Genomic DNA, 115068 nt, shown 5'->3' with positions numbered 1-115068 from the left:
GGCGGATGTGAAGGCTGAGGCGCCGAGGGCGGCGGAGGCCTAGGCGGAGCTGGTCTGGGCGGTGGAGGCGATGGTGGAGGTGGTGAAGGCGGCGGAGGCGAGGGCGGCGGCGACGGGGGCGGCGGCGACGGGGGCGGCGGCGAGGGCGGCGGTGGCGAGGGCGGCGGCGACGGCGGCGGCGGTGAGGGCGGCGGTGGTGAAGGCGGCGGAGGCGATGGAGGTGGCGGTGAGGGGGGTGGTGGACTCGGCGGCGGCGGCGAGGGCGGGGGAGGTAACGGTGGCACGGGCGGGCTCGGTGGCGGCGGACTGGGTGGTGGCGGCGATGGCGGCGGTGATGGTGGCGGCGGCGAGGGCGGTGGCGGTGAGGGTGGCGGCGGGCTCGGTGGCGGCGGACTGGGTGGTGGCGGCGATGGCGGCGGTGATGGTGGCGGCGGCGAGGGCGGTGGCGGTGAGGGTGGCGGCGGGCTCGGTGGCGGCGGACTGGGTGGTGGCGGCGATGGCGGCGGTGATGGTGGCGGCGGCGAGGGTGGAGGCGGCGAGGGCGGTGGACTCGGGGGTGGCGGCGAGGGCGGCGGCGGCGAGGGCGGCGGCGGCGAGGGAGGTGGGCTCGGGGGCGGAGGTGAGGGCGGCGGCGGCGAGGGCGGCGGAGGCGAGGGCGGAGGCGACGGCGGTGGCGACGGCGGTGGCGGCGACGGAGGCGGAGGGGAAGGCGGCGGCGACGGCGGCGGCGACGGCGGCGGCGATGGCGGCGGCGACGGCGGCGGAGGGCTCGGTGGAGGTGGCGATGGTGGTGACGGAGGCGGAGATGGCGGGAAGATGCTCACCCCCTGCGTGGCCACGAGGTCCAGAGGGTCGCCCTCGGACACCTCGACGATCGACGCAAGGGCGCTTGCGACGGCGTTCTCCTGCGCGCTGAGGATGTTGGCGGCCTCTTCCTCGAGGTTCTCGCGGTTGGACGGCGCCGCGATTGTGCTCGTCACCACCTTGACGCTGGTCAGGGCCACCGAAGCAACCTCGACGCCCACAAAGTCAGGGAGGCGCGCCACCGGCCGGTCCGCCGCAATCAGCTCCGCCACAACGGTGCCGATAAAGCGCGACGTCTCGCTGAGCCGCCGCTGGCCCGAGGGCGAGGCCGTCGCAGTGCAGTCGCCGTAGTCGCTGGCAGGGAACGCGCTTGCGCTGCAAAGGAGCGTCTGCCAGTCGCCAGTCCACGGCTCGGCTGCCGCGCCAACTCCTGCCGTGTCAGAGGGCCTCTCCGCGACCACATCGAAGCTCTGCGACACCTCAATCGAGGTGATCTTCGGCGTCCCGGCTTCCCAGACATTGGTGTCGACGGCGAGGATGAGGTCCGAGCGGGTCAGGCCGCCGACAAGCGCGGAGTTGTTGCCACTGAGGTCGAGGGTCGCAATCAGCCTGGTCTCTGATGTGAGAGCATCGGGCGGCGCGGGCGGCGCGGGAGCGACATTCCGCCCCACCTCTCCCGCCGGCGGTGTGCGCTGCCCAAGCCCGAGGCCGAGGCCAGTGCCGAGAGCTACGGCAAGGACGATCGAAGCGCCGAGGGCAACCCACACACGCCTGGAGGTGCGGCTGCAGCCCTCGTCGACGCGCTTGCGCGCCCGCGAGTAGGCGCTCCTCGCCTCGAGCGAGGCCTCCGCCTCGTCGGTGCCGCCCCACCCCCCCTTGCCGCCAAGCGCAGAGCCGGACTGCCCCTCCCGCCACGGGGCCTCTTTGACGGCGTCGTCGCTCGGCGCCTCGTCGTCGCTGGGCGTGGGCATAACGAGGACAAACTCATGCCGAGAGGGCGCGCCCGGCGAGGGCGGCCGGTCCGACTTAGTGGATATGCTCCACAAGTCTGACGACTCTGCCGACGGGAGCGGCGGACGGCGCGGCTGCGGCGTTGGCGGCTCCTGCGGCCCGTCCGAGTCCGAGTCGGAAGTGCCCGAGTCCACCTTCAAGCCGGAGGAAGACGAAGACGTCATGAAGCGGCCCGCGGCCGTGACGTCGTCGCTCGAGCGGCGGTCTGACGGCGGCTCGGGCGGGTGCGGAGAGACCGACGGCCTGTGCCCTTGCGAGGCTCTCGCCCGCGTCAGCTTTGCCCTCCGGACACGCTCGAGCGCAGTGGAGCTCGCACGCGACCGCCGCACCTCGCCGTCCGAGTCGGCCGCCCTGGAGTCGCTGGAGCTGACACGCGAGCGCCGGGCGTCGCTCGTGCCGTCCGAGTCGACTGTCGGGCTTCCGGTGCTGAGCCGTTGGCTGAGGGCCGCCTCGTCCGCCTCTGCGGGCAAGGACGGCGGTTCGGCCCACGGCACGTCCCCCTCCACCCGCAGGCCCGACGACTCCACAGGGAGAAGGCGTGGCGCCTCCTCATCGTGCTCCGGAGGCGACGGCAGCTCCGGCGTAAGCGGAGGCTCCCGCAGGCCCGACGACTCCACAGGGAGAAGGCGTGGCGCCTCCTCATCGTGCTCTGGCGGCGACGGCTCCGGCGTAAGCGGAGGCTCGTGCTCGGGGAAGTCCAACCCAACACCTGGCGACGGCTCTTGAGGGTCAACCTCTTGCTGAGACGACCTCTCGCTCGAAGAGGAATAGACGGCGTCGCTCAGCTGCACGGGGGTTGCCGCTTCGGCAACCTCTGTGGGCATGGCGGCTGGCGGCGACCATATGACATCGCCTGTGACAGGGTCGAACTTCACGCCGGTGGATCTGAGACCGTTTGGCATCGCGGCTGGTCTGCTGCAGCGACTCGGTCGGGCGAGCCGCCAAGTGTTCAACCTCACCAACCATTATTTCCGCTATGTGTTTTTTTTGACGGCATTTTTTGTCTTTTCTCGCCAGGGCGGCTGCTGGTCTACAAAAACACAAATGCCCGGACCCAACCTGTTCACAGTGCAGGAAACCTAGAGCCCACGGTTCCCTAGGGTCACCTCGTGAAAAAACAACCCTTTTCCTGGCTCACAAGCTAAAGATGTTCACGGGCCCCCACAGGGAGGGCCCTTGCGTAAACCCGGGCAAAGCACCGGCATTCCTTTCGTAACGCGTTCGGCCCGCAGTCTCGCCCGGCGCGCGCTCCTCTGCGCCCACCTAAATTCCTGAGTCGCTGCACCCCGCCAGTGCACCCACCCACCTGGCCGCCACGCGCAGGAGCGGCTACACAAGTCCACAATCGAGTCGCACGGTCCGCCTCGCTTGAACGGCTGCTTCCACAGGAGGTGCAAAAGCCGCCGCGCTCCACTCCCAGCCACAGCCTGGCCACCCCGCGCGGACACGGGGCGCCCCATAGCCCCACTCGACTGCCCGGCCGCTCACACACCGCCTCGGCCGCCCACGCCGACGCACAGACCCACCTGCGCCCGGCTATGACGCGTGCGACCAATGCGAATGCAGGACCATGGGCGAGGCCGGCGAAGGCGGCGCGGACGCCGACGTGGAGATGGAGACGGACGAAGAGAGCGAGGAGGAGGGCCGCAGCGGCGAGGAGAGCGAGCTCGAGGGTTCTCGTCGTGAGAACTTTGACCCTGTCGTGGATCGGCAAGCGTCTCGGAGTGATGGGGAAGACGAGGGAGAGGAGACGGGAGCGGCAAGCGGAGCTAGCAGCGAGGAAAGTGAGGGCGGAGAGACTGCGAGCAGCGGTTCTGCCTCAAGCGAGGATGACATGCTCGATCCGTCCGAGTAGTAGTTTTTCTAGCAGTCCTCTGTGCGTGTAGAGTAAAGACCTCAGAATGAGTAGCCCATAATATCTCTCCCCAGCTGCCGCACATTCCAGGCGCGCGTGCAAAAGCGGGTCTCAGACCTGCACGATCCGCTGTTCTCACAAGAACACGTGTGGCACATCTTGAAGACGGATAGCCACTTTCCGGCCCGTAGCGTCGCCCACTGCGCGCCCCTGGCCACCCCAGGGCCATGGTACAACACAATTATGGAACTTTATGAAGAAATTTGGTTGAATTCCACATGCATCGCTGTCAGTGTGGACGAGATCTCTAAAGCCGGAGCTGCTGCTGCCAGCGCAGGCGAGCTCAGCTCGCCAGACGGTCGCGTGCCGCAGCGGTCGTCGCGCTCAGTGATGCCTGTGGCGGTGTACCGCATGTCATGGGAGAGGAGCATCTTTGCGACGAGCCCGCTGCCAGTCCAAGGAGGGGCAAAGGAGGCGTTGTCGACGGCACGCGTGCCGTCGAGCTTGGCGTTGCGGCACTCCAGCGTAGCCTACGTACGAGCAAGCACATGAAAGTGGCCCCTCTCCAGACCCACCCAGAAGCCTTGCGCACCCACCATTGGGCACAGCACTCGACGCCAAAGGGGCAGTTGTCGCTGCTCTCCGGCGCTCGTGAGCAGCCGATTGAGCAGCAGCCGAGTGGAAGGTGCGTTGGAGTGGAAGGTGATCGTCGGCGACAAAGTTGCATGTTCAAAGACTTGGGGTGCACGAAGCGGTTCAGCACCAAAAATGCGCCTGTATGTGCACATATGACCCACCATGCATTCGCCGCGCATCCCTTCGAGTCCTGCTTTGCCAGGCGAGCGGCAGCCGAAGTTTCCTCTTACAGGTAAATATCTCCGCGTAAAAACGGTCGTTCCCGACTCTTCTTTGTCCGTACTCACACCGCCGAAGTTTCCTCCACCCTTGATGACTACAATCAGGCTTTTTAACTACTAAAAAGTGGAGCAAGCTTGCTTCCATTTTTAGTAGTTAAAAACCTGCTTGCACTAAAAAAAAACTGCTCCCGTTAAAACTAGCTGGGAAGGAAGGACGAGACAGGGGGGTCATTCTTTTGAGCAATCTAAAGCCGTCACTCATGAGCGTCTATGTCGGTCTCAGCGAGTATATGGATTTTTGTCGTCGCTGCTTGGCCGAGCTCTCACGCCGCGCGTAGGGACCGCGAGCTCTCTCGAAGTAACAGCTTACTTTTTGAAGTAACTTCGACGCTCAAAAGTTAGTTTTCTTGCGTACCCCTTGCGCCATGAACAACCGCTCGAAACGCTCAAATTTGGCGTTCCGCGCTCGCAGCCTTCTAAGCCGTGCCTCACGGACCACGAGGCGAGGTGCCGCGGTGCAGTTGGAAGGCCTGGACGTGACGAGATTTGTGCTGCAACAAGATAGGGACAGCAGCATTAGGGATAGATGTGTACAGGCGGGATCTGTCCTGTCCTGAGCAGTGGCTCAGATACATGCATGGGGGAGGGGGGGTTACGTGTGCATGTGCATGTGCGTTTCGCACGGCTTTTCTTTGCGCGCAAAAGGCGGCGTTAAACTCGGCCGTTTTCAGACAGGGCTACGCGATGCCGCCACGTGGTTCGAAAAAGCTGTTTCTTCTTTCTCAAAACAGGCACCGGTAACTCAGTTTATTTCGTCACCCGAGGCACTTCTCCGAAAAACGTTTTGTCGAGATCCGGAGATCTTCCTCTCGACTTGATCCCCCCAAAAGCGTAAAATCATCCTTGAGAAAGCGAGCCGGTGCGACCGTCCCCGTCGTCGTCCAGTGCCTCCGCGGCGGGCGGATAGATGCGACGTATGCGGCAAGAAGACGGCAGCTGCCGGCTGGTACTGGAACGACGACAGGAGCAAGAAGGCTTGCCATATTCGCGATTGTATGCGGGAAGTCGGCGCTCTGCCGCCACTCGCCAACGCTCGGGCTGGCGGGTCAACGGACGCAGCCTTGCTGGAGATTGAAGAGGTGCTCGGCATGCGCTACTGTGACCCGAGCCAGATGACTGCGGTGGCGCTGAGGAACCCTGTCGATGAAGACGACGAGCGCTTGGAGTACCTTGTCTCTGGCAGGATTGGCAGTGGTCCCGACGACCGCGGCTTCCACTCCGTAGCTTGGGTTTTTGATGGCGATCTCTTGGACCATGTAGATGCGGAGGAGGTCAAGTCAGCGATGCACGCGTACAAAAATCGGATGGACAAGGAGTTCGCAGCGCTGGCGGATGCATGCGACGCTGACATGTAGCCGTCCCGTCACCCCACGTGCTGCGTGTGATATTCGAGGGCTCGACCGGATCGTGAGCGTTGTGAGGCCGCAATCCCGTGCTTAGCGATAGGCAGGCACATCATGTGGGTACTCAGGATCACTCGTATGATAATGTCAGCACGTAGCTACGCTCGCGAGGGCGACCTAAGCACCTAAGCACCCTAAGCGCCCCCCCGCTTAGGCCGCTTAGGTGCTTAGGCGGTCTCTGGAGTTGGGACCTGGGGCCCGCCGGGGCCTGGGACTGTCGGCTGAGCCACTCTCTGTCTGGTGGCTCTCTACGGAGCGTTTACACAATAGCTCGGCACCCTGACCGTGGACTCAGCCCACTCCGGCGCAAATCATCCCACCCCACCAGCAAGCAACCGGAGCGACTCAGACTACGGTACAGCTCGCAGCTCACTTCTAGCTAGTGATCGAAATACATTGTGTACCCGGTGCAAATGTGCGGCGACTCGGACGCGGCGAGCAGCAGCCTGGACGCCATTGCTCGGCCGTACTCGCCCGCCGCCCGCTCGAGCGCCTTGGCGACCTCGAGCACTGTCTCGAAGCACTGCGAGCTGCATAGCCCGGAGAACTTGAGCACTTCCCACAGCGACGCCTATGCGGGTCCAGAAGGACACGCGTGTGCGACCTAGCACATCTCACTAGACTGCAAGAGGGGCTGCAACGCCGCCGTCTTCGCGCCGAGCACGGCGTGCACCGCGACCCCCTCTCGGCTGTCGCCGGGGAAGACCTGCTGCCGAGCGCGGATCCAGAGCGTCAGCCGGCCGGTGCAGATCAGCGCCGCGGCCTCGCGAAACGCGAGGCACGCGTACGCCGTCGTGCGAACCAAACGCAGAAACGCCCGGTCCTCGAGAAGCGACTCGTCGAAACCGTCCAGCGTCCCCACCCACTCGAGCAGCAGCTTGCGGACCCATTGGAGCCTCATACAGGAGTCGCCGCCGCCGGTCGACGCGGTGAACGGCAGCCGCGCGCGCATCGCCTCGAGCACGATGGTGGCGGCGTCGACGACCAGCGCATCGGTCCACTCCTATTACAGACCAAACATCTCTGCGGTCGACATCTGAGCGGCGCAATGCCTAGTGTGACAGTGGGGACCGTAGGGGCAAAGTGCTCGGCCTTGGCATCCGCCATGCGCCAGACGGATGCCGACGCCGCCTCCTTCTTCGCCGCCGCCGCGTCCGCCAGCTCCCTCGCCGCAGCCGCCGCCTTCCTGGACGTCGGGTCGTCCTCCTTCACGGCGGCCTCTGCCACCTTGGCGGCGGCGGCAGCCTCCTCGGCTTCCTCGACGAGCGCCGCCTCGGCGGCCTTTGCGAGCTCGTTGGCCTTTGCGAGCTTTGCGCGTGCAGCCGACTTCCTGCCCGTTACGTCGGCCGCTGCGGCGACCGCCGCCGCCGCCGCCGCCTCGGCCGACGCCGCCCTCATTGCAGCCTTGCACGCAAACGCCCACCAATCGCATTGTTCCACGTCGGGCTTGGCGCCGTAGTGCCACGCGCACTCGAGCGAGTACGGCCGGAGGGTCGCCACCTACGACAACGGCTCACGTCTGACCTCTCCCCACCTCTCCCCTTTCACTAGAGGGCGCCGCGCGCCATCTCGAGGGTCGGCTGCGCCACAGCCCGGGTCCACCGGCCGAAAGCATCTGTAGCAGCCTCCGCCTCCACCGCGGCCTCCGCCAGGCCCTCCGCCGCACCCTCCGCCTTTGCCGTGCCCTCTGCGGCGCCCCGCAGCGCTGAGCGCAGCGCCGCCTCGAGCTCCTCGCCCTGCCGATCGTGCGCCTCGGGCATCGCCGCCCGCGCCGCCAGCTCCTCCTTCTGCCCGAAGACGGCGGCCGCCTCGCGCGTGAGGAGGGCCTTGCCGGTGCTGCACAGCTGCCCCGCACACGCGATGGCGGCAGCGGAGGCAGCCTTGCTCGCGGCGGCGGGGTCGGCGGCGCAGCTGCGCATGTACGTGATGTAGGAGTCGCGGAAAACGAGCGCGGTGCCTTTGGTCTTGAAGCCGCCCTTGCGCACCGTGCCGTATATTGGGTGACGACGGATCTCGACACGCCAGCGCGGGGCCTCCTGGCGACGGCGCCTCTCCGCCGCCTCAGCCTCCGCCTCGGTGGGCCCCGGCCCAACGCCCCGCGCGTACGCCACCGCCGCCTCCACCGCCGTGTCGAAGGTGCCCAAGTAGACCTGCCTTCCGCCCACCCTGTGCCGCGCTTGGAAGCGGCCAGAGGTATGCTTGAGCACTCCCTCGTACCCGGTGGCGTTGCTGCTCGAGAGGTGCAGCCGCAAGCCCTCCGCCTCTGCCGCCACCTCCGCCGCCGCCGCCTCCTCCTCCTCCCCCTCCCCCTCCTCCTCCTCCTCCCCCTCCTCCTCTCCTTCCTCCTCTCCCTCCTCTCCCTCCTCTCCCTCCTCTCCCTCCTCTCCCTCCTCTCCCTCCTCTCCCTCCTCTCCCTCCTCGCCGTCCTCCTCGCCGTCCTCGCCGTCCTCGCCCTCCTCTTCCTCGCCCTCCTCTCCGCCCTCGTCGCCCTCCTCGCCGCCCTCCTCCTCCGCCGCCACCACCCCTCCCCCTGCGCGGCCTCCGTGCCAACCCGTGATGTAGATGTACCGTCCACCGGCCAAAGCGTCCTTGGCGGCCTACGAGGCAAGGGGTGAGGCAGTAGCAATGACGCACCAGGCCATGCGGAGCACTCGAGCACACAGGGCGGTGCAGGGGCGCGCACCTCCACGCGAGAGGAGGCGTGGCTACATCTCGGCTGGATCTCGGCTGGATCTCGGCTCGATCTCGGCTCGATCTCGGCTCGATCTCGATTGCCGCCGCCGCCTTCTTCGCCGCCTTTGCCGCCTTCGCCGCCATCGCCTAAGAGGAGGCGTGGCTACGTCTCGGCTACGTCTCCGCTATATCTCGGCTAGATCTCGGCTAGATCTCGGCTCGATCTCGACCTTCTCGTCCACCAGTCGCTGCAGCTTCGTCCACCGGTTGCGGACAGACGAGTAGGACCGGCCGGGCAGCGAGGCGGCAACCTGGCGCCACCTGTGGCCGAAACGGCGGACGCCCTCCTCGATGAGCTGGTCCTCGTGGGTAGTCCACACGGCCTTGACGCCCTGTGGGGCGGAGGAGGGGGTTGGCGTGGCGCGTGCGCACGGAAGCAGGCCAGATGCAAATAATTCGGCTCGATCTCGGCTCGATCTCGACCTCCGCCGCCGCCGCCGACTTCTTCGCCGCCTTTGCCGCCTTCGCCTAAGAGGAGCCGTGGCTACGTCTCGGCTACGTCTCCGCTATATCTCGGCTAGATCTCGGCTAGATCTCGACCTTCTCGTCCACCGGTCGCTGCAGCTTCGTCCACCGGTTGCGGACAGACGAGTCGGACCGGCCGGGCAGCGAGGCGGCAACCTGGCGCCACCTGTGGCCGAAACGGCGGACGCCCTCCTCGATGAGCTGGTCCTCGTGGGCAGTCCACACGGCCTTGACGCCCTGTGGGGCGGAGGAGGGGGTTGGCGTGGCGCGTGCGCACGGAAGCAGGCCAGATGGCGCGAATCTGTGGGGTTTGGTGCGCGCTCGAGGGGCGCGGGGAAGGGGCGCGGCTCGGACCATATCGCCGGGGTAGGGGCCGCCGGCCTCGAGGTTGGGCGGTACCCAGTCCTTGTCGAAGCCGTGCGCGATCAGCATCGTGTCGAGGGCAGCGCGCCCCTCCTCGGTCTCGCCGAGCGAATGCGACTTTTGCAGCCGCTGCCACCGGTTGCGCACCGCGTCGGCGGTGCGGCCGGGCAGCTGGGCGGCGATGCGGTGCCACTGCATGCCGAGGCGCCGCGCGGAGGCCAGGATCGCAAGGTCCTCCGTCGAGGTCCACAGCGAACGCGGCTCGGCCGCGGCAACGGGAGCAGCCGATAGTGAGTCCCCGCCGGCCGGCTCGGGCTTCCAGACTGCGGGAGGCGGAGGGGCGGCCGGCGGAGGGGCGGCCGGCGGAGGGGCGGCCGGCGAGGTGCACTTCCCCCTCTTCGCCTGGGCGGCCTCCGCCTGGGCGGCCTTGGCCGCCTCCACCTGAGCGGAGAAGTGGCCAGATCTCGGCTGAATCTCGGCTAGATCTCGTCTGGGTCTCGGCTAGATCTCTCGATCTGCTGCCTGCTTCCTCTTCGCCTTCGCCGCCTCCTTCCTCTCCGCTTGCGCCGCCGGCGACGCCTCCCGCGCCTTGTCGGTGAGAACCCGCGCCCGCCTGCCTGTGACTGCGTTGCTACAGGGCCCTGCGTGCCCGAGGCAGAGGTTGCAGCCGGGCGTCTTGCAGCTCGGCACGCGGAGGGGCGTTGCCGCAACCTCCTCCACGGCCTCCCTCAGCTCCGGGTCCTTGGCCTCGGGCGGCGGAGGGGCGGCCGGCGGAGGGGCGGCCGGCGGAGGGGCGGCCGGCGGAGGGGCCGGCGGGGTCGGCGCTTCCGCAGAGCCGAGGGGGCGCTTACGCTTCGCCTATTGTGTCACAGGAGGCGGTAGGTGGGAGGCGGGTCAGGGGAGGCGGGTCAAAGTCAGACTCGGCCGCGCCCCCCCCAGGTTGCGCAGAAGCAGGTCCACCGAGTCGGTCGCGACGATGTTGTAGTCGGAGAGGGTGCGGCCGTTCTCGAGCGGCGTCCCAAAGAAGATGAGGCGCTGGGCCTTGACGCGCACGCCCTCGCGCTGAGCGATGAGTCGCTTGACCGCGACGACCGGCTCGTTGAGGTCGACCCTTAGGCCGAACCTGCCGACAAGCCCCTTAATGGTGATCCGCGCCGACGCGTCCTCGTTCTCCTTCTCCTTCTCCTTCTCCTTCTCCTTCTCCATCTCCTTCTTTTTGTTCTTCACGCGCAGCCGTCTGCCGATGTTGCGGGCTTTTGAGCGCGCCGCCTTCATCTCTGCGGCGGCCGCCTGTGCCGCCTCTTCGGCGAGCAGCGTGACGGCTGCGGCGTCGGCGGCCTCCTCCCGCCGCGCGAGCTCAGCCTGCTCGGCCGCGCCACACCGCGGCACGCGGGCCAACCGCCCGCGCATTGAGGCCGCGTTGACCCGCCCGGTTCCGCGGTCGAGCACCGACTGCACCCACGCTTCTCGATTGTCCGCGATGGCCGACATCAGGCAGTGCGCGGCTTCGGTCTTTCCGAGGAGCATGGCCGCTGTCAGCGCGGTCACGCCGTCGTTGTTTGCTAGGCCGACTTCTGCGCCGCGCTTGAGCAGCAAGTCCATCACCTGCACGTGGCCCCTCTGGGCGGCTTCCAGCAGCGCGGTGGTGCCGTTGCTGTCTTGTAGGTCGACCTGCGCGCCCCGCTTAAGAAGCAATTCGGCCACACTCTCTTGAGCGTTGGCGGCCGCATGCATCAGGAGCGTCCGTCTGCTAGCCCCGCTTGTCTCAAAGGTCGCGTCGGCCTTGCCGCCGCCGCTGATCCACGTCCGAATCGGAAGGACCAAGCCTTCATGCGCCGCCGACACCACGTTCTCTGGAACGGGCGGCGGGCTCACTGGGCGCGGCGCGGAGGCGCGTCGGCGGGGCATGACTCGGGGCGCAAAAAGGCTGACGCCGCCCTGCTCCCGCGAAACCGGCGCTTTTTTTTCTTTGGGTACCGCTCCCTTTGTTTCTTCTTCTTCTTGATCGCGCGCTCTTTTACCGACTTTTCCAATCGCGTCCCGCACCTTGTTTCTTTTTTTGATCACTCTCCTCGCTCCAGTTTAATTTTTACCGACTTTCTGGCCCAGCGAGGCCGCTGCGGGGCACACGGCGGCACGGGTCACTCCTCAACACAAACCCCTTCGAAGCAGGAAGTATGTTTTGGTCTGTCCCGCACCTTGTTTCTTTTTTTGATCACTCTCCTCGCTCCAGTTTAATTTTTACCGACTTTCTGGCCCAGCGAGGCCGCTGCGGGGCACACGGCGGCACGGGTCACTCCTCAACACAAACCCCGTCGAAGCAGGAAGTATGTTTTAGTCTGTCCCGCACCTTGTTTCTTTGATTGGATCACGCTCGTTACCGCTGGATTTCTTTTCGTCAATAGCACAGCTCTCGGTCGGTGAGCTCCCAGCCCGCGGCCTTCTCCCTCCGCCGACCACAGCGGGGTCCCCGCAGCGGCTTTCCACAGATGCTTCTCATTATCACCGCCGCGGGCGCTTCGGTCGCCCTCTTCGCGGGCCCGACCGTTCCGGTCTCGGCCGGCGCCGCCTCGCGGCCGGCGGTGCGCATGATGTCGGACGCCGGCTTCACCAGCAAGAAGGAGCTTCTCCTGGACGAGGAGATTGACCGCAGCGGCGTCGAGGCCGACATCGAGGAGAAGGTGCTCGACTCCTCCAAGCTCTCCGTGCTGGATGCGGTGCAGTGGTCGCCGTCGGCGCGCGGCGAGCCGGGAAAGACGCCGCGCGATCTCGCGTACGGCCCGCTCGACCTGTACGCCACGGACCTGTACGAGGTGAAGCGGCGGGAGACGCGGACCGTTGAGTGCGGCCCGATCAAGTTTGGCTCGGAGCACCCGCTCGTGCGGCAGACGATGGCGACGACGCTCACGTCGGACGTCGAGGGCACCATCGAGCAGGTGATCAAGTGCGCCGACGAGGGCTTCGACCTTGTGCGGGTGACTGTGGTGGGGATGAAGGACGCGAAGGCGTGCATGGCGATCCGCAAGGGGCTCGACGAGCGCGGGTACGACATCCCGCTCTGCGCCGACATGCACTTCGCGCCCAAGGTAGCGCTCGCCGTCGCGGACGCCGTCGAGAAGATCCGCATCAACCCGGGCAACTTTGTGGACGGGCGGAAGACGTTTGAGGAGACGGTGTACGAGACGGACGAGGACTACTTCAAGGAGCGCGCCTTCTTCGTCGAGGCCTTCACGCCCCTGGTGGAGAAGTGCAAGGCGCTGAACCGGGCGATGCGGATCGGCACGAACCACGGCTCTCTCTCGGCGCGAGTCCTCTCCTTTTACGGCGCCCCACCCGCGCGGGAGGGGAGAGAGGGGGGCCCGAGAGGCGGGAGGGGAGGGGGAGGGGAGACCGCGAGTAGGCGACACGCCGCGCGGGATGGTCGAGTCCGCGATCGAGTTCGCCGACATTTGCCGCTCGCTCGACTTCCACAACTTTGTCTTTTCGATGAAGGCGTCCAACCCGCTGGTGATGGTGCAGGCGTACCGCCTGCTGGCGGCGGAGATGAGGCGGCTCGGGTGGGACTACCCGCTGCACCTGGGCGTGACCGAGGCGGGCGAGGGAGAGGACGGCCGCATGAAGAGCGCCATCGGCATCGGCGCCCTCCTCGCCGACGGCCTCGGGGACACGATCCGCGTCTCTCTGACGGAGGACCCAGAGTGCGAGTACGCGCCGTGCAACCGGCTCGCCGAGATCGGCGCCGGCCCGCCCGCTCGGACCGCCTCGGCAGGACCTCGCGCCCGACCCTCTCCGGACCCTCTCCTCCAGGCACCGCGCGCCACTCGGACTCCGCCGAGCTCGCCGGCCAGCGGGCGGTCGCGTCGTACACCGACTCGCGCGACTTCCAGTCCTTTGCGCGCCGGTCGGGCAGGCTGCCGGAGCAGCAGGTGGCTCGTCCCAGACACCTCCTGGACGCCCCCCTAGACACCCCATAGCCTGTGCCGGAGCAGCGGGTGACCCAACCCCCTCACCCCCCTCACCCCCCCCCCCCTCCCTCCTCCTGCGCGCCTCGCCTCCCCCCCCCCCCCACCCACCCACACACCACCACACCACCGCCCTCCCCCCCCCTCTCCCCCGCCGCAGGAGGGCGACCAGCTCGACTACCGCGGACTGCTCAACCGAGACGGATCTGTGCTGAGCGCGGTCGAGCATGAAGCTGACGCGCGAGCGTGCTCCACAGACACGTCCCGGACATGTCCCGGACACGTCCCGTAGGTCGAGCCCGAGGCGCTCCGCGAGCCGCAGCAGCTGTACGCCTCCCTCGGCTGCAAGACGGCGCCCTCTCCCCTCCGTGCACCCCTCTCCGTGCACCCCTCTCCGTGGACACGCCCCGGACACGTCCTGGACACGTCCTTGGACGCGTCCCACCAGGTGGTCGGCCTCCCCTTCAAGGACATCTCCACCACCGACACGCTCCTCCTCTCCGCTCCCCCGCCCCTCGACGACACGCTCGGCCGCCAGACGCTCAAGCGGCTGATGGACGTCGCCATCCTCCCCGTCATCCCCGCCGCCGCCCTCGCCGCCGCGCCCGTCGAAGGCGCAGTCGCCCTCGTCTCGCTCGAGGAGGCTGCGAGCGGCGCGGCGCCGCCCTGCGCCGGCCGCGTCGTCGTCCGCCTGAGCGGCGAGGAGAGCGAGCGGAGGGGGCGCCGCCAGAGGGCTGCCAAGCACGCGCCCGTGACACGTCCGCGACGCCGCCTCAGGAGAGCGCCGAGGAGGTGCGCCAGCTGAAGGCGCTGCCGCACGCTTTCGTGCTGCTGGACCCTCCGCCCTCCCTCTCGCGGCTGCACGCCTCGCGCCGCGTCTTCTCCCTCTTCGAGCAGGAGGGGATCGACTCGGCCGTCATCCACGCCTTCCGCCCCCCGCCATCGGACGGGAACGAGCTCGCGCTGCAGCTCGGCTCACAGGAGACTAGCCGGCAGTCCCCCCTCCCCCTCCGCGCCGCCTCCGCCGCGCCGCAGACCCGCCTCCGCCGCCCTCCCAGGTTGGCGGCCTGCTCTGCGACGGGCTCGGCGACGGCGTCGCCATCGTGCCGCAGGAGGGCGCCTCGTTCGGTACCGACTTCCTCCGCACAACCTCCTTCGGGCTGCTGCAGGCGACACTCCCCAGACACCTCCCCAGACACCTCCCCAGACACCTCCCCAGACACCTCCCCAGACACCTCCCCAGACACCTCCCCAGACACCCCCTCCGCTCAGCCTCCTTCGCGCCGCGGCAGGGCGCGCGGATGCGCTCCACCAAGACCGAGTTCGTCTCCTGCCCCTCTTGCGGCCGCACTCTCTTCGACCTGCAGGAGGTGACCGCGCAGATCTCCTCCCGCACCGGCGGCCGCCGCCCGCGCCCCCCCGCGCCGTGTGCATTGCCCGCCCCCCCACCGCCCCCCCCCTCGTTGCGCGAGTATAGGCCACCTGCCGGGCGTCGCGATCGCAATCATGGGCTGCATCGTCAACGGGCCCGGCGAGATGGCGGACGCCGACTTTGGGTACGTGGGTGGCGCGCCGGGCAAGGTCGACTTGTACGTGGGCAAGGAGGTGGTGCGGCGAGGCATCCCGAACGAGGACGCGTGCGACCAGCTGATCGAGCTCATCAAGGAGAACGGCATGTGGAAGGAGCCCGAGGAGGAGGAGGCGGGAGAGGAGTCGGCCGCCGTCGCCGCCTAGCCTGGGGACACGCGCGTCGCCACGCCCAGGGACACACGCAGAGAGGGCCGTCTTGAGCTCTCACGGCCTCCACCGCCGCACCCGAAGGCGTTCGGGCCGGAGAGGCTCCCGCCGTCTCACTGACACACCCTGCGCGCGTCGCACACGACGCTGCGTCCGGCGGTCTCGCAGAGAGGGCGGGGTCCACATCCTCCCCTGTGGGGCGGCAATGAGTCCTACACACGAAACCGCGTTGGTAGACACGAAAAAAATACATATTCGTATCTTTTTGCCCCCCCTCCGACCACCGAGACTGGAGACAGAACCCCACTTCGCGTCGGTATGCTATATTATAGAGGTCGCCCGCCGGTACCCCGTCGCTCTCTTCCAAGGTCTCTTCGCCGAGTGCCGCCCCGCGAGCGGGAGGCCCCCAGTTCGAAACCTTCGACCCTTATAATGTGTACTTTTTGTTCACACCTGAGCAGACTCAATTTTGCTCTAGATGCCTCCTACGAATTCGAACTCACATTCGGCTCAATAAAAAAAACGCGGTATTAATGCTTGTCTGTCGTTCTCCACACCGCCGTGGCGTGGCAGACGGTGAACGAGCTAGCGTGCGGGGACAGCGGCATTGTGCACGGTGCTAAGTGCATTGCCGTTCTTAACGGAGTCGCTTAGGCGGCTCCGGTGGTGTGCCTGTGATAGTACTAGCACGCGCCAGTTCGCACCTGTGTCGAGCCTGTCTGCTGTGAGCGAGAGTTGCTTGTTTAAATTAAATAAATAAATAAATACAACGGACATCCCAAGCTAGGGCTGGGTCGAGGACAGACACGTCCCCACCTTTGCAGGATTTTCGTGCCGTTGTAACCGCGCATCAGCCGAACGGAGGCCTCGACCGCCCTCGCGGCAAGCTCTCGAGCATCTCGAGCAGCTCGCCCGCCGCCATCGCCGCCTCGAACTGCTCCTTCATGCCGAGCGCGCCGCATACCCTGCTTGTTTAAATTCTTTTCTCTCGCCTTTGTTGTGAAATTCTTTTCTCTCTTCGGGGCCTGCGCGCGCCTGCGCTCGCACAACGTGCACGGAAACCCATGCAAAAGTCTGACACTCCCAATCTCGCACCCTCGCGCCGCTCGGCGATCCGCTCCTTCAAGGTGATGGACGTGGTTGCCAAGGCTGACCGTCTCGCCCGCGCTGGTCGCGAGATCTACCATCTCGAGGTGGGGCAGCCGCAGTCTTCAGCGCCGCAGCCCGCCATCCGAGTGGCGCAGGAGCAGCTGGCCGCGGACCGGTGCGGCTACACGTCTGCACGCGGCGAGCCGCCGCTCCGCCAGGCGATAGCAGACATGTACCTTCGCGAGTACGGCGTCACGGTCTCCACCGACCGCATCCACCTGACGCCTGGTTCGTCCGGCGCCTTTACGATCGCGTTCATGGCAGCTTTTGACGTCGGAGATGCGGTCGCTGTGCCCGCGGTCTGCTACCCATGCTACCGCAACCTGCTGCAGTGCTACGGCGTCGAGGTCATCTCCCTTCCCGTCGACGCAAAGTACAACGTCACTGCAGCGGTCCTAGCCGCTGGCCAACACGACCGCGCAGCAGCTGGGCTGCCGGCCATCAAGGGCCTGATCCTCTCGAGCCCCGCGAATCCGACCGGCGCGATCTTGACGCCGGAGGAGCTCAAGGCGCTCTGTGAGCACTGCGACCGCACAGGCGCCCTCCTGCTCCCGCCCTCTCCCTCCTCTCTCTCTCTCTCTCTCTCTCTCTCTTCTCTCCCTCTCCTCCCTCCTCTCTCTCTCTCTCTCTCTCTCTCTCTCTCTCTCTCTCTCTCTCTCCCTCCTCTCCCTCTCTCTCTCTCTCTCTCTCTCTCTCTCTCTCTCTCTCTCTCTCTCTCTCGCCTCGCCTCGCCTCGCCTCGCCTCGCCTCGCCTCGCCTCGCCTCGCCTCGCCTCGCCTCGCCTCGCCTCGCCTCGCCTCGCCTCGCCTCGCCTCGCCTCGCCTCGCCTCGCCTCGCCTCGCCTCGCCTCGCCTCGCCTCGCCTCGCCTCGCCTCGCCTCGCCTCGCCTCGCCTCGCCTCGCCTCCTCTCGCCTCCTCTCGCCTCCTCTCGCCTCCTCTCGCCTCCTCTCGCCTCCTCTCGCCTCCTCTCGCCTCCTCTCGCCTCCTCTCGCCTCCTCTCGCCTCCTCTCGCCTCCTCTCGCCTCCTCTCGCCTCCTCTCGCCTCCTCTCGGTCTTGGACGAGCTCTCAACCGCACGGCTGTCTCGCAGGGCGCCCCTCGCGCCGCCTGCGCCCTCGAGTACTCCTCCTCGCCCATCATCATCAACGGTGAGACCTTTCCTAGACCTTTCCTAGACCTTTCCTAGACTCCTCCTCGCCCATCATCATCAACGGTGAGACCTCGGGGAGAGAGGGAGCGAGACCCCGGGGCCTCGCTTCAAAGCCCTCCTCCTCCCCCGCACCGCCCGAGCAAGCCCCAGCCGCCGAGCAAGCCCCAGCCGCCCGACAGAGAGAGAGAGTGCCCCTCCCTAGGAGTGGGCAACCATCGACCCGCCCGACTCCGCACCCCTCCCCCGGCCCCTCAGGCTTCTCCAAGGCCTGCAGCTACGGCAGGACGGGCTGGCGGCTCGGCTCTGGCCCAGTCACCAGCACTAGTCCTGACCCGCTCAGAAGAGAGGAGAGGAGAGGAGAGGAGAGGAGAGGAGAAGAGTCACCAGCACTGGTCCTTCGCCACTCAGGCCTACAGCATGACGGGCTGGCGGCTCGGCTGGCTGATCGCGCCAGACCATCTCGACTCGTGCGTCGACGTGCCACCCACGCGGCGGAGGTCGGAGCCTCCTCGGAGCCCTCTCGGAGCACCCCCTCGGAGCCCCCCCTCCTCCTAGGCCCTCAACCAAAACATGAACGTCTCCGCTCCGACCGTCAGCCAGCGCGCGGCCGTCGCCGCCCTCGGCGAGGAGGCGGCGGCGGAGCTGGCGCAGCACGTGAAGAGGTACGAGGACAACCGCGCCGTCGTCGTCTCCGGCCTGCAGCGTATGGGCGAGCAGACGCACCCGCGAGCGCCGCCGCGGCAGCAGGGAGCCTCCCTGAGCCTCCTCGGAGCCTCCCTCCCAGGCGTGCAGACGCACGAGTACGCACCGCCGCAAGGTAAGCCTCGCCCGCCCTCTGCCGCGCGCCTCGCCCGACGCGGCGCCTCGCCGCCGACCGCACTGCTCCGCCCCGCGCAGGCGCTTTTTACCTGTACGCCGACTTGGGACGGCTCGGGGTGGCAGACTCGCTCGGCATGTGCGATGCGCTGCTGCAGGACGCGGGGCCGTGGCGGCGCGGGGTGTGCCAGAGAGGAGGGCCGTGAGGGCGGCTGGCTGTGAGTAGGACGCGGGCGTGGCGGTGACGCCGGGCGTGGACTTCGAGGAGGAGGGGTCCGGGGTCGGCGAGCGGCGCGTGCGGCTCTCCTTCCCCGGCACGACGGAGCACGTGGCGGAGGCGATGCGACGCTTGGTCGAGTGGTGGGAGAGCGAGGCCGGGCTCCGATGGAGGGGCGGGGCGGAGGCGCGGGGCGGGGCGAACGGCGCGGCGAACGGCGCGGCGAACGGCGCGGCGCACGCCTGAGGCTGAGCGGAGGTGGCGACGGCGACGCGCACACCGGACATACATGGCATGCAGGCACAGAGATAGAGAGATTGACTGGCGCCGCGAGTGAGTCGCCACACGTGTCGCTCCTCCGAGGTCCGAGACTCGAGGGTCGAGTAGAGACGCAAAGCCGAGAGCTATACAAGTTATAAAGGGGTGAAACGCCAACGCTGACGAGAGCGTATGATACACTTGCGACGGGCCGCTAACATCGCTAATGACAGGAGGTGGGCGGGGTGGGACACGGAAGTGGACAGAGTGGCGGGGTCACAATGATTCTCACAGGTTGACTTCACAAACGATGCGCGGGGGAGGGAGTCGGCTCAGGGGAAGAGCGAGTCGAGCGAGCTGCCGTCACCGCCGAGGAAGAGCGAGCTGCTAGCCGCCTCTTGCCGCTCGATCCGCGCCTCGCCAATCGCCACCGGGTCGCCGAAGCGGAACCCGGGCGGCCGTTGGTCGTTGGGGAGGAGGTAGGGGAGGAAGGAGAGGGCGAAGAGGGTGCGCAGGATGGTCTTGCGCCGCTCGCCCGGCGGCAGGACCGAGATGAGCTGCGCGAGCGCGCCCGTCTCGACGCGGACCAGCTCGAGGTCGACCACCAGCGGCTCGCCCTCCTGGTCCTTGGGCACGTTTGGCCGCTGCAGCGGCGGGATCTGGTTCCAGCGAACCTGCACACGGCGGCGGCCGCCGATCTTCATCGGCTCCGCGCCCGATTCGAAAGAGCCTCGAAGCGCGTCGGCAAAGATCTCGACATCGTGCTTGCCGAGCGCAAAGGTCAGGGGGAAGCGGCCGCGCGAGGAGCCAAGCTCCTCGCCGCTCGCAAACTTCACGGAGTAGTGCAGCACGACCACGTCGCCCTCTGTCGGCTGCGCTCCGGACCCGACGGTGTCGTCGGAGAAGCGGTACTTGCCGAGAGGAAGCCAGTCAGCAGCGGCTGGCTTCACCGCAGGCTTTGCCTCGGTGGCTTGCTCGGGGGCGGTGGCGACGATACGCGCGCGAGCGGCCGTGACGGGCGGGCGGACGCCGGCGAGGAAGGCAAGCGAGATGCTGAGCGGCGCGAGGAAGGAGAGCATGTGGACTGTACCCGACAGCGGCTTCTGATGGATGCCCGGCGCAAAGCAAGGGCCCCGAACTGACGTATAAATTTCGCGGAAACATCCGAAGTGTCTTTCTTTTGGAGTGGGTTGCGGGCATTAAGAAAAACAGCGCTGGCGCCGCCGCCGTTTCTTAGCCTTTCCACACCCCTCACCCACCCCACGCCGTGGTTTCTTGGCTCCGACGCTAGTAGAGAGAGAGGTACTCGCATAATGTGGGTAAACGAAAAAAGTAGCGCCCAATTCGTCTACGTACGGCTTAGTGTGTGGTTGGGGTGGCCTCAGGCATCCCCAAGGGAGCCTCTGCGGTGCCACATAAGCAGCTGAGTGATTGTCGAGACTTTAAAGGATTCGTTTGAAGAAACGCAAACAAGACAAACGGTACTATGGTCACCAGTAAACGAAAATTCGACTTTGAGGGATCATATCTCAAAAGGCTGGGTGAGAGCATAGCATTATTGTTGCATATTATACCACATAAGGTCAAACTTGACCCCAGAAGCATCAAGAACCCGATGCTCCGGCTCGACTGTGCCGGCACACTGCCTCCTCGCGCACGCTGCTCGCAGGCCGTTGCGGCCCGTGGTGCGCCAGAGAGAGAGGTCGACGCGTTGCCCCCGCCGGCGACCCCGCGCGGCTCAGGCCAGCCAGAAGGTGTGTGGTGACGGCACCGTGGCAGGAGTGCGGAGAAGAGCTCGCCGAACGCGAGCAGCAGATGGCCAAAGTGTGCCAGCGCGAGAGCCTCGCGAGCGGGCGCAGAAGGAGCTCGCCGTGACACGATGCCGGGCGGTGGTGGTGCTCTGGCGACTGTGCACAGTGGGCAAAGTCAGGCTGCAGCAGGGCAGCACGTTGGTAGTGCCCTGCTGCAGCCTGGCCTGACATGCACAGGGCGAACAGAGGCGGTACTATCGTCCGGCGCTCGTCACCGAATCTGGGCGAACTTCGACCGCCGCCACAGCTCACCACGAGCACGCAGCGACAAAATGTTGACTGTATGGAAGTCGAGGCTGGTCCATAGGAAGAGGCTGCCGTGCGAGCCGGCAGCAGGCTGGCTCGTCGTGGACTGCAGCGGCGACTTTTTTCGGTGTCTTTCTTGATAGTAAATAAATAAATAAAACGGACACCTCTACTAGGAGATGGGTAAAAAGGAACAGGTCCCCGCCCTGCGGTCTTTGTGCAGGGTTCTTTGTGGGTGTGGTTCGGCGACTAGCCGGGGTCGTCCTCCCGATGGGGGACTAGCACTAGCCGTCTTCCACCTGGTCCCTCGGGTCCCTGCTGCTCCTAATCTCTTCGTACATCCTCCTGCTGATCTCCGCAACGTCCTGCTCCCTCCCTCGTCTCGCCCTGCGCGACTGCTCCGCCTCACCGTCGTCTGCCCTGCGTCGTCTGGCGACGGGTCCTCCATAGTCGGTCGGGGGGAGGCAATGTAAAGGAGGGCGCTTGGGTCTAAATTTAGTGCGGTGTGAAGTGTTTATCTACTGCATCTTTAGCGCACTTTAGCGCGAATTTAGCGCAACTTTAGTGCGAATTTAGCGCAACTTTAGTGCAAATTTAGCGCAACTTTAGCGCAAATTTAGCGCAAATTTAGCGCGAGTTCACTGCGACTTTACATCCAGATTTAGCGAGGTTTAGTGCGTCTTTAGTCCACCCGCGCATTAGGATCCAGCCGCAGCCCCTCGCTGGGCCTCCCTCCCCCTGTCCCCCTGCAGTCCCCTGCCCACTCGCAAAAGTTCCCCGTCCCGTCCCAAACCGAACGAAGGTAATATCAACCTCGGTGCTTTCCGGGCCGTTTCTGTCATCGTGGTCTGGATCCTTCATCCTTTGGTTCAACATTGGCTTTGAAATTCCAAGACCGACCCTCACCTCTACTCTATTACAGCTGGTGGTCACGGGCACAGCATGGGTTGTGCGGTCGGAGGTGGTGCTTGCGGTGGCGCATTCAGCCGAGCGTCGCCAGTGCACAAAGCGCAATGGACCACAGGTCTGCACTCATGGCACAAGCTCACTGGTGTGAGGATTCATTGCCACTGTACAAGGTGCTGTGCAGCACCTGAGGGCTACCTGAGTACTGCCATGTTTGCTACATCAACAGGGGGGTGCAACTGAGCCGCAACTTGACCTAGAACTTTTGAGAGGCTGCAACTGAGGGATAAAAGTACTGCCAGCCAAGTATTGCTGCTGCAACCCTGATTTTCTAACTCTGTGACTCCAAATGGGTCTACGTCTCTGCTGTGTTAGATCATCAGAGGTGTCGAGCGGTGTCGAGCGGTTGTCGAGCGGTGTCGAGCGGTGTCGAGCGGTGTCGAGCGGTGTCGAGGTGTCGAGTTTGGCACCTTGACACGGACGAGCGTGGTACCAGCCTAGATGGTGTCGAGGGGTGTCGAGGGGTGTCGAGGGTGTCGAGTTGGCATGGGGTGTCGAGGTGTCGAGTTGGTGTCGAGGTTTGGTGTCGAGGTGTCGAGGCCAGGGCTCAGCTCCGATCTTCATCTCCGATCTCCAATCTCCAATCTCGTGGGGGAGGCGTGTCAGGGGAGGGATCGTCGTCCTTCCACGGTGCTCTTTTCCTTTCACACCTTCAAGCGGATCTCCACCCTCTTTTCGCGCCATTTTGCAATCTCCAGTCGGCCACACGATTCTCGAGCTCGCCTTTGCGGCGCGAAGTCAACATCTCCGTCTCCGGCCTGAGATCTCGAGGACGAGGTGCCGATGGCGGCAGCTCAAGATCTCTATCTTCAGTTAAAGACCTCTGAGTTTTGTGAGAGATGCTGTGTGTGGAAGATCTCTGATCGGCATCTACGATCTCCACTCAACAAATCTACTGGTGTCCCGCAGAGATCTCGATGTATGTGCCGTCACCGCAAGAAGTCCGCCCACTCGCCCACCACGTCTGGCGAGCCGTACCAGCGGCAGCCCAGCAGCCGCGTGCCGCTCCCGGGCACAAAGGCGATGTGGTACGCGTCAACCTCCCGCTGCTCGGCGCCGTCCAAGTGTGCGCACCGCAGCGGCGTGATTCCGTCGCCCTCGACGCCGCCCTCGCCCCCGAGCGGCAGGTACGAGGCGTACGCGAGCGCGCCGCCGACGAGGCCGGCGCCGCCGCCCGGCAGCGCGCCCCGCTGCGCTCTGCTGCCGACGGTGAGGTAGCGGAGCTCCGGGTGGAAGGCGCCGGGGTAGCGCTCCTCGACGAAGCGGAGCAGGCCGCGCGTCTGGTCGATGGTGCGGAAGAAGCCCTCCGGCGGCGGCGCGTGTGGCGTGCCGAGCGTGGCGAGGGCGGAGAAGGTGGCGGAGCGCTCCTCGGCGGGCAGCTGGCCGAGGTACGCGCGGCTGATCCAGCCGCCGATCGAGTGTGCGAGGAGCTGGACCTTGCGGCCGGGGTACTCGTTTCGCAGCGCCGCCGCGCCGGCCTCGATCGCCTTGTAGTAGAAGGGCAGCGCCTGCAGGGAGGGGTCGGAGGAGGGGAGGGGAGGAGGGCGTCGAGACGGCTCACCGGCTGAGATCGAGCCGAGAGATAGTCGGGAGATAGTCGGGAGATAGTCGGGAGATGGCCGAGAGCTGGCCGAGAGCTGGCCGAGAGCTGGCCGAGAGCTGGCCGAGAGCTGACCGAGAGATGGCCGAGAGCTGGCCGAGAGCTGGCCGAGAGCTGGCCGAGAGATGGCCGAGCGCTGGCCGAGAGCTGGCCGAGAGCTGACCGAGAGATAGCCGAGAGATAGCCGAGCGCTGGCCGAGAGCTGGCCGAGAGCTGACCGAGAGGTAGCCGAGCGCTGGCCGAGAGCTGGCCGAGAGCTGGCCGAGAGCTGGCCGAGAGCTGACCGAGAGATAGCCGAGCGCTGGCCGAGAGCTGGCCGAGAGCTGGCCGAGAGCTGACCGAGAGATAGCCGAGCGCTGGCCGAGAGCTGGCCGAGAGCTGACCGAGAGATAGCCGAGAGATGGCCGAGCGCTGGCCGAGAGCTCGGCAGCGCCTGGTCGGGCGAGAGGTCGGCGCGCCAGTACTCTGGGGTTGGGATCGACTTGAGGATCTGCAGCCAGTCGGTGAAGACGAGAGGCGCGACGCCGACCGGGTGGCCGCGCGCCTCGAGGGCGGCGACGAGCTCCGCGTAGTCCGCCTCGGTCCCGAACTGGGCGGGGCAGATGAGGACCGGCTCCTTGGTCAGGGAGGCGGCCGCGGCGCGGCGCGGCGGCGGCGGCGGCGGCTGAAGCAGCGCCTCGAGCTCCGGGTCGTCGGGCTGCGGCTCGGGGACGAGGACGAAGAGCGAGCCCTTGTTTCCGCGCGAGAGGCGGAGCGAGGGCGAGAGGTAGTCTGACTGCAGCCAGCCCTTTGCGTTGTCGCCGAGCAGGGCGAAGGGGACGGGGTAGGGCAGGTTGAGGGTGGCGTTCCAGAGGGTGCGCACGAGCACGCGCCCGCCGCTGAAGCGGAAGCTGAGCCGGCTGGGCGATGGCTTGCCCACGAGCTGCGCCTCGATGGCGATGACCGCCCGCGGAGAGAGGTCGACCACGTTGTTGATGCGGCCCGCCTCGCCGCCCTCGCTCAGCTCGACGACTTGGTAGAGCCGCGAGACAGTCGACGACCCCGAGACGAGGTTTTGGATCGGGGACGGGCCGTCTCCAGAGAGATACTTGCGCCACGACTCGAGGGAGAAGAACTCCGTCCTCTCGCCGCCAGGCTTGCCCTGGTAGAGCACCCGCCAACGCCCAGGCAGCAGCGGCGAGTCGTTGGTGGCGCCAGACGTGCTGTCGGCCTCAAGTTCGGTTGCCAGGCGGTGCACCTCGGCGTCCTCGTCCGCCGTCATCGCCGCGCCGCGGCCCTCAGTGCCGGAGAGCAGCTCGAGCAGCCTGGCCTCGGCGGCCGTCGCAGAGGCGGCGGCGCCGCCGCTGGCCAGGGCGACAGCGCGGCGCTGCGGAGAGCGCGCGACGGCGGGCTGCCGCTGCGGAGGCGGTACGCTGTGGAAGCCGCGGACAGCGACGGCCGAGAGTAACAAGCAGGCGCGATGCATGCGAAGCGACTGCATCGCCGCGCGCGATTTCTTTTCGGTGCTGTTCTCTCGAGGTTCTCGAGGTGGATATCCTTTGGCCGCGTTGGGGAGCGACTAGCGAGACTTTTTTTTCGTGCAGGGGCCCTAGAGGAATCCTCGGACGACCCCTGACGTTGCGAGCGGCACTGCGAGCACGCTGCATGGCTCGCACTCGGTCGATGGATGGACGATGTGGGAGGCGAGCTTGCGAGAGTCACACACGACACACACGACACGACAGGGACACAGACACAGACACAGACATGGACACACACACTGCGCTCCCCTCAGCGGGCAGGGAGACGCAAGCCCGACGGAGTCCGGTGGCGGGGGCCCAGCCTACTGTCTGAATTCGCGGAGCGAAGAAAATTTATAATACGGAATACGTCCATTTTTGGAGCTTGGAATACGGCGTATTCCATGGAATACGTGGAATACGGGTGGAATACGGGTGGAATACAGGCCTCTGGGAGGTCATTTGGAATACGTGGAAAACGTATTCAGACAGTAGGCCCACGCAGCAAGCCCCTGCACTGACATGGTTGGTGCTAAGCCGCCGCCGCCGCTCGCTCTCGAACTGCGTCGCGCTGCTGCCCGTTCCCGGAGCGCAGAGCGCGATTTTGGTGGCCAGGGCCTTGCCTGAAGGGGGGCGGGGCAGGGGGGAGAAGTGAGGACAAACCGAGTGGGTGGGGCTGTCGGGAAGGTGGTGGGCTACGAGCGAGTAGCGGGAAGACCGCCCGCTACTCCGGCGGGAGAGTGCTCCCCCGCCGCCCCCTGGGTCACCCCGAGTGACCTCGCAGCCCACGGCCACGCCGTGGGGCGCTGCTGTCAGGGGAATGTTGGGGGAGTTTGAGGATTGGTGTGACGCGATCCACGCAGGCGTGTTTTCTGGCGGCCGACCGTCAGTGCACGGAGTTGCCCCTTCTCCGACTGCCCCGGCTATAGTTCCCGAGGTCGTCGGGTGTGACCCCTGGCCCTGCGTCCCCCGAGCTGAGGGAGGGTGTAGAGGATGTAGAGTGTAGAGCGCTGTGTAGAGCTGTAGAGATGTAGAGCGCTCTGGAGCGCTGTAGAGCTGTAGAGCTCTACATCGGCTGCGTGACGAACTGCGTGCGGTTCGGCGGCGGCTTCTCGCCCACCGCCGTTCTCAAGCTGCGCCGCCTCGCGCGCAAAGTCGCGCGCGGCAGCGTTGACCGCACGGCCTACTCGCCCAAGTACTCGCTCTCTTTTATGTCCCACCATGGTCCATGCAGAGCGCATCTCTCTCTCTGTTGTGCGAGGCGTGAACCGCGCCATTCGCTCTCACCTGGCAACCCTGTCTGCACGTCTCGCGCGCGCGTGAACAGGGCTCCAGGCCCCAAATGACGTGTGAGTGTTAGAGTTGTTTGGTATTGAATGACGTGTGAGTGTGTTAGAGTTGTTTGGTATTGTCGAGCGTGAACCGCGCCATTCGCTCTCACCTGGCAACCCTGTCTGCACGTCTCGCGCGCGCGTGAACAGGGCCGCGTCGGCAGGATCCCCAAAACCGTCGTAAACCCCCCCAAATTGAAGTCGACCGCCCAAAGCTGTCCCCCCCCCCGCAAACTTTAAACCTCCATAAACATCATTTTGCAGGGGCTCCAGGCCCCAAATGACGTGTGAGTGTTAGAGTTGTTTGGTATTGAATGACGTGTGAGTGTGTTAGAGTTGTTTGGTATTGTCGAGGAAGGTCTTCACGTACGCCATGCCATAGTACCGCTCCCCTGCCTCCGCGCCCTTGGTGTGCGCCGCCTTCCTCCCCTTCGCTGCAAACGATGCTGTCCCGTCCACATGGTCGCACACAAACCCTCCCAACGGCACCAGCCTGTTTGCCACCATCGCCAAGTATAGCGCCACCAGCCGCGTGTCGATAGCTGTCCCTGCGCCCTCGCTTCCGTCGAGCGGCGGGTTGTGCCGCCATCCACACGGGTAAAAGCACTGCACAAACGTCGCAAAAGACGCCAGCCACGCCGTGTGCTGGCGGTAATTTGACGCCACCCTCGCCACGATCGCCTTGCGACCCTGCTCCAACGCCACGTCATCCAGCAGCGCCTTGTGCTCCGCAGTCACCGTGATGCCGTCGGCGCCTTCTCTCTGCACCATCGTGACGGCGGAGTTCGCCATCTTCTCCAACCCCGCCACCACCTCGACGGCAGTGCCAGCCCCGGCGGCCGTCTTTCGCTCCTTTCGTCGAGCCACCATGTACCTGTCCGGACCGTCGAGGCGGGCGGTGAACACTCGTTCGACCATCATAGACGACGCTTTCACCGGCGCTCCCGCCTCTGCGTTGGCGTCGTGCGCGGCCTTGTCCGCTGCCTGTCCCCGCAACTTGAGCTGCCCCCGCACGGCGACCATCGCGTTGGCGGTCTGCGCAGCAAGCTTGGCCGCCTTCGCCGATCTCTCTCGCTCTGCCGCCGCTGCCGCGTCCACGGGGCGGTCCGTCAGCGGGTCGTCGCGCAGCCGCCCGTCGGCGTCGGCAGCCTCAATCATGGCAGCGTCGGCAGCCTCGCTCATACGGGAGCGCAGCGACCTGAAACGGTCCGTCGACAAATTCGAAACGCCCGCCGAATTCGAAACGTGCGCCGCTCCCGCCGATCTCCCGCTAACGGACCTTACCCGCCTGTAATCTCTCTTTAAGGTATTGGTAAAAATCTCGCTCGCAAGCGGGCGCAGGATTTGGCGCCCCGGAGGAGGGGGGGGGGCGCGTGGGGCTGTCCCAAGGTTGAAATTTCGGCTGTACATGTAATTGCCCATGTACGTGGAGAAAGAAATCCCCGCGGGTTTTTTTCTCTCGCGCGAAGCGGCGCACGACGCGCAGCAGCTGACAACGCTTGCGACAGCGCTCGCCATGCCAGTCAGGCACATCGTCATGTTTGGCATCAAAGAGGGCACGACAGAAGCACAGATCTCGACACTGAAGACAGGGCTAGCGGGGCTGAAGAGCAAGATCCCGGAGATCAAATCGTTCGAGCTAGGATTCGACCTGAAGCTGAAGGGCGGGCAGAGTGCGCGCCGTAGCCGGCCCGTCGGCCCCACCACGTCATGCGCTCACACCCTCTACCGGCCGCCTGCGCTCGCAGCTCACCCAGCCGGGAAGAACCGCTCTTGCTCCTGGGCGCCGACATTCGATACTAAAGAAGCCTACGAGGTGTACGAGACTCACGAGGCCCACATCGAAGTGATCAACGACTGCATCAAGCCCATCATTGAGCCTGGTACGCGAGCCGCCATCCAGTACGAGATGGAGGAGTAGGGTACGTGTGGCAGCGCGGCCACTTCGAATCGTCACGCTACAAGCTGCGCACCCGTCGCAAACCACACTGTCAGTGTTTACGCGATCCCGCGCAACCGAAACACTTGGTTATTTTTTAACGCCAAAGCCGATGTTCCTGCGTGCCAAAGGGGGTGTAGTACTGACATCCCTTTCTCTCTCTCTCCCTCTGCGGCGCGGTGTGTCGGGCGCTCGGGCCCCTCTCCGAGAGCCACGGTCCGGCGCACGGACGCTCGCCAGCTCGCCACACAGTCACCTCTCACCTCAGAGGTGTGCGCCGGGACCTCTGAGACGATCTATATCACACACACCGGTGCCGCACGCACACTCCCCCGGCTCTACTTGAGCTTGTTGAGCTGCTGCGTGCGGTACACGTCAAAGGAGGGGAGGCGGCGGACGGACCCCTTGTCGACGAGCCACACCTCCTTGGCGACGCGGCCCACAAAGTACTGGTCGTGCGACACGAGCACGACCCCGCCCTCGAAGCTGTCGAGGCAGTCGGCCAGCGCGGCGACGGACTCGAGGTCGAGGTTGTTTGTCGGCTCGTCGAGGACGATGATGTGCGGCTGCGTGTACGAGACGGCGGCGAGGGCGACACGCGAGCGCTGCCCTCCGCTCAGCGCCGAGGAGGGGAGCGTCATCATCTCGGAGGTGACGCCGCAGCCGGAGAGGTGCGAGCGGAGCGCCTGCTCGTGCGCGTACGAGCCGTCGCCCGGGAAGCGCTCCATCAGGAACTGCAGCGGCGAGAGCGTGAGGTCGATCTGGTCGGCGTGGTGCTGGTTGACCAGGGCGATGCGGACGCCGCCCGCACTCACCACCTGGAGAAGCAAGAGAGGCCGAGTGGTGAGGAGCTCGAGTCGTGCGGAGGCTAGTCGGAAGCCGCCCCACCTCGCCCGCCGTCGGGGCGAGGTCGCCCAGCAGCAGCTTGACGAGCCTAAACAAGAATGGCGCAATCAAGAGAAGTGTGTGAGGCGAGGCTGCCCAGCAGCAGCTTGGACGCGCGCGTCGTCTTTCCGTTGCCGTTCTCGCCGAGCAGCACGATCCGCGAGCGAGCGTCGATGCCCATCTCGACGCCGGAGAAGAGGGGTGCCGCCGAGCCCGGGTAGCCAAAGGACACGCCCTTGACCTGCACGAGGAAGCCCGACACCTCGCCGCCAGCCTTGAGCGAGAGGGGAAGCTCCGCGTCCTCGGTCAGTGAGGCGGCCTGCTCGTCCAGCTCGCGCGCCTGCGGGGAGGTTCCAGGAGAGGTGTAGGAGAGGTGTAGGACAGGTCAGCGGCGCGGGCCCGAAGTGTCAACCAGCAGGCGTGTCATCGGAGGGGGGTGTCGACGGAGGGTGGTGTAGCAGCACGTGTCCGGTGGGTGTGTGGGGCGGCGGGTGGCGATCCGCTCCTCCTCCTCGAGCTTGTCGGCCATCTTCTCCTTCGACTTGAAGATCTTCATCTGCTTTGGCGTCGAGCCGAGCGGCTTGAACGCGCGCAGCTCCGCGATCATCCGCCGCTTCGACTCCATCTCCCGCTCGTGCGTCAGCTGCTGCTGCGCGCGCCGCTTCGCCCAACCAGAGTAGTTTCCGCGGCTCTGCGTCAGCTGGCGCGCCGCCCCGCTCACGTGCAGCGTGTCGGTCGCAACCTCGTCGGGCGAGGTGAGCCGAGGTGAGCCGAGGTGAGCCGAGGTGAGCCAGGGGCCGAGGTGGGCCGAGAGAAGAAGTGCGGGACTTGGTTGCGAGAGGTTGTGCGGGGTGGCCGCCTCGTCGAGGAAGACGCGGTCGTGCGAGACGACGACCGCCATCCGCTGCTGCCACGTCGGCGAGGTGGAGAGCTCCCTCGCGAGCCACAGCACCGCGCCTGCTCACAGGGGAGGAAAGGGGGGGGAGGGGAGGGAAGCTCACAGGGGGGGGCGCCGCCTCTCCTCGCGGCGGGGCGAGAGCAGGAGCACCGATCGAGAGGTGGTTGGTCGGCTCGTCGAGCAGCAGCAAGTCGGGCCTGTTCACAGCTGCAGCTGTGAAGAGGCGCCGTGCGCCGCTGACTCGAGCAGCAGCAAGTCGGGCCTCGCGAAGATCGCCGCGGCGAGGGCCGTCCGCACGCGCCACCCGCCGGAGAGCGCCTCCATCCTCCTCGCGCGCAGCTCGGCCGAGAAGCCCAAGTTGGTGAGCAAGGACGTGGCGCGCTCCTCGGCGGTGTGCGCCTAGACGAGGTGCGGCCGAGGTGCGGCCGAGGTGCGGCCGAGGTGCGGCCGAGACTCAAGCCCTCCTCGGCGGCGTCGCGCCTCGATGCGCTCGAGCAGTGAGACATACCTCGGCTAGACCTCGGCTAGATCTCGGCTAGATCTCGGCTAGATCTCGCGGGCGCCTCGATGAGCTCGAGCCGCGAGCGCACCTCCTGCAGCCGGCCCGTCTGCAGGGGACGTGTCGCGGACGCGTCAGGGACGCACGGCCGCGCCCGCCTGCCGCGCCTCCAGCAGCTGCCTGCTCGTCCGACGCCGCGGCCGCCAGCTCGAGTGCCTCCAGCTCCTCTGCCTCGGCGAGCAGCAGCCTGCAGGGGAGACGAGAGGGACACTGGTCAGCCGACGTGGCGTGGACATGGCTGCTCGACCCGCCGGCGCCGCAGCCTGCGCTCGACGTCTGCGTGCACCACCGCCTAAGGAAGGGACGTGTCGTGGACGCGTCACGGACAGACGCGCGGGCGGCCGACTCTTGAGGCGTTGGCCGCCACCTGCGCCGGCGTCCAGCCGAGCCGCTCCTCGCCGAGCTGCACCTCCTGCGAGACGTAGTGCACCTATTCATTATCAATTCGTAATTAGATTCTTAATTAGCACCTCCTGCGAGACGTAGTGCACCGTCAGCGCGGGCGGGATGTCGCCCACCAGCCGCGATGCGAGCGCGCGCAGCAGCGTCGACTTGCCCTTCCCGTTCCGGCCGATGAGCGCGTAGATCCGGCCGCGCACCAGCGTGAAGGACGCCTTCTCCGCTCACGAGTCCAGTGAGTCGCGTGTGAAGGACGCCGTCTCGCGCCGGCCCCTCCCGTGTCTACATCTCGGCTGCGTCTCGGCTGCGTCTCGGCTGCGTCTCGGCTGCATCTCGGCTGCGTCTCGGCTGCCTCTCGGCTGCCTCTCGGCTGCCTCTCGGCTGCCTCTCGCGCCTTCTCGAGCAGGTCCCTCCCGCCGCCCGGGTTGGGCAGCGAGAAGGGCTTCGCCTCGACCGCGCCCGTGTACGCGCCCTGCTTCGCCCGCAGCTCCACCGCCGCCGTCGTCGCCGCCGCAAGCGCGGCGTCCTCCGCCGCTCGCTGCGCCAGGACGCGGCTGTGCGCCGCGCGGACTGCCCTCAGCTCGGCCTCCTGCCGCGCCTTGCGCTTCCTTCGCACCTCAAGCGCCTCATCCAGGTCGACCAGGCGGCCGCCGAGCTCGTCCTTGGACACGTCCCGGAAGAGGTGCGAGTCCGACTCGGCGATGCTCGTCTTTTGCTCGAGCACCTTGAGCTCAGGTTCGGGCGCCGCGGCCGTCTCCGCCGCGTCGGCGGCTCCCGCGCATGACAGCGCCGCAAAAAGCTCCCGGCACTTGGCAGTCGCCTCCTCTTCGGTGGCGACGTGCTCGGTCGACAGCAAAAACTCGGCGACGGTCGCCTCCATCGCCTCCTGCTCCTCGTCGCCCTCCAGCATCGTCACGAGATAGTCGAGCACGTCCTCATCCAGTCCCGCGAGGAGGGTCGATGCCGTGTCTCGCGCGGACGGCATGGCTGAGGTTCAGCGTTGCTGCGTTGCTGCGGCGTGCGAGTGTGGCCACAGTGCGGCGTGCGAGTGCGCGTGAGTGCGGCGTGCCAGAGAAGTGGAAAAGAAAAAGAATTCGGCGAACTAACGCGCTCGCATGACACTAGGCACGGGACTGGCGCACACTGGCACTAACACAGGTACACCGGAAAAAGAATTTCGCATTCGCGCCACAAAAAAGAAAGAAAACAGAAAACGGGGAGGGATGGGAGGACGGCACGCCGCCACCACACAGGGATTTTAAGGAGAGGAGTGTGGTGCTAGCCGTCGCCCACCCTAACCCTTGGTCGTCTGCCTCTTTCTATCTCCCTTCGCAGTCCCCCCGCCGATTCTCGCTGCAACCTTCATGCGATCCACCTCGCAGTCGTCCCACTCTCGTCTCACTCTCATCTGCCTCGTCCTGCGACGCCGCCGCCGCCTGCCGAACAGCCAGGCTCGGACGCGCGGCCGCTTTCTTCTCGCGGGTGCAACGAGAAAATTGCGCGCCCGCGACGTCCACGCGTCCCTCTCAGCCCCGGGACAGCTGTCTCGCCACTGCCCCCTTCTTTATGGCCGCCGCCAAGAATTATTCCGCCTACGACGACGCCACGAGCCGCCGGCTCCTCTGCGGCGATCTCTCGGAGGAGACGCGGCTGCCGCGTGAGCTGCTCGAGCGCTTTCACGCGATGTGGTGGCCTCGGCCTCCTCGCTCGCCTCGGCCCCTATCGCCGCACTCACGCGTGCCCGCCGTCACGCTCGATCGCAGGTGCGAGCGCTCGCGCCCCTTCTTTGCCGCCGTCGACGAGACCAGCACCATGAGCGTCGGTGCTCTCGCCGAGGTCGTGCGAAGCCTCGGCGTGCACTCGGACCTGCTCTGCCGCTCCGTCAGCCGCGTCATCGCCAGCGGCGCCGAGGCTGTCAGCTTCTCCGCCTTTGTCCGCGGCTACGCGCAGCTGCACTCGCGGACTCTGCGGGAGGCGCTCCCCTTTGCCTTTGCCGTCTTTGACTTGGATGGCGACGGCCTCCTCTCGCCGGCAGAGTTTCAGACCGTGCTCGAGGCGCGCAGCGCGTGCGCGGCGGCGGCCCCGCCCCGCCGCGCCCCCCCCATCGCCTTCTCCGCCCCGCAGGCGAACCTCGAGCTCAAGCAGCTCGACCCGGCGGCCGTCCGCCGCGTGCTCGCCGCGCCGCCCTCGTCGGACCAGCAGCTCCGAGGCGGTCGGGCGCGACCAGTTCCGCTGCTTCGCCGACATGCCGCAGACACGTCCTGGACGTGTCCGATAGGCCTCACGCGCGACCAGTTCCGCTACTTCGCCTCGCTCTCCTCCGAGACGGTCCTCGCCACCTGCGGCTTCCTGCTCCACGTCTCGGCCTTCTACGTCCCCCTCTACCCGCTCGGGCCTGAGGCGGAGGAGGAGGCGGAGCGAGAGGCGGAGGAGGCCGCCGCCGCGCAAAAGGCGGCGGGCGGCGGCGGCGGCGGCGGGGCGGACGGGCCAGACGCGTGCGGCGCGTCGGCGGTCGGCGAGTCGTCGGACGGTGCGAACCCGTTTGAGGACTCCGACATGCTCGCGGCGCTCGAGTCGCTCAAGACGACGCCGGAGGAGCGGGCCGAGCGGCAGAAGGCAAAGGGGAACGAGGCGATGCGCTCCCGCGAGCCGCACGCCGCCTCCTTCGCGGTGGAGCGGTACAGCGAAGGTCTCGCCGAGAGGCCGCGCGACGCGAGGCTGCGCGCGACGCTGCTCGCCAACCGCGCGGCGGCGCACACCTCGCTCAGGAACTGGAGGCGCGCGCTCGACGACGCGAAGGAGGCGCTCGCGGTGAGGGCGGAGCACGAGGCGAGGGCGGAGCCAGAGGGATGCGCGGCGGCCGCGGCCGCGGCGGCCGGGGCCGAGGGGGGAGCGGCCTCCTGCAGCGCTGCCGGAGGGGCAGACAGTGGCTCTCGCGCCTTGGCGGCGGCGTCGCAGGTCAAGGCTGCGCGGCGCGGGGCCGCGGCGGCGCTGCGGCTCGGCCTGCTGGCGGAGGCAAAGGCGCTGAGCGAGGAGGGGCTGCGGCTCTGCGGCGGCGGCGGCGAGTCGGAGGCGGCGGAGCTGCGTTCGGTCGCGAGCGAGATTGCGGCGCGCGAGGCGGCAGAGGAGGCGAAGAGGGTGGCTGCCGCGGCGCGCGCCGCCATGGAGGAGGAGCTGGCGGCGGCGCTGCGCGCGCGGGGGCTCGCGGTGGGAGAGTTTCTCGACGAGGGGTTGCGGCAGCAGTGCGTCGGCGAGCACGCTGGTGCTCGTCTGTGGTACGACTCTGCCGCGGCAGAGCTGCACTCTCCGGTGCTGCTCCTCTACCCGGAGGCGTCGATGTCCGACTTCATCCAGGACGTGGCAGAGGGGGAGCGCCTCGCCGACCACCTCGAGGAGATGTTCGGCGAAGCCGCCGAGCGCTCCCCGCCGTGGGACACCGAGAGAAAGTACGCCGCGCCGGCGCTGCAGCCCTACCTCGTCCTCGACGCCGACGGCGAGGCTGGCGTCGGCACTTGCCGGCGCCTCGACGCCTCGACGGCTCTGCTGCCGCAGCTCGCCGCCCTGTGCGCCGAGGGCTACACCGTGCCAGGCGTGCCCATCGTGCACGTCGTCGTGCGGCGCTCCGCTTTCGAGCGAGAATTTCTCCGCACTGGCGGCGCGGCCTGAAACGTGACGGGTGAGAGTGTGCGGCGGGCGGCTAGGTTGAATTTTAGCCCCGTTTGAGAATCGGAGGCTTTTCTTGCGAACTTTTAGATTTAGTCTGTAATAGTCACACACTTTTTCATTGTTGCAACGTTGAACATACATCGGCTGGGTTTTTAGGCACATTTTGTGGGGTTGGCACTCCCATCGACCCTCATGACCTCCTGCGGTCTCTGAGATGGACACCAGTGGGTGTGGGGCCACAGCCAGGATACACTCGAAGGCTGGGTAAGCAGTAGAGGTCGATACTCGACGCGTCCCACATGGTCTGTGTCGCTGTCGGCACGCTGTCGACAGGACGTCGAGCGACACCGGTGGCAGTGCCACCCAGGAGTGGTCGGGCGGTCTCCCGTCATGAGAGAGCCACCATGTGATCCGTATGATGGTTCCTGACAACCGCCTCAGTCAACTTTCGTCACAGTTCCCGCTCTGAGAGGAGCTGCGGGTCAGTTCGACAGCTTGGAGCTGTGTCGCCGGCGTGCGGCGGCCTGCCTCCGGAGGTGCCTCTGAGGTGGACATTTGTTGGTCACCGTGAGAGAACGCGTTCGAATTTTTACTCCGGAACTTCAACTGAGCACGCGCACCGGCCAGGGCTACAATGTCAAGTGTTCCCATCATTTTCCAATCGCCAGGCCAGCGCACAGCGCCATAGGAGGTATTTTCTTCTCAATAACAAGGCTGTGAACCCAGCCACGTAGAGTCAGTACCCCACAGTAGAGTACCCTGTGGCAACTCACAATTCACAGTACTGTAATGTACTGTGCAGTCCCAACGGTATACCCCACAGTACCTCACAGTCCCTCACGCAGATAGTACCTTACGCGGTACCCCGCGGTACCCGATGCGCGATGGTGTACCGCCGACGGTATCCGACGGTACCCGACGGTGTCTCATTGAGCAAACGCGTCCAGAGTGGCAGAACAGTCGAATGGCCGCATGGCCGTGGCCATGGTGCTGGTCACTGCTCTCCACGCCGCCCAGAATACCTCGTGGTGCAAAGGCTCCCTGATTTTTTCAATGAGGGCCTTTGATCCCTCCATGGTTGATCGCATCCATGGCTTGCGCTCACCATACCAGTGAATGTGAGGGATATTTTTGCTCAGTGTCCCGAACATAATGGCGTTCCGAAGGGACCTCGGGCCGAGGCCGTTGAAATAAGTGGCATAGATGAGCCCTTGGTCGGCCTCGGCAAAATAGAAATCCCAGCGACGTGATGCGTTGCCCATGTCGCTGCAGTAGTGTGGATACTGCCGACAAGCTATCAACCTCCAACCCGTCGACCCACCTGCCAGCCTTGCCGTCCCCACCCTTGGTCGGTAGTGAAGCCTTGTTGAAGGAGATCGAGCATTAGCATGTAATGGGAAATGTTTGGCTTGATTGCCATTATGCTCGCGACAAGTGGTGCGTTGCCTCCACTTGGTACAACCAGCGACTCTGCATAGCCTGCGAACGGATGCTGTGGCACCGTTCGAAAGCAAACACGTCAAGGTCTAAGAACAGTAGCTTCTCGTAAACGTAATGCACGAGGCCAAACACACCAACCTTGAGGATGGTTTGACTCATGATGCCCCAAACAAGCTCTGACACGTTCTTGCTTATTCGCACGTTGCCATGTGTGTAGAATTTGTTGAACTGTCGACTTGAAGACGAAGGCGTCAAGAGCATCAAGGAACGTCATGACGCGAGGATCTTGGAACATCCACATGCCGAGTGATGATGACATGGTCACCACTTGCGTTGTGCAATCGCAAGTTGGTCATCTGCGCCGCCAAAACGCACATGCCCATGTCCGCCACGCCGCTGCTTGCAAGCCAGTAAGCTTCTGGCTCATCGAGGTGACGCTGCTTGGCCTCTTTCTTCAGGTCATCAATCACATGAACAAATGCAAACTTTGTGGTAGTCGATCGTGGCGAGAAGACTGGTTTGAGGTAGGGCACGCTTCTTGGCAGCTTCACGCCTGCAGATTTCAATGAGCCCGTGCCCAGCACGAGGCAGCACATGAAGAGCATACGCCGCATCTGGTAGGTCCACATCCACCGCACAGGTTGGACCACCCGGTTAATTGCGCGCACCGGCGCACGCCGCCGCCGCGCGCGCCGCAACAAAGGGTGTTTTGTTCTCTCGCAATGACCACCGGTGCGTCTGAACCCGACCCCACGGGCGGGAGAGCAGGCGCCCGCTGGGATGACCGCCCCCTAACCCTTTTTTCCCATCACCCCCGCCTCGCGGACGGACGGAACTTGAAAAGGCCTATACGGGGCAACCCATGCACTGCACATTTCCGAAAAACACCGAAACGATCGACAGAAAAGTGCACCCCCCTGCATGAGATCTGCACCCCCCTCGATCCGGAATCCCCGACCGAGGATAGGATTGTGCCCACCCAACCCCCTGAGGTCCCCATACCCGCAGGAACCCCCACCCCCAGCCGTGCGTCGAGCCCCGACCCTCGGAAGTGCCGCGCGCGCCCCCCGGGGGGAGGACCGCATGGATGCGCAGGCAGGCCCTTTTACCCAACGTACATACATCCTACTTCCCCGGTGGACGCCCAGCGCCCCGGGCGGCCCCCGGGGGACCCCCGCGGGCCGACGCCCGACCTCGCCGGCCGATCGGGCGAGCCAGCACACTTCGATCCCCGACACATTCCTTCCCTGGCGCCTCTGCGCATTCATCCCGCTACTCCGTTCACACCTCGCCCATTCACACCCTGTATGTTCACATTCACACCTCATACGTGCTCGCTTTTTCGATGCAAGTACCGCACAACCCTGGCACAACCCCCCTGACCCCCCCTCTGGACGCGTCCACCCTCCGTCCAACATTCGCATGCCTGCGGCAGCCACCTCCAAGTGCTCCTCCGCTAGAGTCACCTGACTTCTCCTTCGCTACGCCCTGCCTGAAGAGCGGGGAGGTTCTCGACTGCCACGTGACGATGCGCACGAGCGGGACAGGAGCAGGCTCGGCGTTACAGGAGCAGGCTCGTTGGTTGGCGGCTCCCGCGCTTTTATTTTTTGAAGTTGGAGAGGGAAAACCTGTCGTCCGAAAAAGAAGAAAGAAAACAGTATGAAGGCATATCCTCAAAACGGCAGGGTTTTGACCGCGCAAGATATAAAGGGTGTCCTAAGGGCTCTGCTCGCAAGGCGCCCGCGTCGCAGACGCGGTACCATTGACAAATCTGCAATATACCCCCACACGAACAAATAGCAAAATCCGAATACCGTGCACGAATCCGGCGATGTCGGACCCAAGCCTTCAGCTGGTGCCAGACATTCGTAAAATTGAAGCCAAGAACGCCAAATCCGTGCTTTCGGAGCAACTGAGGGAAAGCCGCTGATCGAGCCCAGCGTGCCCGCGGCCGCCTCCCGCGCAGCACCGCCGCTGGGGACGACACGCTGCGGATTCGGATCGAGCCCATGGAGGAGGAGGGCGCGGTCGGCCAGCGCAGCAGGCGGAGTCCCTCCCCGCGCCGGAGCCCCCTGCCTGCAGTCGAGGGAGTCCTCGTTGGCGATGAAGGTGGCGACATCGAATCGCGGCCGACACACGTCACGTGGGAGGAATGGGCGATGAGCGGGAACGATGCGCACTACGACGCCGACTCCGCCGTGCTCGTGGCCGCCAAGCAGAAAGCCGCGCTCCAGGAGCACGCCAAGATGCAATGGCTCGCTTGCTTCGATTCAGCTCTCTCGGCAGCAGAAGTGGGGCTGGAGCGGGTGGGGGTGGATGCCGATTGAGGGAGAGCGTCTCCAGCTGCGCCCTGTGGCAGCTGCGCCCTGTGGCAGCTAGTCGAGGGACTTGGTAGTTGTGACCCCCCTGAGTGAGGACACGAGAGAGAGAGCGTTTTGTGGTGTTGGTGTACGCAATAACGGGACAGGGTGGTTGTTCTCTCTATCTCCTCTTCTAGCTCTTAGCATGAGCTGCGCCCTGTGTCCGACCCCTTTCTCTGGGCCGGCGCGGGGCCCCCCGGAGGCACCGTGCGCCGCGCCGCAGTGCGGAAACGGGGCTCCGGCTCTATGAGTCTCTATGAGCACCGACTTCCCGAATGATCACGGTTGATCAGAGGGCAGATTTGGAGAGATCTCGAGGAGTACATGCAGATAGACCCTCCAACCATCAGAAAACTCCGACCTGATCGGTCGTACTGACCGCCGACAGATCACTCCAGACAGCAGACAGGCCGACGTCTGCACGCGGCCGGCCGGGCGAGAGGCTTGACACGATCCGACCCTGCGACCCTGACGCTGCTGCTCTAGCTATCAGCCATGCACTGCTGACTGCTGCCACAATGTGCGACCTGTGCTGGCCCACTTGGCGGCCTTCCCGGTCAGTGGTGAGGCGCAGTTCAGAGCTGTCGATGGCGCGATGCCGCACTGGTCCCACATTGGTGACACGAGACCACCAAGTTTGCCGGTCCAAGAGAGAGGCGCCGGCGCTGTCCTGAGAAGGTGCGTGGTCCCTCTTGACTGCCCATGCGCGCGAGGCTGTGTAGGCATAGCCTCGAGAGTGCCAGCAGCCAATCCGAGGTGACGCGCATTGCGCCAGAAGCGTGCACGCAGCTGGAAGGACACCTTCCTACTGGCCGTACGATCACGTCATCACTGAATGCTTGATACAAAGGCCGCGAGCTATGCAGGTGATCAATTGTGCATCATGGCACGGTCAGCTGCGCCGACAGGCTGTCGCAAGGCGTGATAGCATGGCCGCAAGTACGCCGAATTCCCATGAAAACAAGTAAAAAATCGCGAAAAAAGAAAAAAAAACTCCAAAAAATCGGCGCCTGCGGCGGGCCATGGGACCCCATCTCCCCCCCGCATGGACACCCTCTGGGGCCCCCGCGCCGGCCCAGAGACCCCTTTTGCGCAGCAACACCTTAAACTTTCAGGCCCTCCAAATTCGGGTCGGAGCGTAGCGGAGTGGGCCCCGAGTTTGAAAAGGGCGACGGACGCTTGCGTCCTAGCCTCCAACAACGCCTCCCCGGCGCAGCGCAGAGGGGCCCCCGGAGGGATGCACAACCGCTCCACGCCACGCCGCTTGCGGCGGTCCTCCTCCCAGCTCCGCTGAGGGCACGTGCGTTATTCTTTCTTTCCCAAGGATTCTTTCCCACCATAAATTCTTTCCCAAGGCAGGGCCACATGCTTCTGCCAGTGCATGGGTCGCTGCTCGCAGTCTCCTCGCTTGTCGCGCCCGCTCGCCTTGCCGCGCCTCAAGCGAGCGGCGCAAGCTCTGTCTTGCCCGAAGCCTGGTTTGTCAAGACAGAGACCTTTGTCACCGGCAAGCCGTTTCCCGAGATCAGGCCTCACCTCGAGGCGCACAAGGCGTGGGTCGCAAATCTGCGGCAGCAGGGCGCCACGATCACGAGTGGCTACCGCGTGGACGCCGATGGCCGGCCTGGTGGCGGCGGCCTCATGCTCTTCAGGGCCGCCTCCCATGCCGCGGCCGAGCAGCTGTGCCTGCAGGACCCACTCGTGTCTAGCGGCTGTGTGGAATGGGCCGTCAACGGATGGGTGGCGGAGGTGGGCGATCTAGAGCTCGTCGACGGTGGCGCGTGGTGCGAGAAGCAGGCTGCGCTGCCCGACAGCCCATCCCGGCGCAATGACCCGCCGACGGCGGGCGGCGGGCGGCAGCTCGAGGTGGCTGTCGTCACGGTCGCCTTTGGTCGCGTCGGCGCGCGCACCGCTCTCCCCTGTCTGGCCGCTCCTCGCTGCTGAGTCCCTCGTTCCCGCACGCCCCTCCTGCAGACGGCATCGAGGCGGCCGTGCGCGGTGCGGTCGAGGAGCGGGGCGAGGTCGTGCGGTGGTGCGTGAGCAGCCTCGACGGCGAGGCGAGACGCGCCACCGCGGAGGTTGTGATACTGCCGCATGCCGCGCCGCATCGTCAGGAGGGCTGAGGGCGCATGTGGCCGAAGCGGCCGCGCTGCTGTGCCTGAGCGGGACGCATCTCCGCGCTGAACGGTCCCTGTCGGGGCGTGTGACGTGGTGGGCGCGACCGGCTTCCTGGAGTCGGCTTTTTGCACGGCAGCGGCACCGGCTACGACCTACGTTGGTCTCGCCGCGCACCTGATTTTTCCCGCGTCCCAACAAAATGGGACAATACGTCCGTGCGCTAGCCACGCGGGCGCCGCACACCGCATTGAATTCTGCAGCCGCTCCGACACCGAGCTCCGAGCTCCGAGGTGGTCTCCCCGCGCGCATGCAATTGCATACGGCTTTACGGACGCCAACACCCCATTATTACCGCCGGCAAGCCGTATTAGTTAGGTTATAGCGCATTGCCTGCGTTGCGCGATGCGACACTTGTGCGGAGAGAGGGAGAGGAGAGACACCGATACCGATATGCCTCGCATACCGGCCACATTGCCGCTCCCTCCGCAACGAACGCAATGCCGACGTGCTGATAGACCCGGAGGACGGGCTGGCGGGCTCTCACGCGCGAGGCATCTCGGTGAGCTTGGGCGGCTCCGCCTTCTTGACCTTCTGGGGCCCGTCCATGACGAAGCCTTCGTGGGTCATCAGCTGGTTGGACTGCTGCGCCATGGCGCACGTGCCGCAGCAGAAGGCGTAGATCGTTGTCTCGCACGGGTCTTCCTGGATTTTGTACTTCTCGAGCACGGCCTGACGTGTGGCGAGGAGGGCCTGCCCCTCGCAGCAGAAGCCGGCAACGCGGAGAGGAGGGAAGGCAGAGCCGCCCATGCGAAGCGGCGTGGCGCAGCATAGCATCCAGAAGGTGTTGTCCGGGCCGCACTCATTGACGACTCCCGCTTTTGCCTCGAGGTCGGTGTAGAAGCAGCAAGTCGGGCCAATGTGCGCGATGCAGCAGACGCACGCGTTGCCGTCGGCGCAGGCCTTGTGCTTGTTACATTCGAACATGCCGATGTCGAACGTGCCAGCCACATGCGCGGGAACGGGCTCGACCGTCGCCATGTCGCCGGTGTGGCGGTGAACGCGAGCGCAAAACGAGGCGGGGCGGCGCGCCGTCCCCCTTCAAATCTCGGCGGTCCTCGGCGGGCGCCACACGGTCTATAGAGGTACGCCCAGCGCCCCAGCCCACGCCCTCGGGGGTTTTATCTGGTGGAGTCCTTGATTGCCAACAGCATACCTACACGCCGCCGCCGCCCTCCACCTCGCCCACGCCGCCGCTACCCTCCACCTTCTTCCCACCGCCGACCGCCGCCGCTCACGCCTCCGCCGCCTTCCATCTCGCCCACGCCTCCGCCGCCCTCCACCTCTCCCATGCCGCCCCCCCGCCCTCCACCTCGCCCACCCCTTTGCCACCACCCTCTCCTTCGCCGCCCCTCGCCCCCACCGTCCTCCACCTCCACCCCTCGCCCTGCCCCCCGCCCTACCGAACCACCCGCCGCCCGCCGACTTCCGCCCTCCCGCCGCCCTCCCCCCTTTCTGCCCCTCCGCCTTCGCCATCCCCCATCTGTGCATTCCACTCCGTTCGCTCCCTCCCGCTTGGCGCCCATCCCGCCCTCCGCCCTCGCCCTCCGCCCCTGCCCTGGCTGCGCCTGGGTGGCATCTCCTCACCATCACGCGCCAAGTGGGAGGGAAGTGGACGGGGCCCTGAGCCGACCTAGCCCCAGACGGAACGGGGCGCCCAACACGTGCCCGGATTACTGTGCCTTCCCCGGGTGCAGCCTTTCGGTTCGTGAAGGGTCGGTGCGAGTCGTGACCTCCTGGAACACCCGTACCCCCGCACCATCTCCGTCGCTTGGTTCCATAACCTCTGCCACAACCGGGAGCGGCCAGGGCTCATAGACTCGGTCGAAAGACCCCAGATTGGCATCCATGGACCATGCCTTTCTGGACAGGGTGGCCCGCCACAAGGACCCCAGGAATTGCGACTCGCCGCTTTCCTCCCGCTGTGATTCTGTGTGAGCTCTGAGAGAGAGAGATTTTTAGCTTGTTTGTTGTTGAGCTCTGTGTCTTGATTTGCCAACAATATACCTAACACACCCCGGATGCGACCATGCACAAAGGTCTCTGTCTTGACAACGCAGGCTTCGGGCAAGACAGAATGCGCCGGTAGTTTCATTGCTTTCTAGGGATCCCTAGTAAAAAAACAAACTCTCGTCTCGTCCTTGCCAGCCGCCTTGCTGCCGACCGACCCTACTCCCGCGAAGCATGCCGGATGCGGGCAAAGACGACGCCCCTCTCCTTGCGAAGCCGCGGCAAGAGTACATCAGCCGCAAGCGCGAGGAGTTTGCTGTCGCGGGCAGCCAGACGGCGACGCATGCCTTCGGGACACCCTACCTTCGCAGCTGCTCACTCGACGCCGTCCTGTCGTGGATAGCATTCCTCTTCATCTGCTGGCCCATCGGGGTCGTGCTCGTGCTCTCCGGCTGCTGCTGTGGCCCGCTGCTGTTCCAGAGGTTCGCCATGTGGTGCCTGACCGGCCCGCTCCGCAACTCGCTGCTTGGTGTGCTGCTGATGCGGATCCCGTCGCTGACCTATGACCTGGCGATGAATGGGTACCAGTTCCTCTTCCAGGGGTTTGAGCAGCGCATGTGGACCGACACGCTGCTGCCGGCCAGGCGCGAGTACCTCGACGCCAACTTTGGGCGCAACCTCATGCTCTGGGACACAGTTCGCATCGGCGACTACGGCCTCGCTCGCGAGATAGCGCTTGACCCGCACCGCAAGCGCGCCGGCTGCCTCGACGGCTGGCTGATCAAGGGGGCGACGCTGCCGCAGGCGACCAACCTGCCGCTCTTTTTCCACACCGGCGCCGAGTACCACACCGCCTGGCGCAAAGCCTTCCGCGAGCACATCACGGGCGAGCAATATGCAGGGCGATGTGCTGAGCCTTCAGTGAGCCTCTCCCGAGCCCTCTCTTGGTCGCCCCTAGGCGCGCCGTCGGTGGTCGCCAAGCTCAAGGACGGCGGCAGAGCCGCGCGCGAGGAGGCGAGGCCGCACTTGAACGCGTGGCTGGCGTCGGGGTGGGGGGGGATCCAGCCGCCCGCGGCACTTTGCTCGCTGCGTGGATGGCGCAGCTGTGATCAGCGTCTCTTCACAGCTCTAGCTGTGAGCAGGCACTTGGCTCGCGGTGGATGGCGCAGCCCGTCTTCGAGACGCTCGCTTCGCTGCTGCTCGACGTGCGACCGACCGCGCTCGAGGGGGAGGCGAAGGAGGCGTGGGACGACCTCATCACCAAGGCGACTGAGATGGGGCGAGATGGGGCGAGATGGGGCGAGATGGGGCGAGATGGGGCGAGATGGGGCGAGATGACGCGTGACGCCACCTCGCAGGTCGCCATCTACACGACCGTCGGCGCGCTGTACTGGCTCTTGCCGCCCTCGTACCCGCCGCTGCTGCAGACGGCGGGCACGCTCGCCCCCTCCGCCCTCAAGCGCTTCCTCTACCTGCACTGCAACAGCGCCAGGCCAGAGGCCCTCGCCGGCCGGCCGGTCGACTGGCGTGCCTTCGCCGACGCGGTGCCGGGCGTCGAGTCGGTGCGTGTTAATTAACTGTTAATTAACTGTGAATTAACTGTGAATTAACAGGTGCCGGGCGTCGAGTCGGTGACAGCCGACGTGAACGGGGTGCGCGGCCGTCCGGCTGTCCCGCCCGGAGCCTGGAGCCGACCTTCGAGCCGCGTGTCGGGAGCCTGTGTCGGGAGCTTGCTCCTTAGGTGCGCCCCTCCGGCTCCGGGGCGAGCTGCTGCGAGGCGACGTGCGGCTCCTGCCTCGGCAGCTCGGACGTGCCTTCGCGGGAGGAGCCAAAGGTCGACAAGCTGCTCGACTCGGTCTGCATGGCGCTGCTGCTCGCGGCGGCGGCAGGCGAGGGGGCTGACTCATCCTCGCCCTCGCCTCCTCGCCTCCTCTCCTCCTCTCCTCCTCGCCCCTCCTCGCCCCTCCTCGCCCCTCCTCGCCCCTCCTCGCCACTCCTCCCCCCTCCTCCCCCCCCCCTCAACCCCCCCTCAACCACCCCTCAACACCCCCCGCCCCCCCCGCCCCCCCCCGCGTGCGGCAGGCACCACCTCTGGCTGCTCCAACACCCTCGCCAAGCTGCTCCGCTTCCCGCGCGGCGTCTTCCCAAAGGCGCTCGGAAACAGCCCGCAGTGGACGGAGGACGCCGACGAGATGGCGGCCCTCTTCCGCGCTTGCCCGACCGACTTCGTCATCGAGGCGCCCTGCCTCGCCCGCCCCTCCTCACACCTCTCTCCTTTGACGAGCCACGCCTCTCGCCCTCAGGCCCTCCGCCTCGCCTGCCCCGTCGCCGGCTCGCACAAGGCGTGCCATCTCCCCACATCTCCCCACATCTCCCCACATCTCCCCACATCTCCCCGTACCTCGCCTGCCCCGTCGCCGGCTCTCACAAGGCGTGCCATCTCCCCACATCTCCCCACATCTCCCCACATCTCCCCACATCTCCCCACATCTCCCCACATCTCCCCGTACCTGCCCCGTCGCCGGCTCTCACAAGGCGCTCGGCCCATCCCGGCAGTGTGACGCCACCATCAGCGAGGGTGGCGAACCATGCACACCTCAACCGGTCCCTCAGGTGCTCGACAAGCCGATGCAGTGCCCCTTCCTCGACGGCACGGTCACGCTGCCGGCGGAGAGCATCGTCGTCGCGAACTACAACACCGCGCACCTCGACCCCAAGGAGTGGGGCGACGACGCGATGGCCTTCGCGCCCGGCCGCGCGGACCACGACCGCTACCTGGTGTGGAACGGGCCCTTTGGGCGGGGGTGGGAGAACGAGCAGCCCCCCGCGCCGCGGCAGTGCCCGGGCGAGGAGCACGCCGTCGCCGTCATCTCGATCGTGGTGGGTGCCTTCCTCGACTACCACAAGCCGGCCGGAGGCGGGCCGCCCAAGAACACGCGCACCGCCGGCGACGCGGAGGCGGCGAGCGAGCCGGTTGCTCGCTCGCTCGCCTCGGAGCCGCCTCAGTCCAAGTCCCACCCGCTGGCGACCTTTTGTTACTACGCATTCGGGGGCTCGCAGTGAGGGCCTCCGGAGGGCGGCCTCTCTTCATGGATGCGTGTGTCCACTGCCCGGCGTACATTCATGCACCCCGGCGTTGCGCAGCCCCTCGCGAGGAGCTGCATGCTTCGGGGCGTACGTGCGTTGAGTCTGGCCCGTGGCCGTGCGCTGGCCTTGCTCGTCCTCTCCGTCCGGTGTGGGCGTGATGATCCAGAGATATCTAGCTTCTAGGTAATCGTCCGCAGTTGCCACGAATCTCGATTGCGATGTGCTGACCCGCGCGGCCGCGCGGAGGTGTGTGTACGCGTCACGGGGCTGTATAATACAAAACCGAAAAGCCGATCGCTGACTTCGTTTTAAATCTCTCAGCCTGCAATTATATGACCCGCTGCCCCTGCCGCGTGTGCCCTTACCCTGGAACCCTGCGGCGCCTGCCACACATACTGCCCTGCCCGCATAATACTGCCCTGTCCGATCCCCTACCTGCCCCGGGTGTGAAACCCACACTGCCCAGCTGTGAATAACTGCCCGCTCGCGAGGTCTCGGAGAAACTTAGGGTATAAACGTACACACGCGTATATATTGATTTTCCCTGCATTGGGGTTCCCAACAATATGTGCCCCGTCATGTTGTAATCAACGCGCCACCCACGCCATTCTGAGTGCTCGCCTGCTCTCCTCTCGCCAGCAGGTGCGCCGTCGCAGAGCATCGCGGCTCGGGGCCGGCCGCCACCAGAGGGCAGAGCCTGAGGGTGCTGTTCTCCATCTTTGGCCAGCCCGGGAGGCGCGCCGGCGACCACGAGAAGGGAGGGCGGCACGCCGGCGCGGCTGGGCTCGCAGCCACACCGCGGCGCGGGTGCAGCGCCAGGTACTCTCGCACGCAGCCGCCGCCGCCCGGCAGGTCAGCCGCGAGCTGCCTCAGGTCGGAGGCCAGCCTCCTGCCCGCCGCGCGGTGCAGCGCCGCGTCGGTGCTGCTCAGGCTCCTCGCGCTCGCGTCGCTGCCGTTCGCCGCCCAAGCCAGCGCTCGCGCGCCGGCCGGCGAGTCGTGCGTGTTGGCGGCCGGCGGCAGGGTGGGGCAAGCGCCAAGCCCGGCGCGCAAGCACGTCACGAGGAGCGTCTCCGCGAGTCGCTCGGTGGTTCCGACCACGTCGAAGAGGGAGAGGAGCGCTTCCACGTCGGCGGCTCCCCCCCCCTGCCGCGCGCTGCGCACTCGCGCCACCACACGCTGCTCTGCGGCGCTGGCCGGCGCGTGCGGCATAGCGAGGTCCGTCAGCTCCCGCCACTGCGCATCCGGACCGAGTCGAGTCGCAAACTCGGTCGGACCCTCTCGGCGGCGAGGCCTGTACCGGTTCCCGCTCGTGGCGAGCCACTGCGACCGGTACCACGCGACCGGCTCACGCACGACCATCACAGTCACCGCGCGCGCGTCCGGCGGCAGCGCGTGTGCACGCAGCTCGATGACGTTGTTCAGGACCGCGCGCGAGCCGTCGACAGGGATGTGGTACTCGAGGCTCCAGCCACGGCTCCGTCCCGCCGTGTGAGCGCAGCGCAGGAAGGCGCTGCGTGCATAGCCTCGCACTTCCCACAGCCCTATCCCCATGTTGGCACGGCCGCAGTGCCCAGGCACCGTCTCGGGCCGCTCTCCCCGCCCGATGGCGCTCCAAGATGGCGCCGAGAGCTCGAGCTGCTCAAAGGCGTGCCGCAGGGTGGTGCCTCCGGTCTTGGGCACGTGCCGCCACGCGATGAGGGCGCAACGCGCAGCCGGAGCGGCGACCTGAAGCACCAGCGGCTTGCAGTCGGGAGGGCAGAGACTCGGCAGTCCACACCACTGGGCCGCCGACATGGCCGCTCAGTGCTCAGTTCAGGTCAGCGAGGCTGTCCAACGCACGCATGAGGCAGCAGCGACGCGGAAGCAAAGCTCGTGCAGGTATCTCCCCGTCGGCCTAGTTGCGCGGGAAGCACGTGGGAGCGCTACACAAGTGACGCGAAGCACGTGGAGCACTATACAAGTACAAGTACTCGCCCTGCGTCGCCCCCCTAGAAATCCGCCCCCCCACGCCTCCCCTCCCGTGGGGGGAAGGCGGGACACATGCAAGAAATCCCGGCGTGACATTGATAAAAATCTTCTCACCTGCAAGTTATGAAAAAATAAAAAAACAACCGCGGGGCCGCCGGCCCTGCCGCGCTAACGTGGTATGCTCTCCGCGTGCCGCCGCAAACCGCTCGCGATCCCCGTGAGAGCGTTCGCGTCGGACGCGTCGCGCGCCTACCGCGAGCTGCTTCGGGCGCAGCGCCAGCTCTTTGGCGAGGACGCGCGGGCGCGCGCCGCGGCGATCACAGAGACGCGCGAGCAGTTTGCTCTCAACGCGGACGTGCGGGAGAGCGAGGTCGCCAGCAAGGTGCAGGACGCGAGGGACGCGGCCGCCTTCCTGCGGCATAACGTGGCGCAGACGGTGCGCGACGACGACTCTGGCAACTTTGGTGCGTGACCCACTGCGATTCGCCACTGCTGACACCGCCGCCGCCCGCCCATCCACGCCCCGCTCCCCGCTCGCCTCGCAGTGCTAACGCCGCAGCCGGAGCACATCTCTCGAAGCCAGACGCCGGAGCCGCTGCCGGACGGCCTCGAGGGCACGCCAAGATTCGAGGACGTCCCTGCCGCCGCCGACCCGAGGGCCTCGCGATGACCGTCGTAGCTCGGCCCCCTTTTCGCGCAGCCTCGCTTCAACCGCCGATCGCTCACCCGCACTCCTTTCGGCGCCGTCCCTGTCTCCCAGCCACAAGCCGAGCTAAGCTTGTTCTGCCCTGGCGGTTTGGGGATCGCAGGAAGCACCACTCAGACGGTCGCCAGAAGGCCCCTGTGATGACTACTCTAGTTGCAGTACGCATCGATCGCCTTGTTAAAGGAAAGAAATGTGGCGACCATGATGAAATGAAGAAACTGACGCGCTTCCCCTTCTCAAGGTCTCGAACGGCGCTTCACTTGAATGGCGTTCGCTTCGGCCGGCCTGCCGCCGCCGGCGCTCAACGCTGCCGCTGCCGAGGGCGCGGCGCGCGGCCGCGACGGCGCGCAAGAGGCCGATGATGGCCAGAGACTCGGCGTGAAGCGCCGCCTCGACGGCGAGCTCGCGAGCGCGCGCGTCAACGACGACGACGCCAAAGAAGGCGACACCATTATGGTGGACGCCGCACAGATGGCCGCTGCGGCGGCCGCCGGCACCGACCGCGGCACGAAGCGCCTGCTGCACGTCGCGCTCGCGGCGCGCGACGGCTCGCACATCCCGGACATCCAGAACACGACGGCGCTCGTCACCGAGATTCGACAGCTTCTGAGGAAGACGCCAGGCTGCGAGGCGCAGCCGGCGAGCGCGATCAGCGTGCCCGTCATCGGCACGTCGCGCGCCATCTGCGTCGCCTTCAGCGGCGAGAGCGAGGCACGTGCCTTCCTCGAGCAGTACGCCGGCGGTAGCGTCCTACAGCTCCCAGCGCCAGACAACATCACCATCACCTTCGCCGCTCTCGACGCCACCGTGTGGGGCAAGCAGGCGGAGGCGCGCGAGACCCAGGCGACCATCGACTCCGACGGCCTCCTCGCCATACGCACGCGCGGCGCCATCAACACCGCGGCCCAGATCGAGCACTTCGCCCCCCTCTTGGAGAAGCACTTCGGCAACGTGGTCTCCATCCAGGAGGGATACCACTCCTTCCTCGGCACGAAGTCGGACGAGAAGGACGGCTCGATCCTCTTCAAGGTGAAGAACGAGAACCTCGTCTGCAACCTCCCTGTCCTGCCCAACGTCTACGCGAGCGGCGATGTCGGCGGACCCCTCCGCCTCGACGTCGGGAGTGTGAAGGTGCTCGGGAACAAGCTTTGCCCATCGTGCCGCGCCTTTGCGACGACGAGCGCCGACATCATCCACGACGCGCAGTGCGGCGCGCAGGCGCTCAAGGAGAGGCGCGCCGCAGCGGCGAACGTCGCCAAGAAGAAGACCTTCGAGAGCCTCATCGTCGACAACAGGGTCGAGGTCGCGCGCGCGGCGGGCAAGGCCAAGGCGATGGCGGTGCGCGACGGGATCGGCTTCTGCCCGGCCTTCAACCAGACCGCCATCCCGTGCAAGACCGCCGCTCGCTGCCGCTACGCGCCGTGCGTCAACTTCGAGGCGCTCCTCCACTCCGCCTTCAAGGACACTATCTACGAGCGCATGCCGAGCGCGGTCAGGCTGGGCACAAGCCGCGGGCGGCGCGGGCGCGGCGGCCGCGGCGGCGGCGGCGGCGGCGGCGAGGTCAAGAGCAACAAGAAGAACTGGGCGAGCGTCGCCCGCGGAGCCGCCCGCTCCTCCTCCGACGGCGGCCCACTCCTCGAGTCCAACGAGCCCTCCCTCTACGAGGGGAGCGACGAGGATTTCTAGGAACGGCCGCCGAGCCCTTCCCGCAGCGCAACCCTAGCAGCGCAGCGGGCAGGGCGGCTCGCGCAGCGCGCGCGCGATCGAGCGAGGGAGCGAGCGAGCGAGCGAGCGAGCGAGCACACACACACACACACACACACACACACACACACACACACACACACACACACACACATGTTGTACACATGCACAGACACACAGCCCCTTCCCCTTCCTCAAGGGCGAGGACACGCGCAGGGGTCGCACTTCTAGCGAGGCCCACAGAGTGGGAGACTCCTATCACCGCCACTGCCACCCACGTGTCAGTCTGCCTGTGGTAGAAGAGACTGCCGGTGAGACGTCGGAGGAAGGTCGCTAGTCGAGAGAGATCGCCAGTGGATAGGGAGTCCACCGTGCTGCGAGCCTGTCGCTGTCCCTTGTCAGGAGCAGGAGAACTAGGAGAGCGCAACCAGTAGGAGGCCCGCGCTTGCCCCCGTGCCGCCGGGTGCAACCTGTCCTATACGAGAGATGGGATTCCTGTCGTGAGGGTGAACCCCCTGCCCAGCCCCCCTCCGTGTCGCGATGCGCTCCCCGCTCCCGTTCCCCTGTGTCCCTGATCGTCCTACAAGATCCTGCTTGTGCAGGTGGGGACCCTGTCCTTCTCCCACCCCTCGTTTGGGGTGTGCGTTGTATTTATTTATTTATTTATTCTCGAACCCGCGTGTGTGGCGTTCCTCACTTTTCTCGCCAACGCTATCGTCGCCAACGCTATTCGTCGCCAACGAGGCGTCCAGCAGCTTGCGTTACGATGCCTGCCCGCTGGCTGCTGCTATTTACCGCTGTCGCTGCCGCTGACGAGGCAGCCGACCGCGAGCGCTGGCCGCTGATCTACGCGGCGGGCGAGGGCGACGCGGCACGGGTCCACGAGCTGCTGGACGCAGGGCACGGCACGAGCGAGCGGAGTGCGGACGGCGAGACTGCGCTGCACGTCGCCGGCATCAAGGGTGACGAGGCCACGGTGCGCGCGCTCATCAACGGTGGCGCCGACGTGAATGCGAGGACGCCTCGCGGCTCCACGCTGCAGATGACGCCCCTCCACTGGGCGGTTTACCATGGACACGCGGCGATGGTGGAGCTGCTGCTCGAAGCCGGCGCCGACCCAACGATCCTCAACGAGCGCGGCTCATCGGCGATGGACGCTGCCGCCGAGATCGGCCAAGATTCGCTGCGCGAGCGGATGGCTGCGGCTGCGGCTAAGTTGCCCTACAAGCCTTGTCGCGGCAAGAGCGAGGGCGACTCTTGCTCGCTGTGCGCGCCTGCAGACGAGGACTGCTTTGAGACCATGGAGCTAAAAGCGTGCAGCGCCGACGGAAAGTGCCACTCCGCGGCCAGCGGGGGAGAGGTGGATGATATGCCGATGTGAATTGGGCCAGGTACCACTTTTGTCGAATTTATTTCAAAATCTGCAGGCGCGGAGCGCCTGCGAAAATTTTGAAGAAATTTGCAGTCGGGCCTGATTTTCATCAAGATCTTTCAAATTTGCGGTGTGGAGTTGGGGGGTGGGTTAGGTTAGGGTTATTAGGGTTAGAGGGCTAGGGTTAGGGTTAGGGTTAGGGTTAGGGTCAGGGTTAGTCTTGTTGTGTTTGTATATGCCAGCGTTGCAGAGTTCTGCGCTGGGATCTGGCCCCAGCGCCGACGAGTAAGACTCAGCACCGCACGCTGACCCCACCAAATGCCGCCTCAGGGCGCCAGCCACCTCTTACACGCGGCCGGCGCCCTCTGACTCGCGGCAAAAGGGTCGAGCGAGCGGGCAGAGTCGCGATGTCTGCGCACCCGTGTGCCGATGGGCGGCACACGCAGCCGAGAGAGGCCCTGTCGCGCCGCCAGTAGCGTTCCGCACTCCCCACGCCACCATTTGCCGCCTCAGGGCGCCAGCCACCTCTTACACGCGGCCGGCGCCCTCTCGCGGCAAAAGGGTCGAGCGAGCGGGAGAGTCGCGATGTCTGCGCACCCGCGTGCCGATGGGCGGCACACGCAGCCGAGAGAGGCCCTGTCACGCCGCCAGTAGCGTTCCTCACCCCCCACGCCACCAATTGCCGCCTCAGGGCGCCAGCCACCTCTTACACGCGGCCGCGGCGCCCTCTCGCGGCAAAAGGGTCGAGCGAGCGGGCAGAGAGCGTCGCGATGTCCCTGCGCACCTGGGTGTTCGCCGCCTATATGCTCTATCCTGTGCCAAGACGGACACGTTTTGACAATCAAAATCTACCTCAAAATTTGCGGCCGCCCCTCGAAATTTGCTGATCAAAATTTGCGGTGGCCCGGATCGAAACCTGTACTTTGGCCAAGATGTGAATGAGGTACCGCACACCGATGAGCCGAACGCCGCGTCTTCTAATAATATGGTATATGCACGGACTGAGTCACTGAGATGGTCTGGTAGAAGGTAGTCGCGCGCCGTTATTCCTCTGTAGATTTGGAGGTCTATTTTGTTTCAAAAACGAGAGTAGAGAGGAAGACTTGACAACCACTTTTGAAGTCCACACAGAACGAGACCGAGACGAGACCTCAGACCAGAGACTCTCGGCAGAGAGCACCAGACGGTCTCCAGACCGCAGACGGTGTGAAGCTGAAGGCTGAAGCGACCGCCCGCGCACGCCGGACAAAAACGCCGCGTACGACGAAAGAAACGCCAATCACGAATCAGAGCCGTAGAGTGCCGCACGGGCGCTAGGCTAGACCTACTTTACAGACCTAAGGGCGGGAGAGACAAACCGAGCTCACTCGCACGCGAGCTCCGCGCCCTCGGCGTCAAAGTAGGCGTATCGCTTGGCGATGTCCTCGTTGACGACCCACGTGCATTGGAAGCCGCGGCGGAAGGTGACCCAGTCCCCCTTTGCAATCTCGACCGGCGGCCCGCCACCCTCTGGCCAAAGCGTCGCGCGGCCGGCGGTGACGAGGCACCGCTCCTCAGCGGCCGCCTCACGGCCGGGGGCGTCCCACCACCTGCTCTCGCGAAACTGGCCGGCTGGCGTCTCGGGCGAGTAGGCGGCGCACCTCCACTCGCCCCAGCTCGCGCGCGCGCGCTCCTCGAGAGCGGCCGCCGCGTCGGGCCCGCCTGGCGGCGGCGCTGTCGAGAGGAGGCTACGCATGCGCTGCGACGCGTCGTGCGCGCGGCCAACCGCCTGCGCGGCCGCCAAACCGGAGAGGGCAGCCTCCTCGACCTTCGCCTCCTTGGCCGCCCAGTCGCCGCACGCGAAGAGGCCGTACTCCTCCCAGCTGGCGCACGGCGGCTCCAGCCCGAGCGGCGCGCGCGTGATCCCCGCCTGCCAACGCTGCGCGTGGACGTACGCCACGGGCGGCAGCGGCGCGTGCAGCGCGCCGCGCAGCGCCTCGAGCAGCTGGGCAGCCACGCGCTGCAGCTGCGCCTCAGTCGGCCGTGAGCCGCCCTGCGCCCTCGGCGCCGCAGCCTCTGCGCCCGCCTGCGCCTCTGCAGCCTCCGCCGCCGCCTGCTCCTCGACGCGCCGCGCGAAGCCCTCTGTCGACAGAGCCACCCAGAGATCGAGCCCGTCGGACCGCTGCCGCGACGGCTTTGACGAGTCACGCGAGATCCACCGCAGATCGTCCGAGGACGCGACGCCCGCTCCGTCGAATGGCGCCGCGTCGCCGAGCGGCGATTCAAAGGCGACGAGGAGCGAGTAGAGCGGGCTGCAGCCGGCAGGGTACGAGACGCCGCGCAGCGCGTCGACGCTCACGCTGCCGCCGCTGCCGCCGCCTCCTGGCAGGCTGGCCGCCGCCTGCGCCGCAAACGACGCAGCGTGTCCCGCGGTGACGACGGCGTCAAAGTGGCGGCTGACGCCGTCAGACGACTTGACGGTCCAGCGCGCACCGGCCGGTCCCTCGCCCTCTCCAGAGTAGGTCACGCCCGTCGCCTTGGCGCCAAAGAGAGACGTCAGCGTCGAGCCGGCTGCCGGAGAGGCGGCAGCGTCCGAGAGGATGCCACGTGCGAGCGCCCCCATCGACGGCACTCCGACGAAGCGATCTGCTGCGGAGGCGCCAGAGCCGCCGAGCAGACCAAAGACGGTGTCGTCGCTGTCGGCGGCGGCCACGCCAGCGACAAAGGCGCCGGTACTCGCGTCCAACTTGCCAAACGTCCCTTCCCAGCGACCCACAAACCGGCCCTCTCCCACGCCTCTGTCAGCGCCCGCACCTCGGGATGCGAGACGGTGAACGCCTGCGCGCCGTGGTCAAAGGTGAGGTCCTTGTCCGCGTGCGCTTCCGACAGCGACGACCGCCCGCCGCGATCGGCAGGCGAGAAGCTGCCTCCCTGACCGTCGACCGGGCGTGAGCAGGTCCGGCCGCCAGGCCCGCGGCCGCCCATGTCGTAGACCACAGCTGCGATGCCTGGCATCCGGAGTAAGCTGGCGGCGCAGGTGCTGCCGGCCACGCCCGCGCCAAGGATGGCGACGCGGTAGGCGCAGGACTCGATGACCATGCTTGCCTGGCTGTCGATGTTTCAGTGGGGCTACAACGACGCTCGTGACGCTCGTGGGGCTGCGTCGCGGCAAGGCCTGGCGGCGATACACCTCTCGGATTCGTTTTCTTCTTTTCATCGTTTTTCTTTCTTCAAGAGCTTTGTTTTCCCATACCGCGTTGGTGTCCAGTCCGAGCCTGGCTGTTCTTCACCTTCCTACCTTCCTTCCTACCTTGGTTCTAAAATTCTTTAAATTAGTGCCAGCACGAGCCAGTCCGCACTTTCTCACGTTTTACGCAAAGAAATCAAGTCAGCCAGGCTTAGGCCGCTTGAAGAAGCTCTGGATGCTTCCCGGGGCGGGCCGCTTCGTCTCCCTTGCCGGCGACGCGCGCTTGTGGCCGGTTGCGGCGGGCTGCTTCCCCGCCGCCGCCGCCGCCGCCGCCGCAAGCTCCTTGCCTCCCGGTGCCTCCTCCTTGGCTGCCGGGGACGGGGCGGCCTTCGCTCCGAAGAATGCGGCGACCGAGCGCTGCTGCCTCGATGCGAGCGTGACGCGAGCGCACGCGTCCTCCTCCTGGTACGAGGCCTACTCACAGCAGCAGCCGTGAGCTCAGCAGGTCGGATGGCGGACGCGGCCTCCGCCTCCGCGGCAGCCGGCCTTGGACATCTTCTTCGAGACGGGGTGGCACCGCAGCCCGCCGGCGCCGAGCCGCGCGCACCGCCGCATCTCCGCGAGAGCGTCTGCCTCTGCCGCCTCTCCGACCCACGCCGCGAGGCCCTCAGCGTCGAGCAGCACCGGCTGCCGGTCGTGCAGCCAGGCGAGGTCGGGCGCCTATCGGACGCGCCAGGGACGTGTCATGGACGTGTGGCGGCTGCGGCTCGTGCAGCCAGGCGCGGCGCCGCGTCGCGCGTCATAATCGTGAACGACTCGACCGCCCTGAGGGCGCGGGGCGCGGGGAGGGTTGGCGATGGGTCTCTGCGAGGCACCCGGGCGTAGAAGCCGCTCACCCCTCGGTGCCCTCCCAGCTGTCCCACAGACCCGCGGCCCAGAGCGGCGCCTCGGCCTCGCCCTCGCGGCCGACGTAGTATGGCTGCTTCGTCTTGACCTCCTTGAACTCGTCGTCCGTCCACTCGTACCAGCCGCTCAGCGGCACGGCGCAGCGGCGGCGGCCGAGCAGCCGCCGGAAGGACGCGAGCGAGTCGACCGTCTCGCACCGCGCATTGAACATCCGCCAGAAGTCTGGCTTGCTGCCGAGTGGGCTGGTGGATGGGACGAGCCCCCACCGCATGACGGACAGGTGCTGCGCCGGTCCCGCTTCGCCCGCCTGCACCACGACGGCGAGCGACGAGCCGGGGCTCGCGTTCTGCCGCGGCGAGTGCGCCGCCGCCGCGCTCGGCTTCCAGTGCGTCGTCCGGCCGCCCAACGTAGGCGCATGCCGCGCGAGGGCGTCGGCGGAGAGGCTCTGGCGCGTGCGGCCGCACATATACGGAAAGGCTCTGGCCCCCCCGCCGGGGCTCTGGCGTGTGCCTCTCGTCTGAACCACACGTGTCCCTCCATTCACACTCTCCCAGTCCTTCCTGGTCTAGTGCCCGTCTTCTCCGCCCGTCGTGCTGAGTTGGGCTTTCTTCGTCCTTCAGACGTTTCACCTAGAGCAAGCAGGGCGGAACGCCCCTTGGTCCACCCGCCGCCCGGGTGGGGCTTGCACGTGGCAGCGACTCGACTGGTCGCGTCAGCCCCTTTGTGAAGCCTGACACGCTATCCACTGCTCAGGCCATGCCTGACACGCCCACCAAAGCCTTGGAGTCTTCCGAAATTCGGGATCTCCTACATGGCGCTAAACAAGAAGCTGATGCAATGGTGACGGAATGCAGTTTCGACCGTGCCGCCGCCCTCGACGGGCTTGCGGCGAACCTGGCCACTCTTCTCGAGTGGAGCCGACTGCATCACAGCGATGGCATCGCTTTCTTCCTCACTACGAATTGCGCTGTCTACATAGATAACATTGCGCCCACTGTTTGCTGCACCCAACACGATGCGGTGCGCTGCGCGCGCTACGAGCTGAAGCTGCTCAAGACGCGTGCCTTTGCCGACTTGCTCGAGTTCGTCGCCGATGACAGTCAGTCACCCACCGCCGATGATTTTGCGCAGGTCGGAACTGTCCACAAGACGGTCTCTGAGAGACAGGCTGCGGTTGTGGCCGAGATCGTCGTCTCCCAACGCGTCATCAAGCGGATCGACAACCTTGTCACCGAGGCGCTTCTCAAGGCCTTCTTTTCCGACGACGCGCTGCGGGCCATCTACCGCGAGAAGGCCGACGAGGTCAGTGGCGCTGGTGGCACTTCCGTTGCCCTTTTGGCTGCAATCCGCTCCGACATTGCTGGAGTTCGGCCGAAGCTCCAGAGGATCATCCTCGAGACTGTCGGCGTCAAGCCTTTTCTAGCTGCTGGTTTTGGCACTCATGAGTCCACCTCACGCTGATCATTCTCGTCGCTAGCTCAAGCCGAGAAGTGGTCCACCGACACCATGAGGAGCGCAACCATCATGGCTGCAGCCTCAGACTGACCGGGTTAGGTCATATTACCGGCGTGGTGGCCCAGAAGCGCGACATTTGCTGCCCGCAGAGCGCTAGCAGCCCACTCTCCGGCACGTCTGTGCGTCGTGCGGGGCTGAACTTCAGGCACGCTGCACGCGGCTTATCGTCGAGAAGAGCTCAACCCCGGCCAGTGAGTGATGGATCTGATCATAATCAATCCCTACTGTACTGGGGGGCTCTCAGATCAGCCGTTCAGAGCTCTGATATTGGTTCCCGGCAGAAGATCCTCCAGAGGATCTTCTGCCGTCGGCCAAAAAACCGTGTTCAAACGAGACACAATGACCCAACAATGACCCCCACGGCCAGCTGGACATGCAGCCGACCCGGCCTGGCCAGCTGGGCCATCGGGGCGGCCGCCATCGGCCGTAGGACCGCGCTGCGGTGCCGAAAGGGGCTGGAAGATCCGCCAGCGCCTCTTCGGCACTTAAGAGATACTCCCGCAGACATGGGTGCGAAATAACGACAAGACCAAGGCACGGGCAGAGGAGCGAGAGAAGAACATAGGATGGATAGGGCGCCTGTTCACGGCATGGAGGGTGAGCCACGATGAACGTACTGAACGTAGAGCCGAACGAGAGGAAGCCGGGGAAGACGACTCCGAGGAGGACGAAACACCAGTGGTAATCCCGCCATCAGCTGTCACGATATACCCGAAGGGGACCCCAGTGCCAACACCGACCGTTGAGGTACAAGTGTTCGAAGAGAGAGTGGACCTGAGCAACGACATGACTTGGAGGCAAATGATCGGAGTGCGAGTGGGAGTCAGAAATGTGGTCCTTGCGCCGCGCGCCTCTCGCCCTCTCGCCCCCTCACAACCCACCACTAGACCCATCCCGACCTGCACGCCAGCGGAGAGGCGGCTCTGCACCCTGCACCCCGCCGGGCAGAGCAGCCGCGCACCCCATCGTGCGGCAGCGCACGCACGGGGGGAGAAGAACTTTCTATTTTCGCAACGATGCTGGAGAAAACGCGTACGTGGTACGACTACGAGATTTTTAACGAGCGCCCGCCCTCGCATGGATGGATCTCTCATAATCTCTTCTACTACTTCTTCTTCTCTTTCCCGTACGGCTAGCATCTGACTCGCTCTCGCTCACGCTCTCGCAGCTGAGAGTGTCTAAAAAGCCCCCGTGGGTCAGCTGCGTGGGTGGGCGCCGCACTATCGAGGCGACCTGCGTACGCCGGCGTGTTAAAGCCGTATGGGCGCCGCAGTGCACAACGAGTAGAACTAGTGGGGGGGCAGTCCAGGCGAAGGCGTGCGTGCTCACTCGCCAGGATCCTTCGCCTTCTCCGCAAAGAAGAACTCCGAGTCGCCCTTGAGCATCGGGTCGTCCACCTCCTTGCGCGTGTTGTCCTTGATCTTCTCCTGCACGACGGCTGCGGGCAGGAGGGGACGAGGAGCGGTCTGGCGCGCGGGCCGGGAGCACCGTGACAAGACTGCGGGCTGGTCACGCGGGCACGGAGGAGAGGGGGAGAGGGTGGTGGAGGGAGGAGGTGATGATGGTGGGGGGATGGACGGGGAGGCGAGGGTGGCGCTGGGGGCGCTGAGGCTGGGAGGGCCGAGCGCACTCTTGTCAAAGTAAAAGGCCGCCCCGACCGCGCCGCCGAGGACGACGTTGGTGCCGAGATTGACTAGCGCGGTGCCTGGGAGGGCGCCGGCGAGCGTATGTCGTGGGTGTGTCGCCGTGTGTGTCTACGGGTGTGCTGCCTCCATCGAGCAAGTGTCTAGTCGTGCACTGCTGTAAAAGCACCTGGGTCCTTCCCAAGGTCGTACACGGCGATGCTGATGCCCGCAACGCTCACCACACCGAAGATGCCATACACAACGAGGCGGATCAGCCGGAACGGGTCCTGCGCTCGCTCGAGGACACCAAATTGAGCATCGTTCAGCTGCTGCTTCTCCGTCTCTGGAGGAGGCGGATCTGGCTCCAGCGCAGTCGGCCGCGCCAAGCGCATTGCTATCGGTCGTGATATGTGAGCCGGACGCGGGCTGACGAGTAGTGCCACGCCGCTGCTCGCGCCGACGAGGAGCAGGAGGAGTTTCAACATCGATATTTTCTGCTTCGTCGAAAAATAAAAAAGCTTTAAAAAAGGGAAGAGCATCTCCCCTGAAATCGGATCGCTCCTCATCGCAAACCCTGTCAGCAGTTCACCTACGGGTATGTTCGTAAGAGCTACACCCACTGGAAATTATGAGGCGCAAAGCCGCAATTTGATTGAGGACGCGGCGGCACGACGCTCTGCTTTAGCTTATGGCCGCCGTCCAACCACCTGCTTGCCTCGCGGATCTCAATGACGATCTGTTGAGGATGATCGTCAGTCGGCTGGCCGAGTCTGAACTAGCTTCCGCGGTCGCCCTCGGAAGATGCAGCAGCCGCTTCAAGGACCTCGCCGCCCCGCTGGTGGCAAACGCTGTGTCGGTTACAAACGAGAAGTGGCGGGATGCAGCATCCAAAATCGTCGGCCGAGTGGGAGCTAAGATAACAGGCGCCCTCGAGCGCAATGAGGTGCAGACCAACTTAAACCTCGCCGGCTGCAACATTGGCGACGAGAGTGCCAAGGCGATCGGCAGTGCTCTCGCGGTCAACAACGTGCTGAAAAGCCTCAGCCTCCCCTTCAATCGCATCAGCGCCGCCGGCGCCGCTGCGATCGCCGAGGCTCTGCGAGGCAACGAGGTGTTGACGTCCTTGGACGTGGGCGACAACAAGATCGGGCCAACTGGCGCGACCGCGATCGCCGAGGCGCTTCGCGTCAACGAGGTGCTGACCCAGCTGATTCTCGACGGCCACGAGCTCGATTTGCCGAAGCTGCGCGGCACCGACCCGGTCGAGTCCCTCGACCTCTCAAGGAAGGGCCTCGAGCTCGGACCCGCCTCGGCCATCGTGATCGCGTCCCTGATTGCGGGCAATGAGGTGCTGACCGAGCTACAGCTCGCCAGCAACCAGCTGTGCGGCATCGACTACCGTGGCCGAGGTACCTACTCGGTCGCCGGTATCACAGCAATCGCAGAGGCCCTCAAGGTCAATGAGGTGCTGACCACCCTCAACCTCGGCTACAACCAGATCCGCGGCGAGGGCGCCGCTGCGATCGCCGAGGCGCTGCGCGGTAACGCGGTGTTGGCCAAGCTGAATCTCGACAGCCACGAGCTCGACCTGCCACAGCTGCGCGGCACCAACCCGGTGACATCCCTCAAACTCTCGTACAAGAAACTCGGACCCGCCTCGGCCATCGTGATCGCGTCACTGATTGGTTTTGCGTGCAACGCGGTGCTGACCAACCTCAACCTCAATGTAAATAACATCCGCGACGAGGGCGCCACTGCGATCGCCGAGGCGCTGCGCGTCAACGGGGTGCTGAAAACACTCGGCCTCGGCGGCAACAACATCGGCGACGATGACGCCGCTGCGATCGCCGAGGCGCTCGCGGTCAATGGGGTGCTGACCAACCTGGACCTCTTTTCCAACAGCATCGGCGACGAGGGCGCCAAGGCGCTGGCATCCGCTCTTCGCGTCAACGGGGTGCTGTAAAGTCTTAACGTCGGCGACAACGAGATCGGCGACGAGGGCGCCACCGCGCTGGCCTCCGCTCTCGAGGTCAACGCGGTGCTGAAAACCCTCATCATCAACTACAACAACTTGGGCGACGAGGGAGAGAGAGTGATTCGAGATGCGGTGAGCGGGCGGGAAGGGTTCGAGCTCGAGATGTGAGTGTGAGCTGACTCAGTTCCAGCTGAGCCTGAGGGCGGGTGTAGATCATGGTGTGTAGACTACGCGCTACGGGACCAACGGTGGTACTGACGCGGTTTTTGGCGTTTTTCGTAGCGCTAGCGGTGTGTCTGACACAGACAGATCAGATAGACATAGAGTGTCTCGGCTCTCTCGCGCGCGCTCGGCCGCACAGTCGCGCATGGAGCTGCTCATGTGTGATGAGAGCATGCCCATGTGACAGACGCGGACTCACACCAGCGGTCGGAGAACACGCACCGTTCTGCTTCGCGCCGGCTCGCCCTCTCCCCCTCGCTTCGGCCGCCCCGGTCGGGGTGCCATACACAAAACAGTCGCGGTAACTGCAGTACAGCGCTCGCGGGAACCCCGCTCCTCCTCACGTAGCGTTGCGCCCCACCGCGCGTCACTCCAGCGTCCATGCAACAATGCAGGCATCCGTCAGCCCGGGGCGAGCGAGCCCGCGAGCGGGCGGCACGCGTCGTACGGCCCTCCGACCTCCTTGATCGAGATGCGCACCCCCTTGACGGAGCCCAGCGAGGCGCCGGCGACCGCCCGCCGCGCGCGCTCGAACTCGTCGAGCACGGCGGGCTTCGCCTTGCCGAGGGCCGCGCAGGCGTCGCGCACGCGGTAGAGGGTCAGGTGCAGCTCGCCCGCCTCGTATGCGTGGCCGTACCTAATTATTAATTAATTAATTATTAATGAACTAATTAATTGCCCGCCTCGTATGCGTGGCCGTACCGCTGCGTCCACGGCTTGGCGCCCGCCTTGCCGCGCGGAGGCAGCCCCTCGAGCCCGGAGGCGCACGCGGCGATCGCCTGCCGCAGCCGGACCTCGCTCTCCGCGTCCACCGCAAAGGCGAGGGCGTTGGCCCACTCGTGCGGCCGCGAGAAGCGCACGCGCAGCGGCAGCGCGGGCGGCGGCGCGGCGGCGCCGAAGCGGATCCTCTCCGCGGTCGCGCGCGGGACGCCCTTGAGCGTGTAGAGGGTGAGGTGGCGCGTGCCGGCCTGCTGGAAGCAGTGCGCGTGCACCCTCGGGTCGCAAGCGGCCTCCATCGCGGCGAGGGCAGAGTGCAGCGCCTCGTCGTCCTCCTCGACCTCGAGGATCACCGCAAAGTCGGGCGGCGCAGCCCTCGGCGCGGTGCGCGGCAGTGGCGAGGCGGAGGAGGAGGCGGGCGAGGCGGCGGCGCAGGCAGAGCGCGGCGGAGGCGCGGCGGCGCCGCCGGCCGGAAGCCACTCCGCGAAGGGGGCAAGCGGCGTGCCGGCAGGGACGAACCACGCCTTGCGCGCGCGGTCCCACTTTGCGCCGCGCTCCTTTGCGGCCTCCTTCTCCGAGAAGGGGCAGCGGAGGAAGGTCGGCGCCTCGCTCGTCATCATCTTGGCGGTGGCGAAGACGCCCGCCCGAGGCCGAGCCGACTCGGAGGCAGCCGCCGCCGGGGAGGGCGCCGCTGGGGACGGCGCCGCCCGGGACGGCGCGGCTGGGGAGGGCGCCGCTGGGGAGGGCGCCGCCGCCGGGGATGGCGCCGCCGCCGCACTGCCGCCGCCGCAACCGCCACCGCCGCCGCCACCGCCGCCGCCGCCGCAACCGCCGCCGCCACCACCGCTGCAGCCGCCATCGCCGCCGCCACCACCACCTCCGCCGCCGCCGCCGCCGCCGCCGCTGCCGCCGCCATCGCCGGCATTGCGGCCGACGCCAGAGCAGCTCTGGCGCTGGCGCTTTGGCGAGGGTGCTGCCGCCCGTTCGGGCGACGCGTCCGGGTTGTCCGAGTACACTTGCGTCGCAGCCGCGAGCACGTTGCGGAGGGTGAGGATCAGAGTCGGAGCGGAGGCGGAGCTCTTCGGCTCTGCCAGGGCGATTGCGTCGCCATCGGAGACGACGCAGCTCTCATTCTGTCGCAGCCAGTTCCACTCGGAGGAGGCTCCGCGCCGCACGCCAGTGCGGTTGCTCTTGCTCTGCGAAGTCAGTATGAGCTCGCTCGCGTCGGCAGCAAGGCGCAGTGTCGCTTGCCGGCGCGAAACGGACTTGCCCTCGTCGGACACTCGTTGGTCGAGTGCGGGGAGGAGCTTCAGGCAGTCTGCGTTCCGGCCGAGGACAAAGTCCTGCGGCTCGGAAATGAGGAGGGGCGCGGCCGTGGAGCTCTCGAGCTCCCAGCTATCAGCGGCGGAGAACATTGTCCCTCTGCGCTAGAGGGCAGATTGCCGGACCAGAGCGGGGGCGGGAGACAACAAGGGCGAGGAAAAAACTACAATAACCTCATCACAAAAAGAAATTCCCCACGCGCCGCCGCCTCGCCGCCCCACCGCCCGCAGCAGGGCTTGTGATTCCGAAATATGGCCGCCAGACTCCTCGGCCTGCCCCAGGCGGAGGCAGCGGGACGCGCGCCCGGACGCGGCGACGCCGGCGTCGATGCGATGGCATCCCTTGAGGGCAGGGCCGCCGGATCGAGCATGGGCAGAGCTGCTCCAACCGCGAGCGACGACAGCGCTCCCGCCGGCGCTTCGGGCGCGGCGGCAGCGCCACCACTGGGCGACTTTGCTGGGCTTCGCGCCACCACCTCGGCCGGCGAGCCGGCCTTCCGGCGGTCTGCGGGCGCCGCCGCTGCTGCCGCGCCGCTGGACTTGATGGCGTTCGAGAGCGAGGCGGCGCTCTGCAGTGCGGACCTCGACGTGCTCAAGGCGGAGCTGCAGCGGCGGGGGATGAAGTGCGGCGGCACGCCCGAGGAGCGAGCCGCGCGCCTGTGGAAGGCGCGGGGAGTGCCGCACTGGCGGCTGAGCACGCTCGACCCGTCTCTGTTTGCAAGGCCGTCCTCCGGCAAGAAGCGCGAGCGGGCGGCGCCAGAGGGCGCGTCGCGGGGCTTTGTGCGCGAGGCTGGCCCTCTGCTGCCCGGCGAGTACCGCCGGCCGGGCCAGAAAAAAATCCGGTCGTCAACCACGGTGGCGAGGGCGCAGCAGCGGCAGCACGGCACCGGCAGCGGGTTGGACGAGCACGGGATGCCACTGGACAGCATTCTGCGGCCCGAGAACAGAGGAGGCGAGGTCTAGACGATTGGGTTCTAGCACGCCGGGATAGGCGGTCGAGCAGTGCACAAAGCTATGGCAACAAAAGTGCCTGGAGAAAATGACATGGCGATTTCGGTGTTCGGAGTTTTTGGCGTGTGTCTGGTCTGTCGGTGCATGGCTTGCGACACCGCTCTCGCGCGCGCTGACCGCTGACCCGTGAGACCCGCATCGCCGGCTTCCTACCCCCGGACTCCGACTGCTCTCTATACACCCCTACACAGGACCGCTATCGGCTTATTAAAACCTTTATACACGCATACTCCATACACGGCGGGGCACACAGCGACGAAGACACTCGTAAGCTCCCGGGCCATGTATGTGCCCCACGACGGCCCCCTGAGGCTGAGACCAGCTCACCCCTCTGGCAGCTCACCTCCGCAGCGTACCGGCATCTCACACCATCCAGCAGCCCCCCCCCCCCCCCCCCTTCTCCCCCTCTCCCCCTCTCCCTCTCCCTCTCCCTCTCCCTCTCCCTCTCCCTCTCCCTCTCCCTCTCTCTGCACCGTCGAGCGGCTCGAGCAGCGAAGCGACGACGTCATTTTGGCACTCTGCGTCGAGCATCGACCCGAGCACCGCGGGAGCGCTCGGCGCGTGCAGCGGGGCGACCACCTCTGCCACCCTGGCCGCCTCGCACCCGGCCTCAAGCAGCGCGGCGCAGACCGGCGCCGACGCGGCTCGGTTGACGCTCCGCACGTACAGCATCAGGTGCCTCAGCTGCCGCCTGCAGACACGACTCCCTCCGGCTGAGCGCGGCACGCGGCGGGAGGGAGGAGGACGAGTCGCGGCGGCGAAGCACCGCGCGAGCAGCGCCGTCGCGAGCTCGCCAAACAAGTTGTGCCGGTCGCAGACGTTGATGAGGGGGCGCGGGTCCTTGCCCGCCGCCCCGCCTGCCTCGCGCAAGAGCGTGCAAGCCTGCACCGCGTCGTAGGCTATGCTGCGGTCGCGCGTCACTCTCTCGAGCTCGTCGACCTATTGTTGTTGTTGTTGTTACTACGTGGCAGTGTGCAGGTCGCGCGTCCTCGTCGACCTGCCCCGCGGCGCAGCAGGCGCCCAAGTACTCGAACGTGAGCGCCGCGTCGTCGCCCGCCGCCGCCACGCGCGCACGCAAGTAGTCGAGCAGAGCCGTCTCCCTGTTGTCCCCCGCCTCCTTCGGCCGGAAGAGAGACGCCAGCTCGGAGTGGCCGAGCGTGCCGTGCAGCGCGATCGCGGCGGCCACCGCCTTCGCAGCCGCCTCCGGCGTGTCCGTGTCGACGAGCCGGCCAACCGCTGCGAGCCCCTGCGGCGGGCCCATCCTGCCGGTGGGAGATCTGGGGAGATGTGGGGAGATATATGGGGAGACATGACCTGTGGCGGGCCCATCCTGCCGATGGCCTCGACGGCGGTGGAGACGTCGACTGCGCTCTCGCAGATCAGCCGGCCCACCTCGAGCGAGGCGGGGGGCGAGGCGGAGATGGAGCCGAGATGCAGCCCCAAGATGCGGCCGAGGTGCGGCCGAGGTGCGGCCGAGGTGCGGCCGTGATGTAGCCGAGGTGCGGTGGAGTTGCGGCGCCTCGTCCGCGGAAGGGTGGAGCCGGATGGCTCGCGCGTAGAGGCCAAGCTCCTCGCACGTCTGAGCGGTCGCCTGCGGGCAATCTCGGGTGATCTCGGGTGATCTCGGGTGATCTCGGGTGATCTCCTCGCAAGGTCTGAGCGGTCGCCCGCGGGTTCCGCTCCGAGGGAGGTGAGGGGAAGGTGCCGCCGCGGTGAGGGGGGGGAGGGGGGGGGGGGGGGGGCGTAGCCGCGGTCTGCCTGCGGGTCCGCCTCGGGGAACGTGTCGGCGTCGAGGAGCTTCTCGCCAGCGGCGCGGTCCTCCGCCAAGTGTGCGGCGAGCAGGCGCGTCTGCAGTCTGCCTGCTCGCAGAGCCAGGGCCGCGGGTAAACTTTCCGTGGGGCCGGCAGGGGGGGCTGCTTCCGCTGGCCGCGCGCCGCTGATCTCTCCCGACCCGAGCTCGAGCGAGTTTGTGGCCAGCTCGGTGGCGAGGGGCAGGCCGCCTGATTCATGTGCTGATTGATGATGAAGGTACTAGCTATAGGCAGCTCGGTGGCGAGGGGCAGGCCGCCTGATTCATGTGCTGATTGATGATGAAGGTACTAGCTATAGGCAGCTCGGTGGCGAGGGGCAGCCGGCCGCCGTGGTCGAGCAGCGTTCCGACGATCGCCTCGAGGGGTGGCATCGGGGGCGGCGCGTGCGCGAGCTCGATGTTGTACGAGGCGACCTGGTTATCAATGATTAATTATCAGTTAACAATGAATAATTAGTGCGCGAGCTCGATGTTGTACGAGGCGACCTGGGCGGGGGCATGCGACGAGCAACGTGCGTGCCGTGTCCCGACGCGCGGGGGGGGGGGAGGGGAAAGGCCTCTTCTCCCGGAAAGGGGGGGACATCCTCCCGCCTTCCTCTGCCCACCTCTGCCCACCTCGGGTAATCTCGTCCCATCTCGGCCCATCTCGGCCTCATCTCGCGTAGTGCGTCTCGGCCCATCCGGCGGGCATCCGGCGGGCCGCTCTCCTGCTCTCCTCGCGCAGCGCCTCGAGGTCGCCCGTCTCGACGAGGCAGAGAGTCGCCTACAGACGGAGCCCTCTGCCAATCAAGAGGAAGGAGAACCGCTACATGTGATCACTACACCCCTCACAGAGCCTCCGCCTTCTCGTCCACGCCCGCCTCCCGGTACATCGGCAGCGCCGCCGCCGGCCCGCCCCTCTCCGCGTCGCAGAGGACGTCCGCCAGCTGCTCGCTCGGCCGCAGCTTCCCCTCGCCGATCCAGCGCTGCAGCAGCGGCAGCTGGCCCTGCGCCACCATCGGCGTGGCGAGAGCGACGCCTTCGTCGTGCGTCAGCCCTTCCTACAACCCGCCACCACCTCTACGGTGAGTCTGAGTCCTACGGCCGCCACCACCGCCACCTCTACGGTGAGTCTGCCCTACAGCCCGCCACCACCGCCACCTCTACGGTGAGTCTGTCCTACGGCCGCCACCACCGCCACCTCTACGGTGAGTCTGTCCTACGGCCGCCACCACCGCCACCTCTACGGTGAGTCTGTCCTACGGCCGCCACCACCGCCACCTCTACGGTGAGTCTGTCCTACGGCCGCCACCACCTCTACGGTGAGTCTGTCCTACAACCCGCCACCACCTCTACGGTGAGTCTGCCCTACAGCCCGCCACCACCGCCACCTCTACGGTGAGTCTGCCCTACGGCCGCCACCACCGCCACCTCTACGGTGAGTCTGTCCTACGGCCGCCACCACCGCCACCTCTACGGTGAGTCTGTCCTACGGCCGCCACCACCGCCACCTCTACGGTGAGTCTGTCCTACGGCCGCCACCACCTCTACGGTGAGTCTGTCCTACAACCCGCCACCACCTCTACGGTGAGTCTGCCCTACAGCCCGCCACCACCGCCACCTCTACGGTGAGTCTGTCCTACGGCCGCCACCACCGCCACCTCTACGGTGAGTCTGTCCTACAACCCGCCACCACCTCTACGGTGAGTCTGTCCTACAACCCGCCACCACCTCTACGGTGAGTCTGCCCTACAGCCCGCCACCACCGCCACCTCTACGGTGAGTCTGTCCTACGGCCGCCACCACCGCCACCTCTACGGTGAGTCTGGTCCTACAACCCGCCACCACCGCCACCTCTACGGTGAGTCTGGTCCTACAGCCGCCACCACCGCCACCTCTACGGTGAGTCTGGTCCTACAACCCGCCACCACCGCCACCTCTACGGTGAGTCTGTCCTACGGCCGCCACCACCGCCACCTCTACGGTGAGTCTGGTCCTACAACCCGCCACCACCGCCACCTCTACGGTGAGTCTGGTCCTACAGCCGCCACCACCGCCACCTCTACGGTGAGTCTGGTCCTACAGCCGCCACCACCGCCACCTCTACGGTGAGTCTGTCCTACGGCCGCCACCACCGCCACCTCTACGGTGAGTCTGGTCCTACAACCCGCCACCACCGCCACCTCTACGGTGAGTCTGGTCCTACAGCCGCCACCACCGCCACCTCTACGGTGAGTCTGGTCCTACAGCCGCCACCACCGCCACCTCTACGGTGAGTCTGTCCTACGGCCGCCACCACCGCCACCTCTACGGTGAGTCTGGTCCTACGGCCGCCACCACCGCCACCTCTACGGTGAGTCTGTCCTACGGCCGCCACCACCGCCACCTCTACGGTGAGTCTGTCCTACGGCCGCCACCACCGCCACCTCTACGGTGAGTCTGGTCCTACAGCCGCCACCACCGCCACCTCTACGGTGAGTCTGGTCCTACAGCCACCACCACCGCCACCTCTACGGTGAGTCTGTCCTACGGCCGCCACCACCGCCACCTCTACGGTGAGTCTGTCCTACGGCCGCCACCACCGCCACCTCTACGGTGAGTCTGTCCTACGGCCGCCACCACCGCCACCTCTACGGTGAGTCTGTCCTACGGCCGCCACCACCGCCACCTCTACGGTGAGTCTGTCCTACGGCCGCCACCACCGCCACCTCTACGGTGAGTCTGTCCTACGGCCGCCACCACCGCCACCTCTACGGTGAGTCTGCGCCGGCCCGGCCTGCGGCGTCGCGTGGACGCGTCTTCGGGGGGCGGGGCGGGGCCACCCTGCCACATCCTCGCGCATCGAAGCTTGAGCGTGAGCGATCTCGCCGCCTCTCGGGCCCCTCTCGGCCCCTCTCGGCCCCTCTCGGCTCCTGTCGTCTCCTCTCGGCCCCTCTCGCCTCCTCTCGGCACCTCTCGCCTCCTCTCGGCACCTCTCGGCCCCTCTCCCTCTCGACTCTCCTTGAGCGCGAGCAGAGCGCCGAAGTACCGCAGCACGGGCGGTTTACCGCCGTCGGTCGCCTTGGCCGCCTGCGCGCAGCAGCGGCGCGGGCCTCACTCCCCACGCTACGCAGCACGCGCCACCCCTCCCCCGCCGGCGCGAAGCCTGGAACGCCACCACCGTCTCGCGCGTGCGCAGCTCCTGCGAGGGAGACGTGGCCGCAAAGTGCGCAGCCTTCTCCCACTCCTCCGCCTCCATCAGCGCCGCGAACTTCTCCGCATCGGTCTTAGGCCTCGGAGGAGTCTTAGGCCTCGGAGGAGGCTTCGGCTTCTTCTTCTTCTTCACCGCAACGCCCTCGCCGCCCGCCGCGCCCGCCGCGCCCTCCGCACCGCCCCCCCCGCCGCCCTCCCCGCCGCCCTCGCCCGCCGCGCCGCCGCCCTGAGACGGTTCGCTCGCGCCACCGCCGGCGCCGAGCGAGCTGAAGGCGGAGAGGACTGATGCGGAGCTGAAGGCGGAGGGCACCTGTGACTTCTCAGCCCTGGGTGAGGAGAGGTGACTGCCGAGCCGGAGCTAGCTGAAGGCAGGCGGAGCTGAAGGCGGAGGGCACCGAGACAGACGGCATCGAGACCGAGCCGAGGGCGGGCAGAGTAGGAAGTGTCTAGGAAGTGTCTTGGCATCGAGACCGAGCCGAGGGCGGGCAGAGAGGTGCCGAGCGAGGGGAGGCCGCTCAGCCGCTTGCCTGCACCAGAGGGAGAGCCGTGGCCGCGTGAAGAGACTACCTCGCCACGGGCGGCGGGGAGTTGCCGCGAGCGGGAAAGCTCGCGCCCCCGCGTCTCCGATATCGGCTCATCTCGGCTAATCTCGGCTGCGTCGAGGCTAGGTCGCGGCTGCGTCGAGGCTGCATCTCGGCTGCGTCGAGGCTGCATCTCGGCTGCGTCGAGGCTGCATCTCGGCTGCGTCTCGGCTGCATCTCGGCTGCGTCTCGGCTGCATCTCGGCTGCGTCGAGGCTAGGTGTCGCCCGCGTCGCCGATGTCAGAGGCGAACTTGGAGAGGCTCGGCGAGAGGTCGATCTTGTCGGCCATGGAGGAGAGGGAGCTCATCTGGGCGAGGCCTTCGGACAGGCCTTCGGACAGGCCAGCGACGGTCATGACAGCTGTCCGGCCGTGGAGGAGAGGGAGGGGACTTGGGCGGGGCCTGGGGAGGCGACCGCAGAACCGACGGTCTCGCGCAGCGCGTCCGCCTTGGCTTGCGCGTCGGCGGCGGCGGAGGCGGCGGCGGAGGAGAGGGTCTCTGCCGCGCGCGAGCGCATGCTGCTCAGGTCCTATCCTCGGCATGAAGAAGCAGGGTGAGGGAGGGCGAGGAGGAGGAAGTCAGAGCGCGTGCCGCTCGTGTCCTTTGCTGCAGAGGAGAGGAGCGAGCTCGAGGAGAGGAGGCTGCTGGAGGAGAGCCAGCCTAGTGGGGCGGGGCAGAGGCCTCGTGGGAGGCTCCTCGGGCCAGGCGGGCTGCCAGGGGAGCTAGCCGTAGGCCGACGAGGGCGTTGCGAGGCTGTCGCTGCCGCCGCCGTCGCCGCCGCCACTGCCATCACCGGAGCCACCGCTGTCGCCGCCGGCGGCAGCGCCGCCGTTGGTCGGCGTGCTCGCCTCAGCGCGCACGGCTTGGGCAGCCGCGGCAGCAGCAGCGGTCGATTCCGCGGGCAGCGGGCTGGCGACGGGAGCGGCGGGCGACGCATCCTCGGACCGTGACGGTGGAGGCGGCAAAAAGGGCACGTATGCGTCGCCGAAATCGTCGCCGCCGGACCCAAAGTCGGCCCACTCGCCCGCAGCCGCCTCGTTGCCGCCGCCCGAAGCAAAGGAGCCAAAGGCGCTCGTCTCCTGCGCGGAGCTGAGCTGCGCAGCCATGGATGCGAAATCATCGGCTGCTGCTGCAAATTCGGCTGCTTTGTCGCCGACACGATTTGCGGTGACGCCGCGTTCGGCGGCGGCTGCGGCGGCTTCCATACAAGGACCGTATGTGTGTCGGCAGGAGGCGGCTAACTGGAGCAGGGAAGAAATCGTGCGCGCATCGCTTGTTTTTAGGGTTGTTGTTGCGCTGTGTAGAGTGGTCAACACACAGTTTCACATATGGTTTGATTCATGGATGACGCTGTGTCGGGTAACTGACCCCTGTATCAAACATGCGATTAAATAAATAAAGAAAACGGAGATACCCTCCTCCGCGACTCCCTCAAGGCCGGCCGGGCCTCCTTCCACCCAGCGAAGAACCGCCAGGAGCCCCCCCGCCAATTTATTTGTTTGGATTCGTTCGTTCGCCGAGGTAAAGTCGACCGACTGGATAGGAATTCCTATTGCATGACTGAGTCTCAGTCAGCAGCAGGCGCAGCCGGCAAGCTCGCGAAAGCGCAGAAAACACGCCTCCGTGGCTCGGGTTACACCAATCCTCGCTACCCAACGCGGCCAAAGGATATCCACCTCGAGAACCTCGAGAGAAAGCGCCGTTCACGCTTGACTCTCTGACCTCTCTCCGAACTCTGACTCCGCGCTCGACCGAACTGACTTCCTCAGAACGGGCGCTCGCAGCTGAAGTCGAGGGAGATGTTCTCCGGCCTCCTCCTCACCAGCTTCCGCGTCATCGTCAGTTTGTTTATCCAATACGCCATCGGCGCCGCCGTCGCTTGGTTCGGCATCGTTCGCGAGGCCGACCTGCGCGGATTTGGCGCGGCGATGAACACAATCTTTGTCCCGCTGCTCTCGATCGTCGCGCTCGGGCGTGGCCTGAGCGTGGAGCTATTTGTCTCCGACGGATGGGTGCTGGCGCTCATCGGACTCGTCTCAATGTGCGAGTTCGCGGCAATCGGCCTGCTGCTGCGCCTGGTCGCGCTCCCGTCGCCCGCCTTCCGCCGGCCGTTTGTCGTGGCGATGGCACTGCCGAACGTGGTGGCGATCCCGCTCTCGGTGACGCAATCGCTGTGCGAGATGGGTGCCTTCGACGTGGAGTTCGAGACGGCGGCCGAGTGCGTCTTGCGGGCGCGCGCGCTCGTCTTCATGTACGTCTGCTTCAACTCGTTCAACGTGTGGGTCGTCGGGTTCGGGTACCTCGCCGCTGACGATGTGTTGGAGGCAGCCGCGCCGCCACCGGCGGCGGCGGCGGCGTTGCCAGCGGCGGAGATAGCGGCGCTGCCGGCCACGCCGTCGGTCGACGCCGCCGTCGCAGCCGTGAGTGACGCGCCGGCGTCAGAGCCGCTGCCGCCGTCGGTCGGCGGCCTCGTGCGCCACGCGAGCCTGCGCGAGATCAGCCTCGACGTGCGCGCGGTGCAGACACCGGGGCAGGACCGGTGGCAGCGCGCGCGCGCACTCGCGCTGCTCGGCGGCAAGCGCTCCGTCGCGCTGTTTCGGCGGCCGCCAGTCCTCGGCGTGATTGTCGGCCTGATCATCGGCCTCATCCGCCCGGTGCAGGAGGTGCTGTTTGCGCCGGGAGCCGCGCTACTGCCGATTGGCCAGGCGCTCTCTGCGCTCTCGGAGGGCGCCGTGCCGATCGTCAACCTGATGCTCGCCTTCTCTCTCGGCCACAAGCTGCGCGCTCTCAAGTCGTGGCGAGAGCTCCTCGGCTCCAAGGGGGCGGGCATCTCACCTCGGACGATGGTGACGCTCACTCTCGGCCGCATGGTGCTTGCTCCGCTCTGCCACGGCGGCGTGATGTACGCGGTGCTCGGAGAGCTGCCTCCCTCGCGCCTGATGCGCGTGATCGTCTTCGTCGAGATGGCACCGCCGACGGCCTCGATGGTCGTCGTGATGTTGCACCTCGCCAAGAAGCCGCGCTCGGCGCAGCTCGTCGCGTGGGCAATCATCCCCCAGTACCTGCTCGCGACCGTCACGCTCACGCTCACGATCACCTTTGCGCTCGCGGTGACCGAGTGGTAGGCAAGGGGCATGTGCAGTCCGTAACAAAATCCGTTGTGGTGTCATGCACCCACTTTGGCATTGGGTGGTGTCCCGCGCGGGGGAGATCGAGATTCGAGTGAGACTTTGGCCGCTTGCCGATATTAACTTGATTTTTTTCGCGCCCGTGTGTGTGTGTGTGTGTGTGTGTGTGTGTGAGCTTGCCTGCGGCGAGGGCGGTCGAGTGCACGGACCCCGACTCCGTCTCGGCGAGCAGGCGCAGCCGCTCGAGCGTCGCCACGAGCTCCGCCTCCTCGTCGTCCAAGCCTTGGAGGAGGTGGGCGTTGGCAGTTCGCGTGGAAGCACTCGTCGCAAGCTGCCGAATCTTGCAGCGCTCACTGTTGAGCCGCCCGAGCCGCTCCTGGATGGCGCGCATCTCCCTCCCGTATTTAGCTTTCATGCCAAAAGTGAGACGGCAACCGTGTTACAAGCGGCGAGGCGCGGGGCCCTGAGGGAGGGTGTAGAGGATGTAGAGTGTAGAGCGCTGTAGAGCTGTAGAGCTGTAGAGCGCTGTAGCGCTGTAGAGCTCTACATCCGGCGCGGGACGAACTGCGTGCGTTGTAGAGCGCTGTAGAGCGCGATTTTGCTGTAGAGTTTGTTGTAGAGGCTCTACAGCAAAACCGCGGGAAGGCAGTGACTCAAAGAGGTCGAGCCGCGCTAATGGGGTGTCTCCGAGCTTACTGGAGCTCTGATGGAGTCACTGCCACTTGTGGTATCCCGTCGCGGAGGCGGCAGCGGCGGTGGTGGCGGAGGCGGCGTCAGACGTGGTGGCGGAGGCGGCGGCGGTGGCGGAGGAACCGTCCGAGGGTGTCAGCCTGACGCGCCAATCAGCCTGACGCGCCAATCAGCCTGACGCGCTGCAAGCCGCCGCAGGCAAAGCAAGAGGCGATCCCAGGATTCGCCTACGGCCACCCTCCCCCACCCTCAACGGGCGAGGATGGCGACCGACTCCGGTGGAGGTAGGGGCGACGGGGAAGAGGGGGGGGGTGACAAGGGGGGGGCCAGGGCCCCGGAACCGGCGATAGCATCGGCCGTCTCCCTCCTGCCCTGGGCGACGCTGGGGGGTTCGCCATGGGGGTGGCTGATACCGCACAACCCGCGGGGCGGTGGGCCGATACCTCTTTGCGGCCGGACCATTGTCATAGGCCGGGAGGGCGATGTCAAGGCCCCGTACAACCCCCACCTGTCGAGATGCCACGTCCGGTTGGACTGGGATGGGAGGGGCAGGCCTGCGGGATTTGTTTTTTGTAAAAAGCGAAGCGATCAAGAGGCATGCCCAATGAGATTATGGGGCACGCCGAGCACGCCATCGAGGTGGCGCATTTGCTCGCGAGTTGGGTAACGTGGCTCGCCAGCAAAGCGATTGAGGCGAGAGGTGCAACTCTGATGCTCGCTTTTATCGCGCTTCTGCTCTGCTATTTGTTCAAAATCACCGGCGAGGAGGATCCGCCCGCACCGCCGCTGGCACCCCTGGCCGAGCGCCTTCGCCTGCGGGAGGAGGCGAAGAAGACTGCGGCGGCGAAGGCTGCGGAAAAAGCAGAGTGACTGAGCAGTGCAAAAACCGGAGCCGCGCGGCTGAACGCCGGCGGCAGCAGCGAACAGGCGGGCGCCGTTGCGTGTATACTTTGTGGCTAACGTTTTTCACTTAGCAAGGGCCCACAGACAGTGAGCCTCCAAGCCTCTCGACCACAAGAAAGTACGACGACGTTAACGACGTGCCCGGCCGCCGCGGCCCACACTAGGCGACTAGAGGGCCCACACACACACCCCACACCTCGCATCGCCATCGGCGCGCATCGACGATCGAGATGCCAGATTGCAGATGCCACAGGAGAAAGCGGATACCACAAGAACACAACGCTCTATTACAAGGGACATTCTGCAACAGTGCAGTGAGGAGTTCAGGCCTGGGCCCGAGCCCCTAGGGCGACAAGACATGCGCAGGGGCGGTGAAGCGCGCGGTGGGGGGTGCGTGTGGGGGCGTGGGGGGCCGAAGTCGAAGACGAAGAGAAAGAGGCTGAGACTAACTCCGCAGAGCCCGAAGTCTCGCAGCGATCCCGGATCGAGGGGAGGGGTAGGTGCGTGCTAGCACGTGCCTGCTGAGCCGTGTGCAGGCGGCGGCCTGCCAAGTGGTCAGGGCTCAGGGGTCAGGGGGGGGGGATGAGAGGGGGGAGAGAAGGAAAAAGCTAGGGGCGCACTCATCGAAGGACTCCAAGCAAACAGTAAAAAATAATCAAACCTTTCTCCCTTACTCACAACGAGACGATATACGGTGCCACACGCGGCGTGGCGGCGGCGGGCCTCTAGTGTCTATGAGCTCGAGGCGGTGGCCGCCTCCCAATGGTCGACGTCGTCGACGTCGGCCGGTGTGGGCACCGACGGCCGCTCGACCACGTCCCAATCGGCGTTCGCGTCCTCGGCGATCCCGGCGCCGAGCGCATCTTCGGGCGCGCGCCAGGGCGGCGGGGCGGACTCGTCGGGCTGCTGCAGCTCCCAAGCGAGGCAAGGCACGCGGAGGAGGGACCGCACCTGCTCGAGCAAGGCGGAGGACGAGTCAGAGGCGATCGTACATCCGAGTGAGCGGGTTGAGATTTAGTCAGAGGCGATCACCCGAGGGGGCCGGGCAAGGGACCGCGCCTGCTCGAGCACATGTGCAGACACGGGCGGCGGCGGCGATGCGGCGGCGGCGGCGAAGGGGGCGAGGAGGTGTTGCGCGTTTGCGCGCAACATCGCGACCGCCTGGGTAGAGGTGGGAGAGGGAGGGGGGATGAGGGAGGGCGGCGGGGAGAGGGAGGGGGCGGGAGGGGCGGGGCGGCGGGGCGGCAGAGGCGGCAAGGGCGGCAGGGGGGGCGGGGGCAGCGGGCAGCGGGGGGAGGGCGCCTGCAGCCACTCTGGCGAGCCGAGCTGCGAGCCTCTGAGGGAGAGTGCGCGGTGCTGTCCGGCGTGCCAGATGAGGGAGTGGGAGCCTGCGGGGGAGAGGCTTGTAAGGGGGAAGGGGAGGGGGGGGGGGGGAGGAGGCGGTGCAAAAGCGGGGCCGCCTTGGAAGACGGTGGGGTAGAGGGGCGGGCGCAGCCCCAAGTAGCACGCGCAGAGCCGCATCGTGAGGATGGCGTACCTGCCGGGGGTGGGGGGTGGGGGGTGCGGGTGCGGGCGAGGGCGAGGGCGGGGGCGAGCGAGTGACGGGAGGGCGAGGGTGGGCGAGTGGCGGAGAGTGGCCTTGGTGGCGGAGAGTGGCCTTGGTGGCGGGTTGGTTGGGCGGCGTGGCGCTGGCTCCCGTGCCCAGGGGGGGGAGGGGGGGGGTGCTGCGGCGCGGCGGCGGCTGTCTCGCCCGAGACGCACGCCACTCGCCGACTCTACATCTCGGCTGCATCTCGGCTGCATCTCGGCTGCATCTCGGCTGCATCTGTGCACCCGAGAAGCGTCGCCTGGCACTCCCCGACTCCTCGGTCCACGTGCGAGTGCGCCGCCTGCAGATGGGGCGCGGAGCCGTCGACTCCCGGCCCTCTGCCCCCGTCCACGTGCCCAGTCGGTGGGGAGGGCCGGGGAGAGGAGCGACGAGAGCGGGGCGCAGCGCAGCCCGGCGGCGGCGCTCTGTCCGACCAGCGGCGGCGGAGGAGGCAACACCAAGTGCTGGAACAGCCTCGCCGCAGCCTCGCCTCCGCCGCCTCCGCCTCCGCCGCCTCTGCCGCCGCCGCTCCCGTCGCCGCCCTCGCCGCCGGCGCCGCCGCGCTCTGCCAGTCTGCTGCCGCAAAGCCACTCCAGCAGAGGCCGCCTGCAGACAGTGGAGGGGCGAGGGCGGCTGAGAGCGCCGCCACGCCGCCACACACGGCTCGCGAGGGGAAGAGGCTGCGCAGCTCTAGGGCCGGGCCACGGACGGGGAGTCAGGGCAGAGGCGGCGCGCACAGCAGCTCTCTCCGCCGCTCGGAGAGGCGAGCTCGCAGCTCGTCGGCCAGCTCTCGAGACGCCAGCTCTCGAGAAGAGGCCAGCTCCCAAGAAGGACTCGGGCCAGGCTCGCGCCCGGCCCCGCCGGCCGTGCCAACGCAGTGGCCCGCCGCCGCCTCGCCGTCGCCTCTGCCCGCCGCCGCCTTGGCGCGCGAGAAGCGCGACGAGGCGCGGCGCACCGAGTGGCGCAGCTCGTTGACAATGACGGCCTGCTGGTCCGCCTCGCGCCGCACCGTCGCCAGCTCCGCCGCGAGCTTCGCCACCGTCCTCGCGTGAGAGAGCCGCGCCTCGGCCTGCGCGAGAGCGCGCGCTCTCTCGTCGAGCCCTTCGGCCATGATGCTCACGAGACGGCGGTTCTCCGCGGCAAACTCTGTGATGCCGCGCTGCCGCTCGGCGGTCGCTTGCTGCACGCAGGCGGCGCAGAAGCGCGCCGAGGCGGTGCGGCAGCCCCAGCAGTCCATTCTTGTCGTTTCTATTTTTTTCTGTGCCCAGGAGACGAGCTACTCTCCGACGCAGAATTCAACAAAACTCCCTCACTTGAGAGTAGCCACGAAGAAGAAATCAAAAATCCCAAGATCCTGCTCGTGAAAATGGGGACTCTGCCGTGTTTTTCTTTTGTCATGAAGCGGCTCGCGCAGCCGGCGGCCGCACGGGAGGCAGGACCAACAAACAGGACCAGCAGGTCCATACCCAACCCGAGGGCAATCCCATCGAAAGGAATTGATGCCTAGACTCCCCTGCGTCACTACGTGCCTCCCCGTCTTTGTAGCCTGGCGTTTGTGCCCCGTTTGTGCCGCGTCCCGTGCCCCCGAGTTCATTTTATGAAAGGAATTGATGCACAACCACTGGTTCCGTCACGTCATTTGTTTTTTTCTGGTTCCGAACCACCAGGCTGCAGTCAAGACTCACACAGAGAGATCTCAGAGGTCAAGACCAAGGCAAGCCAGGTGGGGTTGCCTCTCTCGACTGTCTGTGCTTGTGCGTCTTGGGTCCGGGGTTGCGATTTTGTATAAAGAAAGAAAGAAAACAGACAACCCAAGGGAGGGATGGGAGAACGGCACGCCGCCACCACACAGGGATTTTAATGCGATTTTGTATAGACAAGCCAGAGAGCCACCGTGAATTCTTTATCATGGACGACGGGCGAGTCAAACGCGGACGAGCGGCACGGGACGACGGGCGAGTCAACGCGGATCAGCCACACGCGAACGCGGATCATCCAGTTGCAGCTCGCAGCACTGGCCGTAGCTGGGAGGAAGGCGGCACACGAATCTTGATGCTCCCGTCAATCAATGGATCCCACCTCCACACCGCCACCTTCTTCATGTACGACCAGCCCGAGCTGGACCACGGCTGGATGAAAACCTGCGATGGCTTCGCTGAGCTGGCGCACTCCGTCGCAAGCGAGAAGCTTGCTGAGGTTGGGCTCCACTCGCAGCTCATTCACCATCCACTGCGCGTGCGCAATCCGGCCAAGGCCGCCATATTTTACCTGCCTATCTTCGAGGCGACCAGCTATCTGCTCGGAGAGCAACCGCCGGCGAGAAGGCTGCGAAACTGTACCGTGGCCGGCAAAGCCGTGCCGTCTGCCCTGCTCAGGTCGCACCACTCACGGATGGCAGCAGCAGCGGCCGTGCTGGCCGTATCGCCACATTGGCAGCGCTGCCGTGGGTGCGACCATGTCTTTTTGAGTTCATTTACAGATTCGCCAGGTGCGGCACTGAGTACACGCCTCTGTGCCCCCCCCAGCCTCCCTAAGGCCATGACCATCACCTCGCAGGCACCCGCATCGTCAGCCGGATGCATCCGCTCTCCGGGCTGCTCCGCTGCGCGACCGCAGGGCGGTACAAGGCTCGGGCGGGCGGCGGTTGCCGGACGACAGTGCCCTACGGCGTGAACCCGCATGCTTTGCAGGCTCACGAGTCCGAGCCGAACGCTCCTCGACCGCTGCTCGTCTCCTTCTCCGGATCCCTCGACGTGTGCTGCTCAGGGGCGCGGGTCCGCTGCGCCGTTGGCGATGTGCTCCTCTCCTCTCTGTTCGCGGACGACGTCGAGATCATGCCGAGCTTGCACCCCGGAACACGCAGCATCCAGAACGCGTCGTGCCTTGCACGCACACTGGCCGAGCTCGAGGCTGCGACGAATGCATCCTACGCGGCGCACGCGCGTGGCGTATGGACCGCGCACTCGAGCCCTTGGGACGGTGGGACCTCTCAGGCCGTTGTGATGAGCCAGCGCGCGGGCAACGCGTTGGCACGGTCGGTCTTCTGCCTTGTCCCTGCGGGCGACACTTTTATCACCTCGCGCCTCTATTCGGCGATTGGCGCGGGATGCCTTCCGGTCCTTCTCGGGAGCCACATCTGGGTCACCGGAGTGCTTGCATTTTCTGCGCGCATCGACTACCGCGCCTTTGCCGTCGCGGTGGACGACCACGCCTATCTCAGGTCGCCGCAAGGGCTGGTGCCAATGCTCCGCGCAATGCCCCGCGACGAAGTGCTGCGCAGGCAAAGGGCGCTCGCTGCGGCGCGCTCGCACCTCATCTTTGAGGCGGCGGGCGGCGCGGCAGCGGCGGCCCACTTTCTTGTGGATGCGCTTCGCTCGTGCTTTCCGCGCATGGCAGAGTGCGGATCTCGCCAGGCCGCGCCCGGCGCAAACGCGACTGCGCAGTGGCTCAGCCTCGCGCGCAACAACGGCTCCAGCAGCACCGTCTGAAGTTCTTACTTTTCCCTGAGCTCCAATTCTCTAGCCAATGGTTCTGGGAATCGGTCACTATCACACGTCATATCCGATCACTAACACTTGTATAGTGTCGGTCATGGACTCGAGCATCATTGATGCTCTATGGATGATGAGAAGTGCGCGAGGTCCAGGGGCTCGCGCAGCGCACCCTCCCGGCTAGGCGCACCGCAGGGTCGTGTCGTGAGAGGTGTGTCGTCGTGTGTAAATATATACGAATATAGCAAGTTTCGTGCGCACGTATGGCACACGTATGGGGTGCTCTCGCCACGACGCACGAGGGCTCCCATGTGTGGCTCGATGTGTGCTATAGTGCCCCGGCGGAGGGAGGGAAGGCTCCTATCTATCTACCGCGTACCGGAACGGGACACGGGACACGGGTCGACACGCTTGCGGCGGGGTGGGCGCTGGTGGGCGCGGCGCGCTAGCAGGCGCCCCTCCACGTAGAACCCCGACGGCGAGAGGTCGACGGCGGCGCATCGCCTCTTGAGGGGGTTGTTGAGTGATGAGTGGAGCTTCCGGCCGCAGCACGTTTGAGCAGGCGCTCGAGGACTATACGAGGAGCGGACCGGTGCGACGTTTGCCATTTGTGAGATGGCCAGCCAAAATGCACAGCGCTCCTCATGTGCCTATCACAGTAGCCCGAGGACGGGGGGGCGGGGGGGCGGGCCTCACCCGGGACTCACCCCGAGACCTCACCCCGGGACGTCGCCGGCTGCGGTGAGGCCACCCACCCCCGGGGCAGTGGAGGGCGCACCCGGGGACGAGCTACCCCCGGCCCCCGGTGCGAGCCAAGCCGTGAAATGCGTTCCCTACAGCAACCCATTGCTTCAGGCAGGTGCATTGGTGCTGGCAGTCAGCCAGGGGCCGGGCTGGAGCCCTTAAGAGGTCCCTGACAGCGATGACCGATGTTCAAACCGGCTAGCGCTGGGGTCGGGTGAGGCCCCGGGGTGGGGCAGGTGAGGGAGGGGGCGGGGACGGCCGGGCCCGGGTGCCGCCACCCTCACCACCGCCCTCACCGCCGCCCTCTCCGCTAGCCTCACTTTTTATCTGGTAGAGTCAACCGAGCGCTGCCGCCACGAGAACCAGCTGCCGTGCTCTGTAGTAGACGCCGCTCCGCGCATGCTGCCCGACGCAGCACCGCGTTGCTGGCTGGCGCACCCCGTGCGAGCGCACGACAACGCGACCCCGTCGGACGTTAACCGTGCAGGCCTCGTGTACGACGATGCTGCCCGACCGCGCCGATCGCACTGGATGGCGCCACGGATATTTCATGGCTCAAACACGCCCGACGCGTGCTTCCCGAGCCACAAGCGTACCAATGGGACCGACTGTGAGGAGCACTGCCGCACAACTGCGATGAACCGCGAGCTACAGGTTGACAACGTGTACCTCCCCGTCGGTCACGTGCGCGATCGTTTCTACCGCTCCTCGCGCGGAATGTGGCTCCACTATGCGCGCGGCTGCTCATCCGTGATGTGGAACACAGGCCGAACGTTTGCTGCGACAAACCGTCTCGTCGCGGCGTACAAGGTTGCCCGCATGAGCGGCACTTGTGATGTCCACTCCTCCGAGCACAAGTCGAACGCCACGTGCTCGACCGAATGCGACCACACGTGTGGCATAGAGCGTATCCTACGCGCGGAGGCGGCGGCGCGAAGACGGACCGTCCTCATGGCGGATTCAATCGCCAAGGCACTTGCCATGGCAGAGCGCACCCCGTGCCCGCTGCATGTGCCTGCTTGGGTTCGGCAGCTCTCGGGCGACGGCGTCCTCGACCAATACATTGGTGCGCGGCTGCACGCGCATGGGTACGACTCACTGCAACTGCTATACCAACCGAGCGGATCGTTGAATGCAAAGCTGATCAAATGGAATACCGAGCTGTGGGACGTGCGCAGCCTCGCCACCAGCCAGCAGCTCGAGGACCAAACGGAGCGGAGCTTTGTCCGCAGCTTGCGCTGCGGCGGGCGCGCGTGCATCCCGACGCCATCTTTCCGCAACTGCATCGGGTGCGTCGGATGCGAGAGCGGATGCTGAAGGCGCCCCCGCCGACGCGGGCAAAGAGACACCACGAACCATTTCTTTCTTGGGCTTGGCTGTTGAGTCAAATGCGGTGTCTATAAGTGCCAGGGTCTAGTACTGAGTACTGTCACGTCGATATACAGAATTTGAGCGACACACGCTCATATCTAAAATAGTCCAACCGAGAGGGTGCAAACACGAGTGTCACCAGCACCGCGGTAAAGCCGTATGTATGTCGTGGGCAGCTTGCAGCTGTGCGTGTTACCCGAGTTCGCCATCTGCGGACAGCGCCTGTCTTGGGCAGCTTGCCTGTTTGGGCGTGTGCGGTGGCGCACGTTCATTCGGCGATTGGTTTGGATCGCTTTTGACGCGGCCATTGTTTTTCCCCGGTGTTTTCGTGGAGTTCGTTTTTGAGTGTTCGAATCGTACTCTTAGCCCTAGAGTGCAGCTAGCGGGAGTGCGAGTGGGGAGAGGCCTGGTCCGTGCGGGTCGTGGCGAGAGCGGAAGCGGCTGCCGGCAGGGGCTGGGCTGTAGGTGTAGCCTGCAATCAAACGGCCGGCACGACGCGACGACTCTGACGCTCGATACACAAACATGTGCCAACGACGCAAGAGCCTAGAGGCTACACGATATGAGTCACTTCGGAGAGGTGTGTGTGAAGAGGCAAGAGCGCCTCGCTCAGCGCCTTCTCGATGTGAGTCACATTTGACAACTTCTCCATCAGAGTGTCGTGTTATTCATGTCTCAACATTGCCCTGTGGATGAGCGTCACCTAAAAGAAACGGTGCTCTGAGAGCACTGATATTGACTAATCACGCCCTTCTCGTGTGCGGACTAAAAATCTCTCTCTCTCCCTCTCTCTGATCTGTCATGCATGATCTGTCTCACTCACAGTGATTGGGGCGCTCGGCAGCTTGTCAACCCTCAGCCGACCGACGCTGGGGCCGGTCCCGTAGCCGAGAGAGCCCCGCCCGCGCGATGAATCTCTGTCCTACTTATACTGCAACACAATATATTGACTGAAAAATCTAACGGAGGAGTAGGAAGGCAGTAGCTAGCCAACCGATGGCGTGAGATAGGGTGCTGACCTTTCTCGCCGAGGCTCGCCGTGGCCCCACACGGCGGCCTCTGCTCGCGTTTTCGAGCCAGGACCTTCGTCCGGGCCCACGGCCGGCACGCCGTCAAATTTTCTCGCCGATCCCGCGCGCTCGGCCGCCACCGCGGCGCCTCCGAGAGCGCCGTTTCGACACGCTGCAGCCGCGGGCCGCGGCACCTCGACACACCGCCTCTCGCGCCGCCTCGAGGTGCTCCGATCGTGCACGCGGGTCGGCTCGGCACGGTGCGTGCAAATTATCGCATGTATTCGCACTCGCTGCGCCACGTATCTGCCTCTGACGGCCCGATACGCCACCCGAAGCGCCACCGGTCCACACACGCGGGGCTGCGCGACTCTCTCGCGGCCCACCGCCCTCCCACACGCCGTTCGACCTCCACACAGGCGCTCGCTCGAGCCTCGCCGTCCGGGCGGTCCTGCGCGTCCAGATCTCGGCGACCATGACCCGCCACGCGCCAGCTCTGCACCTCTCCCGCGCGCGCCCGGCTGCTGGCATGGCGAGGCGGGCGAGGCTGGCGCGCTGCGACCGGTGGAGCGCCGCGCGGGCAGCGCACCAGCCTCGCACGCACCTCTCCACTGCGCCGCGTGCGCCGCTGGCAGTGTGCTGCGCTCCCTCCCTCTCTCTCTCTCTCTCTCCCTCCCCCCCCCCCCCCCCTCTCTCTCTCTCTCTCTCTCTGTCTGGCCACCTCCGCCACGGCTCTCTCGCCCCCTGCACGCCTCGACCTCTCACGCCGTGCGACCTCCGAAGCCTCGACCTCTCACGCCTCCCCGCGCCCTTCTCGGACCCTGCAGGTGCTGCTCGCGCGAGGCCGATTCAAAAAGACGCGGTTGGTGCGGTCCTGGGGAGGGCTAACTAACTATATAACTCTCACATGTCCATGCACATGCACCACTCTAAAGCCGCAGGTGTGCGTGTGGTGTGTTTCGAATTACGACCTGGTACGTTTTTTATGGCTGCTTGATGAAGGCGCGCACGCAAACACAGTTCCGTCCCCGCACGTCCAGTGAGCAGTGTCTCCTAGCTCCTACCCAACAATGGAACTGAAGCCGTACTGACGTACCCCGCGTGCTTTCACAAAGCCCTCACCACCACTGCTTCTCTGTACTGCATGCAACTCAGCAGTCGTCGCAGGCGTCGCAAAGGGCAGGGAGGCTGTGATGCAATGCGGCTGGCCTTTCAAGCACAACGGGCAGTCCTAGCTAGGAACCAACTCAATGAGACACGCCGCTCATCGAGTGTGCGCATCGCCAGCGCCTCTCGCTTCTGTGTCGCACTCGGCGATGCTGCCCGCACCGTCGTCACCTGATTCGCAGCCGACCTCCATCGGCTCCTCCTTTGACGCAGCAGGAGCCGCCGCACCACGCCTGTAGCTGCAGTTCAGCCACTGGCTACTACGTAGTCTGTTGCAGCTATGGAAAGTGCCGCAGCCCCAACAACCAAGGAGAGTAAGCCCGAGTCTCCTCGCTTGACCCGCTCCGGACGCAGCTATGAGGAGGAGATGTGCGCGCTCCGGACCCACACCGTGCCGCTGGCTGGGATGGCAGCGCGCGCCCTCAAGATCAAAAGCAGCTGCTGATAAAGAGCCGTGGACGTCAGACCTTGGTCGTGCGAGGGCGCTGTGGATGGACTCGAAGTGTTGCCCGGTACACTCGCCCCGCTGTCGCGATGGTCGCCGCCACCCGCGAGGGGCGCGAGGCCGCCACCTGCGAACTTTTACTCGACGTGCGTGGAAGCGATTCGAGTCTCGCAATCGATGACACGCATGCCTTCGGATTCGACAAGGATCGATTTCTCTCTCTCTCTCTCTCTCTCTCTCTCTCTCTCTCTCTCTCTCTCTCTCTCTCTCTCTCTCTCTCTCTCTCTCTCTCTCTCTCTCTCTCTCTCTCTCGTCGGAGGTCGCGGTGGGTGTGTTTCTTTTTTCGTCTTCTCACAAATCGCGAGCGCACGTGTCCACGTTTCCGAAGAACGGCAATGCCAGTCACGGGACTGTCCCACCCCCGCCCACAGTGGAACGTTTTGGTGTGAAGTCTGCGGCCGTCCCCTCGCCCGTTTCGCACTACCACCCATCCGCCATCGAGCCTTGGCTCGAGGACGCGTTCTCGTCGTTCTCGTCGTTCTCGGCGTCGGCCTCCTCCGTCTTGCGCGCCGCCGCCTCCGTCTTCAGCGTCGTGCGGCATTTTTGGACCAGCCTGCGCGCCTATAGCTCATTGTGTGTGTGCGAGTGCGGCATGGTGTGTGGGCAGCCTGCGGGGCACTGGCCTCACCTCCTCACGCGCGGAGAGCCCAGCGGCGGCGGCGAGCTTCAGGTAGTCCAGCCTGCACTCGCACGCCTGCGCTGAGCACGCGCTCGCGCCGGCCACCAGCTGCAGCTTCGTGTCGGGCGCCGGCGGGTGGGCAGCGCAGTACCGGAGCTTGTGCTCCGGGTCGTCATGCAGCAGCACGGCGACCTTCACGATGTGCTGCTGGTAGCCGTTCGAGTCGGCCATCGTGAACAGCCGTCGATTCGGGTCGACTCGCTGGGGACGACGCCCTCTGCCTCTGCCAGGACCGTCGACTCTCGTTCGGCGACGCGAGCCTCGCGCCACGGTCGCCGGCTCGGCCGTGTCGCCGCCGGTGAGGTCGGCCGTCTCGAGGGCTGCCAGGCCGCGCGCGAGAGCCGTCGGGCCGCGGTGCCTCGGCGTATCATCCATCGAGAACCACTTGTGACCACTTGCGGAGAGCCGCGCGAAGTGAGATGCTGTTCCCAGTTGGCTATTAGTATTCACAGGCGCTGCACGCCGTCATGGCGACTCTTCCCATCACTGCTTTCGACGGCAACGACGCGTCGCTACACGTGCACTTCCCTTCCAACATCCAATCCGTCACCAACTTGCAGGCGCAGCCGAGCGAGGCTGTGTTTGCGGTGGCAGAAGTGGCAGAGGCGGTCTACGGCACGTCGCTCGTGCGAGAGAGGCTGCCTCATGCAAGGGAGAGGCTGGCGACGAAGGGAGTGCCTGAGGACTCCCAACTGATGGCAACGGTGGCGTGGCCGTCGAACAAGCCGCCAGCGATGCAGCCAGTTGTCACCTTCGATCAGCTCTTTACGTGGGTGGTCAACTCGATGCGCAAGGCGCACCTACCGACGGACAAGGAGGTGGTCCTCTCTCTCGCGGAGCACTCGGCGCTGCGCGTCAAGTCGCACCCATTTGAGCAGTTTGCTCACCTGCTGCTCGGAGGCAGCTTTGGGCCGCCGGCGAGGGCGCTCAAGCAGCTCGTGGCGGTGCTCGGCGAGACGACGCACGAGGCACTGCGCCGCACCCTCCTCACCACCCTCGACTTGCCCGGCGGCGGTGGGCAGTCGAAGGCCTTGCACGACAAGGCCGCCTCCGTCCTCCTCTCGACCCACGGGTCGAAGGAAGAGCGGGAGCTGAACCGCCGCAGTGACCTGGTGGCGGACCTCCTCCTCGCCCTCTCCGACCCAAAGACGGGCGGGTCGACCCCAGCGCTGCCTGCGCTGCCCGACGCGGCGGCGGCGGCGGCGGCCCAGCTCCCCCCGCCGGCCTCCCCGGATGAGCTGGCGCTCTGGACGCACCTCGTGCTCCGGAGGTGGCCTGTTCTGTGCAGGGTGCTCAAGAACGAGGCGGTCGCCGCGCGCATCAAGACCATCGAGGTGGCAGCACGGAGAGACGCCCTCCGCACAGCCGCCACCGACGCCACACTGCTCCTCAAGCTCACGCTCAACATCTCGGACGAGCGGCTCGACGGGGTCGTGCGCCGCGCCTTAGCTCCGGTGGCAAGGGCTCTTGGCCTGCAAGCCGACGAGCGCCTCAGCGTCAACGCGGACCAGACGCGCCACGCCTACGACGAGCTCAAGGGGCGCTTGCACCTGCTCCCGCCGCTCACCGAGGCCGCGACGGTCAGTGCTCGCTTCGACGGGGTGAAGCTGCTCGAGCGGCGGCGGGCGCGCCCGCTGTGGAAGCTCTTCCTGCCATCGCTGGCAACGTCGCCCGAGTTCCCCCTCGGAGTCTTCCTTTGGACGGCCACCTTTGACGCAGTGAAGACTGCGAAGCGCACACACCACACCCCGCTCATCATCCGCTCCGCCTCCGTGCCGCTCCTCGCCGGCTCGGTCGTGATGGCCTGGCTCCTTACATACATCGAGTCGAACGACAAGCCGGACGACGCGCCGACGCTCTCCACACACTTTGACGCCTCAGTCAAGTTCCTGCACGTGCTGGCCGACACCATGACGCCCGACCCGCACGGTCCGACGTTGCTGCCAAACCAGGTTTGGGTCGCGCTCGACGGCGCCGCCCTCATCACGGCGCTGAACACATCGAGCTACACGTCGAACTACCCGGCCTACTGGTCAACGGCTCAGAAGGACACATTGCGCGACGTGTCAGTCTTCGCGCCCTTCTCCATAACGCTGGCGCTGCAGGAGAAGGTCGAGAGCCTGCAGGCGGACCGCTCTCCGGAGGACCGCCGCTCCAAAGCCACCGCCGAGTACGGCGGCATCTGCGGGGTCAACCTCTTCCGCATGGACACCTTCCACTACCTCCGCGCCTCGCTCCACCTGCTCCTCGCACCCGTCGGCAAGGTGAGCTCGCCGCCTCGTGTCGAGCCTCGCCCCCCCTCCCCCTCGGCACCGCGCCTGCGCAGCTCACCGGCCCTCCTCGTCCGCTCCGCGCCCGCAGATGTGGGACTGGACGTGCGGCGCGCTCGCCAAGCTCGGCGCGCTCGCAGACTTTGCAGAGCACCTGAAGAAGATATTCAAGCTCTCGTACGTGAACTACATCCCGCTCGAGACGGGCCCGGTGATTGCCATCAACATGTCAGACGCGGCCAGAACGATGCTGAAGCGATGGCCCGAGCTCTTTCGCCGCGACGGAGATGGCGCAGCCTTTGGGCAGGAGGGCTACGCCCACGCCGCCGCCCTGCGGAGCATCGCACGCTGCTGGGACTACCTGGCTCGCATCATCCCAGTCTTCCACGACCACAACTTTGAGACGGTATCCAAAGGAGCAAAGCGGGTCGGCAAGGACGCGACCTGCCTCCGGCTGCTTTGTCTCGCCGTCTTCAACAAGTCGACGCCGTACTTGATCAGCATGTCGTCGATCGTGGTGGCGCACGTGCACTACTTTTTGCGGAGCGACACCCCCTACGCCCGCGTCGCGGCGGACGAGACGGTCGAGAACTTGCACCAGGTGATGGCGAGACAAACGGGCGACTACCACGGCGGCGGGCGGCAGTCATCGCAGGAAGCGGCGGCCACGGGCTCGTCTGAGCGCACGCCGTCTGGCAAGTTGCGCGACTCGGCGCAGCGCCAGGTGGATCGCAAGGCCGTCGTCAACACGCTCCTCTCCGAGCTCAACGAGGACGACCCCGACCACAGCACGCCCGCGGCCGCGAGGCGGCAGGCTGCCAAGGACGCGAGGCGGAGCGTCGAGCGCCTGAGCCCGGCGCAGCTGCAGCAGCTCAAGGACGCCAAGTTTGCCGCCTACCACGCCCGGCTCGCGCCGCCTGGGCATGCGTCGACGGTGGCGGGCGAGCGAGGGCGGCAGCCGGGCGATGGCGGCGGCTCCGGAGGCGGCGATCCCAGCGGCCGAGTCGGCGACGTCAGCGGCGGCAGCGGCGACGGGGCAGGCCCCAGCGGCACCCAACGCGGCGTCGTGGCTGAGGTTGACGGTGGCGGTGGCGGCGGCAGCGAAGGTGGCGGCGGTGGCAGCTGCGGAGGAGCGCCGAGCGCGGAAGGCGATGGCGGCAGCGATCTCGGCGGCGGTGGGGGAGAGAGGCACTCAGCCGGGCTGGGCGGCGACGAGAGCGGCCGCGGCGGCCGGCCCGTTGGCGGTGAGAGGCGGCCGTCGGGCGAGGCAGGCACCGCCTTGGGCGGCGAGGCCTCGGGCAGCGTGGCAGATGCGATTGAGGTTGAGGCGATGGAGGTTGAGACGATGGAGGCCTCCCCGGCAGACGCGGACGCGGGAGAGGAGGGTGGGGATGGGGACGGAGAGATGGTGGAGAGGCGCGATCGGTCACTTCCCGCCCTGCGCGGTGTGCACGAGGAGGACGCGGAGTGCGGCAGTGGCGACACGGTCGGCGGCGACGACGACGACGATGACCCGCTCGACGACAGGCGGAGCCAGGCTTCCGGCCAGGCCGACCAGGCGGCGCCAAAGCTCGTGCAGGCGCTCGCTTCCGTGACGACGTACGGGAGCAAGGACGCCGTCGAGGTGAGGCTTGTTCGAGTCCGCGACTCGAGCGACGGCACGGCAAGCCTCACCCTCACCCTCAACACCAAGGCGCGCAGCCTCACCGTCACTTATGTGGGAGATGAAGTTATGCTGGCCGACTCGGTGAAGATCAAGGTGGACGCGCACGCCGTCGTCGAGACGTACACGGACGCAACCACGCTCTACCTCGATTTGTGTGCGCCGCCGCGCACGTGAGTAATAACGTAGTAGCCAACCAACTCCTCTCCCCTATTGCGACGCGGCTCTTGCGACGCGGCGAGCGTCACCAGCCCCTTTGCCGCCGCGCAGGGCCCAGTTCAAGACGGGCAAGAAGGGCGCTTGGTCGGGTGAGACATCGACGCCTGCCCAGAAGCTGACGCGCGAGCAGGTCGCCACGGCAAAGAGGCGCGGCGGAGCCGCCCCTCGCCCGCCCTCCACCTCCGAAGTGCCCTCGCCGCCTGCCAACTCGCGCTCCCCCAAACACGCGGCAGGATCGCACTCGACTTTGGGGATGGAGACGCTCTCAACGCGGTCGTAGCCTTCCTCAAGAACAACGATGCGCACCTCAATGCGCTGCTGCAGAGCGAGAGCGTGGCGGCCACCCCTCGTCCCTCCGCGCCGGTCGCATACGACGAGGATCGGCACAACGAGATCCTCCACGAGCTCGGCCTGGCACGCAGCCAGCAGCGATCCTCGCCCCTCGGTTGCGCTCTGACCACACCCGCGCTCCGGCTCAGGACTCTGCCATCATGCCCGTCTCCGAGCCGGGCAAGGCGCAGGCGGTGGACAAAGCGACGGCCGACATCGTGGAGAGCTTTGACGGGTTCACGTGGGAGGGTGACCGCTTCACCAAGAATGGCGAGCCGCACGAGCCCGACTACTTGGGGTCGAGATCGAATCCGTTCACGTGCTACGACTGCGATCGGCACGTCTACTACGCCGACCAGCGAGAGCCGGGGCTCGAGGGCAAGGCGGTCCTTGCCGAGCAGGGGACTGAGGACGACGCCGCACGCAACTTTGGCGACGCGCGGTGGCATGCCAGGCGGAGAGAGAGCTCGCGGTGCGGGTCGGCAGCCTCGCCTGGTGCGTGACACACACCCCATTGTAGGTGCGTGTGCAAGCTGGCCGGCAAGATTGAGAACGCCACCCTCCCGGCGAAGAAGAGGGCGAAGATCGTCAAAGTTGTCCCGCCGGCTGCGGCTCCCGCGGCCCCCAAAGGGGAGAGGCGACGGTGCAGCCAGTGCGCATACATGGGCATTCTGCGCGGTGACGGCATGGTGCGGTCGCACGGCAAGACCAAAGAGAATAAGGAGGGGTGCCCAGGCATCGGCCTAGCCCCAGCGGAGCCTGTTTTTGTCGGGACGGTCGTCGGTGCCGGGCCCCCTCCGCCGTCAGACTCGTCGCCTGGAGGGCCCAGCGGGGCTAGCGTAGTCGTGGTGCTCGCGTAATTGATACCGACGCGAGGAAGTTTTGTGACATTCATAGTTAGATCCCACGAAGAGATACCGGGTTAACATTGCAAGCGCTGCGTCCGCACACACACACTACGCTGCCGCCGCACCAAGAGCCTCGCTCAGACCGCGAGCTTTGTGTGAACTCACCCGTCAAGGCCGCTGACTGTATCTTGACGCAACTCGGCGCACGCGGCGCAGTGGAGAGGTGCGTGCGAGGCTGGTGCGCTGCCCGCGCGGCGCTCCACCGGTCGCAGCGCGCCAGCCTCGCCCGCCTCGCCATGCCAGCAGCCGGGCGCGCGCGGGAGAGGTGCAGAGCTGGCGCGTGGCGGGTCATGGTCGCCGAGATCTGGACGCGCAGGACCGCCCGGACGGCGAGGCTCGAGCGAGCGCCTGTGTGGAGGTCGAACGGCGTGTGGGAGGGCGGTGGGCCGCGAGAGAGTCGCGCAGCCCCGCGTGTGTGGACCGGTGGCGCTTCGGGTGGCGTATCGGGCCGTCAGAGGCAGATACGTGGCGCAGCGAGTGCGAATACATGCAATAATTTGCACGCACCGTGCCGAGCCGACCCGCGTGCACGATCGGAGCACCTCAAGGCGGCGCGAGAGGCGGTGTGTCGAGGTGCCGCGGCCCGCGGCTGCAGCGTGTCGAAACGGCGCTCTCGGAGGCGCCGCGGTGGCGGCCGAGCGCGCGGGATCGGCGAGAAAATTTGACGGCGTGCCGGCCGTGGGCCCGGACGAAGGCGCCGCCGGCTCGGATTGAGACCAGTGGCATCAGGGGCGCCTCCAGCACTCAAGACAGTAGCACGCTGTTTCTGTCTTGGCCGCCACTGACGCGAAAATCCTATCTCGCGCCCTCGTTGGGTAGGAAGGGCGACGCTGTCAAAACTACGCATCCTTGGTGGCGTCGGACAACCAACACGGCACCTTGCTGACCCAAAGGATATCCACCTCGAGAGCCTCCTGCTCCTCACGTGCTCGCCAGTGCCTCCGTCTCGCTCGCTTCTCTGCAATGGGAGTCCTCTTCGCCGCCTTCGCATGTCTCGCGCTCATGGACGCCATGTGGGTCGACGAAGCGCTCCACGAACGACTCGCCCTCGAGGGCATGATGATGGCCGTCTCGATGCTCCTCCTCACCGCGCTGTTCGAGTGCTTCTCTCTTTCCAGCGTCCGGCACCTTCGCTCCATGGCCGGCGGCAAGGACCTCTACCAGCAGGGGTGGTGGTGCAACTTGTACAATGCCATCCTGATCGGCGTCCCGATGTACGTGTCTGTCTGCAGCTTCCCAAACTTCTTCATCCGGCGAGGCGCCGGCCCCGGCGGCGTTGAATGGAGTGCCGGCTCGCTGGACGTCGGCGAGGTGACGGTTACCGTACTCCTCCACTCGCTGGTCTACTACCTCTTCCACGCCGCCTTCCACAAGGTGCCAGGCCTCTTCTTTGTTCATCAGTTCCATCATCGCTTCCGTGGACGCTCGGTGTCGCCGTCCACTGCGCTCGCCGTGTCGCCTCTCGAGTTCCTGCTGGCCTACATCACCGCGTTTGGTCCCGGGATGGTCCTGTTCAAGCCCTCGAGGGCCACGCTGCAGGCGTCGTTGGTCGTCGTCATGGGTTTGAATCTCCTGATGCACTTCCCACCCGTGGAGGACGCGTCCCGCTGGCTGCCTCGCATCCTCGTCGGCACGGCGGACCACCTCTCGCACCACAAGCATCCGGGGCACAAGTTTTCGGGTCACACGCTGTCGTACGACTACTTTGCCGAGCGCCTGCAGCTGAGGGCTCTCCTTCCCCGCCCTCGACCATTGTGCGCCACCGTGGCGCAGCCGCGAGCAGGCGCTGGTGCTTGCCAGATGCGAGGTGACGGGCCGAGGCGCAGCCTCAATGGCGATTACATCGTCAGTGGACTGCGCAGAGGGCCAGTGTGGCCGCGCACCGCACGGCACGTGAAGCTTGGCCTTCGCATGATGAAACCACCCGACTGCTCGCCCGTGTCGGTCCGACAGGCCAATCTGGCTTAAATTCTCTTGTTCATGTTGTGACGTATCATGTTGAGTGATGGTGTGTGTGTGTGTGTGTGTGTGTGTGTGTGTGTGTGTGTGTGTCTTCTTGCGAGTCGTGGTGGCAGACAGCTGAGCTCCCCTTCTCCATGTCCAAATGTCCATGTCCATCTATCTGTCTGTGGGCGTTAGTCCTGCAGTTACTTAATTTTGGGATTTGTCAGGCGTAGCTCTAGAGGGCGCCGGCCGGTCGATTTGCCGCGTCCCTATTTAAGAGCCGTACTACGTAACTCGAGTAAGCGCTGCTGCGGCGGCGTCGAGCCACCGCGCACTGGACGAGGACTCAGCACGAGCCGTCACTGAGCAGGCATCGCCACTCTGCTGCGCGGCGCGGCGCACCACGCGGAGCAAGGCGCCTCTCCCCGCACCACCCCTGCCGACGTGGCGCACGGCCGCAATACGTGAGCGGTCTAAGTCTAGGCGCCTCTCCCGGCATCCCCCGCTGGACGCGGCGCCACGCCGTCCCTCAGCGCTCTCGGGCCCTCCCCGCAGGCGCCTCCTACATCCCCGCCGACGTGGCGCAGCGGCACGGTGCTACTCCCGCTCCGGCAGCTCCTGTTCCCACCTCTGTTGGCTCACACATGCACGGGCCCTCTCTGCGCCAGGCGCTTCGCTCAAGCAACTCCTCTCTGGCCGAGCGCCCCGCTCTGCGACGCCGCGGCCGAGCTGGCGCACGAGGCGACCACCCACCTCCTCGCCGCGCGCGCGCTGGCGCCGGACCTCTCCCCGCAAGCGCGCGCGCTGCTGCAGCCCTCGGTGGTTACGGCTACAACGTCTTTGCGCCCGAGCTGCGGGAGCCGCTCGGGCTGCGGCTGCGCCCTGCGGACCCCGCGCTCGCGCTTGGAACGCGGCGTTCCGCTCCTTTTAGCTACGCCATGTCTGGTGGGGAATATGTGTTGAGTTTGATCGCCTCGCCCAGCCTTCTCTTGTTGTGGGATGGTGGCGATCATTTCGTTCTTGCAGATTCTGTCACACACGCTGAGGAGAGCCGGCGTCTGAGAGACGGAGTGCGCGGCCGTGCGGTACGGGCTACGGCGTAGAGACCACCCACCGCGAGGGGGCGAGAGCGCCGCGAGTCAGATTGACGACACGACGTGGTTCACTGGGCAGCGAGCCGACACCGACAGAGAGACCCAGAGAGCGACAGAGAGACAGTCCACGTACAGAACGTATTACCAGTCCAATCAAGAAGGGAGGAGACAATTTCGGGGGAACGCGAGAGAGCCGAATGTGATGTGTAAGAGCGAAGCAACGGCGTCTCGCCGCACTGCTCTCATCGAAGCCGCTCCGCGGATATCCCCCTCCTCTTCCGACAGCTGGCCTACTTCCATAGGCGGAGAGCGCCCTGGTGGTCGACGGTGACGAGCTTGCCGCTGCTCGTGAAGGCGGCGCGGACCACACTGCGACGCCGAACGCGTTCGCGGTGGGCGTGACGAGCCGTATAGCTGTGCGAGTCACTCCCCAGCGGCTCGTACCGAGGGTTTGCGATCGAGCGAGCCACGCTTCCAGTGGCGAGGTCGCGCACCTCGAAGTCGGCGTGCGACTCGAAGTCCTCGCCGCGCTTGGGGTTCTCCTCTAGGTCACGGTCCGGTTCGTAGAAGAGGAGGAGCTTTCCGTCGCCTGCGAGGAGCGAGGACACGGGGTGCGCGGCCTGGAAGGAGGTCAGGCAGGTGGCAGACTCGAGGTCCCACAGCTTGACCGTCGTGTCGATCGCACCGCCGTAGGCGGTGACGAGGTAGCCATTGCTGTTGGCCAGGGCGACTGGTCCGACGATGCGCCCATCGCCGACGACCTTGATCACGTGCGTCTGCCGCCACGAAGGCGTGGCCCACACGTGCAGCTCGCCGTACCACGCGGAGCTCCTGTGCCTCGGCGCAGACACGCTCACGACGTACTTGCCAACGGAAAGGCAGAGCTCCGCGCCAGTGTGCCCGTCGCCTGGGAACGGCCCCTCAGCAGAGCTGGTACAAAGCCAGGTGGCCGTGTCCCACATCTTGACTTGGCGCTGCTCGAGGTGCCGCGAGGACGTCATGCTGGAATCGGCGGTCCAGTCGGGCTGCGTGCCATAGCCCATCGACACCAGAGAGTCGCCGTGCATGAAGAGGCGGTCAACGGACCAGTTTGGGTCTCGCACAAGCACGTTGGCGCCCCCGCCGTCTTCGTGCCGGTACACGCTGCCGTGCGCGTCCAGCGAGAAGGCGCCACCGTGCTCGTAGTCCAGCACGTAGAGGCAGCCGGTCGCGTAACCGGCGATCTTCTCGTCCTCATTGTTGCAGAAGTTGCATCCTCCCGACACTCCGATGATGATCTTGTCGCCGTGCGAGGCAAGGGCCGACACTCGCCCGCCACCGGAGGCAAATTCGCGCTCAAGCTGCAGCGTGGACGAGTTGTAGATTTTGATGCTGGACCGGCGCTCTGCCGAGCGCCCACCGTGGTCGCCCACCACGATCTTCGATGCGGAGACTGTCATCAGGAATGCCGGCTTGGGCACGTAGCGACTGAAGGAGTCAGCGTTGAGGTCGGGGACGGCCCCGGCCGGTCCGTTGCGCACACACTGCGTTGGGAACTCAAAGGCGTGCTGCGCGTAGAGACGCATCGGTGCAGGCGGGGCGCCGCCAGCCTCGGTTCGACGAAACAGCTCCTCGCACACGCGGCGTGAGAAGGCGTTTGCAATCTCTGGGATTGGCGGCTTCTCCACGAGCGCCTTGAGCTCGTCGCGGGTAAAGCGGGACAGCCGCACGCAGATCTCGCTGTTGAGAATGCTCACGAACGCGTCGCGCCTCGCTCCGAAGTCGTGCTTTGCCCAGCGGATGAGCCCCTCGAGCACAGTCGTCTCCCGGCAAACAGCGAGGTCATCCGATCGCAGCCAGCGCTCCACGTCGTCCTCGGACTTTGCGAGCCACTCGTCGCCATTCAGGACGGCCTCGCCAAAGGTAGCCGCGCTCAGGCGGGCACGCTTCGCGGCTGGTGGCGCGTCGGCCATGGTGACCCAGGCTAGCAATCTGCTAGGCAAGCAATCTTCTGCACTCAACCTCTCACAGACCACTCATGGGACGTATTTTCTTCTCAATAACAAGGCTGTGATCAGCACAGGGAAGATCGAGCCCGCACGTTCAAACTCCGTTTTTTGGCGAGCCAATACCTGGGACTTGTGGGGGGGGGCACCGACCAAGGCCTGCTCGCGTTCATCTATCTACCTCATCCGCACCAACCGCCGATTTTTGCCACTCGCACGACGCACCGGGGCCGGGCATCTGTTTTCAAAAATCTCTCTCTCGCAACCAGTTTGTTGTTGGCATCTGTGGATTGGGTCCGCCACTTCTGGGGTGGCAAGCAAAAGCCGTGGAAACAAGGCCTTCCCGATGCTGCTGCTGCTGCTGTTACCTCCGGTCCACACGGGTACTCCCGTGCTACACGGCATCTCCACGCTACGGCTAGGCGAGTCACACATGCACATGTGCATGTGCATGTGCATGTGCATGTGCATGTGCATGTGCATGTGCATGTAACATGTGTCGTGATTGGGATCAAAGCGCTGACTGAGAGAGCCTTCGATGGTCCACTGCCCTTTTGCTTTTCATTTCCGTGGGCTCCGCATCACAGCGCCCACAAACCGTGTGCGCCCGTTTCTTACGGGAGCGGGCGGGGCCCGGCGCGGCCGGCTTCGCCGGTTCGCGACACGTTTGCGATCTCCTGGACTTGATCCCGGGATACGCTAGCTACATGGGAGGGCTTCGTGAAAGATGGATTGAAAAACATTCGAACAAAGAAGAGGCGACGGGAGGAACCGGCAGAGGATGCAGTGACGTGACACACACACACACACACACACACACACACACACACACACACACACACACACACACACACACACACACACACACACACACCGCTCACCCACGCGCACCGGGCCTTGCACTTTAAATGCCGTGGGGCTCCTGTCGTTAGACGTGGAGACGCGAGGGTTGCCCCCCCCTGCCCCACCACCTCGTGTGTGTGGAGAAGTTTACCTTACCTTACCTTACCTATCCCGGGATAGCCCCGCCTGTTGGGATTTTTATCGATTTTTCGATACTTAGAAACATCCAAAGAATCCGGAAAGACACAGTACACACGCACACACACGACGTCGTTGGCAAAGGAAAGGTAGTTTACACACTCAGAGAGGACGCTCACGTCCGGCTCTTGACGCGCGTGCCACACGCCGCGACCGCCGATTGGACATTTCCCATCTCTGCGACGGCGATCGCGATGCACGCCTCGTTTGTGTTATCCCGACGGCTCTGTGGCACCCTGCACGGACCCTTCCCGCTTGGCTCCCTCTCTGCTGACAGCCCTCTGGTTCTGATCCGAGATCAGCGCGTTCCACATCACCGCGCAGAGGCTGGCCCAGGCCATCCTGTGCCGCACGGGGATCTTGCCCGAGAAGGTGACGGAATGACAACAGCACCAAAACGGGAAGCAGATCGCGTAGGTGGGCCAAAAGGCGTCGCGCGTCCGTGCTGCGGCCGCCTCCGCCGTCCCACCCTCGAGGTAGCTCTGCGAGAGGAAGAAGGCGATCAACGAAGGCGGCGCGAGGAGGAGCTGGTCGGCTAGCACCCTCGCCACGACGCCGGGACCGTACCGAAGACCGGCGAAGCGGGCGTCGAAGAAGCGCCAGCAGGCGTCGACCACTGGCGCGTGCACCAGTCGGTAGGACATGAGCCGAGCGGTGCGGCCGGTGTCCACGTCCGATGCCGCCGACAGGTGTCCCTCGCGCCACTGCATGAGCACGTCGCCGCATGCGCCAATGCCGGCGGCAGTGACGGCGGTGCGAGCGTGTTGCATGTACATGGCTACGCGGTCGTCGAGAAGGAGCCTGTCGTACGCGTGGCCGAGGGTCAAACTGGGCTTCTTGCCTCCTCGGGAACGGTCGGACAGCACGCGGGCAGGATTTCTTTTTCGCCAAACCCGGAAGTACACCAGAGAGACCAAACAAAAGAATTCCGAAGTTCATTCGACTCATCGGCGCCGTCGATGGGCCTACCCGACGGCCCGCTCCTCGACGCCGTTCGCGCGGCCGCCGCGCGCGCCCACGCCGCGCAAAACGATGTCTCGCGCCTGCAGGAGGTCGCCGACGGCAAACTGGCACGGCTGCAGGCGACGCACGATGCGGAGCGGGCGCTGCGCCGGCGGGCAGAGGCTGAGGTGGCGGTCCTCGGCCGCTGCTTGCGCGACGCAGAGGCGTTTCACGCGCTGCGCGAGGTGCAGGCGGACGTGCGCGCCGCCAAGCAGGCGCAGCAAGCGCAGGCGCTGCGTGCCGTGCTGGAGCACCAGTCGAGGGTTGCCAAGGAGCAGCGGCAAGAGCAGGCCCACGCCAGCCGCTTCTGGCCGACGCCGCCCGCCGACGGCCCTCTCACACGCTCGCCGCTCGCTCGTCGCAGGCCGGGGCGCACGCGCGCGTCGCGAAGCTCGAGTTTGAGCGCGAGCAGCTGCTGCTGCGGCTGGCTCGGCTGGAGGAGCAGCGCTCGGCCCTCCGCTCGCAGCAGCAGCAGCAGCAGCAGTTGCTGCAGCTGCAGCGGGAGCAGCTGCAGCGGGAGCAGCTGCAGCGGGAGCAGTTGCAGCAGCAGGCGGTTCGGCCCAGGCTCGAGCACGAGCACGTGCCGCGTGCGCCTGCCGAGGCAGTCGCCAAGGAGGAGCGCCTGGAGGCGGATGGCTGCGACGGGACCGCCTCGGCGGTGGCAAATGTGGCTGAGCTGAAGGTGGCTGAGCTTGAGGCGGCGCTCGCCCTCGCCCGAGGCGAGGCCGCCCTCCTCGCGCAGCGGTGCGGCGCGCAGCAAGCGTTGCCCTCCGGGTCCGCGGCATCTACCGGCGAGGCTTCCGAGGCCGAGCCGGCCGAGGCGGCTGAGGCGGCCCCAGCTCCGCGGTGCCGCGCTCTCGGCAGCCGCCCCGGCACTGCGCAGCAGGCGACGCGGCGGCCTTCCGCCCACAGCAAGGCCCACAGCAAGGGTGCCGTGTCTGGTGCCGTGCCTGCCCCGCCCGCTCCCCGCGGCGAGGGGAGGCGGAGCAGCGGCGAGGGGAGGAGGAGCAGCCAGCCCGACCCGCGGCTGCCTTCTGGGAGGCGCCCCTCCGGGCGGCGTAGCGGCAGTAGCGCGGCTCCTGCGCTGGAGGCGTCGGGCCCCGGGGGCGCCCCGCCCACCGCCCTGACCCCCGCGCTGACGGAGGGCGGCAGCTGCGACTCTGCGCGCAGCGAGGTGTCGCTGGAGGTGAAGGGGGAGGTGCAGGGGCTGCGCGAGCAGCTGGAGCGGGTGATGGCGCGCTTTGCGTCGCAGCCCGCCGAGAGGGAATCTGGCCGGGCGGACGGGGCTGACGGGACGGGCGGCGGCGCGATGGGCGAGGCCTTCAGCTGCGTCGAGGGCGAGATTGAGCAGCTCGAGCTCGCGCTTCAGCTCGCGACAAAGTACGCGAGCCTCACGCCGGTCCTGCAGGCGCAGTCAGCGCGCCTCTCCTCCTCCCGCCTCTCCTCGAGCAGCTCCACGCCGCGGGGCCGCGCCACGCCAGGCAGCTCCGCCTCCGAGGGCAGCCTCGCCGGCACAAGCCTCGCCAGCCGCTCGTCTGCAGTCCCACCCATGGCGATGCGCTGACAGGCCACAGTCCATATGGCGAGGACACTCTCAGCCGTTCGTGTGGCGCTCTGCGTGCGGTGAGGATTTGACGTGATCCTGGTCTAGATCCTGGTCCCAGGACGGCTCGCTCTGAAGGTGCCAAGACGGACGAGCAGCGGCCAGCTCGCGTCTCGGCGATAGCTCCGATAGCCGACACATCCTACACACAGCTCCACGCACGTGTGAGAGGAGAGAAATAACACATTACATAACTACATACAACGAGAAAAAAAGCAGGAACATACACGACAGTCTCATGCATACGCCCCTGGCCCTGACGCCTGACCGGGGCTCTCCGCTCGCGTGGCCGTGGGGCGTGCGTCGCGCGGGTCGCGGGAGCTCCCTCAGGGTTGTTGTGCGAGTATATGGGACACGATGTCTCAAATATGAGGGGTTTTGACTCCTACCGGCTCCTGACGCTATCTCTGGCAGCTCTAATGACCAGGATCAGTAGTGTTGTGATAGAGGGTGCCCATACTAGCGCAGGAGCTCGCCACACTCGCCCGGACCGTCCCCTTCGGGGGCCGGTTCCGCAGCCCGCGAGAGCCGACAGCGGGGCCGTGCCGCGGGTGCCTACTGCCGAGTGCCACAAACACTGCGCCGTCCCGCCATCACCTACAGGCTGTCTTGTGTGATGGTTGGGATGTCCAAACGCCACCATCTTGGCTCTTGCGACCTCAAACCCGCGAACTGTATGGGTGGTCCTGACGTCGACAGACGCCCGAGGACCACGGTGAAGCTGAGCCGGAACGCGTCGACAAGTCTCGTCTGAGCCCGTGGCGGTCGCCGGCTGAGTCGCTGTGCACGGGCCGGTACCTCAGGCGTCACCTCCGCAGCCTCAGTTCTCAAACTCCACCACCTCCGCCAGGACGCCGTCGGTGGCACGTTCGGCGGCGAGTTTGTGGCAGCCCCACAGCGAGCGCGGCGTCGAGCCTATTCGGTCTGGTCGGTTCGCGGCACTCCCTGGGTGCCAGGGAGTGCCGCCGACACGCGAGCGGTGCTTCCTGGCAGCGCGCGCAGGCTGTGGGGCTGCCACAAACTCGAGCCACGCTTTTTTGGGACATTTTCGACGCTTTTGTCCCTATCATTGAAAGTAGCAACCGGGTCGCGCTACACGCTCTCCGAATGGGATTTTCTGCCCTGCCCCTGTCGCAGCCCCGGCTGCCTCCCGGAGGCCCGCCCGGCCATGCAATCCGCCGCCGGACCGCCCGGCGGGTCCAACCCGAAGCGGGCGACCGGCCGTTCGCACCGCTCGGCCGACGGGGCGAGCCCGGCGGCCCTCGATCGCTCGCCCCGGAAGTGGCCCGACCGGCCCACGCGCACGGCCTGGCCTCTACCGCCACTTTCGGCGGCGCAATTTGCGCCTTCATCGCTCTCTGGATCGTCCTGGCACCCATCGGACTCCTCCCGACGGTCGGCGGCGCCCACTCCGTGCACTTTGAGTCAGACTCGCTCTTCGGCAGGCACGCTCTTCGGCGAAAAGTCGCCGCCGGCTGTCCACGCCGAGCCAGCCAGTTGCCGGCTCGCACGGCAGCCTCTTCCTCTCGACCAGCCTCAACTTCGACACGGTCATCATTTTGTCGCTGCGTGCTCGTGGCGAGCCGGGCGGCGGTCAAAGTTTGCCCAGACGAGCGCCAGGCGATAGTCCCGTCTCTGTTCGCCCTGTGCATGTCAGGCCAGGCTGCAGCGGGGCACGACCATCGTGCTGCCCTGTTGCAGCCTGACGTTTCCCACTGTGCACAGCCGCCAGAGCACCACCACCGCCCGGCATCGTGTCACGGCGAGCTCCTTCTGCACCCGTTCGCGAGGCTCTTGCGCTGGCACACTTCGGCCTTCCGCTGCTCGCGTTCGGCGAGCTCTTCTCCGCACTCCTGCCACGGTGCCGTCGCCACACACCTTCTGGCCGGCCTGAGCCACGCGGACTCGACCTCTCTCTCTCTCTCTGGTGCACGCCACGGGCCGCGGAGGCAGCGTTGCTGGCACAGTCGAGCTGGAGTATCCGCTTCTTGATGCTTCTGCGGTCAAGCTTGACCTTATGTGACATGATATGCCACAAGAATGCATGCTCTCACCCCTCAAAGTGTCGAATTTTTGTTTAGTACTGGTGACCCGACACCGGTGGCCCGATAGTACCGTGCCGATAGTACCGTGTGTGCCTTTCTTCAAACGAACGCACTTTTCGAGGTTCGACAATCGCTAAGATGCTTATGGGGCACCGCTGCGACTCCCTTGGAGATGCCTGAGGCCACCCCAACCAGTCCCCAGGCGAAGCCTTACGTGGACGAATTCAAACCCTTTTCCTGGCTCACAAGCTAAAGATGTTCACGGGCCCCCACACGGAGCTCGGAGGTCTCCGCGTACTCTTTAGCTGTACTAGCACGCCACGGGCCGCGACGGCTGCTGGCAGCCGGCCGGCGTTGCCGGCACAGTCGAGCTGGAGTATCCGCTTCTTGATGCTTCTGCGGTCAAGCTTGACCTTATGTGACATGATATGCCACAATACTGCATGCTCTCACCCCTCAAAGTGAGTGAGGGAGGGCGAGACGATCGAGGGGTCCCGTACCATGCGGAATCGACCCTATCCAGTGCTCAAGTGCTCAAGTCAGCAGTTCACCCTCGGGTACGTACTTTTAGCTTACTGGGAGAAAAGGGATTGTGTTCTCTAGGCCCCTAAAGGCCCTACGCGCGGCGTGATGTTCGTGAGAGCACATAGCCTGAGATATGAGCGTCATCTTGTAGTGAACAGACCGACTTCGCGGTTTGAGCGCCCAGCGCAGACCGACCGACCGCAGGGGGGGTCCGGTCGGCGGCCGCGGAAGACCGCAGACCGGAGGGGGGGTCCGGTCTGTCGGAGCGCAGACCGAGGGGGGGGTCGGTCGGGTGTTGGCTCGACGGAGAGGGTCACACCGCACATGCTCGCCGCAGCTGTGAATAAATTAGAAAATCTCTAAAACTGAGTTGCTCATGAAGCGGCGACCGGCGTCCCCAGCACCCGGATCGATTGCCATTCGCTGTCGCTTGAGCGACTCGGAAGCCGATGAGTGAGCCCGGGTGACGGCGTGTCGATCAAGTCTGGCAAGTCATCGTAGTCATTGGAAGGGACGATGCGCGCGTACTGTGGAGAATTGGAGCGCTGCCAGAGCTTGTACAAAGCGACGGCAAGCAGGATCAGGCCTCCCTGCGACTGCGTGGATGCTCCACATACATATGTGTGTGGAGTCGGGCTCGCTCGGGCCTCGGCGAAGAAGTCTCCTCGCTTGGCTGCCGCGTAACTAGTTTTCATAGTGAAAAGTTAAACCGGCGATTTCGAAGCGCCCGTGGCGGTTCGCGAGAGAAGGAGGGAGAGCGTTTGATTGAGGGGCTCACGGCAAGGACACCGACCGAGGGGGGGTCGGTCGTCACACCTCCCGCCTCCGAGAGAGCGACCGACCGGAGGGGGGGTCCGGTCCACCTCGGGGGCAGACCACCGACCGGCGGGGGGGTCCCCACGAAGTAGGGGGGGTGGGTACAAAATGACGCTCAGATGAATAAAAGCCACGGGCCGGCAACCTCTGCCGGGAACCTCTGAGAGCGACCCCTTCTACAGTGCCTCGCCTCCGGGCCCTGCCTCGACCCTCGACCAGGGATGTGTCGTCCTCGCGCGCCCCTGCTCGACGAGCCCCAGTTACAGACGCGCCACCCCAGCCGCTTCTACTGCTTCGGCCGCTCCATCAACCGCAACGTGGCTTGGACATGGGCAGCGGTCCTTGCACAGGGCCTGGCCGACTCCATCTGGGCCGGCACGGTGCTTGTCAAGTTCCTGAACGAACTGCTGGGCAACAACGCCTACGTCGGCTACATCGAAGCGGCCTCGGGCGCCGCCAATCTCATCGTCGCGCTGCCGGTTGGGGCATGCGCTGACCGTCTCGGCAAGGGCCGCGTCGCACGGTGGGGTGGTGCACTCATTCCCTTCGGAGTCGCGCTCACTGCGTACGCCGCCTCGTACGGCACCTCTCACCCGCCGGCCGACAGCGGCGGTCGGCTCTCTTTGCTCCTGCTCTTCGTCGCTGTGCAGTGCTTGTGGGGAGTCGTGAGTGCGGTCGGAAACGGGCCGGCGCAGGCGCTGTATGCTGACTCGGTGGCGACGGGAGAGCGGTCGCACGCGTACACAGCGCTCTTTGTCATCTACCTGCTCGCGTCGGTGGTTGGCCCCGCCCTCACCATCGTCCTCTTCGAGTCGCACGGGGAGGCGACCTCGTACTTTCCCCTCCTCGGAACCTCCTCGGAACCTTCCAAGAACCTTCCCAGAACCTGCTCTGCAGGCGGGCCGCACCTGGTCCCTCACGCCGCTGCGCAACGTCATCTTCGCCGGCCTCGGCTTCGAGCTCGTCGCGATGGGAGGTGCCAAATGCTCATCCGAACCCCTCCTCCCCCCGACCCCCACCCCAACCCCAACCCCAACCTCCCGCCCCCAGGCTACCTCATGCTGCGCGACAAGCACGCCGTCGGGGACGAGGAACCCCCGACCGACGGCACGAGGCCGGCCTCTGACGCCGAGGCGGGAGGGGGCGGTGGCAGCGGCGGCGGCAGCGGTGAGGGCGGCGGCGGCGGCGGCGGCGAGGGCGAGGGCGGCGGCGAGGGCGGCGGCGAGTGCGAGGGCGGCGACAAGCCTGCGGCCGAGGGCGAGCTCTCTCCGCACGTGTGGGCAGTCCCGTACGTGCTCTTCGCCTCGTCAGTCTGCTTCGCCCTTGGCTCGGGGATGACGGCGCGGAGCCCTCTTGCGCCTCTCCCCGGCCCGAGCCGCGCGCGGCGTCTGCTTCACGTTGGTTGGGCGCGTGAACAGGTCAAGTTCTTCCCTCTCTTCTTCGTCAACGACTGCGGCCTCGCGCCCGCCCAGGTGTGGAGTAGCTGCTCCCCTCCTGCCTAGTCCGTGATTGCCCGCCCAGGCAGCTGCATCCAACACACTAGACCTCCTCGCCCCGGCCGCAAACACGCGCAGGTGCAGCTCATCTACGTGGTTGTCCCGCTCGTGATGGCCGCCATGTCCGGGCTCGGCACGAGAGCGGCGCGCTGCTTCGGCCGCGCGCAGGCGATGCGAGGCCTCCAGTCGGCGGGCATCCCTGCAGCTTTCCCTCTGAAGCCTCGCGGAGCCTCCCGGCAGGTGATGTGCGGCTTCAAGACGGCGGGCATCGCCCTGCTCGTCTGCATGGCGCTGCTCGACTCGTGGGTCAAGCGCTCCGCCGTCGGCAGCAGCGAGCACACCTTCCGCGTCGCCGTCGTCGCGGCGCTCTACGTGGTTCGGACCGGGCTGATGAACTGCACGTACCCGCTCGAAGAGTCGCTGCTGATGGACCACGTGCCGAAGAGCGCTCGCGCGCGCTGGAAGTCGCTCGACTCGATCTCCGTCTTTGGCTGGTGCGGCTCAGCGGCTCTCGGCGGCTACCTCGCCGACCGGTACTCGTACTCGACCACCTTCCTCGTCACCGCCGCCATCCAGCTCGCAGGGACCGCGCTGCAGATCCCGCTCATTTTCATCACGCGCAAAGCCGAGTCGCCCGCGCCGCGCGCCGCGGAGGGAGGCGGCACGACGGCGCCGCTGCACGCAGCCCCGGCTGGGCCCGAGGCTGCGGGAGGCGGCGGCGCGGGCAGCGCCGGCCAATGAGGCCCCACTCAACTCACGAGAGCGCATGGGCGCCTCGCGGTGGGGATACATTCAGATGGTACACTGTCTCAGAGGCGGATGATGAGGTGCGCTCGAGAGGGTAGCGGTAGGTCTCGCGGTGTATCGTCCTCGAGCTTATTAGGTAGCGTTGGCTGAAATACACTAACCCAGCATCGCGAGATTTATTTTAAATAGTTATTCGATACATCCGCTGTTGCACAATTCTTCTCTCGACTCTCCCAGCCTCGCGGGGTCGCTCCCTCGCTGTCGCGCTTCGCGTTACGCGCGCGGCGCCGGCGGCGACAGGGGACAGAATTGGGGGTGGGTGGCGCCGGCGGTAACCTCGTCCTCGAGACTCGATGGATCGCGCGACTTGGCCCCAACAGAAGGCAGGTCTGCACATCACGCCCTCACTGCCGCACGTACCTCCCCTGGACCGAACCGGGCGGCGCCGAGTGCACCTGGTGATACCAGTAGATGTCCGCAGGCTTGCGTGGCCGTGGCGGCGAGACCGCACGCGAAACTGCGCGGGGTGCGCGGCGGGGGTCAGAGTGGGAACCAGATGCGCTGCTCCCCACAGCTGCCACTCACCCGACGCTGGCACCGTCAGAGCGAGCGGCACCACCAGCGGCCGCGCCGAGGGCGGAGCGTCCGTCTGGCAGGCGCCGTCCTCGAGGAGCGGGTCGTGCTGCGTGCTATCGTCGACTCCACCCGCCTGCTCCAAGCAAGACCGCAAGCTGAACAGATGTGTGCAATCGAGCCATCCAACTGCCATAACTTGCGAATGCACCTGCACCGCCCGCTCACGCCCGCCCGCTTGTACGCCGCGGTCCGCCACGCTCGGTTTGGGTGGCGGTTGCGGTGGCTTCTCCGCCGCAAGCGCTCGCCGCAGCTCGTCCAGCATGCGCTGCACCCCGCTCAGCATAGTCTCGCACGTCGTTTCGGCCGCCTCTCGCTGCCCGGCACTGAGGCGCCTCTCGGATTCCTCCTGCGAGAGGACGAGCGCCGCCCGGCAGCTCTTCACCTAGAGCATAGGAGGGTGGATCAAGGCTTGCAAGACTCGTGACGCATGCCCGGGACCGCTCGGCGCCTCTCCGCTCAGCCCGTCGACCCGCGATCCGATTCCGTCCACCCGATCGCCCAGTTCGCGAATTGCACGGCGGAGGGCATCGTTGTTGCCAGCCGCCACCTCTGCCGCTGCAGCCATGGCGTTTGCCACCGCTCGCGTGAGGGCCTCACTATCGGGCTGCGGGTAGGGCGGCATCACGATTGTCGTTGGCTGCGGTGGTGGCGGAGGAGGCGGAGGAGGTGGAAGCTCCTCGATCCTCAGAGGTGCGCCGTCGAGCTCAGCCACCAGCTCCGAGAGTGGCAGCAAAAACTCGAGCTCGGCACCGCGTCGGGCATTTCATCTGTGGTGCGGAGAGGGTTGTTGGCATCTTGTGAGAGGGAAGCACCACTGTGGCCGCTCTGCGTTGGTGGGCGGGGGCACCCATCTCTCGCACGCCAAGGAGCCACTCGGCAGCAGTGAGGTTGCCTGCGGAGTTCATCTTGTTAAGGTAGTTGAAGGTTGCCTGCGCGTGAGCTGTGAGTGTTAAAAAGGGGGAGCGCTGTGTAGTGGACTGCGCGATGGCTCACGTTGAAATCGGAGAACTTGTCTTTCGGCGCGAATGCCCCGATCTGCTTCTTGATGGCAGCAAGCGTGGCCGTGCCGGTCGAGCCAGTGATAGCATCGAAGGCCCGCTTCGCAAGCTCGTCCCGCTGCTGCCGCTTGAACGCCGCCTCCTCCTTGCGCCGCGCATCGGTCATGGGCTCGTCATCATCGCCCATCCCAGACGCCCCAGCCGCTGCTGCTCCGGCGGCTGTTGTGGCGGCCCCGGCCGCCAGTCCCGACCCTCCCATCCCGCTCGTCCCACCCGCCCCGCTCACCCCGTCCACCCCGCTCGTCCCGCCTGCCTGTGCCTGTGCTGCTCCGGCGGCTGTTGTGGCGGCCCCGGCCGCCAGTCCCGACCCTCCCAGCCCGCTCGTCCCACCCGCCCCGCTCACCCCGTCCACCCCGCTCGTCCCGCCTGCCTGTGCCTGTGCCTGTGTCTTTTCGTGCCTTCGGGCTTGCCGCGCTCGCTCCAACTTTGTGCCAGGGTCCGATCCTAGATCGCTTTCGGTGCACACGCCTGGAGTCTCTCCACTCGTCCCTGACGCCTCATCCGCAGCCATGTGCGTCGCGATCCAGGTTGCTAGAGTTGAGGAGCCTTGGCCGTACCCTCCGGGCAGCTCTCGGAGATCCTTTAGCTGCTTTTCTGGCGGCGGGCCCCAATGGGCGGGGAATCGCGAATCCGCTGTGTCCGTTACTGGTTTGCTGCAGCAGCACCCACCCATGATGACCGAACACGAGGATGGCTTGCCTGCCGAGGAGCGGTAGGGAGTGCAGGAGACGCACCAGAACCAGTGCCAGTCACCTTAGGCTTTGCACCCAGGCACCAGGCACAGAGCGTCCAAAGCTCAAACTTGCGCGCGAGAACATATTCTTATTACGTCAGTAAAATCGTCTTCGAACAACGGTCAACGCGTCGTTTTGGGCAACTAGGATTCCTAAATGGCACAACACACGTTGTTGACAGGATTTGACAGAAAATGAACTTCGGAAAACTACCCACCGCTGCCGCCATTGTGATCCTCCTCACGCGAGTGTGCGCGGGGGGCTGCTTTCGTGTGGTGTGGTTCGCCTTCGTCTCCGGCACTGCCACTCAGCTGGAGGTCGAGGAGGGCGGTGATGTGCGCGTGCGCGAGCACGCCTGCCGCCCGCCTCGCCGCGCTGCCGGTCGATGTGGGTGCCGGCGTCACAAACACGCGCGTGGCGCCCTCGCCGCCGCGCGCCGCCTGCACACGAACCATCGCTAGCGCGCCGTCGTCTAGCCGCGCCTGCCACGCGTCCACCGCTCGCACCGCGTCTGGGAAGAGGAGAGGCGCGCACACGCTCCGGTGTAGGGTCGGCCTCCTCCGGAACCACGCCTCGCCGTCCTCGCCGTCCTTCAGCTCCGCCGCCAGGTCCGCCTCACGGAAGGCGACCGCCGACCAACGCAGCGGCCGGCCAGCCGACGCAGCCTCCGACGCTCTGCTGCCGACGGCCTCGGACGCTGTGCGAGCGAGGTCCAGCCGCTGTGTGGGCAAGACGGCCGCGTGTACGCCTGCCGAGGCGAGGAGCGCTGCCGCCGCCGCCTTCTCGGCCGCCTTCTTGCTGCCTCCCTCCGCAGTGAGGCGCCTCTCGCCCAGGCTGGCCGCCGCCCGGAAGAGCGGCGAGTGGGACGCGCCCCCGACCTGCTCGGCCGGGCCCACGCTGCCGCCGAGCTCGAGCAGCCTCCCCTTTGGGTTCGCCTCCCTCCTCGCGCGTGCCTCGCCGCCTTCGCCCTCGCTGGCGTCGGCGTCGGTGTCGGTGGCGGTGGCGAGGAGGTAGCGAGCGAGCTCCTCGATGGCATCGGCGCCGCCCGAGTGGTGCACCCGCTCCACGCAAGCCTCGAGCAGCGTACCGCAGTCGTGCACCTGCGCCGCTCGCTCCTCGGCTGGCGGCAGCAGCGTGAGCAGCGTCAGTGGCAGCAGCTGGTCTAGGTGCGCCGCCATGTGCTCGTTGCTCACGGCGGCGCAGAAGCGCCGCGTGAGCTCGTCCTGCCCACCAACGCACTGCGCCTGCAGCTCTCGCGCGACTGCCGCACCGAGGACTTTGTCGCCGTGCCACGCGGCAGTGGTCACGTGGCGCTCACCTCCAAACCCCATCGGCAGCACGAGCCACCCATTCACTTCGGAGACGGCGCTGTGCCAGCGGGCAAGGCCTGGCGAGGTACTTCCAGCCTGCTGTGGGAACAGCTGACGCAGTCTCGGGTTGACTCGGCCAGATAAAAAACCCCGAGAGGCGTGGGAGTACCTGGCCCGGGCAGGCACAGAACGCAAAGCATTCGTCTTCGCGACGCCACCTCTTTTGGTATCCTGCTGCATGAATGGTTGGGCAGGTGTGAACAACACCTCCTGTCCACGGCGCCGAGGCGCCTGTTGATGGGTCCAGGTGATAGCCCTGGGTGGGCAATCCATACGCCTAGTTGGACCTCAGATCGCCCGACCGCGTCCCGGTGCTCTGCCGTCGGATTTGTGACGCCGCCGCACCGCGCCGCGGCCGGGGGGGGGCCCTTCGGAGGCCGAGGATGGCCGTGGCGGACCGGGACGAGCTCTGGGAGGTAAAGTGTCAGTGTATATATTGTAGAGACCAACCATGTTCACAATATCTCTCAATCTAGCTAAGCCAGGGGAGGCGATGCCGGGGCCGTACAGCAGCTTGATGGTCGGCTTCGCGTGCGTCCCGGAGCGGTCCCGGACGGGCGGTCCGTGGGAGGAAAACGAGGATCAGCGCCGACGGCGCTCTGATTCGACTTTTAACTTCAAACAAACGGCGCGTGCCACTGTCAGGAGATCCGTCCTCACAACCTGCCCAACCATTCCTCCACTCCAGCAGAGTAACACAAAAGAGGATTTAGCGCGGGGTTGGAGGTAATGACTGCACTCCAAGTGTTCCAAGTTGGTATTCAATTGGAAGGTCTACGCGTACGCTACGCGTACCTACGCTCTCGGTGACTCAAACAAAAACAAATACGTTTTTGGTATTGTGGGTGCGCTTCTTAGCTCTCCCCGGGCCCTGGATGTGAGGCTGCCGACTGCACTCCAAGTGCTCCAAGTTGGTTTTCAGAGGTTTGACTCTCGTGTGAGTGTGAGTGAGTATCCTTGATACGAAACCACGACGACACTTACACCAGTCGACTCGCATCGGTTGCCTCCATGAACGGCGGAGCTATTATCAATCTATTATCCCGCGTCCCACACACACCCACACCCACTGGCTCCAACGTGGGACACGCCCATTACAGGGGACCCTACCTAGGTCACGCATGGCATCAGAAGGAAAAAGAAAAGAAAAAAGCACACACGTACATTTGACTCTCGTCTCTGCCGGGGACAAAAAGAGAAACAAAAAGCCGCAAGCAAGAAAACGGAACCCCCGATCCCCCTTCTGCCCCCCCCCCCCCCCCATCAATTCGCCTCCGCGGTGACCGCCGTGTAAACACCACCGAGAAACCAAACCGCCTCCAACGCATGCTTGTTTCAAACATTGATCCTATTCCTCCAAGTACCGAGTCATACCCTTCGAATGTGACTTCGTCGGCAGACCCGTAGCATCTGCACAACTTTTGCAAGCCAAACCATTCCGCCACGAAAAGATTGTCGCCGAGGCACGCTTCCTTGCATTCGGAAAAGGAAGCGAGTGACCCGTGTTTCGCGGCAACTACACCCGATAAAACGCGCACACCTTGGGCCATGTTCGCATCGGCATCAAACTCAACCTCTGGGCCCCAAGAGAAGCTGCCAGTCGCCGTGCTGGTTCCTTCCAGCATAATCGTCTTGGAGTCACCGTCGTTTCGATATGCATACTGGATGTTCCCGTCGCTGGCATCATACCAGCGGCACTTGTCCTTGTTCGAGCGATACCAGCAGCACCCACCGGCGCCGGTGTCCCATGCCTGGCATTTCGCAAGACACTGGGCCTTTGTTTGGTCGCCCTTGGATGCGGTGGCTGCAGCGTTGTTCCACGCTGGATAACATTCGCGCTTCGTCGTCCAGTCGGAAAACAAAGCATCTGGATACGAGCGCGTTGTCGGGCACGAGCTGCTGAGGCTGCGCCGCGCGAGGCGCCGGCGCTCGTGGGTGTCGAGTCGGCGGCGGCGGCTGTCGGCAGTGCCGTTGAAAGCTGTGCTGCCGTCACCCTCCCCGGTTGAGTTGGCAATCACCTCCGCCGCGTCCTCCTCGTCGATCGCCATGTCCACCGCCTCCTCCTCAAATGCCTGCAGGTCCGTGTTGTCGACCGTCACCGACGAGCATGTGGCGTCTGCCGCGCAGAGGGTGTACTCAGCCCCGTCGGGCGTGAGGAGGCGGGCGTCGCTGGTGCCCTCGAGCTCCACCTTAAACCCCAGCGCATCCAGGAGCTCAACCGTGCTGCCCCGCTTGACCTGAGACACGATGCGGAGGTTGCGCCGCACCCTCTCGCCCCCGTCCATGTAGGAGACGGAGAGCTTGTTGACGCGCCAGCTCCATTTCCATCGCCGCCAAAGCGTAGAGTGGGATCGTCGCCGTCGCCGCGCCCACGTTCAGCACGGAGCCGTCACGGTCGGTGAGCACCGCCTTGTCAGCGTGTGTTTCCTTTACGAGCTCGGACGCGGCCCAGCTGACCGCAAACATGGAGAGGGTTAGCAGCACGATGACGCCCGCCGCACATAGCAGCCACCTCCGGAGCCGATCGCGCTGCTCCTTGAGGTCGCGCTTCTCCTTCTCCGACCTGTCGATGTCCACCACCATATCCACCACCTCTCCGGAATCGCACTGTACGTACTTTTAGCTTACTGGGAGAAAAGAGAGAGGGGGTTGTGTTCTCTAGGCCCCTAGGGGCCCTACGCGCGGCGTGAGAGCTCGGAAGCGAGCTTAGCACGGCGATCGAGGATGGCACGGTTCACCCCCTTCACCGAAGCGATGGAGATGCGTTCCGCGTGGTGTGACACAAATGAGAGGCGGGAGTGGGGAGGGTACGCGGTGCGGTCAACGCCCGAGCGTTGAGCCTTGCGCGCAAGGCGGTTGATCTTTGCAACTGCAGGCGGCGAGAAGCCGCCGCCGAATGTCTCGTGGAGAAGCAGGTTGAACTTGTTTCGTTTGCCGAAGATCCCGTCATGGTAGTGGCCACGCTGCGACTTGACGTAGCCTTGGCCGGTGGTGTGGTCGAACGCACGTTGACCACGGAACCCGCGTTGCTTGCAGCCCATGTTTGCAAGGCGGGCGCGCTCTTCGGTGTTGCCGAAGGCGAACTTGTCTCCAACGGAGCCGGGGTTGCCTCCGGTGTCGGCGCGGCCGACCCCAACGGGCAAGCCACCCCGGAGGGGAGTCCAAAGTTTGACCTCACTGATCTCGTCTTTGCCCCCGGGAGCCTCGCCCGGCTCAGCCAGGTCGGTTTTGTAGCCCTCGTTGAACTGTTTGGTGAGCTCAGGTTTTTCGGCATCTCCCATAACGGGCCGGGGTGCGGGTGTTGGTGGTTCCAGGCGTGGCGTAGATGGTGGCGCTGAAGATGTGCCACGGGCCTGGAAAAGCGCCGCCCTGCGCGGGCATGTACTCGGGGCGTGCGAGGGCGCCTGCCTGCGTAGGCGAGGCTGCCGTCGCGACGGAATCCAAGTGGGTATCGGCGCTGTCGAGTTGCAGTCGGGCGAGGGGCTGGGCGACTGCGCGGGTGGTGGCGGCGCTCGACGTGAGCGCGGCGGTGGCGAGGGCGAGGCCCGGGAAGGCGCCTCCGTAGAAGTTGCAGCCGAAGCGCGGCGCACATCCTCCCGGCGAGACCTTCCGCTTCTTGGGGGGGAGTGTGCAGTCGCCGTCGGAGGAGGAGCCGGCAACCGAGGTCGGGCCGTTGTCGGAGCTGCAGCTGGGGCCGGCTGTGCCGTGCGCGGGAGTTGGGCTCGGGTTGGCTGGCGGGGGCGCGATGTCAGCGGAGGGAGGCGCGCTGGGGGGCGTGGCTGCGGCTGCGGTGGCGGCTGCGGTGGCGGTGGCGGTGGCGTCGGCGGTGGCGGTACCGAGGGCACCGGGCGTGAGGAGGGTGGGGTTGGCTGCCGCCGCTTCGGTCGCTGGCACGGGATCGCCGTCGAAGGGGTACCAGTGGTCAAGTGCAATCGGGAAGCCGGCAGGGAGCGGCACGTGTAGGTTGATGTGTTGAAGCGCTGCCGGGACGCCCCCATTGTCTTCACCGTACTTTTTGTGGATCGCTCCGCTGCCGCCGATTGCCCCATGTGCAGCGCAGAGATCCCAGCAGCTGAAGATGCCGCGTCCGAGTCGAGGGATATAAAGAGCATAGACGGGCGGCTCCTTCTTCTTCTTCCCGTTGCCGGCGGCCCAGACCCCAGGTAGTAACGTGGCGAGGGTGATGGCTGGTCTGGAGCTGAAGGCGGCGACGCAGAGTTGAGCGGTGTACGGGTTGACGATGATGTGAGATATGTCGTAAAGAATGTCGTAAGAGATGACGGTCTCGGGACGGAACAGATCGAGGGCGTGTTGGCAGGACGATATCTTAGGGCCGTAGGCTTTGATCCAAGTGAAATTTGATGGGACCACCACACCTCTCTCCCGAAAAAAATAAAACTCTAGGGATAGATTGCGACTGGATCCTTCCAGACTTGCACTGTGGCACCGCCAACGCCCCGCTCGCGCATTTCGACCTCCGCACGTTCTACAATGGGCAAGGACAGCAAGGTTGAGGGACCCGCCATCGGCATTGATCTTGGCACCACCTACTCGTGCGTCGGCATCTGGCAGAACGACCGCGTCGAGATCATCGCGAACGACCAGGGCAACCGGACCACGCCCTCGTTCGTCGCCTTCACCGACTCGGAGCGCATGATCGGCGACGCGGCCAAGAACCAGGCGGCGATGAACCCGCGCAACACCGTCTTCGACGCCAAGCGCCTGATCGGCCGCCGCTTTTCCGACTCCGCCACCCAGTCCGACCTCAAGCACTTCCCCTTCAAGGTGATCGCGAAGGACGGCGACCGGCCGTGCATCCAGGTCGACTACAAGGGCGAGATAAAGGACTTCTTTCCGGAGGAGATCTCGTCGATGGTGCTCGTCAAGATGAAGGAGGTGGCCGAGTCCTTCCTCGGCTCCGAAATCAAGAATGCCGTCGTCACCGTCCCCGCCTACTTCAACGACTCGCAGCGCGCCTCCACCAAGGACGCAGGGTCCATCGCGGGCCTCAACGTGCTCCGCATCATCAACGAGCCGACCGCGGCGGCCATCGCGTACGGCCTCGACAAGCAGTCATCGTCGGAGCGCAACGTCCTCATCTTCGACCTCGGCGGCGGCACCTTCGACGTCTCCCTCCTCACCATTGAGGAGGGCATCTTTGAGGTCAAGGCGACCGCGGGCGACACCCACCTGGGCGGCGAGGACTTTGACAACCGCATGGTGAACCACTTCGTCCAGGAGTTCAAGCGCAAGAACAAGAAGGACCTCACCGGCAACCCGCGCTCCATGCGCCGCCTCCGCACCGCCTGCGAGCGCGCCAAGCGCACGCTCTCGTCATCGACGCAGACCTCCATCGAGATCGACTCGCTCTTCGAGGGCATCGACTTCTTCTCGTCCATCACGCGCGCGCGCTTCGAGGAGCTTTGCATGGACCTCTTCCGCTCCACCATGGAGCCCGTCGAAAAGTGCCTCCGCGACTCGAAGATGTCCAAGGGCCAGGTGCACGACGTCGTCCTGGTGGGCGGCTCGACTCGCATCCCCAAGGTCGTCTCGCTCCTCACCGACTTCTTCAACGGCAAGGAGCCGTCCAAGTCGATCAACCCCGACGAGGCGGTCGCGTACGGCGCCGCCGTGCAGGCTGCCATCCTCTCTGGCACTGGCTCGGCAAAGACGGAGGACCTGCTGCTGCTTGACGTGACGCCGCTCTCGCTCGGCCTCGAGACGGCGGGCGAGGTGATGACGGTGCTCATCCCGCGCAACACGACCGTGCCGACGAAGAAGTCGCAGACCTTCTCCACCTACTCGGACAACCAGCCCGCCGTCACCATCCAGGTTTTCGAGGGCGAGCGCTCGCGCACCAAGGACAACAACAAGCTGGGCGAGTTCAACCTGTCGGGCATCCCGCCGATGCCGCGCGGCGTGCCGCAGATCGACGTGACCTTCGACATTGACGCGAACGGCATGCTGAACGTGTCGGCGCTCGAGAAGTCGACCGGCAAGGAGAACAAGATCACCATCACCAACGACAAGTCGCGCCTCTCCAAGGAGGACGTCGAGAAGATGACGGCCGACGCGGAGAAGTACGCAAAGGAGGACGAGGAGTTCAAGGAGAAGGTGGAGGCGAAGAACGGGCTCGAGAACTACTGCTACTCGATGAAGAACACGCTCGAGGACGACAAGGTCAAGGACAAGATCTCGGAGGATGACAAGAAGAAGGGCCTCGACGCCGTCGAGGAGGCGCTCAAGTGGCTCGAGGGCAACCAGCTCGCCGAGAAGGAGGAGTTCTCGCACAAGCAGAAGGAGGTCGAGGGCATCTGCTCGCCCATCATGCAGGCGATGTACTCGCAGGGCGCGGGCGGCGGCATGGGTGGCATGCCCGGCGGCATGCCCGGTGGCATGCCAGGCGGCGCGCCGCCTGGCGCTGGCGGCCCCAACATCGAGGAGGTGGATTAGTTAGAATCAGCAGCAGCTTTGCGCGCAGGCCGGGGCGCTCAAAATTTTGGTAGGCTTGAGGAGAGAGAGGGGTTGAGTGTGCCGACTGTTTAAGCAGCTACGAACTTCGTGAAAAAGTTTGCACACGCGTTAATCGAGTCGAGACGCCCGCGCGCCGCGGGGGGCGCGAATCTGCAATCTCGGAGAAAGCCGTATCGACGTGTGAAGGAAAGGGCGGGGAAAGCGCCGTGCGCTGCTGAAACGTGAAAGCTCTTCTCTGCGTTGTCGTAGAGACTAGAGAGTGGAGTCAGTTACTATACCGACGCGCGTCATCTCGACCGCACGGACATGATCTCACTCGTAAGGGACGTAGCGCACGTACACGCAGTGGCCAATGCCGAGCAGCTCTCGAGGAGCAGCTGTTGAGCTGACCTCGCTCCACACGCAAGCAGGTGG

The 115068-nt window shown here is 65.9% G+C and overlaps 37 protein-coding genes across 37 annotated transcripts; 20 read left to right on the top strand and 17 right to left on the bottom strand.

The window, feature by feature from the left end:
• Window positions 1-39: 39 nt before the first annotated feature.
• Window positions 40-2639, bottom strand: EMIHUDRAFT_113066 (hypothetical protein; the record flags this gene model as incomplete). The annotated part of the gene is made up of 2 exons (XM_005783171.1): window positions 40-768; window positions 825-2639. The coding sequence occupies 2 exons, from the start codon at window positions 2637-2639 to the stop codon at window positions 40-42; spliced, it is 2544 nt and encodes an 847-aa protein (XP_005783228.1).
• A 2943-nt stretch (window positions 2640-5582) lies between these two features.
• EMIHUDRAFT_314475 (hypothetical protein) lies at window positions 5583-5942 on the top strand (the record flags this gene model as incomplete). The annotated part of the gene is made up of 1 exon (XM_005783170.1): window positions 5583-5942. One exon carries the CDS (start codon window positions 5583-5585, stop codon window positions 5940-5942), a length of 360 nt encoding a protein of 119 aa, XP_005783227.1.
• Window positions 5943-6369: 427 nt separating this feature from the next.
• Window positions 6370-9749, bottom strand: EMIHUDRAFT_232396 (hypothetical protein; the record flags this gene model as incomplete). The annotated part of the gene is made up of 10 exons (XM_005783169.1): window positions 6370-6561; window positions 6697-6993; window positions 7218-7320; window positions 7414-7490; window positions 7580-7826; window positions 7914-8219; window positions 8559-8587; window positions 8939-9055; window positions 9276-9425; window positions 9588-9749. The coding sequence occupies 10 exons, from the start codon at window positions 9747-9749 to the stop codon at window positions 6370-6372; spliced, it is 1680 nt and encodes a 559-aa protein (XP_005783226.1).
• Window positions 9750-10398: 649 nt separating this feature from the next.
• On the bottom strand, window positions 10399-11459 carry EMIHUDRAFT_232395 (hypothetical protein; the record flags this gene model as incomplete). The annotated part of the gene is made up of 3 exons (XM_005783168.1): window positions 10399-10409; window positions 10472-10688; window positions 11427-11459. 3 exons carry the CDS (start codon window positions 11457-11459, stop codon window positions 10399-10401), a joined length of 261 nt encoding a protein of 86 aa, XP_005783225.1.
• Window positions 11460-11972: 513 nt separating this feature from the next.
• On the top strand, window positions 11973-15509 carry EMIHUDRAFT_442353 (hypothetical protein). Its single transcript, XM_005783167.1, has 10 exons — window positions 11973-12875; window positions 12952-13287; window positions 13359-13477; window positions 13674-13733; window positions 13806-13865; window positions 13962-14216; window positions 14291-14494; window positions 14572-14682; window positions 14806-14911; window positions 14991-15509. The coding sequence occupies exons 1-10, from the start codon at window positions 12041-12043 to the stop codon at window positions 15245-15247; spliced, it is 2343 nt and encodes a 780-aa protein (XP_005783224.1). The 5' UTR covers window positions 11973-12040; the 3' UTR covers window positions 15248-15509.
• Window positions 15510-16314: 805 nt separating this feature from the next.
• Window positions 16315-18827, top strand: EMIHUDRAFT_113063 (hypothetical protein; the record flags this gene model as incomplete). Its single annotated transcript, XM_005783166.1, has 6 exons — window positions 16315-16915; window positions 17804-17859; window positions 17957-18025; window positions 18104-18365; window positions 18446-18546; window positions 18591-18827. 6 exons carry the CDS (start codon window positions 16315-16317, stop codon window positions 18825-18827), a joined length of 1326 nt encoding a protein of 441 aa, XP_005783223.1.
• Window positions 18828-19171: 344 nt separating this feature from the next.
• EMIHUDRAFT_232391 (hypothetical protein) lies at window positions 19172-19918 on the bottom strand (the record flags this gene model as incomplete). The annotated part of the gene is made up of 1 exon (XM_005783165.1): window positions 19172-19918. The coding sequence occupies one exon, from the start codon at window positions 19916-19918 to the stop codon at window positions 19172-19174; it is 747 nt and encodes a 248-aa protein (XP_005783222.1).
• Window positions 19919-22791: 2873 nt separating this feature from the next.
• On the bottom strand, window positions 22792-23352 carry EMIHUDRAFT_72495 (hypothetical protein; the record flags this gene model as incomplete). Its single annotated transcript, XM_005783164.1, has 1 exon — window positions 22792-23352. A coding segment is annotated over one exon (561 nt), but the record flags the coding sequence as incomplete, so codon positions are not given.
• A 3270-nt stretch (window positions 23353-26622) lies between these two features.
• Window positions 26623-27474, bottom strand: EMIHUDRAFT_113061 (hypothetical protein; the record flags this gene model as incomplete). The annotated part of the gene is made up of 1 exon (XM_005783163.1): window positions 26623-27474. One exon carries the CDS (start codon window positions 27472-27474, stop codon window positions 26623-26625), a length of 852 nt encoding a protein of 283 aa, XP_005783220.1.
• Window positions 27475-27712: 238 nt separating this feature from the next.
• On the top strand, window positions 27713-28213 carry EMIHUDRAFT_232388 (hypothetical protein; the record flags this gene model as incomplete). Its single annotated transcript, XM_005783162.1, has 2 exons — window positions 27713-27965; window positions 28041-28213. 2 exons carry the CDS (start codon window positions 27713-27715, stop codon window positions 28211-28213), a joined length of 426 nt encoding a protein of 141 aa, XP_005783219.1.
• A 356-nt stretch (window positions 28214-28569) lies between these two features.
• EMIHUDRAFT_113060 (hypothetical protein) lies at window positions 28570-31957 on the bottom strand (the record flags this gene model as incomplete). The annotated part of the gene is made up of 9 exons (XM_005783161.1): window positions 28570-29049; window positions 29120-29165; window positions 29230-29456; window positions 29529-30073; window positions 30165-30211; window positions 30605-30744; window positions 30941-31003; window positions 31044-31187; window positions 31427-31957. 9 exons carry the CDS (start codon window positions 31955-31957, stop codon window positions 28570-28572), a joined length of 2223 nt encoding a protein of 740 aa, XP_005783218.1.
• Window positions 31958-32538: 581 nt separating this feature from the next.
• EMIHUDRAFT_113059 (hypothetical protein) lies at window positions 32539-34638 on the top strand (the record flags this gene model as incomplete). The annotated part of the gene is made up of 5 exons (XM_005783160.1): window positions 32539-32660; window positions 32736-33018; window positions 33097-33184; window positions 33251-33783; window positions 33931-34638. The coding sequence occupies 5 exons, from the start codon at window positions 32539-32541 to the stop codon at window positions 34636-34638; spliced, it is 1734 nt and encodes a 577-aa protein (XP_005783217.1).
• Window positions 34639-39908: 5270 nt separating this feature from the next.
• On the top strand, window positions 39909-40193 carry EMIHUDRAFT_49184 (hypothetical protein; the record flags this gene model as incomplete). The annotated part of the gene is made up of 1 exon (XM_005783159.1): window positions 39909-40193. A coding segment is annotated over one exon (285 nt), but the record flags the coding sequence as incomplete, so codon positions are not given.
• A 900-nt stretch (window positions 40194-41093) lies between these two features.
• Window positions 41094-41591, bottom strand: EMIHUDRAFT_113057 (hypothetical protein; the record flags this gene model as incomplete). The annotated part of the gene is made up of 1 exon (XM_005783158.1): window positions 41094-41591. One exon carries the CDS (start codon window positions 41589-41591, stop codon window positions 41094-41096), a length of 498 nt encoding a protein of 165 aa, XP_005783215.1.
• Window positions 41592-42782: 1191 nt separating this feature from the next.
• EMIHUDRAFT_468291 (hypothetical protein) lies at window positions 42783-45946 on the top strand. Its single transcript, XM_005783157.1, has 9 exons — window positions 42783-43467; window positions 43519-43634; window positions 43703-43825; window positions 43919-44104; window positions 44174-44212; window positions 44302-44449; window positions 44643-44797; window positions 44864-44902; window positions 45174-45946. The coding sequence occupies exons 1-9, from the start codon at window positions 42795-42797 to the stop codon at window positions 45621-45623; spliced, it is 1929 nt and encodes a 642-aa protein (XP_005783214.1). The 5' UTR covers window positions 42783-42794; the 3' UTR covers window positions 45624-45946.
• A 1847-nt stretch (window positions 45947-47793) lies between these two features.
• EMIHUDRAFT_113054 (hypothetical protein) lies at window positions 47794-48285 on the top strand (the record flags this gene model as incomplete). The annotated part of the gene is made up of 2 exons (XM_005783156.1): window positions 47794-48079; window positions 48161-48285. 2 exons carry the CDS (start codon window positions 47794-47796, stop codon window positions 48283-48285), a joined length of 411 nt encoding a protein of 136 aa, XP_005783213.1.
• Window positions 48286-48585: 300 nt separating this feature from the next.
• EMIHUDRAFT_113053 (hypothetical protein) lies at window positions 48586-50007 on the top strand (the record flags this gene model as incomplete). The annotated part of the gene is made up of 1 exon (XM_005783155.1): window positions 48586-50007. One exon carries the CDS (start codon window positions 48586-48588, stop codon window positions 50005-50007), a length of 1422 nt encoding a protein of 473 aa, XP_005783212.1.
• Window positions 50008-50791: 784 nt separating this feature from the next.
• On the top strand, window positions 50792-51406 carry EMIHUDRAFT_232378 (hypothetical protein; the record flags this gene model as incomplete). Its single annotated transcript, XM_005783154.1, has 2 exons — window positions 50792-51031; window positions 51194-51406. 2 exons carry the CDS (start codon window positions 50792-50794, stop codon window positions 51404-51406), a joined length of 453 nt encoding a protein of 150 aa, XP_005783211.1.
• A 1354-nt stretch (window positions 51407-52760) lies between these two features.
• Window positions 52761-54391, bottom strand: EMIHUDRAFT_232377 (hypothetical protein; the record flags this gene model as incomplete). The annotated part of the gene is made up of 4 exons (XM_005783153.1): window positions 52761-53000; window positions 53163-53306; window positions 53535-54161; window positions 54191-54391. 4 exons carry the CDS (start codon window positions 54389-54391, stop codon window positions 52761-52763), a joined length of 1212 nt encoding a protein of 403 aa, XP_005783210.1.
• Window positions 54392-54600: 209 nt separating this feature from the next.
• Window positions 54601-55935, bottom strand: EMIHUDRAFT_442349 (hypothetical protein; the record flags this gene model as incomplete). The annotated part of the gene is made up of 4 exons (XM_005783152.1): window positions 54601-55037; window positions 55110-55283; window positions 55352-55388; window positions 55460-55935. 4 exons carry the CDS (start codon window positions 55933-55935, stop codon window positions 54765-54767), a joined length of 960 nt encoding a protein of 319 aa, XP_005783209.1. The 3' UTR covers window positions 54601-54764.
• Window positions 55936-59354: 3419 nt separating this feature from the next.
• Window positions 59355-60572, top strand: EMIHUDRAFT_113049 (hypothetical protein; the record flags this gene model as incomplete). Its single annotated transcript, XM_005783151.1, has 1 exon — window positions 59355-60572. The coding sequence occupies one exon, from the start codon at window positions 59355-59357 to the stop codon at window positions 60570-60572; it is 1218 nt and encodes a 405-aa protein (XP_005783208.1).
• A 520-nt stretch (window positions 60573-61092) lies between these two features.
• EMIHUDRAFT_456440 (hypothetical protein) lies at window positions 61093-62938 on the bottom strand (the record flags this gene model as incomplete). Its single annotated transcript, XM_005783150.1, has 5 exons — window positions 61093-61443; window positions 61509-61642; window positions 61799-61864; window positions 62039-62143; window positions 62459-62938. 5 exons carry the CDS (start codon window positions 62936-62938, stop codon window positions 61209-61211), a joined length of 1020 nt encoding a protein of 339 aa, XP_005783207.1. The 3' UTR covers window positions 61093-61208.
• A 159-nt stretch (window positions 62939-63097) lies between these two features.
• On the top strand, window positions 63098-63808 carry EMIHUDRAFT_232370 (hypothetical protein; the record flags this gene model as incomplete). Its single annotated transcript, XM_005783149.1, has 1 exon — window positions 63098-63808. The coding sequence occupies one exon, from the start codon at window positions 63098-63100 to the stop codon at window positions 63806-63808; it is 711 nt and encodes a 236-aa protein (XP_005783206.1).
• A 2510-nt stretch (window positions 63809-66318) lies between these two features.
• On the bottom strand, window positions 66319-68251 carry EMIHUDRAFT_456439 (Hypothetical protein; the record flags this gene model as incomplete). Its single annotated transcript, XM_005783148.1, has 7 exons — window positions 68154-68251; window positions 67731-67822; window positions 67583-67690; window positions 67399-67457; window positions 66996-67327; window positions 66509-66846; window positions 66319-66429 (listed from the first exon to the last, which is right to left on the bottom strand). The coding sequence occupies exons 6-7, from the start codon at window positions 66662-66664 to the stop codon at window positions 66319-66321; spliced, it is 267 nt and encodes an 88-aa protein (XP_005783205.1). The 5' UTR covers window positions 66665-66846; window positions 66996-67327; window positions 67399-67457; window positions 67583-67690; window positions 67731-67822; window positions 68154-68251.
• Window positions 68252-71217: 2966 nt separating this feature from the next.
• On the top strand, window positions 71218-72543 carry EMIHUDRAFT_232366 (hypothetical protein; the record flags this gene model as incomplete). Its single annotated transcript, XM_005783147.1, has 2 exons — window positions 71218-71733; window positions 71914-72543. The coding sequence occupies 2 exons, from the start codon at window positions 71218-71220 to the stop codon at window positions 72541-72543; spliced, it is 1146 nt and encodes a 381-aa protein (XP_005783204.1).
• A 1290-nt stretch (window positions 72544-73833) lies between these two features.
• Window positions 73834-74303, top strand: EMIHUDRAFT_232365 (hypothetical protein; the record flags this gene model as incomplete). The annotated part of the gene is made up of 2 exons (XM_005783146.1): window positions 73834-74102; window positions 74255-74303. The coding sequence occupies 2 exons, from the start codon at window positions 73834-73836 to the stop codon at window positions 74301-74303; spliced, it is 318 nt and encodes a 105-aa protein (XP_005783203.1).
• A 3284-nt stretch (window positions 74304-77587) lies between these two features.
• Window positions 77588-79215, top strand: EMIHUDRAFT_232363 (hypothetical protein; the record flags this gene model as incomplete). Its single annotated transcript, XM_005783145.1, has 3 exons — window positions 77588-78062; window positions 78284-78996; window positions 79141-79215. The coding sequence occupies 3 exons, from the start codon at window positions 77588-77590 to the stop codon at window positions 79213-79215; spliced, it is 1263 nt and encodes a 420-aa protein (XP_005783202.1).
• Window positions 79216-82322: 3107 nt separating this feature from the next.
• On the top strand, window positions 82323-83024 carry EMIHUDRAFT_442345 (hypothetical protein; the record flags this gene model as incomplete). The annotated part of the gene is made up of 2 exons (XM_005783144.1): window positions 82323-82603; window positions 82763-83024. A coding segment is annotated over exon 2 (204 nt), but the record flags the coding sequence as incomplete, so codon positions are not given.
• A 1411-nt stretch (window positions 83025-84435) lies between these two features.
• Window positions 84436-84865, bottom strand: EMIHUDRAFT_232361 (hypothetical protein; the record flags this gene model as incomplete). The annotated part of the gene is made up of 2 exons (XM_005783143.1): window positions 84436-84576; window positions 84644-84865. The coding sequence occupies 2 exons, from the start codon at window positions 84863-84865 to the stop codon at window positions 84436-84438; spliced, it is 363 nt and encodes a 120-aa protein (XP_005783200.1).
• Window positions 84866-90959: 6094 nt separating this feature from the next.
• EMIHUDRAFT_442342 (hypothetical protein) lies at window positions 90960-92262 on the top strand. Its single transcript, XM_005783142.1, has one exon. It carries the CDS (start codon window positions 91048-91050, stop codon window positions 92050-92052), a length of 1005 nt encoding a protein of 334 aa, XP_005783199.1. The 5' UTR covers window positions 90960-91047; the 3' UTR covers window positions 92053-92262.
• Window positions 92263-93412: 1150 nt separating this feature from the next.
• EMIHUDRAFT_232358 (hypothetical protein) lies at window positions 93413-95074 on the bottom strand (the record flags this gene model as incomplete). Its single annotated transcript, XM_005783141.1, has 1 exon — window positions 93413-95074. One exon carries the CDS (start codon window positions 95072-95074, stop codon window positions 93413-93415), a length of 1662 nt encoding a protein of 553 aa, XP_005783198.1.
• A 1286-nt stretch (window positions 95075-96360) lies between these two features.
• Window positions 96361-96858, bottom strand: EMIHUDRAFT_232357 (hypothetical protein; the record flags this gene model as incomplete). Its single annotated transcript, XM_005783140.1, has 1 exon — window positions 96361-96858. One exon carries the CDS (start codon window positions 96856-96858, stop codon window positions 96361-96363), a length of 498 nt encoding a protein of 165 aa, XP_005783197.1.
• Window positions 96859-97107: 249 nt separating this feature from the next.
• EMIHUDRAFT_113041 (hypothetical protein) lies at window positions 97108-98714 on the top strand (the record flags this gene model as incomplete). Its single annotated transcript, XM_005783139.1, has 3 exons — window positions 97108-97413; window positions 97515-97996; window positions 98213-98714. 3 exons carry the CDS (start codon window positions 97108-97110, stop codon window positions 98712-98714), a joined length of 1290 nt encoding a protein of 429 aa, XP_005783196.1.
• A 3646-nt stretch (window positions 98715-102360) lies between these two features.
• On the top strand, window positions 102361-104458 carry EMIHUDRAFT_232354 (hypothetical protein; the record flags this gene model as incomplete). Its single annotated transcript, XM_005783138.1, has 6 exons — window positions 102361-102915; window positions 103037-103115; window positions 103424-103449; window positions 103558-103611; window positions 103714-104264; window positions 104338-104458. The coding sequence occupies 6 exons, from the start codon at window positions 102361-102363 to the stop codon at window positions 104456-104458; spliced, it is 1386 nt and encodes a 461-aa protein (XP_005783195.1).
• A 328-nt stretch (window positions 104459-104786) lies between these two features.
• EMIHUDRAFT_456437 (hypothetical protein) lies at window positions 104787-105705 on the bottom strand (the record flags this gene model as incomplete). Its single annotated transcript, XM_005783137.1, has 4 exons — window positions 105467-105705; window positions 105167-105400; window positions 104968-105091; window positions 104787-104899 (listed from the first exon to the last, which is right to left on the bottom strand). The coding sequence occupies exons 1-4, from the start codon at window positions 105638-105640 to the stop codon at window positions 104787-104789; spliced, it is 645 nt and encodes a 214-aa protein (XP_005783194.1). The 5' UTR covers window positions 105641-105705.
• A 1314-nt stretch (window positions 105706-107019) lies between these two features.
• On the bottom strand, window positions 107020-108360 carry EMIHUDRAFT_232352 (hypothetical protein; the record flags this gene model as incomplete). Its single annotated transcript, XM_005783136.1, has 2 exons — window positions 107020-108216; window positions 108307-108360. 2 exons carry the CDS (start codon window positions 108358-108360, stop codon window positions 107020-107022), a joined length of 1251 nt encoding a protein of 416 aa, XP_005783193.1.
• Window positions 108361-112627: 4267 nt separating this feature from the next.
• Window positions 112628-114764, top strand: EMIHUDRAFT_442340 (hypothetical protein). Its single transcript, XM_005783135.1, has one exon. It carries the CDS (start codon window positions 112672-112674, stop codon window positions 114631-114633), a length of 1962 nt encoding a protein of 653 aa, XP_005783192.1. The 5' UTR covers window positions 112628-112671; the 3' UTR covers window positions 114634-114764.
• Window positions 114765-115068: the final 304 nt, after the last annotated feature.

The sequence above is a fragment of the Emiliania huxleyi genome, assembly GCF_000372725.1.
Source record: "Emiliania huxleyi CCMP1516 chromosome Unknown EMIHUscaffold_181, whole genome shotgun sequence".
Classification (NCBI taxonomy): domain Eukaryota; phylum Haptophyta; order Isochrysidales; family Noelaerhabdaceae; genus Emiliania; species Emiliania huxleyi.
Note: the sequence above shows the minus strand (reverse complement) of the source record. Positions and strands in the feature narration are given on the sequence as shown.

Coding starts and splice junctions, on each gene's coding strand:
- EMIHUDRAFT_442353 (XM_005783167.1), top strand. CDS start 12,041: ATGCTTCTCATTATCACCGCCGCGGGCGCTTCGGTCGCCCTCTTCGCG. Junction 14,217..14,290: donor TCGTCCGCCTGAGCGGCGAG/GAGAGCGAGCGG, acceptor ACGCCGCCTCAG/GAGAGCGCCGAGGAGGTGCG. Junction 14,495..14,571: donor CGCTGCAGCTCGGCTCACAG/GAGACTAGCCGG, acceptor CCGCCCTCCCAG/GTTGGCGGCCTGCTCTGCGA.
- EMIHUDRAFT_468291 (XM_005783157.1), top strand. CDS start 42,795: ATGCCGGATGCGGGCAAAGACGACGCCCCTCTCCTTGCGAAGCCGCGG. Junction 43,468..43,518: donor CGAGCAATATGCAGGGCGAT/GTGCTGAGCCTT, acceptor GGTCGCCCCTAG/GCGCGCCGTCGGTGGTCGCC. Junction 43,635..43,702: donor GGGGGATCCAGCCGCCCGCG/GCACTTTGCTCG, acceptor AGCTGTGAGCAG/GCACTTGGCTCGCGGTGGAT.
- EMIHUDRAFT_442342 (XM_005783142.1), top strand. CDS start 91,048: ATGGGAGTCCTCTTCGCCGCCTTCGCATGTCTCGCGCTCATGGACGCC.
- EMIHUDRAFT_442340 (XM_005783135.1), top strand. CDS start 112,672: ATGGGCAAGGACAGCAAGGTTGAGGGACCCGCCATCGGCATTGATCTT.